The sequence below is a fragment of the Mesocricetus auratus genome, unplaced genomic scaffold (assembly GCF_017639785.1).
Source record: "Mesocricetus auratus isolate SY011 unplaced genomic scaffold, BCM_Maur_2.0 Super-Scaffold_100009, whole genome shotgun sequence".
NCBI classification, from domain to species: domain Eukaryota; kingdom Metazoa; phylum Chordata; class Mammalia; order Rodentia; family Cricetidae; genus Mesocricetus; species Mesocricetus auratus.
The window spans coordinates 51,633,945-51,756,449 of NW_024429193.1; the positions used below are offsets into that span (position 1 = coordinate 51,633,945).

Genomic DNA, 122,505 nt, shown 5'->3' on the forward strand with positions numbered 1-122,505 from the left:
AACAGTTAAAAGGCTGGGAAACACATCTTAGATGAAAGGAAATGTGAATGAGATTCATCAGAGGTGGTTTTCCAAAGGAGATACTAGAGAGCTGGAGTGTTATAAGATAAGGCATAACAGCAAGAAGGCAGGCAGAGGAAAGCATTCTATGTTGAAGGAACTGGTGTATGCTGAAGCTTACAAGCAAGAATGTACAAGCAATATGTGAGGAATTTCAAGGAAGTATATCCTATATATGTTGGGGAATACAGAGAAATCAGAATGCTGAGGACAGAGCTTTATTATGAGGTGACTGTGTCAAAAGGTTCAGAGTCCCAGAAGAGCCACACAACAGCTATGTCAGTGAACTCCAGGGCATCTATGGGAGAGCACTGGGATGAATTCATTTGATACACATACAAGGACTCAAGGAGATGGCTGTTTGTGAAATCCACTAAAATGCTGGTCTGTGAAATCCTTATCATTTGAAATTCTGGGTTAATTAGGTGATGTTAAATATCCAGAGCTATAAGATCCATTAATACAGTTTTAGGTCCAATACCTGATATCAATCAAGTCAAATGCATAAAAAAATGAATGTAAAAAAAAGAATTTACAGTAGAAAATACATTTCTTCCCTTTACTCCAAACGTTAAAACTCGACTGACTCTCATATTCCATTTGGTATATTGGAGTTTTGTGGCCACAGATTTATCATATCTGAGGACACAGTGGACAGAGGAAAGCTTTAAAAGAACTTTAGAGACCACAAACAAGTTGACTGATAAATGAGAAGACAGTTCTAACTACAGGGCACTGGATCAACAGCCAAAGGTGGACAAATTCTGAGACCATGGTTTCCAGCTAGATCTTGCAGCACTTAGATCTATTGAAGGCAAAAACATTTTTTTTAGCAGGCTTTTGTTATACTTGACAGAATTTCCTTAACTTACAAGGACAAACAGCACGCAGGCAATCCTGCTCCTTTATTCAGTTTCCTGATGCCAGCATAAATACTGGTTGAGCATTGGACCCAGCACACATACTTTAACGCTCCTTGAATAAGCTCAAAGGTGAGCAGTGTCTCTAGTCTCTGCTTCACCTAGCGGCATGAGTGGGTGTGGAAGGGAGGCAGCGACTTCACGACAGTGATGTTTGTTAGTGTCATCTCAGCTTTACCCCTCCTCTCCTAGGCAGTTTACTAAAAGTGATTTCTGAGACCCTTCACAAAAGGAAAGCTCTGGGGTTACATTCAATTGTGACACCACTATGAATTCATTAAGCAGCATGTTTCAGGTTGCACTATAATTTCTCCTGTAATGTAAACCCATGGAATCTGACATAAGCTGATTGCTCATACTGGTCATTTTATTTACATTTCTGAATGGAGGGGATTTCAATACTCATAAAATATCTGTCTTATTTTTCATCTGTTCTCCCAGGGCAGCTATTATAAAATAGGCCTAGAGACAGAAGCCTCAACTTGCATGACTGGTTAAGCAACAAGGGCAAAGTTATTGCTCAAAAAGCAATTTTAAAAAACTCAATATGGAATTTGAGGCTGAAACAGAGATATGGTTACTCTTAATGCCATTCAGAAGATAAAAGTTTGCGAAAAAGGCTAAATAACCATATTCCTTATCTTTGTTCCAGTGCTGTGAGAGCGGGGAGTAGCTTTGCAGAGTTCAAAGGGCTGGAGTTCAGTCTTCCTAGAGACTGAATGCTAGCGGACACAGTAGTGTCATAGGAATGCAGGTGAATAATGGTTGGGAATGGGCTCCCTACCACACAGAAAGATGAGTATGCCTTCTTACCATCAGGTTACGAATTAGACACTGCATTAGAAATTGTCATTATGCATCTAATTTTCTGTCTAGAAATGGACATTCTGTTAACCTACTCAGAGAGTGACCATTTCTGCTTACTTCAGTAGGTTTAGCAAGCTGAGAGAGATTGTCTGAGAAGTAACAGTCACCAGGAAATTCCCAAGCCTCCATCTTCTGCCTTCAAGTCATTACTCAAATTATCTGATATCCCTTCATCTGCTATAGCACTGAGTTAATTCAGCATATTCTTTACCCTCTAGCATAGCTCTTGGGTCTACTCTTCTACTCCACACACTTCATGATTCAATTATTTTTCCTTTCCACTGATTATGTATCTGACTTGTATAAGTCAGTAGGCACAGGTTCTGTGCCTACTTTAATATGTACATGGTAATTCTAGTACTCAGAATGCTGAGGCAAGAATGATTGGGATTTGAGGATAGCCTGGCCTACACAGTGAGACCCTGTTTCAAAACAGGAATATCCTAAGATCACAACCTCAAGGATCCAGTTACTTGCCTGAGGCAGCACAGAAAAGACAAGAACTATATTCGGGACTGGAGAGATGAATCAGCAGTTAAGAGCACTGGCTGGCCTTCCAGAGGACCTGGGTTCAATTCCAAGTACCTACATAGTAGCTTACAACTGTCTGTTCCAGGGAATCTAACACCCTCACATAGACATACATGCAGGCAAAACAGCTATGTATATAAAATACAAATAAATAAAAATTTAAAAAGAACTATTTTCACTAACTTGGGACACAAACCATCTTAGAGGTCCCTCCTATAAAGAAAGACTTGTGAAGGAGTCAGAGTTGAACAGCAACATGCAGCTTAGAACTTACTGCTGTCTCCTAGTATCCTTCTGTTTGGTTTTTTAAAATGTGCATGGCAGGTGCCTATGGTTAGTGCTGCAGGGTTAGACAGCTATGTGGTGAGTGTGTGAGCTCTGGGAGATGCAGGGCCATTGTCTCCTGTCTTCTTCCCCACATAAACAGAAGTAAAGTAATTAGTTCTGACCCACTATTCTAGTCTGCTCCCATGACATCGTAGTATTTCATTTTCACCTGGGATGTCCTTCAGCCACTACTAACCTGTCACCATTAGGAATGAGATAATATAACAGAGGAAAACATATGGGTTAGGAGCTTTTATGGCAGTTACCTTGTGACAAGGGGGTAAGACTTTTCTTTAATGTGCCAATGAGAAGCTCTTCGCTTTGTGTTAATTCCTAAACTATTCATACAGATATTATATTGAATATTACATGTATGAAACTATGAATTTAGGCAGTGAGGTATAAAGATGAAAATATTCCATGTTACATCTTTGAAAGAGAATAAAGACACTTCTTTCTGTATCTTGCTGAACTTAAAGACTCCAACCAGATGAATTTGGAAAGGAGGGCCCTCTGTAAATCTCGATTGGCTTCTGTAGTCATTTTGGAGGCAACTGAAATAACTTGTCATCTACAAGCAAATTAAAATTAAAGGATGAGCCTGGAGCTAGGTGATGGTGCATGCCTTTGATCCCAGCAGAGGCAGGTAAATCTCTGTGAGTTTGAGGCCAGACTGGTCTGCAGAACAAGTTCCTGGACAGCCAGGGCTACACAGAGAAACCCTGTCTCAATAAACAAACAAGAAAAAAAAAGGAAGGAAGGAAGGAAGAAAGGAAGGAAGAGGGAAGGGGAGGGAGGAGAAAGAGGGAGGGAAGAAGGAAGGAAAAAGGAAGGAAGGAAGAAAGGAAGGAAGGAAGCAAGAAAGATGGAAAGGATGACTCCCTCTGTGGCAATAGCTCCTACCTCACACTTACACATCTTCATGTCCTGCTGAACCCTCCACCACAAGACTATTTGTGCTATTTGTGAACAAGAATTGTATCTTATACTTCATAAAGGAAACCAATAAATATTTGTATTGCATTAAAGAATTGACAAACAAGGGCTGGGAGAATGACTCAGTTGGTAAAGTGCTTGCAGCATAAACAAGAAGCCCTGATTGAATCCCTAGCGCCTAGGTAAAAAGCCAGGCACAGCATTGTGTGCCTATAATCTCAATACTGGGAGGGAAGAGACAGAGGGAGTCTAGCCAATCAATGTGTTCCAGGTTCAGTGAGAGCCGCTGTCTCAAAAACCAAGGTGGAAAGTGATAAAGGAAGACATCCAGTGTTGACAGCTGGTTTCACATGCACACAATAGGCACCCATACTGCACATCTGTGAGAGCACACACACAAAACACCAAACAAAAACGAACAAATCCGTTAGAGGTAAGATTTTAATGCAATGAATTTGAAACTCAAGGATTTATACTGTGTGTAATAGCTAGCATATTCTTTTTAATGCTGAGGCTCTTTTAAAAGTCTAAACTTTGAAAACAAATTAAGATAAGCCTTTTGGAGTGCTTCCATTTAACAAGCAGATACTGAAAGCTTTTTTTTTCCCAGGGTATCCAGGACTCTCTGAACTGCATGTTCCAGTGTAGTTTTTGTTTTGTTTTTAATAGGTGGTATTACAATAGCTAAAATAGACCAAGAGCAAGTGAATAAGAATAGTCTTCACAGGCAGGGCTTAGCTAAATTAGAATCCCTGGGCTCCCAGTAAAGGCTAAACCCCCAAAGGGATCAGAGTCAAGTAAATAAAAAATCCAGCTGAATTTTATCAGAGGCCAGAGTTTCAACTTTGAGTACCCCAGCAACAGAGGATGAATTATGTATAAGATTAGTGAAGTGCCTTCATCCACACTCCAGCCAGAGAACATTTTTCTATCTCACTGTGACTGAGAGAAAAACAGCAATGCATTTGCCCGCCAAGAACAGCTGTGGCTGTACTCTGGATAGGAGTCTAATAACATTGGGAATTAAAATTCAGTTGTAACGCTGCTGCTGTTGGGAGTAAAAGATTGAATTCTGGCTTCAATGAAGAGTTAAGATGAAAGCATATTGAACAGGTGAGAACAAGAGCCAACAAGTTCCTGTCTTAACTTCTCTAGTGGCTTCCTCCTCACACACTGCTTACAGACACCATATACACATTTTACCTCAGAATGCTTGAGATTTCAGCATGAAAAGTATTCTTACAATAAAGTCCCTTAACTTTGTTGAGCATCACGTGAAACCCAAGTTATTAGTTATTTTCTTGAAGTGCTTCAATGTCACGATGGACCCAAGATAATTTTCTTAAGTTTATGTCTTTTTTTTTTTTTTTTTTTTTTTTGGTTTTTCAAGACAGGGTTTCTCTGTATTGTTTTGTAGGCTGTCCTGGAATTCGCTCTGTAGTCCAGGCTGGCCTCGAACTAACAGAGATCCGCCTGCCTCTGCCTCCCGAGTGCTGGGATTAAAGGCGTGCGCCACCAACGCCCGGTTCAAATAAATAATTTTTAAATGTAAAAATAGACATAAACTTGCCCAGTAGTGCACACATGGAGGTCGGGGACAACTTTGTGGGGTCAGTTCCATTCTTTCCTCCTTTAAAAAGGTTCCTGGAACTGAACTCAGGGTTTCTGTGTGTGGTCCTGCCTATCCTGGAACTTACTATCTAGACCAGGTTGATCTCTAGCTTCTGCCTCCTGAATGCTGGGATTAAAGGTAGGTGCCACCATACCCAATCCTTGAGGTAATCTTAGTGTTATTATATTATTATTATTATAAATAATAAATCATTTCCTCTTTTATATTGGTAAATACCCATAAACACAAACTTTTTTTGAGACCCCGTTTGTGGTAAAACTTTGGGGGGAGTTGCCATATAGCTCAATGATGGAGAATTCCTCTAGAAAGCACAGGGTGCATCCCAAGCATATAGACATACATAAGTGTGTGTGTGTATATATGTGTGTAATTTTAAACACAGGTTAATCCCAGTACTAGAGAGGCTGAATCAGGAAGACCGCTGGCAACCTAATTAGAACCTCACACTTGGGCAGATAGACGCTCTGTTACTGCGCTACCAAAATTAGCTTTTACTCTTTGAGTTAATTAGATCCTTTTTGAAATATTTAAAGCCAAGGGCTACCATTCCTTTATACTTCCCATATATTTTAACCAAAAACACTGAAGCTGTTCAGTTATGTACCTGGTATAAATAACCAAACAGCACTCTTTATTCTTAAGTAGCTAATTAGCAAGAAGAGGAGTGACAACTGAAAGCCAGAAATGCAAGTGTGCAGTCTTTATTTTAAAGCATCAGAGTTCACCAACACACTCACAGACCTGAAGATTTCCCCAGGTAGCTCTGATTTGCAGCAACCATTTCTTGACTCTAAACACCCTTCCTGTTTTTCTGGCAATCCACATCAGTTTTTTTAATTTAAAAATCTTCTCTAATTCAACCCTCATAGGAAGAGTTTTCTAGCAAAGCCACCTGGCTATCATCAGTTGTCTTTTATTGTTTTTTTAGAATGTAGCTTTGGCTGGTCTGGAACTCACTGTACAGACCAGGCTAGCCTAAAGCTAACCTCTCCTGCCTCTGCCTCCTGAGTGCTGAGATTAAAGGTGGGCATCCCTGCACTTGGCACCACTCTTCTATTTATATTACTCTACTTGGTGTGAAATTTATTCTTTTCCACTTGTTTTGAGGTAAGTTGTGAGGTGCTCTGTGTGTGTGTGTGTGTGTGTGTGTGTGTGTGTGCATTTGTTTGTTTGAGACAGGGTCAAACTATGTACCGGCTCTGGCCTTGAACTCAATTCTTGCCTCAGCTTCCCGAGTGTTAGGATTATAGATATATAACACCATGCACAGCCTATAATATATTACTGAAACCAAAGATATACATAATGACTACAAGTAAAAGACTGTCTTATATATTGTGAAATTTTAGGCAATTATCTTTCATGACTCAAGCTTCCCAGCCATAATACTGTGAAATAATGTCTTCTAATAAGAATATAATAAATATAAAGTCTTTAAACATAAAAAATATGAAAAGTAAAGTGTTTAAAAACCTTAAATAATTTTACTTATTTAGTTCTTTTGAATATTAGAAATTTGATTCACCAGGGAAGGGCACAAAACTCTACTCAAGAAGAAAAAGCTAAAAAATATTCTTCAGGATTAAAATAATTTTCTTTCATATTCCACTATTCTCTCCATTAAATATACTGCCAAAAATATTCAGGGAGTGCTTTTGAGAATCTTTAAATATGTAAAGAAAAAAGGGCTACTTAGCCTAATCGGTTGTGTTAATATTAACATCTAAGCACAAGTCTTCAAAGACTGCTGAGCGGTCAATGTACCCAAACACAACCAATTAGTCTGTAAATACATCAGTAATAGGATGTCCTAAACTCTGGTTTTGACTAGGAAAATGATTAAATATACTGCCAAAAATATTCAGGGAGGCTTTTGAAAATCTCTAAATATGTAAAGAAAACAGGGCTCCTTCCCATAAGCTTCAAGCTAAGCTCTGAACAAGTGAGATGGCATTATTCTGTTATTCTCTTTTCCCCACCTTGGAAGATTTCAGTTCTTGAAAAATATGAAAAAAACACATGCAATCATGAACATCTAAGTCTGGATATTCATGTATTTATTTGTGTGTGATGCATGTATGTGTCTATGTTTGTGCATGGGCCTACAGGGTCAGAGATCAATGTCAGGTGTCTTCCTCAGTTCCTCTCCACTTTATCTTTTAAGAAAGGGTCCCTTCAAGACGGGCAGTGGTGGCGCATACCTTTAATCCCAGCACTCAGAAGGCAGAGACAGGTGGATCTCTGTGAGTTCAAGGCCAGCCTGGTCTACAAGAGGTAGTTCCAGGACAGCTAGGGCTACACAGAGAAACCCTGTTTCGAAATTTGAAAAAAGGGGAAGGTCCCTTCACTGAACCTGGAGCTAGACTAGCTGCCAGTGAGCTCCAGGAAGCTTCCTGTCTCTCCTCCCCAGTGTAGGATTGTAGCTGCACCCATGTGCCTGCCTTAAAAAGTCAACAGCAACCACAAAAAACCATGGGTACAGATCCAAACTCATGTCCACATACTTGAGTATCAACCCTTTACCAGTTAAGCCATCTCCCAAACCCTTCAATCTGGACATATCTGAGGGAAAACAAAGAGAATGCAGCATATGGAATACCTTATAGGAAGCAGACAGCATCCTTTTAGTGGTAGAACATTACATAGAATGCACAGGAACTGGATTTGGTTTTCAGTATCACGGGAAGAAAGGAAAAGAACGAAGGGGAGAGGGAGGGAAGAAGGGGATATCAGACTTTCCAAATAAAGACTTGAGGCAATAACAATGGATACATTGTAAACATTTATATCTGGGGCTGGAGAAATGGTTCAGCAGTTAAGAACATGTACAGCTCTCACAGAGGACCAAGTTCAATTCCCAGCACCTACATCAGGTGCCTTACAACCATATGTAACTCTAGCTCCAGAGGATCTGATGCCTGTGGAGGGAGACACCTGGAGTCATGTGCACATACCCATAATCTCTCTCTCTCTCTCTCTCTCTCTCTCTCTCTCTCTCTCTCTCTCTCTCTCTCTCTCTCAAACACTATAAAGTAGTAAAAATCAATCTTTAGGGGGAGGTGGGAAGTGGGAGGGAGAGAGTACTGGGAGAGTCAACTGGAGTTTTGAGGGCATCTCTGGGAAGAGCTAGGAATCTAGTGCAATGGAAACTCTCAGAAATCTGTGAATCTGTGAGGGTGATCTTAGCTGAGACTCCTAGTAATGGCAGAGAGAGTCTGAACTGGCTACCTCTGTAACGAGGCAGGACTTCCAGTAGAGGGACTGAGACACCAACCCAGCCATATAACCTTTGACCTACAATTTGTCCTGCCTACAAGATGTGCTGGGGTAAAGGTGGCACAGAGATTGTGGGAGTGACCAACCAATGACTGGTCCAGCCTGAGACCCATGCCACGAGAGGGAGCCCATCCCTGACACTGCCTGGAGCATCAGGACCCAGAGGCTGGATAGCCCAGAGACCTAGGATAGAAGGTCATATTTTGTCCAAATATGATGGGCAAAAGAAAAAAAAAGTCAATGTAATGATGTCTAATGATACTCTGCCATACTCATAGATTGGTGCCTAGTCCAATGATCACCAGAGAGGCTTCATCCAGCAACTGATAGAAACAGATGCAGAGACCCACAGCAAAACATTAGGTGGAGCTTGAGGAATCCTGTGGAAGAGGGGGAGGGAAGATTGTAGGAGCCAGAGGGGTCAAGGACACCACAAGAAAATCCACAGAATCAACTAACCAGGGCTTATAGGGGCTCACAGAGATGGAACCAACAACCACGGAGCCTGCATGGAACTGCACTCTGTACATATGTTACAGTTTTGTAGCTTTGTTTTCTTGTGAGACTCCTAACAGTGAGAACAGGGGCTGTCTCTGACTCTGCTGCCAGCTTTTGGGACCCTTTCCTCCTACCAGTTTGTCTTATTCAGCCTTAGTAGAAGTGTTTAGTCTCGCTGCAACTTGATATACTATGCTGGTTAATATCCATGGGAGGCCTGCCCTTTTCTGAAAAGAAAGGAGGAGTGGATTGGGGTGGAGGATGGGTGAAGGGACTGGGAGGAAAGAAGGGAGGGGAAACTGTAGTTGTGGTGCAAAAAAAAATACATACATGCATGCATGCATGCATACATACATACATACATACATACATACATACATACAAATCTTCAAAATTAAAAAATTGAACTATTATGCCATAGGTTCATTCTGTTACCTTTAGAATTTCTAGGAAACACTTCAGGTACATTACTATAAAAATAGTATGATTACTGAACACCATTTTGCATAAATATAAGTTTAAAATATTTAGAAAATAGTTTCCAAATAAGAAGAAACTTAATTTGTGGGTTTCATTTCTTTTTGAGGTAGAGTTGTAAGTAGCTCAGCCTGGCCTCAAACTTGGTATGTAGCTTATGATGGCCTGAAATTTCTGGTCCTTCTGCCACTACCTCCAAAGTACTGGGATTACAACCACACCTGGTTTATATAGTGCCAGGGATCAAATCTAGACAAGCACTGTGACTGACTGAGCCATAGCCCCAACTGTCAGTCACAAGTCTGAATGTAATCCTATATATTAAGCAAAGAGGAATTATAATTTTTTTAGCATTAATTAGATCAAATGAAGAATACAAGAAATATTCTTTCACCTATGAACAATTTTCACACTTACTGGATATGATGATTAAAAAAATAACTAAGAACCTTTCAAAATAGCCATATATCTTTTTTTTTACTTTATATATTAATATAAAGTAATCTGGTTCTAATTGTTTATCAACTTCCTAGTTCTCAAACTGATCTTTGGCCCTGGGGGAAAAATAATGAGAGATAGTAGATAAACTTTCCCCAAACCCTTTCATTATTCAGTAAAAGATATTTGGCATTTATATGTGCTTATTATTTTTAAAAATGTAATTTGGGAAGAAATTTTTTAATTATTTTTAGGAAGGGCCTGAAGAATCCCCAGTGAGACATTTTGTGGAGAAGTCCTTTGTTAGTGTAAGAACTGACCTTCTATATCTTAGGAAATCATGCAACTTGGCTAATGTAGTCCTTAAAGAATTAATCAAGCAGATTGTAAGGCCTTGGCTATAGTGGAGCCAGGCAATTATGAGTTCTTCTGAAATTCATCACTGGTACATCCAACAGCATTTTCCCACATAAAGATTAGTAGAAGTATGTGGAGACACTGCACCGTTCCCACTCCCAGCACAGCTACAGTGTGCTCTCAGCAAAACTCAGCAGAGTAAAACAATTTATTCCGTACTCTTTTTTATTTCTGCCTTCACCCTAATATCTTTTCTGCCAACATCACAGTGACTGTCCTATTTAGTTAAAACTCAGTGAGGGACTTCGGCATTTAAACACATTTCTTGATGCAGAGCACTGGAGCAATAGCTTCAAGCCTGAATTCATGAGTAAGCTAGTGAACTCCCTGAAGAGCATCTTTAAGTCTTTTGTGATAACAGCCTCCAAGCCTTGCTGAGAAGAGAACTCTTTCTGCAGCACAGAACTGAAAGGGGCCAGAGTGGCTGAAGACCAGCTCACTAAGGAGAGGGTAATGCTGCTCTGAAATAAAGACACTCCTTGCAGATAAGCAGAATCGGATTCCCAGGGCTGGGTTGTTGGCTACCCTCTCTTTGAACCCTCATATTTAACCCAGCAGGCTTCAAAGCAGGTGAGAAAATGACCTACCACTTAAAAGCAATCTTTCCTTTTTCAGGAATCCTGGCCTTGGAGAATATCAGCTCTGGTATCAGTACATTCCACATCTTCAGGGATTTATGCAACCTTTTCATTGCTCTGTGCATAATGTCAGATGAGGTTTTCATCTTAGTCTGGAGAAAAATATCCTAACTTGCTGAAAACTAAGTCTGATTCCACATAGTTTGTTACCATGAAAAGGGAGAGAGGGGATAAAACAATAACCATTCTATCTCATTCATTCTCTTGCATTTCTTTAAATTTGATACACAGTGAGAATTTTAAAAATCATTAACCGCAGGGCTGAGGATGTAGCTCAGTTTGTAGAGAGCTAGTTTTTTACCATGCTCAAAGCCCTAAGAATTGAAGGTCATCCTTAACTACATAGTGCATTCCAGAACACCTGGTCTACATAAGACCTTGTCTTGAAAATAAAGTACCCCAAATCATTAATCTCCAGTGCCTGGAATTATAAAAAATACATTTTTGTAATAAACATAATTTAAGAAATTCAAGTAGAATTTGCTTTAACTTGTGAACTAATACAAAAAAGATACTAGAGAAAGAAGATAAAATGGTGATAACAAAAATTTAGATTTAGTCAGACATGGTGACACATGCCTGTAGTCATGGATACGCTGAAGGATGAGGTTTGTGGATCACTTGAGTCCATGATCTTGTGACCTGCCCTGGCAACAAATTGAGACCCATCTCCAAAAACAAAAGAGGGGGGAGCAGAAATGGGGCAGGAATAGATAATAATAATAATAATGAACAATAATAATAATTCATCAAGAGCTAATAATAATTTGGTAAGTTTTCTTAAGTGGCTTTGCCTTATTAAGAAGTAGGACAAGTACATTTCATCAGTTTCTATTTATAGTGTTATTATATATCTTATCTAACTGAAAAATCCTTACACAGTTACAACTTGCCAAAGTGTTCTGTTCTGTAAAGCAGTTTGCCAGTACTAGGAATCGGAAACATTTTTCTTCTTTCTGTGGTTCACACACACGATGTATCAATTGCACATTTAATTATTTAAATGACATCCAACTATCATTTATACTTCAATTACTATGGAAAATGGAAAAACTCACTTTGAGCTTATTATTATCCTCCAAACATAGAGAGGTAGAGTTTTCCACTGTAGCCTCTCTTTAGTGGTGACAATGATGACAATGAGAGGAATAATACCCACTTCGTGTGGAAAAACATAGTTCTAAACACTTGATATATATCATTAAATTCGTTTATACCCAACAAAACCTATGTAGTACTATTTCTCACTTTACAACTAAGGGCAGAGAAGATTGCATAACTTATATAAGGTTGCATAGACAGTTAAGTGTCAGGGCTAGGATCAGAGCAAAGCAGTTTGATTCCAAAGTGTTGCTCATAACCACTCTGTAATGCTGTCCTTTCTCCACCCTGATAAGGCAGCCTGATAGCCTGGTGTTCCAAATCCCTCATATTGGGTACAGGGTAGAACAAGGCTTCTTAAGCTTTATGTATGCAGATGATACCCTGTTAAGAGGCAGACTCTGACTCAGGAGGCTTACAGTGAAGCTGGAAGCTGTGCATTTCTGACAAGCTCCTAGAGGAGGGTGGTGTTTCTAGTGCATAGACCATACTTCATGAAGTGGTGAAGTGTTGCGGAATAGAATAATTGTTTAACTATGTAAAGATGTGCTGCATTTGTTTAATTATGTATAGGTGTGTTGCTGTTTCCCCTTACCTGCCTAAGGTGCCTGATTAGGCTAATAAAAAGCTGAACACCAATAGCTAGGCAGAGGAGGGATAGGTGGGGCTGGCAGGCAGATGGAAAAGGAGAGCCAGACACAGAGGAAGCAGGAAAGCAGGATGGACAGAGAGTATGTAGATGAGGGAAGTAACCCTCAGGGCAGCAATAATAATAGAATAATAATAGAAATCAGTTAATTTAAGTTTGTTTGTTTGTTTTTGGTTTTTAAAAGACAAGGTTTCTCTGTATTGTTTTGGAGGCTGTCGGTCCAGCCTGGCCTCGAACTCACAGAGATCCGCCTGCCTCTGCCTCCCGAGTGCTGGTATTAAAGGTGTGCGCCACCAACCGCCTGGCTTTGTTTTTTTTTTTTTATTTATCATTTTTTATTTTAATTTTAAATAGTTTGTTTTACATGTCAATCCCAGTTCCCTCTCCCTCCCCTCCTCCCGCACTCCCCTTCCCCCCCACTCTCCCACCCTATTGCCAAATCCTTCCACATAGGGGATATCTAGAGTCTGTCATTTCACTCTGGGTAGGGTCCAGGCACTCCCCTAAGAATCCAGGCTGAGAGAGCATCCCTCTTTGTGTTATAGGCACACGATGACTGTTTGTATTCCAGGGATAGACACTGATCCACAGCTCAGGGCCCCATAGGTTGCCCAGGCCTTCTCGCTGACACTCACATTTGGGGGGTCCAGTGGTTTGTTTATTTTAAAGCTAGTTAGAAACAAGCCTAAGCTAAGGTCAATCATTTATAGTTAATAATGTGTCTCCATGTCATGATTTGGGGCTGGAAGTTCAAGGAAGCCTGCTTTAGTGAAGAACTGTAACAGGAGCCTCCAATTCTTTTCTGCATGTCTATATTATAAGGAGCAGACTGCCTGTTCACAATCATTTCCCATTAGCTTTTACACAGGAATAACTGCATGCCACACACTGATGTGCAGATCCCATACACATGTAACAGCCATAGGGATAAAATGTGGCTGTAAAAGTTTACTTTCAGCAACTTATTAAATACTATATATACCAACTATACAAATAAAATATAGTATATAAATGTTTATTGTTCAGGAACTAGAATAATAATATATTAGTAACTTTTGGTCTAAAACCATGTAATTCTTCATTCTCAAGTCTCTGCTAAGAGTGCTAAGGAACTTGCGCTATGTAACCTTAAGGCTCTTCTGGTGCCATTAGTGACCTCTTCAGAAAAGGCAGTTACTATACGAACATTGATGGATAGAGAATAGATTAGCCAGAACTTCATGGAAACACACTGTTGATTGCTACATCTCTATTCCAGATTCCAGATCTCTCTCCTTGCTCTCCCGCTCTATTTCTCTTCCTTCTACACCACTGCCTTGACAAAAGCTCAGGAACAATCTCTCAATGCTTGTCTGTTATCTTTCAAATACATGGATAAAGGGACTCCCCCTCCCTTCTTTTTCTTCTTTTCTTATAGCTTTTAAGTTGATAGGATTCCCTTTCTGATCCATTTTTTCCATGCTTCTCACACAGTGAGGGCATGCCAGTTTGAGATGCACTCATTCCCAATCAACACCATAACAATCAACAGTAAAATCCATTACTAAACTTCCTTTCTACACTAAGAGGAAATGGAATAGACAGTCTGCAACTCACACATCTACACTCCCTGAGCAGCAGTGGGAAGTCAATCGTCTGGGAGCTTGACTCAAAATCAAATGCATACTCAGACTCCTAGGCTTATAGCCAGTGGCATCTTAATACATTATACAGTTGACCTTCAGGGAAAAGGGAACCAATATCCACAGCATGTGTGCCATAAGAGCTAACTAATCTATAAGACACAAAATTAACTTTTTGTCTTCTTTTTTGTTTGTTTTTTTGAGATGGGGTTTCTCTGTGTAACCCTGATTGTCCTGGAACTTGCTCTGTAGACCAGGCTGGTCTCAAACTCACAAAGATCTGCTTGCCTCTGTTTCCTGAGTGCTGGGATTAAAGGTGTGTACCACCACCATTGTCTAAAATAAACTATACTTATGGCAGGAAAAGAAACTATGAGAAAAACAAGTAGTTATAATGGAAACACATATATATAGAAAATATACTACCAAATAAACTGGTTCTTCTATGGCTCTCAGTGCATTGTTTTATGTATGGGATTAAAATAAAACAACACTTTCTTCTGGGTTTTAACCCATTATTTGGTGAATATGCTAGGATATAAGAGGGATAAGCATTTTTATTTGCTTATAGTTAATTTATTATTATTGTGCTTTCATAATGGAGGAGGCACATGCATCATGATGTGTATGAAGGTTAGAGGACAACTTTGTAGACTTGGTTCTCTCCTATTTTTATGTGGGTTCGAACTTAAGATTGCTTAGATAAAGCTTAGCAACAAGTACTTTACCTGTTGAATCATCTTAGCAACCCCCAAGAAATACACATTTTTAAAATTAAAAATAATTTTAAAAAGTATTTTTGGTGATATTAATTAATAAGTATGTGTAGAAGAATGAAAAGAGATACCATTTTAATATCAGTCATCAGCCAGATAGTGGTGGCACAGGCCTTTAATCCCAGCACTGGGGAGGCAGAGGCAGGCTCTCTGTGAATTTGAGGCCAGCCTGGTCTACAAATTGAGTTCCAGGAGAGCTAGGACTACACAGAGGGTTGCTGCTTCAAAAACAAACAAACAAACAAACCAGTCCTCAGTCAGGAAATAGGGAAGGAATTCAGAATTAAAGCGTTAAAATTAAAATAAAGGGTTACTATACTATACATACATACATACATACATACATACATAGTATATATAGTATAGTCTATACTAAATGCTGGAAAAAGTCAATAAAAGGGTGCAGATAAAAAAAAAACTGGGAGGACCTTTGAGCCAAGAAGCACATTCTGTGTGCAGGGCAAATGTCCCACCTGTATCTTTTATGTGCTTATTCTCCACCAGTTTTATTTTTGAGTTAAAAATCAGCAAATATTTTGAACTCATGACTTCATTTAAATGGAAAAATCAAAAGGTTTGTTTACAAAATTAATAAAGTTTTTAAATACCAAAGAAAATACACCAGAGATAAAGAAAAATTGGATTATTCTTTAGTTAGTAAGGAATGCCGCCTTAATCACCAAAGTAATTACAAAGGCCAACTATATAATGTTACAGCATTATTGTATTCTTAAACTTTTAAGCAACAGAAGCTCACATCACCAGAATTCATGGTTGACATGTTTATGGTAGAAGCTTTACAAAGCAGTGCTCGCCGTTTACAAGTATCTTTCACTGCTCATGTGGGTTAGCACAGACAGATCAGAGCTGCTTTCCTGTGGGGTCTTACAAATATTCCACACAAGTCCTTGAGATCATACTCACGGCTTTGGCAAAAACAGCCATGACTTCAGGAAACTGGTGTGTGAGAAAGGCTATCATTGCTGTAGAGGAGCAGAGCCCTGCTGTAAAGTGGATGAAGAAAGGCAGCTCCTTTTTTGGGTAAACAGAAACATGATGAAAAGCTGCAAGGGAAAATTGGTAAGAGTGAGTTTTGTTTCAGCACAAACTAGTTCTAATATTCTTAAATTAAACCTAGCTTTGAAAATTAAAAACCTGGCTAAAAAAATAACAAGAACAAAGGTAAAAGAAAGCTATTCAGTGTATCTGCATAGTGAGATGAGCGTACTGGGGTCTGGGAACAGGGTGGCATCGTGGGAAAGAACATGAACTATAAAGTCATGCTGAGGTGGCTTTGAAAAAGAGCTTTGTCACTTATTAGCTGTGCACTAAACCCTGTAGAAGTTGCTATGGAGTTGTTATGATGAATAGTGTAGGCACTTAATAAATGTGAGTTGTTATTAATTCTTGTACTTTGAAAGCTCAGCAAGTAGTGTAGAGATAAAGAGATAGACATGTCTGTCTTGGGGGATTTCCCAGAACCACTGCTTAATAATTTTATTCAGTTATTACTATGCTCTGTGTGTGGCACTTCACCAAGTGCCATGAAAACAGAGCTAGGAAGCCAAGGCTCTGGCTGTAAATGAAGTTCTTTGCCTTATTTTATCACATTTATACACCTGAGTATTATTTTTCTAGTGTCTGAGAGTCTCATTACCAATTTTATTCAACTACTTATATATTATTCAAAGTACTTGGACAACAATAATCTAGAGCTAAGTCTATTAGAGTGCCCAATGCACAGTAGGTACTCAATAAATTCCTTTTAAACTGAGAGCTATGAGAAGACTTCATTAGTTAGGAAGTTGATTGCTAGGACACCAACCCAGGAATTCCTGATGAATACCCTGCAGCAGTAAGGAATGCCTAATTCCATGCTGAACCAAGGTCAGCTATAAATTTCATTTTTAAAAATGTAACTATTAACAGAGAAGGCGTATACCCAAGTTTCCTTCAATAGTTACAATATTTTATATATCTTATACTATACTCAGGAAGTATATATAAAAAACTAAATTCATTTAGAAAAATTCAGATCTCCAGAGCCTCAAGTCATATTTCATGCAGAAGCACAATGGCTGAGCTTGGTAAAAGCTACAAGCACTAGAAACTGTCAATGTCTCTCTTTCAGCACCTGGAGAGCCAGCCGTCCTTCTGCCCTACCCCTCATCCATGAGAGCTGGACTTCTCCCAGCAAACAGAGAAACAAACTCTGGTATTTCAGAAGGCAGGGAATTAGACAATAAAATTAATTTCAGCTAAACCCTAAAGCACTTTATGGTTTTTAAAGTTCTCATTTAATTGTTGAAATAGCCTGAAGATAGATAGTATTGTTTTCACTTTATAATAGTAAGACTGTACAGCTTTAATAAGAAAACTTCCTAAAATATGAGACTTTTATATTGTAGGAGAGACCTAATTATTTCTTTTTGGATTACTTTCTGTAGCTTCGCTTGTCAGTCAGTGTTTGGCTAATACATCAATATAATGGATGACTGACTAGTACAGAAACACTCCCTTGGAACGAAAGTTCAAATTTCATCACTGGCTTGTAAAGAAAAATTTATCAGGAGGCATAACAGATGACAAAACAGCTATATGAACTAGGGGAATAGTTCAAGTTTCCACTTAGGAGTCTATAAGCAAATTCCAGAAAGCTGTGAGTCATATCAAGGTTGAAGGAGAATTAAAAACAAAAACCATTAAGTACTCCTGGGTATTAGAACTCCACATTATTAAAAATGTGTTCATTCCACCACAGTCAGACACAGAAAAATATACTGTAAGAACATATACTATATACCCTTCCTGTTGTGGCCGCCATCGGAGAGCAGCAGCCATGGCCCTGCGCCATCCCAAGGCCCTGGGCCTCAACAAGGGCCACAAGGTGAAGAATGTCAGAATGTCAGCAAGCCGAGGCACAGCCAGCAGCCTCACTGCGGGCAGGCGCCTCACCACGCACACTAAGTTCGTGCGGGACATGACCCGGGAGGTGTATGGCTTGGTGCCTTACGAGCTGCTAAAGGTATCCAAGGACAAGAGCGCACTCAAGTTTATCAAGAAGAGGGTGGGCACTCACTTCCACGCCAAGAGGAAGCGGGAGGAGCTGAGCAACGTGCTGGCGGTCATGCGGGAGGCAGAGGCCAAGGGCTGATGCCCCCACCCTCAATAAACGTTGCTGCCTGGCCAAAAACAAAAAGAACATCTACTATAATCAAACAAACGCTCCAGCATATCCCTCTATTTGTATGTCCTGGAACTTGCACCATGTATGGAGTTAAGACTTAATGAAAGTCTTATCAAAAGTTTTTTTTGATGAGAAAAAAACCTAACTGGGGGCTGGAGAGATTAGATTGCTCAGTGGTTAAGAGCACTGACTACTCTTCCAGAGGACCCAGGTTTACTTCCCAGCATCCACACGGCATTTCGCAATCATCTGTAACTCCAGGGAATCTGACAAAGTCCTCTTCTGGCCTCTTCAGGCATCGGGCATGCATGAAGACATATATGCAGGCAAACACCCACAAACATAAAAAATAAGATTTTAAAAATATATATATATTTTAAAAACCTCTAACTGTGTGATCTTGCAGCTCCTGGTACTGACCTAAGAAATATTAATATGTGGGCTAGAGAGATGGCTCAGTGGTTAAGAGCACTGACTGTTCTTCCAGAGGACCCAGGTTCAATTCACAGCACCCACATGGCAGCTCACAATGGTCTGTAACTCCAGTTCCAGGGGATCCGAGGCCCTCTTACAGATATACATGCAGGCAAAACACCAATGCATATGAAATGAAAATGAATAAATCATTAAAAATAAATAATAATACTTTTAGTATAAATGGATTATCCTAATACAATAAAAGCCCTTTGTTATTCCATTGTATTTTGAGACAAAACCTTGCTATGTGTAACCCGGGTTGGTCTCAAACTCACAGTCCTCACTCCTCTGCCTCCCAAAGGCTAGGATTATAGGCATGTGCTACCATGCCCAGGTATAATACACTTGTATACTGATTGACTTAAAAATTGATGTCTTTGCCTTAAAAGACTCAGTTCTTTTTTAATTGGAAAAATAATAACTAGAAAAATAATAGTTAAGCCCACCCTAAGCAGGCAAATGCAATTACTCTCACTAATGACCTCCTAATTGCCAAAGTCAATAGATTCTTCTCAGTAATTGCCTTTCCTGGTATCACAGCTACTCCTCCTCACTGGGAAGTTTCTTCTCCTTTAGTTACTAGGATATCTAGTTCTTGTCTCTGACTACTCCTCCACTAAATCTTCACTCACCTTCTTGCCATCGGCTCCTTAGAAAATTTGTGCCCTCTTGATTCTACATCCTCATATGATACAGCGCCCTCCCCATCCCCATAATCTCAGCCTTATAAAGGACTCCTTTGGGTACCTAGAAATGATAACTGCTTAGTCTCTTTTATAACACAGAGAAAGAAATGTGATGTTCCCTGGCAATTTGATTCAAATAACCTGATCTTGTTTTACAGCTAACTGAACTAGGCATGAACACTTAGATAAAATACAAGCTCTCCATGAGTTGCGGGGTTGGTGAGATGGCTTAGTAAAGTGATTGCTGTACAAGCATAAGCACCTGAGTTGGAAGTCCCAGTACCCACAGAAAAACCCAAATGCACCATGCCTATAACTCTAGAGCTAGGAAGTCCCAGTCAGGAAGATCTGTGGTGCTCACTGGCCAGGCAGCCTAGCTGAATCTGAGTCTCAGATGTAGTAAAAGACTTTGATGAAAAAAATAAGAAGGAAAGCCATCAAAGAGGACATCCAGTGTTGATCTCTGGTATCCACATGCACATAACAATGTGAATATATACACCACACACACACACACACACACACACACACACACACACACACACACACTCTGGAGAGATGGGGGTCAGTAGTTATGAGTGTTTGCTGCTCTTGTAGAGGACCTGAGTTCACAGCAGCCACATCAGGCAGCTCAAAGATTCCTGTACTACAACATTCTTTCCTAGCTTCTGTGGGCATCTGCACACACATGTGTACATACACAGACACACAAATAAAAATAACATGAAAAATTTAGGATAGAAAACACTATTATTGTGTCCTTTCAAAAATCTATGTGTTAGAAATTTGGTCCCTTGGGTGGCAATATTATTAAGTGGAACCTTTAAGAGGTCTAGTAGGAAGATCTTGGGCCAACAGAAAGGATTGTGGGAAGCAAGTTTGCCTGCCTTCCTTCCTTCCTTCCTTCCTTCCTTCCTTCCTTCCTTCCTTCCTTCCTTCCTTCCTTTCTCTCCCTCCCTCCCTCCCTCTTTCTAGTTCAAGACAGAATCACTTGCTTATTTGCACATATGCTCCTGCTCTTGCTATGCACTCACTGGCTGATCTGTCAAGGGGAAGCCTCTACTCAGAACCTGAGATTCACCCTGGATACTCCGAACCTCCAAAACCTGAGCTCAATAATCTTACTTCACAAACCCCATGTCATGTATTTCATTATAGTAACAAAAAGGCCACTAATAGAGCATGACCATCTTTAATCTCAGCACTCAAAAGCAGGTAAATGTCTGCGAGTTTAAGGCTTCTGTGGTCTACCTAGTGATTTCCAGGTCAGGGATACATAGTGAGACCCTGTGTCAAAGAAAACAAACACAACAATAAAACAACCCCAACACACACACACACACACACACCACACACACACACACACAGTGAAACTAACAACAAAAAGGTGACTAACACAGAAACCAATATAAAAATAATCTAAATAATTACTTGTAAGTTGAAGAAAACAGAAGTATTTACTTACTAGGCAGTAGCTCTCTATCAGCAGTTTCTGTGCAGCTGGGATAAGGGTAAAATAGATGTCCTTTCTCTAATGGGTATGGAATCATTCTAAAAGCTGAGAGGAAAAATACATTAGCATTCGATTTTATCTCACTCATCTATGCCATAAATCAGACCTACTCTGCAGACATATTTTTGTAGCTTTCTTCTACAAAGCATTTTATCTTCTTTTCTGGGGAGACATTTTAGATGAAAGGAAGTGAACAGAAGAACACGTGGGGGAAGAATGCATGGGGAAAGAATAAGATTTACTAAGAGAACATGGAGTGGTCTAGTCTGAGTCTAAATGGAATGAATGTTAGAAAATAGCATTGGCGCCGGGCGGTGGTGGCGCACGCCTTTAATCCTAGCACTCGGGAGGCAGAGGCAGGCGGATCTCTGTGAGTTCGAGGCCGGGCTGGACCGACAGCCTCCAAAACAATACAGAGAAACCCTGTCTCGTAAAACCAAAAAAATAGCATTGGCTGAGGCCTTCTTTGCCTCAGTCTCCTCATCACAATCATGGACTCAACTCCTATAGGAATCTTCAAGAAATAGGAATGGGTATACTTGTGGCTCTCAAGCTAAAAGAGTTCTTGCTGGCTTCGTACTCCACTTACGAGGCTCATAAAAATCTTCTATAAGAATATACCCACACACATAAAATAATATATTTTTAAAAAATAAAGACTATTCAAATCTGGTTCAGGGATCATGTAAGTCATTATCTGTCCAGCATCACTCACCAATCAGCATCACTCACTAATCACCATCACTCACCAATCAGGACTAACATAAGGAAGGAGATCATTCATCCAGATGCATGAAATGCAGCATAAGCTACACACTTGGGGAACTAGCATAGGACTGAACGTGGGTGTCAGCTGGGAGGTCTGGACAGTCTAAGGGACCACTGGCAGTGGAAACAGTATTTATCCCTAGTGCACAAATGGGCTTTGGGAGCCCATTCCCTATGGAGGGATACTCTCTCAGCCTAGATACAAAGAGGAGGGCCTAGGTCCTGTCCCAGACTTTGTGTCAGACTTTGATGATCCCTCATGGAAGGCCTCACCCTCCCTGGGATGGGGGCGTCAGTGGGGGACATGGGAGGGCAGGAGGGAGAGGGAACTGGGATTGGTATGTAAAATAAGATTGTTTTTAATTTAAATAAAAATTTATTAGAAAAATCTTATAAGCTAAAAGGCATACATTTTCAATTTTTGTCACTACAAATACTCAAATAAAGCAAAATACCCTAATAGTTCCTCATTCTACTTTTCCTAAATGTGGCATCAATATATATTAAATTATTTCTTCTACAAAATATAATGCCACAGAGATCACTTGAAACTAATACAAGTCCTTCTGAAACTCACACAAGCTCACCTTAAAAGACTGCATGTGGATGCAATGAGCATTAAGACAGAGATTGGCATTACATCTGGCAAAGAATACTCACTGCCTTCCCACGTACACTGCAGGAGATTGAGAGCACCTTCTATCCGTTTCCAGTGCTGCAGATGAAAGAAAGCATAGGCAATTGCTTCACTATCTCCTCGCTTCAGAATGTGTTCCGGGGGGTAAAATTAAACTTTTCATCTCTAGTAAGTACTGCAAAAACAACACATCCACACCAAGAAATTAAATTGTGTTAAGTTTAAACATCCACAAAACATTTACTCAAACGTTACAAATTGGTTTAAACACACACACATTAAACTAGTTAAAATAACATGCAGTTCCAAATGAAAACTTGTTTAAAGTGTTTGTTACATTTGCAAATTTCCAAAGTGAGAATTTCCTATAGGTAAAAACAAACTGACAAACAACTTATGTGACCTTGCAAAATACAAAAATAAACTGAGGATATACAAGGAGAGGAAATATTTTCCAAAAAAAATTATAAATAATAAAAAACAGCTTTTTGAAAGAACTTTGTGACACCATTAAATTCTGTTTTCTTTTATTCCCATTTTATTGGTGGAAAACTTAACTGTGGGGTAAAGTCAGTTATTAATATTCACTAAGTACAAGACAGTATGCTCACTAGAGAACACCACACCAAAAAATTCGTAACATGAGAAAAACAGATTTCTTAAGTAAATAATTATAACCAGATTGTGGTGTGGTCCTTATAAAAGTATAAGCAATGGATATATGGGTAAGAAATGCTAATTTTATATTGTTTTTAAAGCAGCTTTGTGCGGAGCAGTGGTGGTGCAAGACTTTAATGCCAGCAGAGACAGAGGTACACAGAGCTACACAGAGAGACCTATCTTGAAAAAAACAAACAAAAAAACAGCTTTCTTGAGCTATAATTCACATGGCATAGAGTTAGATCATTTGAAATAGAGAACTCAATGTTTTTATTATATTAAAAATATGTGCATCCATCACCACAGTCAATTTGGACATAATCTATTACCTCAGAGGGTAACACTGGACCCTCTGATACCATTATTCTCACTGTCTCATTTTTCCTGTCCCTCTGATCCAAGCTTATTTTTCTGTCTCCAAAACTGCCTATTCTGAACACTTCATATAGTTGGAATAATATAATATTATCTTAATACTGTTATGATAATATATAATTGATATGTGGAAGTTTGTGGCTGGTTTCTTTCACTTAGTAATTTTGAGGTTCATCTAGGTCACAGAACATATTGGTACACCATACCTCTTTGGAGTCAAATAACATTCCTCATAAAAGCAGTATGTTTACCTATCCAGTCAGTGGCTGTTAGACATGTGTCCTTTCCACTTTTTGGCTTTTGGAAGTAATAATGCTGGGCTAGGGACATAGCTCAGTCCCAGCATGCATGAAACCCTGGGTTTGATATCTAGCACATAAACCAAATATGATGGTGCACACCTGTAATCCTAATACTCAGGAGGTAGAGGCAGAAGGATCAGAGTTCAAGATCATCTTTGACTACACTGAGTTCAGGCCAGTCTGGCATACATAAGAATCTGTCTCAAAAACAAAACAAAATAAACCAAAAATGAGAAAAAGCAAGCGAAGAAGAAACAAAAGCAAACGGTAGTATTAATAAGTTTTTATACACAAGCTTTGGTATAAAAATGTCTCATTTCTCTTGAGACTACCTTGGGGTGGTAATGCTGAGATATACAATAAGTATATGTTGATTTGAGTTGATATTTAAAGATGATCACAATATGGATAATTGTGGAGTGAGCAGATGTGAGAACAGAAGACATATTCAAAGCACAGGCACAATGTAAGCACAGACACCGTGCCACACATTTAAGGCATGCATAAAGTGCGTCTGAAACAGTGTTTTACTCTATCTCAGGTTAGCTTCAAACTTGTAATTCCTCTGCCTACAGCTGCTAAAGAACTAGGATTATAGCTATGAACCGCCACCATGCCCAGCTTATCTCAAACTCTTGAAGAAAACATTCCTTCTGATTTTATTATCTATAACAAAAGTAGGGGGATTGGGGTTCAGCTGAGTGGTAGAGCACGTGCTTAGCATGTCCAAGGGACTGAGCTCAGTCTTCAGCATGTCAAAAAGCCAGAAACACAAAAGCAGATACTAAAATCAGTATAACCATAGTTATTACATTAACCAAGATTATGGTTTTTGCTAAGAAAGAGATAAAAGTAGCCACTGGCACACCAGATCTAATACTAGTGGCAGACTTTAAACAAAACCTTAAGAATTTAGCGAAATTCCTTCTATGACTGAGGTGCATGCCCTTGCTTTCTAGAGCAGATTTGAAGAACCTCTCTGAGCATAAGCAACTTACTAACTGCTGTGTTGTGAAGGCAAATCCTACATACATTATATGAAGTTTAAAAATTATGCAAACTGTAAAGAGAGGGTGTCTCAAAAGATAGTCACGCATCTCACAGAGTGTAACTTGTAAAGAACACAAAGAACCGAAGCTGTAACTTCAGTTATAAACAGTAAGATTCAGGAAGAATCTTAGATATAAAAAAGTTGTAAGGATTTCGAATCTTAAGCCTTAAGTAATTAATATTTACATACTAATTGTACTGATACATCTAAAATGATATTTGTTTATGAAGTGTGCCTCTCTATGCATTACTGAGCTCACTGACCATCTTTAATTACTCTACTCTTGATGTTTCTGGCTCCTTAAAGTGTAAGAATGCAGTCTGCTCATCAATTTATTTTAGCAGATGTCACGAACTATAAGATTATTTACTAATCCAGTTTGGGTACTTAACATTTCCCATTCAGTTTCTTAAAAGGAATGCAGCCGAGGTTGCATCCTGGTCAGGCAAAGCCCATTTGCTGCCTGGTTGGGTTCTCTCTCCTCAGCACCCTGGGCCTATATTCAGGCGGGTAATATTCTTTCTAATCCTCTCTAATCCTGGCCCATTTTTTTTGAAGCACAGTAAAAGATCACTCACTCCAGGCGCTGTGGGAAAATGGACTCCAATGGCTGACCTCTGACACGATTCCTCATGCTCTTTGCAAGTGCACTAGGAGCTTCTTCAGTAGGAAGCAGTGTTATCACAGTGGGATGGCATCGGGAGACTGGTGTCACAGTCCCAGAGGAAAACTGTTTAATTCTTAAGTCATGTCCTTTCTCCCAAACTAATTTAGAAATGTGGGGATGGGGGAAAGTTCCACTCATTTTCATTTAGAATGTGAAAGTTTTAAACAAAGCTTATAATGTGGTTTGGGCACATGTAGGCAAAGATATTTGGTTAATCATATCAACTTAAATTTCCAGAAAACATTTTTTAAACAATAACTATATACCTTTATTTTCACTGACAATTATTCTTGGATCAATGTACACAGTATATAAATAAATGTGGTATATACTTTGTAAGAAATTATAACTCATATTTTTAAATTTGATTTGTATTTTGTTTTGGTTTGGGGCCAATAGTGAAATTCAGGATGCCATGTACACTGCATAATAACTCTTAATACTAAGCTAAATCCTTAGCCCAAATGTCCTTTTCAATTTGACTTTAAAGCAAAACATTTTTTCAATTTCTACCAAAATAAAATTTGGTTCCTAAAATATAAGAAAAAAGTTCAGTATATAAAAAAAAGTACCTGGTGCTAGAGAGTTAGCTCAGTGGATAAAGCACTTATTGCTTTCAAAGGTCTTGGGTTTAGTTCCCAGCACCAACATGACAGCTCACAACCATCTATGACTTTAGTTCCAGGGGATCCAAGGCTCTGCTTTAGTCTTTGTAGACATCAGAAATGCACATGTTGCACATGCATCCATATAGGAAAATACTCATAAAATAAAAATAAATAAACCCTTTTTTAAAAATGTACTTAATGGATCTTGGGGACAGCTCAATGTAGGGCAAGTCCTCACCATGTTCCAGGCCTTAGATTCAATCCCTAATATAAACATACAAAAGTACACTTAAAATAAGATCAATGTTATTACAATACTTATTTTATGCCCCCCAGAAATTGCTATTCAGGAATTTCTGCTATCCAGTGTAGGCTATAAGTTAATGCACAACAGAAACTCTATCCTTCATACTCTTATGGTACCGAGCACATTCTAGTACCTAAAACATTCACTGAAAAAATGAACTGAGCTGAGTTGATATATACAACAAATGTCTTCAAACACATATCAATTTATACTTAAAGACATTTTTACATGGAGGTGTGTATGTGAACATGTGTGTACACGGGTGTAGACTGTGGAGGTTAGAGGCCAATGCCAGATGTTTTCTTCTATTACTCCCCACTTTCAAAACTTTTCTTCTTTTTGTTTTTTCAAAACAGGGTTTCTCTGTATTGTTTTGGAGGTTGTGCTGGAACTCTCTGTAGACCAGACTGGTCTTGAACTCACAGAGATCCGCCTGCCTCTGCCTCCTGAGTGCTGGGATTAAAGGCATGCGTCACCAATGCCTGGCTAAAACTTTTTTTAGTGTTGTAGTTATTATTATTATGTAATAGTAATAGTAGTAGGTGTGTGTGTGTGTATGCCTAGAGGTCAGAGAACAACTTGGTGGAGTTGGTTTTCTCTTCCACCTTTACATGGGGTTCTGGAGATTGAATTTGGGTTGTCAAGCTTGCATTATCAGCAAGCACATTTACCTATCAGGCAATCATCCTGGCATCACCAACTTACTTTTTGAGACAGGGTCTTTCACTGAACCTGGAACTCACGGTTTTGGCTAGAATGGTTGGCCTGGGAGCCCCTGGAATTTGCCTGTCTCTGTCACACTTGACATCCCGCCCCTTCCCCTGACAGTGCTGGGATTACAGACATACAAGCTCACCACGCCTGGCTTTACATGGGTGCTAGGGATCAGAACACAAGTCTCTATGGTTGAGCAGTTAGCATTTTACCACTAAGTCATCAACCCAGCCATGTCAAGGAATTTTTTAACTCTGAATAAACAAAAACAAAACAAATAATAACAACAACGAAAGCTAGCTACCTACACTTTACTTTTATACGGAGAATAAGGTAAAAACTGAAAGATGACTTTATTTTCATCTTTTTCTACTTAGAAAAGCACATGTGTGATGTATAAAACCACAGACGTTAACAGAGCTATGTAATAAAAAAAAAGAAAGTATTTCATGTTTGGAGAACAAAAGAAAAATAAGATAATTATTTGTTCACCTAGATTCCTTTTCACACACAGAACACTTCTTGATGTGATGCTGGGGACTGAACACAGTCACATGCTAACAAGCTCATGGCCGAACTATGGTCCCAGCTCCTGTACATAACTATATTGACTGTTGGATCAAACTGTTGTGCAACATACCTCTTACTTCACACAGTAATCTTACATGTCTCTTTCTGCCTCTATATAGAAACATTTTAATTAATATACAATTATTCATTAAAAGTTGAATTATTTAATAATGTTAAGAAATGACATCATGCTAGAATTATACTATTTCCTTGAAAGTAAAATACACTATCATTAGCCAAACTTGTAAAAACTTAAGGAAATGACTTAAAATGTTAATGAGCATAAAATGCTGATCTATAAATTTAAAAAACCTAATTCTAAACTACATGTACATCTATTTATCAATATTTGTTGAGTGTTATATACTAGTCAAAGCACCAATATAAAATGATGACTAAGAAAAGAGACTATTTTATTTTTAAAGATAGTTTTCTGCAGTGTATGAGAATTGCTTATTTTTTAGGCTTATTTATTTGTAAGTGTTTTGTTTGGATGTTTATCTGTGCATCACATGCATGCCTGGCACCTGCAGAAGGCAGAAGAAAGTATCAGACCCTCTGAAACTAAAGTTATGTATGTTTGAGACCCACCAGATGATGCTGAGAATTAGACCCAGATCTTCAAGAGCAAACAAGTGCTCGTAACTGCTGATTCACCTCTCCAACTCCCAAGAGGCCCTGTTCTTACAGACGGGAACAGAAGCATTAAAATGGATCCCCCTCTGCCATATGTGACAGGAGTGCTGAAGGAAAGGAGGACTCTGAACCATATTGTATCCATTAGTTTATGCCACTCTGACAGAAGCAACTGAAGGGGAGAGGGTTACTTTGGCTCATGGTTTGAGGAATACAGTCCATCACAGGAGGGAAGGCATGGTGGCTGAAACACCAGGGCCCACAGGGCAGAGCTGTGATGTGGCTTGCTATATATATCTTGAAGGACTAAGAAAGAGAGAGTACCAGCTAGAAGTAAAGCCAGCCTAGAATCTTTAAGACTCCCCAACAGCCCTTTGTCTGCCAGCTAGGTCTCATGTTAAAAAGGTTCCACAACCTCCCAAACAGTGCTACTAGCTGGGGAACAAGAGCTTGAACATATAAGCCTGTGTGGGTCATTTCACATTCTAGCAATAACATTCCTCCCTCAGCCTCTTCAGGCTCATGGCCATCTCATAATGAAAAATACATTCATTCCTATTTCAAAAGTCTCCATAGTCTTATAATTCCAACACTATTCAAAAGTCCAAAATCTTTTCTAAGATTCAAAGCTATCTTTTAAATGTGAGACTATAAAAAAAATTACAGACTTCAAATTTACAATGGGACAGACTAAACATCCTCATTCAGGATACAAGGAACAACCAGCCCAAAGCGAGCCTGCTATGCCCTATAGCAAGCATGAACACAATAGTAACATTTCTAGCATCTAGGGTTCATGGCAGCAGCATCTGAATTCCAACAGGCTTGGGTGGCTTGTGTGGTGCACCACTACATCCCTGTATTTGCAGCATACATGGCCACTCTCTTGGGTAAACTCTACTCAGTGCCTGCAGCATTTTTTAAAAATATGTATCTCATGTTCCTGGTATCTCCAACATCTTGGGGGTCTTTACTGTAACTTAGGCTTCACTTTCACAGCTTTACACATTCCATTCTAGATGCCTCTCTGTGGAATCTGACCCTACAACAAATTGCCCGGCTTCGGAGACTTTCTGGAACCTTGTTGCAAACTTCACTCTCGTGTCCTGCATGCCTGCTTTTGCAGCAACACAGGAATGATGCAAAGTTTCACTGCCAGTCTGAGAGGCAGTCTCAAATTAGACCTGTTGGACTAGGACTGCAGAGGCCTCTGCATGCCTGTGTTGCGGAACCAGGGAAAACATTTCCCTAGGTAGCTGTCTTCAGCACAGCACACCAAAGGCTCTATCTTTTCTGGAACTCTTCCTTTATATGTTTTAAAAATGATCTTTAGTCTACACCCTGAACATTTTAATGTGTAGGATCTTGCCCAGTATAAAGCGTGAAGCCTTTTTATAAGGTGATGATTTCTTTAACAGTTATAGTGGCTACTTTTTCCTCACTAGCTTTGTCTGCAACTTTAACCAAGTTCAAGCTCCTTCCCTAGCCAAAAATATAGTTTTCATACCTTTCTGCACTACTTTTTACTTTCCTCATTGTGAATCTGGAAAACAGCAATGAGTGCTGATGATGTCACAGCCTAATTGCTGTGCAGTCTTAAAATTTCCTTAACCAAAAAATTAGTTCAGTACTTAAAACTTAAAAAAAACAAAAAACAAATTGGATGGTGGAGGTGCTCGCCTTTAATCCCCAGAAGTTTGGAGACAGAGGTAGGCCCATCTCTCTTCAAGGTCAAATCTGGTCTATAGAGGGAGTTCCAGGACAGCCAGGGCTTTTACACGAAGAAACACTGTCTGGAAAAGCCAACCAAGCAACCAAAACTTAAAAAACATTTGTTATACTAGGTGGAGTCAGGGGAACTACCCCTACACACACAGAAGAAGGGAAGTAAGAATTCTAAGAACTAGAGGGGTCAAGGACACCATGAGAGAACATGGCCCACAAAATCAACTAAGCAGGGCTCATAGAGACTGAAGGGACAATCATGGAGCCTGCATGGGTCTGTGCTAGGTTCTCTGAATGTATGTTATGGTTGTGGGGAGCTGGTGTCTCTGACTCTTTTGCCTGTTCTTGGGGCCCCTTTTCTCCTACTGGGTAGCCTCTCCTAGCCTTGATATGAAGGTTTGAGCCTAGTCTTACTGTAACTTGTTATACTATGTTCAGTTGACATCCCTGGGAGACCTGCTTTTTTTCTCAGAGAAATGGAGGAGGGGTGGAGGGAGGGGAAACTGTGGTCTAGATGTAATGTATGAGAGAAGAATAAAGAAAAATAGGGAAAACATTTGTTACATGAGCCGAACTCCTAGAATACAGCTGTGGAGAAGGAGGAGTGATGAGTCAAAACCATGCTGGGGAAACCCACAGAAACAGCTGACCTGAGCAAGTAGGAACTCATGGACCCCAGCCTGACTTGGGTGTCAGTTAGGAGGCCTGGGCAGTCTATAGGGGCTCTGGTGCCTAGTGCATGAATGGACTTTGGGGGCCCATTCCCCATGGAGGGATACTCTCTCAGCTTAAATACATGGGGGAGGACCTAGGCCCTACCCCCAAATGATGTGGCAGACTTTGATGATCTCTCATGGAAGGCCTTACCTTCCCTGGGGAGTGGAATGGGGGGGTGGGATGGGGGAGTCGGTGGGGGCAATGGGAGGATGGGAGGGTGAGGGAACTAGGATTGATAGGGAAAAATTAGTGTAGGAATGCTAGACATGTGACATTCCACATGAACTAGGAGGCTGAGGCAGAAACTACAGCGAGTTTAAGGGCAGCCTGATAGATAGAGGAAAGCCATGCCTCAATATCCACCATCACCTCTAACACACACACACACACACACACACACACACACACACACACACACACACACACAATGAATGAAAGGTATAATGAAGTTATAAATCAAAATGAAGAAATAAGTAAGGAAAATACTTTAAAACACATTTAAAATTCAGTTTGAAATAATAAAATATCTGAATTACTTTTATAGGATGGAAATACAACTCTGTAGATGAGAAGCAAACCAGCATTAAAAGATGATTTGGAAATTATCAACAAATAAAATATAGCTGGATACACAGCAAAACTAGCATCTAGTGTGTGCTGCTGGGCCTCCTAAATGACCTCTGAATAACCCCATATTGTATTGTTAATAAATGAGAGAAATGCCTGGCACAAATCTAGTTTCTAAATATGTACGTTAGTCCCTTGCTTTTCACTAAACATATCAAAATTAAAGCTACTCTGGAAGCTATAATTAAAAGGCATGATGATCTATGGTCAAGCATTTGCTCTCTGTGCCTTCTCCCCCTTTTTCAGTGCTTGGGATCGAACCCAGGACCTTTGTGCATGGATGGTTTCTTTAAGAGTCTAAAACCATATCTAAGCTTACACTTAAATTCAACTTAATTTTCAACTGCTTTGATCTTTATAATTTATCATTAGATTACTCTTTTCTATTACTTTGTAAATCTTACAACAGCTTTTGACCAAAAGCAATATAATTCTGACCTGAAGTAATGATAATGCTTTATAATCTTCCTCTTAAAGGCAGAGGTTAAAGAAAAATCTCTCTGAAGACATCTGAAATTAAGGTACTTTGCTCTTGATCAGTCATGCACACAAAGAACCAATTTATCTCTACAATTAGTGTTCTCCGTGCACATTCTATGAGATCAGACAAGCAGGCTGAATGTAGAGCCTATGAGTACATACGGGGAGTCTAAATACAATTCCCAGAAAGAAAGTAAACAGAAGAGCTTTGTGAGTAAAACAAAAAATAAATAAATAAATAAAACCTACCAGCCTTAGGAATAAAGAAGAGAAGGGAAAGGGAGACCAGGGAAGACACTTGTAGGAAAGCCCCTTTCCTCATCACCCTGTAGAGCAAATAGATAGAATTTCATAGCCTAACTCTTCCAGTTAGGCCATACAGGAACATAATGGAAAGGCAAAGACCTCATTGTGTTGTAAATTTGGACAATAGACTTCAACACCACTTCCCTATTTCTCCATTTACTTTGTGCCACTCAGAATCTTGATTAAATGACTGTTTGCCTCATTTGTTTTATATATGCTGCTAATATGCCCAGGTCAGCCACGGGCATATTGAACTACAAACTAAGAAAACTCAGAACATCCTATAGGATTCAATTTCTAATCAACCATAAAGGATTCTACTTTTTTCTTTTGTTTTTGTCTTTTTTAAGATAGGGTCTTATCGTGTATACTTCTCTGACTGTCTAGAACTCAAAGACCCACCTGCCTCTGCCTCCAGAGTGCTGGGATTACAGGTATATATTACCATGCCTGGCTCAGAAAGGATTTCACTCTCTGCATATCAATTTATTTAAAACTTTTCTTGTACTTACATAAGTTTCCAGGTGTGGACTGCTTTCTTGAAAAGATAACACTAAAAACAGTTTTATTTGGAAAATAAGAAATAACTTTTAAAAGCTACAGATGTCATATTCCTAATATGTGTTTAGAATACAGAACTGTATTAAAGCTTTTACTTGTTTTACTTCTATTATTTTCTTTTCAAGACAAGGTATTATATATCCCAGGATGGCCTCAAACTTGATATGTAGCTGTGGATAACTTTTCAATTTGTGATCTGTGTATTTTAAATTATAGTTTAATATAGAAGGGTCTGATTCGTCACAGAAGTCATTGGAACTGCAGGCATGGGCCACCATACACTCAGCTTTCTGATTCCAGGGATTAAACCAAAGATGGCATTCATGCTAGGCACTCAACCAATTGAGCTACATTCTCAGCCATATATTGTTTTGAGGTAGTATCTCCATATATCGCTAGGCTAGTCTCTACCTCAAGATCCTCCTGCCTTGGCACCATCATTCCTAGCTTGTCTACTGTTCTACCCTTCTCTAGCCCCAAGGCCTGGTGTGTAAAGCAAGTTCCAGGACAGCCAAGGCCACATAGAGAAACCCTGTCTCAAAACAAACAAACAAATAAATACAATAGAAAAGAACTTGTCAGGGTCAGTGAGATGACTCATCAGGTAAAGAGGACTTGTTACAAGCCTGGTGGCCTGAGTTCAACCCTAGGAACCCACATAAAGGTAAAGGGAAGAACTGATTCCATAAATTCGACCTCTGCCCTCCACGCCTAAATTATCCAGTGTGCCCCCTCATCACACACACACACACACACACACACACACACACACACACACACACTTTTTATTTTGCTTTGAGACAAGGTCTAGCCTTGGCTGACCTGGAGCTCACTATGTAGACCATCCATGTTGGCCTCAAACTCACCATTCTACAGCTGGAAATATTTTAGGTTTGTATACAGCTATATCTTACCTAATGAAGAGGCTCTCTTCAGCATTTATACCTCACTTAGAAAATCCATTTGGGGATTTATATTTCATGGGTGAACATACATGTAATTATGAGATCACAATGACTTGAGGCATATTACTTAAGAGTATAAATGGCGCCAGGCAGTGGTGGCACACATCTTTAATCCCAGCACTCGGGGGAGGCAAAAGGCAGGTAGATCTCTGTGAGTTCAAGGCCAGTCTGGTCTACAGAGTAAGCTCCAGGACAGCCTCCAAAGCCACAGAGAAACCCTGTCTCGGACCTCCCACCAAAAAAAAAAAAAGTATAAATGGCTTCCTGTAATAATAATTCATGTTCATTCTTGGTTTCTCTCTATATCCCTGGTTGTCCTGGAACTCACTCTGTAGACCAAGCTTACTCTGTAGATCCACCTGCCTCTGCCTCCTGAATACTGGGATTAAAGGCACGCACCACCACTGCCCAGCTTCATCTTTTTTTGTTTTAGACAGGGTACCTTACCTCATAACATAGGCTGGCCTCAATCTCATGAATGAAATAACAGTTGTGCAAGGCCACATTTGGCTACCATGTTAAGGAGTATCAGCCATAATAAAAAAGACAAACATAATACTTTTTATAATAATACTTTTCAAATAAAGAAGTAGAAGCTTGGTCTGTTGGCTCAGGCCTATAATCCTAGCACTTGGGAGGGAGAACCACTTTTAGCTCAAGGCTAGCCTGGGCTACATGATGAGTTCTAGGACAGACTGAGTTTCAGTATAAAACCCTGTCTCCAAAACACAAAATACAACAAAAAGAAAATCTGGGCTGGGTGGGTTTTTTTTTTTCCTCCCAACAACTAAAAACAAAACCAAACCAACCCCCAAATACTCGAAAACAAGAAAAAATGTACAAAGATCTTGAATGGATAGTTCCTTAAAGATGACATACAAATAAGCACATTAAAAGATACTCAAATCAGACTACGGATCGATCCATGTTTATCTCCATGCACAAAACTTAAATCCAAATGGATCAAAGACCTCAACATAAATCCAGCCACACTGAACCTCTTAGAAGAGAAAGTGGGTGGTACCCTTAAACGAATTGGTACAGGAGACAGCTTCCTGAACATAACACCAGTAGCACAGACAGTGAGATCAACAATTAATAAATGGGACCTACTGAAACTGAGAAGCTTCTGTAAGGCAAAGGACAGGACACAGTCAGCAAGACAAAAAGGCAGCCCACAGAATGGGAAAAAATATTCACTAACCCCACATCTGACAGAGGGTTGATCTCCAAAATTTACAAAGAACTCAAGAAGCAAGTCTCCAAAACACCAAAGAATCCAATTAAAAAGTGGGCTGCATAACAATAAAGAATTTTCAATAGAGGAGTCTAAAATGGCTGAGAGGCACTTGAGAAAGTGCTCAACATCCTTAGCCATCCAGGAAATGCAAATCAAAACAACTCTGAGATACCATCTCACTCCTGTCAGAATGGCTAAGATCAAAAACGCCAATGACAATTTATGCTGGAGAGGATGTGGTGAAAGGGGAACACTCCTCCATTGTTGGTGGGAGTGCCAACTGGTTCAGCCACTTTGGAAATCAATATGGAGATTCCTCATAAAAATGGGAATAAACCTACCACAAGACCCAGCAACTCCACTCTTAGGCATATATCCAAAAGATGCCCATTCATACAACAAGGATGTCTGTTCCACTATGTTCATAGCAGCATTATTTGTAATAGCCAGAACTTGGAAGCAACCTAGATGCCCCTCAACCGAAGAGTGGATAGAGAAAATGTGGTACATTTACACAATGGAGTACTATTCAGCAGGAAAAAAACAATGGAATCCTGAGATTTGCAGGCAAATGGATGACACTAGAAGAAACCATCCTGAGTGAGGTAACACAGTCACAAAAAGAGAAACATGGCATGTACTCTCTCATATATGGATTTTAGACATAGATCTGGGGAATGCCAGCCTACAATCCCATGGCCAGAGAGTCTGGGAAACAGAAACTTCATTCAGTGGCTGATGGAAGAAGAGGCAGACTCCCACGGCTAAGTACTGAGCTGAACTCAAGAAAGGCAGTAACAGAGAGGAAGGACTGATGACCAAAGGAGTTAAGACTGGGCTGGTTTAACATCAGAAACAGCTGACCTGACAAGGGTTAACTCTTGAATCCCAGGCTGATGCCTGGGAATCCAACATGGGACTGATCAAGACCCCCTGAATGGAGGTGTCAGTGAGGAGGCCTAGGTAATCTATTGAGTCTTGGGCAGTAGATCAGTATTCATCCTGAGTATACACATGGACTTTGGACTCCCATCCAACAATGTGAGATGAACTCTCACCCTGAACTCTTGGGGGGAGGGTCTAGGCCCTGCCCTGGATGAAATGACAGTCTATGGACACCCCCATGGAGGGCCTCACCCTCCCTGGGGAAATGAGGGGATAATGGGAGAGTTGGGGGGAGGACACGGGAGGAGGGGAGGGAAAGGGAGAGAGACCTGAAACTGACTTGTGAACCAACCATGTTTCTAATCTAAATTTAACCTTAAAAAATTTTTAATAATTAAAAAAAAGATACTCAAATCACTAGCCACTGGTGAAATGCAAATTAAAGCCATAAAGTACTATTTCACACCCATTTGGGAATAACTGTAATAAAAAGCAGACAATAACAAGCATAAGCATGCATGTAAAGAATGAAAACCTTCTAACGCTGATGATAAGACTGTATGGTCATTTTAGAAAAATACTTTATCACAAAATTGAGCATAAAACCACTATACAAGCTATCAGTTCCACTAAAGAGAGGGGAAAAGGTGCTCACACAAACATTTGTACGTGTTCACAGCAGTATTGTTCATAGTAAGAAAAAAGCAGAGCCAACTCTAATGCCCACTGAAGACAGATAACCAGAATGTTATCATCCATAAAAAGAAGAGAGGTACCAATACAGTACGCTACATAAAAGAAGTCAAGCACAGAAGTCACATATTGTACAAGTCAACTAATAGGAAAAGTCCTGAGCAAGTAAATTCATAGAAACAGAAAGCAGAATAGTGGCTGATGGGGACTGGTAAGAGGAATGGAAAGTGTTTACTAAGAGTACAGTATTTCTTTCTGGAATGATGAGTATGTTTCAGAATTAGACAGTGGTAATGATTTTACAGTCACGTGGATATGTCAGAAACTACTGAATTTTACACTTTAAGAGAGTGGATTACATAAATTATCTCAATGAAGAGAATGAAACTTTTATGGATGGGAAATAAAGAGTATGCAGCAGGCATGGAGAGATGACTCAGTGGTTAAGAGCACAGGCTTTTCTTCCATAGGACCAGGGTTTGATTCCCACCACCTACACGACAACTCATAAGTTACAGTTTCAGAGAATCCATCATCCTCTTCTGGCCTCTACAGACACCAGATATGCATATGGTACACAGACAAACATGTAAGCAAAACACCCATACACATAAAAATAAACAAAATAAAGAATATGATACACTAAAAATGAATAAAGCAGAATGTTGTGGGATATTTAAAATATAAGAAATAATTTCTTTTGAAAATAAAAACATTTGACTATTCCTATAGTAGCTAAAGGATACAGAATCTTTTTCAGTGAGTTGAAAAAAAATTTTGAACAAGAGTCATGGCCAGGTAATGAACAAGTCAAAAACCACAAAACATGCTATTTTATTATAGTACTATATCACAGGTATCAAATTACATAGTGGAATCCAGCCAGCAGAGAAAAAACAATCTATATAAACAATCAATATTAATGAAATACCTGAAAGAAATTTCTAGTCTGAAGAGATTTCTATCATCTTTCTACCACACTTCTAATAGCTTCCAGCTTTAACAAATTGCACAGCTCACCAGGCGGTGGTGGCGCACACCTTTAATCCCAGCACTTGGGAGGCGGAGGCAGGCATATCTCTGTGAGTTCGAGGCCAGCCTGATCTACAGAGATAGTTCCAGGACAGCGAGACTGTGACACAGAGAAACACTGCCTCAAAAACAAAACAAAACAAAACAAACAAACAAACACCAAATTGCACAGCTCTAGACCTACAGCCATTTTATTATATGTAAAGTTGCCAGAAAATAGTTCCTGCTTAAATACTTTTATCCTCTGTCATTTTACTGTTAAGATGGATACAACTATTTGACAAATTTGCATAATAAATCTGTAACACAAAAGAAAATTTAAAAGTATGTACTTATTGAAATGATACTCTTCATTGTTACAGCCCACAAATTTGAGGGAAAATCCCCTAAAGCCCTTTATACTTGCTTGCTTCCAGTTGAGTGAGAGTCAGGGACAGAGCCCAGAACAAGAGAAAGAGCTATGCATACTTAATCATTTATAAAACCTGGCAAAAACAGCTACAAATTCCACAGCTCTTCCAGTTCATATGACATCAATATTGTCTGAATGGGATATTCTCAAGTTGCTAGAGCTTAAAGTTCCTCTAGAAAATCTTAATAGTTATCCTGCTGCACTCAGCTTAAACCATCTGACTACAAACAACAAAGTTAGACAAGTACAGCGAGTCGTATATTCTGACAGAGCTGAGTTGTTCACTGCTCTGTTATTTGGTTGAGGGAGAACTAATTAACTTCTACCTATAAATAAAAAAATTAAAGTTAAAAATATATAAAACAGTCCTATAAAAGGCGTATTTTACATATGACAAAAATTCACCATCGTAAGAAGCAACCAAAGGCAAGGCTGGAAGGAAAGCGACAATCCTAAGAACTGACAGACAGCTCTACATCAAACGCTTGCTAACCACAGATCAGACAGGCAATTGATATCCAGGATAAATAAAGGACTACAAAAAGACCCGCCGGGCGTTGGTGGTGCACGCCTTTAATCCCAGCACTCGGGAGGCAGAGGCAGGCGGATCTCTGTGAGTTTGAGACCAGCCTGGACTACCAAGCGAGTTCCAGGACAGCCTCCAAAGCCACAGAGAAACCCTGTCTCGAAAAACCAAAAAAAAAAAAAAAAAAAAAAAGTAAATACACAAGCCCCACAAATTACCCTATCAAAAAATTATATTATATAGCATATAGTTTCTACTTGGCTACATACTAAATAAAATGGAATTAAATAAAACAAATGGACTAGTGAACTAAGAAAGTTTTCAAGGAAGAAATACAAATGAACAATAAACATTGAAAGAGTATTCAATGTCCTTAGTCATTGGGGAAACACAAATTAAATCTGCTTTGAGATTCTACCTCACCCCAGTTAGAATGGCTGTCATCAAGAGGACCTATGACAAAAAACACTGGTGAGACTGAAGGAAGGGAACGCTGATGGGATCATACACATAGTCAGCTACTACGAAAATCAGTATAAGGTTTTCTCAAAATCTGAAAATAGACTACTATCTGACCCAGATGTGCTATTCTTGGATAGACACCCAAATGACTCAAAGTCAACAAAAGAGATATACTTGCAAATCCCCTGCACTATTTGCAACAGCCAGGAAAGAGAAGCAGCCTTAGATATTCATCAACACAGATAGATAAAGAAAGAACAGCACATATACACGATGGAATTCATGCAGATGTAAAGGAAAAAGAAATTGTGGCATGTGTAAAAGAATGGTGCAACTGGCTAGTATGTTAAATAAAGAAGCCAGATTCAGAAAAACAAATACCACATTTATCCTCAACGTGGAACTAAGTTTAAAAATTCATATACAAGTTTGGGAAGACACCTCAGTTAGTAAAGTAATTGCCCTGGAAGCATAGGGACCTACATATGAGCCCTAGAATGCAGGTAAAATAAAATATCAGGGTGCTGATGGGGTTCTTTTTATCTCAGCACTGGGCAGGAGACAGACAGACCCGTGGAGCTTGCTAACCAGCCAGACTAACCTACTTAGTAACTTTGCAGCCAGTGAGAGATCCTGTCTCAAAAACAAGATGGATGGCTCCCGAGGAACAACACCAGTTGTCCTCTGGACTCTACATGAACACACGCACACGCACATGCACATGCACACACACGCACACGTACTTGTACTCCCCACCCTTGAACATGTACCCATTCACAAAAATATATGTGTGTGTTTTTAGATCATTCAATTATAAAGTGGATCATAAGGAAGGAAGATGCCTTAAGGGAGGTGGGAAACAGAGAAGGTAATAGAATATAAAATGGAAATGCAGAAAGAACAAATTAGAGAAAAGAAAGTCTGCTTGAAGGGGGAGATTATACTGGGGAGGACAGTGAGGGAAAGGAATAAATGAGAACAAAGAAAAATGACACATGTACATAAAGATGTCATGATAAACTTATTACATTGTATTCAAACCTAAGATTAACTTTTAGAAAAATCACCTTTGTAAGTATATAAGTTGAAGTTTTTAATAACTTTATATGTAAACCTGCAATTTTAACCACAGAAAGCCCCCTCCTGCCTAATTTAAGTCAATCCTTACTCCATCCTCAGATCTGCTTTCGTGCCTATAGTTTCAGTTTATTTATTTCTTTTAGCATATATAAGTCTTTTGTCACAGGCTTTTTCCACTTGGCCTGATTGTAATGAAGGTCTGCCCACACTGGGGCACTGCTGACAAAGCACTCATCAGTGTTCTATTACAGTTTCACTCCAATTCCCTCACTAATTTAATTGTTTCAAGTTGTTGACTATTGTGAATAACTGCATGCAAAAACTTTGCATGTGTTTTCATTGCTCTTGACTAGATACTTAGGAACAGAACTGATGAGTCCCACAGTAAGTCTACACTGACTGCACAACTGTTTCCCCCCGAAAAACAGGTGCCATTTTACACCTCCAGAAGCAATGTATGTGGTTCTTCACACTTGTAAGCATCAATGGGGAGACACCCTAGTGAGATGAAGTCCCATGCTGCAGTTCATATCTGGAATGCTGAACAACTTCACAGTTTATCAACTAATCACAAACTTGGCAGTGCTTGTCAATAGTGCAAGTGCTTCTGAAACTAAGAATTAGATGGGGCCCTGAATGGCTGAACCCCAGGAATAAAGGTGAAGCAGAAGTAGTTTTAAGGCATCTGGTCTCATAAGTTAGGCAGTGGTGGCACATGCCTTTAATCCCAGCACTTGGGAGGCAGAGACGGGAAGATCTCTGTGAGTTCAAGGGCAGCCTGGTCTACAAAGTGAGTTCCAGGACAGCCTCCAAAACAATACAGAGAAACCCAGTCTCAAAAAACCAAAAAAAAAAAAAAAAAAAAAAAAAAAGAAAAAGTCATCTGGGTAGCCCAGAAAACAGTAATCCTTTAAATATGAAGTGAATAAAGTAATATTGGCTTGCTAGTTTGTGATATAACTTCCAGTTTTTTACCCATATTTTAGGACTCTCGATTATCTTCCACTGATCTACATTTCTATATTTATGCCAATAAATATTAATTACTAAAGCTTTAAAATGTACTCAACTTTAGTAGGGTAATTCTCTAGTCTTACTATTATTTATCAGAGTTTTTTGGCTATACCAAGATTGCATATCTGTATGAATTTTAGGATGAGTATATCAATTTCTGTAAAAAAAAAAAGGTCAGATCTTGAAAAGAATTATATCAAATGTATAGAATGACAAAGGTCAAATTATGAATGTAGCAATATTTAGTCTTCCAGTCAATTCATACCACATATATCTGAATTAAGTCTTCAATGGATTCTCTCAGAAAAAAAAAGTGCATCCTTTTAGGCACTATGTATTTTCAACAGCAGATTCAATCTGGGTGTTAATATGTATTCAATAATTTAAATTTAAAATTAGAGCAATGCCTGGCATTGCTAATATCCACATGTCCCTAATAGTTTGAAAACAAATACATATTACTAATTTCTACTACTGTGAATATATTTTGCATGAAAGTTTTAGACATCTTAATGGCATATTTAAATAGTTCTGACCAATAACTGCTGTTTATTTTCTTGTACAAAGGTAAGATTACAATGTACCCCAGATAGTAACAACATTAACAAATCATTTTTGTAAAGTTTCCTATGTGTCAGATTTTGTTTCAAGCACTTTAAATAAGCACTATTAAATTTCATCCCAACTCTATGAAGTAGGGGATATCATCTTCACTTCAGGCAAGTGGAATCTCACCAAGCATTATGGTGCAGGACTGTCATCCCAGCACTTGAGAAACAGGCAGGAGGACTGGGAGTCTGAGGCTAGACTCAGTTACACAGTGAGTACATGGCCAGCATGAGCTGCATGAGACCTAGTCTCAAAACACACACACACACACACACACACACACACACACACACACACACACACACACTTGCATGCATGTACGAGGAAACCCAAGCACAGCAAAGTGAAGTAATTCATCCAAAGCCATACTGCTAGGAGACAGTGGAACTGGAACTCAAACTCCAGGAGTTTGGTTGTGGAATCCGTTCTCTTAACTCCGCTGTAGTAAGAGAGTGGAAGGATTTATTAAAACTATTTATAGACTTGTATTTCCAGTAATGAGACTGGATAATTCTGATCAACCTTCCTAAAAGAAAAACTTGGGTTGAATCTAGTAAGTAAAACTAAATACACGAGGATTAAGAAAGCATGAAGAATTACCAGACTGCAGTCTAAAGGCAGATAGCCAAACAAGTAAGCCACATTTGAGTTTTTTTAATGTGGAAGATCTTCCAACTGGATGAGATGGGTAAGAAGTCATTTTGTCAGTTATATAAAGCGAGGGAAATGGTGGCAGTGCTTGTCAATAGTGGGTGCTGCTTTCTCCCTCTTACACATTCTTGAGAACAAACCCAGGGGCTCATACAGGCCAGGAAAACACTACTACTCAGTCCTGATGTAAGTCATTCTCTCTCTCTCTCTCTCTCTCTCTCTCTCTCTCTCTCTCTCTCTCTCTCTCTCTCTCTCTCTCTCTCTCTCTCTCTCTCTCTGGAGACAGGAGACAGGGTTTAATCCTCTTGCCTCAGCCTCTGCAGAACTTGAATTACAGGCATGTTCTACTAAGTCCAAGTCATTAACTTACTTTATCATATCTTTATTTATTCCAAAAGGCTTACAACTTCTTGAAGATTTTCTCTTAGAGGTTAAGGACTTTTTGTTTAATTATTTATTGTGTCTATGTATGTGCAATCACATGTGACACATTATGTAAATTGAGATCAGAGGACATCTTGCAGGAGCTGTTTCTCTCCTTTTACCATGTGGTTTCTGAGGAATGAATTCCAGTCATCAGGCTTAGTAACAGGTGACTTTATATGCTTGCCACCTTGCAGACCCTTGGATTAATGTCTTTACTGTCTACCAGCCTACAACTTCCATTAATACTTATACACTGAATCATAGCTATAATTTCATACAGCAGTAAGGGGAGTGAATCTATTCCTGAATAGTCTGTAGTTCTTAATGTGGAAAATTGTTTGTAAAGCCCAAATTTTAATCTTGAGTTTGAGTGTTTCAGTATTACATAGATTAGTCAATAATTTGTATAAATTAATTCAAATGTACAATATAAAGACAAATGGATCAGGCCAATTAATCCGAGTCAATAGACATCAACTTAGCAGTTTCTCTATCTGTTGTAACATACTACTGGTTAATTTCCTGGATTTCAGTTTTTGTCTACTCAGTCCTAGTTCAAAACCCAGCCATGCATCTAGAAAAGCCTTTTACATTCATCACCAATGTTGGGGAGTGAAGTAACTACAACTCAGGTTTTATTCTGCCAGCAATTACAAAGTTCATAGGGAACTAATTGTTTCTAAGCAGGTTTCTTTTTAAATGTTCTTTTTAAAAACAGGGACTGATGTATTCTAGGCTGTCCTCAAACTCACTGAACTTCTGACCCTTTTGCCTCTACATGCCAAATGCTAGCATTACAAGCATGAAGCACCACCATACCTGGTTTTTGCAGCACTACAGATTAAAGTCAGGGCTTCATGTAAGCAACATAAGCACCAAGAACAGAACTACTTCACTGGCCCCTAACTATTTCTAAATGCCTTATTAATATCCCTTTCGAGATGATGGCAAATAGAGTAGACTAAAATAATTCTGACCTAATGTATAACAAACCATACATTTTGGTCTATTGTCATAAATTTGTTAAATTTAAATAAAAGTATTTGTGTTATAAAATTTCTTACTTTTGGAACATGGGGATTAAATTCCACAGCTCTATGAATTGCTTCCACAGCATTAATTTCTGCTGTGCTTAACCCTCTTCTGGAGGCTGTTTCTGGAGAGAACCTGTAAAGAAAACCACAGGATGAAGAAATGAACAAACCACATGTACAAAGTCTATTGGGAACTATATACATGGATTCAGATTACAATATATTCCTCAAATCAAAGATGTTTCTGGCAATGGCCAAAGACAAAACCAGATAACCAATAAAAGGGAAGTAAAGCCTCTGGTTCAACATGTGCACGTGGCAACAGAAGGAATGAGAATTGCAGCCTGAAGTAGAGAGTCTTTGGACAGAGTCCACTGAGCTCACTCAGCAAAGGGTGGCTACAGTAAGAACTGCTGCTGAGGAACTCAGAAGATCTCAGCAAACACAATACAGGTCTTATAATTCTTTTAGATGGCAAGAAATAAACTGTGAATATTTTATTCTAATTTATATCAAGATATACTAATCTAAGGTAAAAAATGAGCACCTTTTGGTTGGTTTCTAGCTCTCTATTAATTAATTAATTGAGATAGGGTCTCATAGCTGGGTCTGGCCAGATTCTGACTATCTCAACTGCCAAATAAAGAGAATTGACTAAGGAGAGCCAAAAGTGTGAGGAAGACAGAGTAGCTTCAAGGGAAGGGCAAGATGAAAGCAGTTTGTCTACTTGCACCTTATGGCTACCAGCATCACTGTTACCACAGTAAGTGTACTTTTCTTTCTTTCTTTTTTGAGACATGTATACCACAGGATGGTCTTTAGCTTACTATGTAGCCAAGGCTAGCTTTCAACTCCTGTTCCTTCTCCCAAATGCTGGTATTACAGGTATAAGCTTCAGACTTAGTTCTCATAAAATTGTTATAGTCATTTGACACATATCCTCACACAACCACCCTACAATACTATTTTCTTTTTTATAATTTTATTGTAATTATCATTTTTATGTGCATTGGTGCTTTGCCTGAATGTGTGTTTGTGTGTTGGGTCACCTGGAACTGGAATTACAGACAGTTTGTGAGCTGCCATACGGGTACTGGGAATTGAACCCAGGTTCTCTAAAGAGCAGCCAGTGCTCTAAACCCCACTCCCCATTATTCTCAAAGTAGCAACTTGCCCAGCTACATCTACTGTGTGGTAGAGTTTGAATTTGAGCCCTAACTTACTTAACTCATCAAATCACATGCAATGAGAAGCCTCAGTCACAGAAAAGCAAGGATTATTCAGGAGGAAACAGAAAGGAGAAAGAGCATCATTTAAAAGTTAGTAGAGGAAAAAAACCTTATTAATAGTTCAGCAGTCTTTCCAAATTATTGTGGCTTTATAAGTACTTACTTATCCGAAACAGTCCTTGTTTTCAAAAGTGCTGCTGTGTAGCAGATGGCTGCTGATTTTGGAAGGCTTATATCTGTAACAATAATTGCCAATTTAGGTGAGGATTAAAATTATAACTCACAGTACAAATTCATCAGCTGTAATCCAGTGGCATTAGTACCTGAACACACTGAAGGAAGGCCTAACTTTGATTCTAGATTTTACTGTTTACTAGTGGCATATCCCTGATCCCTGGCTACCCTGGAACTCTTCTTGTAGACCAAACTGGCTTCGAACTCACAGATTTCTGCCTGCCTCTGCCTCCTGGGTGTGCCACCACCACCCGGCCTTGATCTCTTTTCATACCTCCTAGCAGAGATTAAACTATATTGACAAAAGTCTTCTGTATGATGGCAACAGGTATTCTACAAGTGTCTATAATAATCTGTTTACAATAATACTAGACAGAGGAGGAGGGGTTGGAGAGATGGCTCAGTGGTTAAGAACACTTGCTGTTCTTCCAGAGGTCTTGAGTTCAATTCTCAGCAACCACATGATGGCTCATAACCATCTGTAATGAGATCTGGTGCCCTCTTCTGGCCTGCAGGGATATATGCACACAGAATACTGTATTCATAATAAAGAAATACATCTTTAAAAAAAACTAGTCAGAGGAAAACCACAGTATAATTAAAAGTGTATAAAAACTAAGGCTAGAAAAATTAAGATATTTAATTGCTATTATATATGGATTGATTTTAACTTTTTCCCTAAGTTTTTGACTTTTCTACTTTTTTTTTTTTTTTTTTTTTTTTTTTTTGTTTCTCTGTATTGCTTTGGATGCTGTCCTGGAACTCGCACTGTAGATCAGGCTGGCCTTGAACTCACAGAGATCCACCTGCCTCTGCCTCCCCAGTGCTGGGATTAAAGGCATGCAACACTAATGCTCAACGCCCGGCTATGACTTTTCTACATTTTCTTAAAGGACCACATTTCATAGACTATGAAGTTAATTTGAGATTGTAAACAAAATAAATCCTTTTTCAGAAGGATGCCTAAAATAGTGGTCTTAGAAGAGAGTAACACACTCTCGTGATGTTCTCAGCTCCAGGGAGATCCCAGAGAGAAAGCCAGTTTCCAATGACTTCAGGTCTGTACAGTGATGTACAGTGAGACATGTGAACACTAAAACCACAGAAACATACCAAATGATGTAGGCTCTATTTGCTTTAATGGGTTTTACTTTATTGTAAACAAATCAGGTCCCTTCTGACTTTGGTGTTCCTTTCCTGTTTCAAATATCACACTAGGCCATGCACCCATAAAGTTACATGTGGAAGGCATTTCTCACAAATTTTCCTATGAGCCTACTATTGTGAAGATCTGCCAAAATCCCAGATGTTTAAAAGAAAGAAACGTCACCTTCCAAATATATTACATTTCAAGCTTCCCAAGTCATGGGGATTCCTAAACTATGGGGTAGAAACTTCTGACAGGACAAATGTGAGTAGCTTTGAATATTCTGTTATAATGGAAGATGTGAGCTAGGGAGCATATAGCATCAACTTTTATCAACCGTATATTAAAAGTGGGGGAAACTAAAATCAGAATAAATCATGACAGAAAACCTCAGAAGAGTTGAGCCAGTTTTATTAAAGTAAAATTAATTTTTATAAATTTATGAAGCCCTAAACCTTAAGGAATGTATGCACATTAAAAAAAATATATCCTATCTGGGCATGGTACCACACACTTTTAATTCCAGGACTTGGGAGACAGAGACAGAGGCAGGAGAATCTAAGAGGGAGACAAAGCACACTGATGTCTTAATTTCAATGAGAAGAAAGTCTGTGGTTTTGTTTTCGGTTTTTTATTTCTTCAAGACAGGGTTTCTCTGTGTAGTCCTGGACATCCTGGAACTTGCTCTGTAGACCAGGCTGGTCTCTGAGAGATTTGCCTGCTTCTACCTCTTAAGTGCTGGGATTAAAGACCTATGCCACCACCACCACCATTGAGCAAAAGTTTGTGGTTTTAACATTTTCCCAACTCCATTTGTAGTCAACTATTACTGTTATAATACAAATAGCTAATATACATGGAATGATTTTTTATAAAATGACTAGTAAACATAGAAATGGAATGACTGAGTTATGGTTCAGGTTTGCCACTCATTCAGTGGAAGACATTACACAATATTTAACCTTCTTAAACTCCAGTTTCCTAATTTAGTGCCTGAAAAGAGTGAAATCACCTGTCTTACCACTTCACATATTTATTATATGGATGCAGTGAAATTGCATAAATTACTTTTGATAACTAAGAATCATTGTAAAATTCTTATTCTGACTTATTGTTATAAAGAGTATTACACAACTTCTGTTGGTATTTATTATATGCCAAAGTTCATGAAGCAACCTACTACATGCACAATGCTATGCTTTTTCAATTACCTGTCTTGTATGCTACCTTCAGTGTAACTACTATCCAGTTCTCTGTGTGTTCCTTTAAGCCCTAAATGCCATGGGGGCTAAATCCGAACCCGTGTTTTCATGTTCACCATTGCATTCTATGTGCCTCACATACATTCAGTTAATAAAGTACACAACCTCATGGAGGAAAAGCTCCCTCTTGTGAGCTTCTGGTTCAGCTGGGAAGACAGACAGAGAAGATGCTTCACAGCAGCTACATCTGCACCTTAAAACTAACTGTTAAGACTGGAAAGAGGCAACCAAAGAAACACTAGAATAGGACTGGACTACGAATTATACAATCAAAAAGAAGCTATAACCAAGTTATTTACTAAAACACACAAAAGACTCACCATCATATTTTGCCAGGACTGCCTGAACATCTGCATAGGCCTGCAATTCTAGAAGTGATTCTAAGAGGTTTTCATGGATGTTCAACATGGTAAGAGGAGGAAATTCTTTCATCAACTGTATATTAAAAGAAAGGAAAAAATACTAAAATCAAAATAAATCATGACAGAAAGCTCTGAGCTGAGCCAGATTTGTTAAAGTATAAATTATTTTGCATTTTTACGAACTTATAAAGACCTAAACCTTAATGTATGTATACACATCTAAAAATATCTGCCAGGCAGTGGTGGTACATGCCTTTAATTCCAACACTTGGGAGGCAGAGACAGGCGGATCTCGGTGAGTTTGAGGCCAGCCTTGTCTATTGAGTGAGTTCCAGGACAGCCAGGGCTACAAGATAAGACCCTGTCTCAAGAAAAAAAACAAAACTATAATAATAAATAAAATATACTAACTTGTTATAGAAGTGGACAATTGAAAAGCAGTAACTGCATTAAAATAACTGATAACTTAGTTATTTTTTAGTTTTGGTTCTGTTATCAAATTTACTTACATCTCTCATTATTTTCACTGCTTCTCTTATTCTTCCCAATTTTCTTGCACACATTGCCAATCTTCTTTTTATATATACAAGTACATTGGTATCTCGCCCTATTTAGAAAAACAAGAAAATGACACAACTATCACTTTTGTAATATGGCCTGACACTTCATTAAAACATTATCCATGAATTTTATTTGCTTATCCTAGAAGACCTATTAAAATTAAATTATATCAGAGTGCATTATTATTAGTGAATATTAAATTTAGGTTATAAATAAAAAATGTTCTCTATTTTTATGTGTTCTTTCTATATAAGACACTTCAAATATACATTTAATTACTTTTTCCTTTAGCAGTAAGCAATATGAATGTAATATATATAGTTCATTTGGTTTTGATGAGTTTAACACTGACAGAAAATAAGTAAATTTAATAGGCAGATATATTTATCTATCTCAAGTTTCTGCATAAACAATCTATAATTTCATTATTATTATTATGACCCAAAATTCTAAATTTCCTAAACAAAATTTCCATGAACAATATAAACTTTTATTAAGTTAGTTAAGTTAGTAATTAATTTAAAAACTATTCTAGAAAGGACTAAGAAAAAATCTTTAACTTGGGCTAGTGAGATGGCTCAGCAGGTAAAAGACGCTTGCTTGCCAAGCATGGTGACCTGAGTTTGACCCCTAGGACCCATATGGTAACTGACACACAAGTTGTTTTCTGACTTCTATGCATGCATGTGTGTGTGTGTACACTACACACACACATACATATACATAAATAAGTATGATTTTAAAATTAAAAATTCTACAAGATAACCACATGTGATATTATGCAAGGGCAAACAGCAAGAGGTTTTTATAGATGTAGTTTCATTAGTCCCAGGCTGCAAAATTAACTATTCCCGTAGTTTTGTATAACAACATGCCTTAATGAAATATATTGTAAACACATGAATTTAACTGAGAGAAAACATTAGTCGAATTTTAATTTCCATAAACAAAAGATGTAGAACTTAGCTGCTAAGAGATAATGCCTTGTGTAAACATATTTCAATTTATTGCCCAGTATCTGCCAAAATCATGAAACTAAAACGCCCTGGCCACACATCTCAGCCAGAAACAGCAACACTGCCGATTCTAACAGCTTTGGTAAGTGTTGCAACCCTAACCAGAAGAGCATCTCTAAAAGAAAACAGTCCCTGTGCCTCATCATATCTCAAGCATGCTGGAGAAAAATGAATCAAAGAAAGAAAGAACGTCACGTATGAGACTGGAATACGGACTAAGAATTAGATGGTGTGAAAGGAGCAATCCCTAAAAGTAGGCCTTAAAACAAAACAAACAAAAACAACAGGAGGAGGAAGGAATAAAGGAAGAAAAGAAGGAAGGAGAACAGGAACTACCCTTTGCACCTTACACAGATCCATAGAGTGAAGAGCAAACACAATGAAGTTTAGGCTGGGCATGCAGCTCAGGGTTAGGTACTGCCAAGCATGTGGGAGGGAAGCCCTGGATTTGATTCCCAGAAATGCAAAAAATGTACCCCCTCCCATTGCTCTGAGGAAGGGTCAGGGTACAGACAATATCTATTGACTAGAGAGGATCTCAGTACTACCTGTTGTCATTAGAAGGTTCCCTTGAATTTTAAAAAGTGCTGTTGATCTAGTGACCAGCTAGTTCTTGTAGGAAAGAAATGCTCAGTCTCAAAACAGTGGTTTTTTTTCAAGGTAACCAAAGCAGATGTGTTCCCTTCCACAGACATTATCTGGGTACTACATACTTCTTTCTGTATTGTCAGCTTATTAGAATTAATAGACCAGAATTATGAATCTATCAGTTGTCTCATGAAAAGTTATCAAATTTTCACATATTTTATTATTATTATTATTGATTGTTTCATGCTTTAAACACAAAAGACACAAGTTCAGAATTAAAGACAGAATCTGGGCTTGATAGCAAAGGCCTATAATCCCAGCCCAGGAGGGAAGATCAGTTCTGGGCTATCCTCATCTACATAGCAAATTTGAGATTAACACCTCAAGAAAAAAAAAGAAAAAAAAAGGATAATAGCCAGTTCAAAGGTGCTTACTCAGTTGAGCTTCATGCTGAGGACTCTGGTGTTGGCACTGCTGTGACCGTCTATAAATTATCTCTCCAGCCCTGAGTGCCTGTTTAAATAACCTTTCAGCATCTACAATGGTTGTTGCTTCTTCTTCAGCCAGTAAAACGTAGGCAGTGGCACAGCTATAATGCAAGCAAGCAAGGTTATGTTAAGTACTGTGGTGAACCTCGCATTTCTCTCGGACAGGCCTCTTGCTATGTCATGCTTCCCTCATCCGTACCTACGCTTTCCATCTTGGAGGAGAAATAAAACATCATTTAGCATTTTAACTAGGGGTACATTAGTATATTCATTACATCCAACCCCACAATGTTTCTTCCACTCTTGATTTTCTGTCTTTTCTATTTCTATCTTTGCTCTCTGACCCTGTGTTTTCTTTTTGTGGAAGGGGAGAAAAAGTAAGACACATAAAACATTGTTTTAAAAAATAAAACAGTCATAAGGACCACCCACTGGTCACACCCGCGCAGGCACTCTGTGATGTTCTTATCATGTGGGTGACGAAGGGAATCGAGACTGGGAAGACTTCCTTGGTTAATGAGGGATTCCTCATACCTGATCAGAGACAGATTCCTACACTAAGCCTCTTCTACAAGCCAAGTGCTCTCTCTGTGTCTTCTGTTGGGCTTATCCACACAAGTCTGCATTCCAGGCCCTCCTCTCATACACCTACACTCGGCTCACACAGCAATGTTTACCCCCAAGTTTCCTTTTCCTCACCCTGCTAAAACACAGAGATTTTTGTTTGTATCTTTAAAGTCAACAGCTGGCCAATAAAATAAACTAATTCTTGGCTTTGGGCAAGAAAGAAAAACAAAGTTTCCCTTCCATGTATTTCTAGAAAAGTACATTTAGATGATGTCTAAGTTCTGCTTGTGCAAGCCTGTACAGTCCAACATTCAAGTCAGTAGCCACAAGTAGTCACTGATCACTGATCACTTGAAATATGATTACTCTGAAGTGACATCGCATTTTGGTGCATTTCAGATATTAAAGACTGAAAAAATAAAATACCTCATTGATAGGCTTTTAAAATATTGACCATATATGAAACCATTTTATATTTTGAATATAGATATTGAGATTCAAACTAACTTCCTTTAACTTTTTCAATGTGGGTACTAGAAAACTAAAGCATTACATATATGGTTCACATACATGTTCCAATTAGAAAATATTGGCAAAAAGCAAAAACAAACAACAACAACAAAAAACAAACCACAAGGGCAGGAATGAAATACAGGGATGGTGAGTAGCTATCATCCACATCTATGATCCCAATACTTAGAACCCTGATACAGGAGGACCTCGAGTTTGGGTACAGTTTTGACTACACAGGATTACCTATGTACTCTGGACTTCATGACAAAACCATGTCTACTACTGAATAATGAAAGAAAAAGGTAGCTACCCTCAATAAGGGTCAAGAAGGGCCTTTCAGATGTAAATTTTAAATAGCACTGTAAATTCATATATAAAATGTTACAAATCAACACATTTCTCCAATGTATTACATTGAACTTTGATAAGCGTTAGATATATTGCTGGTTTAATTGCTAGGTATCCTGCTTGCCATTCCAAAAACAAATTCAAATTTTTTGTTGTTTGCAACAGAATCTTGCAACACAGCCCAGGCTAGCCTTGACCTTCCATTCTCCTGACTCGGCTTCTCAAGTGCTAGTAATTACAGATGTATTTCACAATGCCCATCATCAAATATTTGTATTTAATGTTTTGTTTCCAACGCTTTTAAATAATCAGGATAGGAATATTTTGTAGGGCTGGGGATATAGCAGTGGTAGAGCACTTGCCTAGCATGCTTGAGGCCCTGGGTTCGATCCCAGCACTGCAAAACAAAACAAAACACCACTTGTATAAAGACCTTGATGAATTGATGAAATAGAATCTAAATATAAACATAATTTCATTTTATTATTAGTTTTGTGGTGCTGGGGATAAAACTCAGGAACTCACATGGTAGGCAATGTCTACCATTAAGATACATCCTCTGCTCCTAACATAACTTTAAACTATAAGCCAAGTCGGGTAGCACAGGTCTGTAATCCCAGTTTCTCAGAAGGCTGAGGTGGGAGGGTCACAAGTTCAAGGACTGCCTGGGCAAATTAGTAAGACTTTGTCTCAAAAAGTAAAAAAGAGGGGGCTGGAAATGCAGCTCAAGGACAGAGCACTTGCCTGTCACGTGCAAGGCCCTGAGTTCTACTCCCAGACCACCACCACCATCACCACCACCAAATCACATTATAATTTATAGTTTGTGCTTCTTGGTAACTTTGCCTTATATTCTTGCATTAGGTGTTATTATAAGAAATTATGCATACTTAATGACTTTCTTTTGTCTTAAACTGGTGTTAAATTCACATACCAGTATAAAACTTTAATTTTTTCATATATTTATTTTTTATTTGATTATGTGTGCCTATGTGTACATCACAGTACACATGTAGAGGTCAGAGGGCAACTCATGGAATTTGGTTCTCTCCTTGCATCATGTAGGTCCTGGGGATCAAAATGAAGTCATCAGCTTGGTGCAGGCACCTTTACCAGCTGAGTCATCTTGCAGCCCACCAGTGTAAAACGTTTTCAACTGCAGAATTCAGAAACTTTTACTATATTCTCAAGGTAGTGCAACTATAACAGGTACACAAGCATCATCACCCCAAAAGCACCATAACCATTCCATTGTCTCTCCTGCCTCCCCACTGACTGTTACATATCACCTCTTTAACAGTGTCCTTTGGTACAGGGGTTTCGTTTTAATAAGGCACGGTTTACTTACTTTTTCTTCCATTGCTTATGCCTTTGTTGTTGTGTTTGTTAAACCACTTGGAAACCTGGGGACATAAGACTGTCCCTCCTCTGCTCTCCTCTGCTCTCCTCCCCACTCCCTCTCTTACAGGGCAAAGTTGCAGGGCTTTTAAGCATACTAGGCAAACATTCTACCACTGGCCTACATCCCTAGCCCATTCCATGTTCTCTTATAAGAGTTTATAGTTTAGTTCTCTTATAAAAATTTATAGTTTAGTTGCTTATTTTTAAATTAATTAATATGCATATGTGACATATGGGCCCTATCTCCAATTGTTTCAACATCATGTTAAAAACTTCTTGTTCTTCTTCTTTGGGGTGTGGGGGGGTTCAAGACAGGGTATCTCTGGATAGCCCTGGCAGTCTTCGAACTCACTTTGTGGACCACGCTGGCCTCAAACTCATAGAAATCTACCTGCCTTTGCCTCCTGAATGCTGGGATTAAGGGCATGCTCCATCACAGCCCAGCTTTAAAAACATCTTTTTCTCCAATGAATATCCTTGGCACCTCCATCAAAAATCAACTGAAAGCCCATAAACATATAGGTTTACTTTTTAACAAGCCATCAGTCTAAGTGTCTAATCTTATGGTTTAACCATCTAGTTTTGTAGGAAGTTTTAAAATTGGAAAATGTGAGTCTTCCAATGTGGTCCTAGGATTGTTTTTAACTATTCAGAATCTCTGGCAATTATACACCAATGTTAAGACCAGCTTGTCAATTTCTTCAAAAATAGAAACTGTGATTTTAATTATTTTTATTTTAATTTTTGAGTGTTCAATGCATGCAATACCCACGGATACCAGAAGAGGGTGTTGGATCCCCCAGAAGTGGAAGTGGCTTCAGATGATTGTGAGCTGCCTGCCATGTAGGTATTGGAGATCAAATCAGGTCTCTCTGGAAAGGCAGCCAGTGCTCTTAATCACTACACATTCTCTCCAGGCCCAGTAGTTGTAATTTTAATAGGGGTATATTAAATCTGTAGATTGATACAGGGGAGCACTGACATTTTAGGCAATGATATCTAACTTGTATTATACATGAACAGGAGAGTCCTTTCCATTTGTTTAGCATTCATTCATTCATTCATTCATTCATTTATTGCTACCTGAACAATGGTTTGTGGATCTTTAAGTTGTTTTTAATTACTTTGAGCATATAAATATAGGCACACATTTGCCATCACATTCACATGAAGTCAGAAGATGACTGTTAGGAGTCAGCTCTCTCCTCCTAGATTCTGGGGTCAAGTTCAGGTCAGCAGACAGACCTGCATCTCCCCAGCTGCCTTCAAGTGTGCAAGTCTTACACTTTCTTGGCTAAACTTACTCCTAAGCACTTTAATATGCTTGATGCCATTGTAAACGGGACTGATACATTTTTACTCATACATATTTAACCTAAATTATAAGCACTGAGGGGTTTCTGTTTGTGTGAACTTCTTAAGGTTTTCTAGACATATGATCACCTGTGAATAAAGACAGCTTACTTCTTCCTTTTAAATCCAGACGAATTTTTTTCCTTTTCTTGTCCAACTGCCCTTATTAGGATTTCTAATAACATGTAAACAGAAGAAGTGAGGGCAGGCATCCTTGCCTTACTCATTTTAAACAGAAGTGTCCTTAGGTGCAGGCTTTTCAGAGGCCCTTCATTAATTTGAGCAGGATTCCTTACATCTATAATATTTTTTAGTATTTATCATAAAATGATGTTGGATTTTGTCAAATGCTTTTTTAATGAACTGACATAACTTGTGGATTTTGCACTTTGTTCTATTAATGTGGTGTGTTACATTAATTAGTTTTACACATTTTTGTCATGATTGTTTCTTCTGTATTACCTGAAACAATCTTGCATATTCTTCCCTTCATGTGTTGAAATTCTTTAATTGTAACAAACCCCACTTGGTCCTCACATACAATACTTTCCAAATGCTGCTAGATTTGGTATGCTATATCTTGGTTTGGCTATTATCTCTTCAAATATTATTTCTGCACTGTTTTTTCTCCCTCCCATATTTCAGGGACTCCAATTATACATAGGGTGGCATGACTGATTGTTCCACAGGTCTCAGATCCTCCATTTCTCTTCATTGCTTCATCTGAGACTACGTAAGCTCACGTGGTCCAACACAATTTTGCTGACTCTTCTGTCTGCTCAGATCTGTCACAGACCTCCTACAGAAGTACATTTTTACTTCAGTTGCACTTTTCAATCCTAGGATTTCCTTTTAGTCCCTCATGTGCCCAGCTGCCCTTGTTGGGATTTCAGAAATATACTGATAATTTTCTAATATTGAAACATCACCATGGACTTTTCTTGTAGTTTGTACCTTTATAAACAAATTTAAAATATATTATTAAAAATCTATCAAGCCAAAAGTACAGACTTCTTTGGAGACATTTCTATGAATACCTTTGCCATTTTTGTTCTGTTATTTCTTTGAATGCTGATTTTTGCTATTTTGTTTGGGAACAGGGTCTGGCTGTAGCACAGGCTAACCCAGAGCTCAGTTACTGCTTCCTGACTACTGAGAAGTATATGCCACCACACCCACATTCTTTTCATGTTTCATAATTTTTTGTCGAAAACTGTAATTTTTAACTATAATATTCTGGCAACTATACAATAGGATTTTCTGAACTCCTTCTGTTGTTGCTGCCTGTTATAGTTGTTTATTTACTGGCTTTCCTGATAATTTTATGAATTCTATGTTCTTTGTCATGTGTGACCAATAAGGTCTGTGCTTGGTTAACATTGTGGTCAATTAATGATCAGATAAAGCTTTCTTAAATATGTATGAGCAAAGTACAAAAACCAAGACTCCATATCTCAATAGGTAGGCTGTGTGTGTGTGTGTGTGTGTGTGTGTGTGTGTCTGTGCACTAGAGTGCACTTTCAACATTCACTTGGGTATTTTACAACTATCATAGCTTTCATTTCCTACTGTGCCCAACCTAAATGTTATCCAGATAGAACATTCCTTACTCCTTACATATCTCACATTTTTTAGAAATTTTATCATAAAATGATGTTGGATTTTTGTCATTTTTTTTCATGAATTAAGATAATGTATAGGTTTAAGAGGACCTGAAAACCAAGTATTTCTAAGCATGTGCCCAGCTCTATCAAAAATTGGATCTTTGAGGCTCCCAGGAATTTGTGGAAGCTTTTCAAGGCACTATTCTCCAGTGTCTCACTCCCCAAACTTTCCTCACAAATTTTGGGGTTTTTTGTTTGTTTGTTTGTTTGTTTGAGACAGGGTTTCTCTGTATTGTTTTGGAGGCTGTCCTGGAACTCATTCTATAGACCAGGCTGGCCTCAAACTCACAGAGATCCGCCTGCCTCTGCCTCCCGAGTGTGTGTGCCACCAACGCCCAGCAAATTTTCTGTTTGGTCTATTTTCTTGTTCTTTGTTTGTTTTATCCTTTGCATCAGACAGAGTTGGCTAATAACACATTTTTCTCTAAAGATTTTCACCTTCGTGTGGTCAATTCAGAGAATTTCAAGGTAAATGAAATAAAGGCAAGCCCTTTGAGCCGGAGCTTCAAAGAACCATCACACCAGTAAAAAAAAAAACCAACAACCATAGCTCTGTGGCACCATACACTATATCTGCTCCCTGGCACTATACACTATATATACTCCCCTACACACACACACACACACACACACACACACACACACACACACACACACTATACACTATATCTGCTCCCTGGCACCATACAGTGTATCTGCTCCCTGGCACTAAACACCTCTATCTGGCTGTGATTCTGTCTTTCACTGAGCTAGAGAATAGAGGATCAGCTCCCTTTATATTTAGGAACTTTGCACTTGACTCTCTAAAGCTCTGATCATTTTACAGTGTCAATAGGTCAGTCAGAAACTCTTGTTAGCCAGTAACTAGGTGGAGAGCATTGTCATTATTTTGTTCCCTCAGGAGAGTCTTCTTACTGACAAGAATGCTTCAAGGAAACTCTAAATTCACATTGGCCTGGAGGCATTCTTTGAGCACTTGACATTTATTTAGGACATATTAGATTAAAAGTCATTGATCTATGCCATTTAAACATTAACTAGGTGTTTTACATTTTTGTAAAACATTTAAAGATATAAAGATAATATAAAAAGCTATGAAAGTCAATGCTGTTAACAAGAAAAAAATTGACAGAGCTTTTTTGATAATTTTGAATCCACTTATTATGTCTCAAAGCCCATTGCTGAGTATAAGTTCCCAGGACTGATGAGTGTTTTAAATGAATGATTTAAATGAAAAGCAAAATAAAACAGTGGCATAAATATTTAATTACCCATTTAACTACTAAGTATTATTAGCATTCCTCATTAGTACTCTCTATTTTAAGAAGAACTTCTAAAATACTTTTATGTAAAACCATATGATAATTTATACTTTCAAAAGCAAAAAAAAATACAGATGTCAGTGAACACTGTAAATCTTATCTCTAGTATGCAAGATAGGAATGGAGACTGCCAGTGTTCCTAATCTTGTGAGCAGATAAAAGGAAATACAAAATTATTTGCCTGTGTTTTCCTTTAAAACAAATGTATTTTTCCAACTTACTCATTGTTTAACTCTAAAGCTTGATAGGCTGCTTTGATTCGAGCTGGAGGATTTCTTTCCCTCCATGCCTTCTGCATAACTGTGGGAAAAATATTTCAAAGAGTGGATGAGATGGTAAACATAAATAATCTTATGTAAAACGTATGATGAATGAGCTAAAAGAGTAAACAAAGCTTTAAATATCATGTTTCTAAACATATGAAACTGAGTTACTAGCTCACAATTACATGAGAAATTTATATTAAATCTGGAAACTTTTCATATAATAAAAGTATTATATGATCTATTTTCATAACATATAAAGTACTTAGCTTAATTAATCATATCATTATTACACATTTATGTATCTAAGTGCACGTCAAAACTGAGCTTGAATGAGACTAGTTTATAATAGACATGAGAGTTATGAGAGTTCTATTTTCATCATTCTGTAAAGGGTCTATCGAACCACTAAATATATACAAAAGGTTAAAAAGTCTTTGTTTAACCAATGATTCAGCATAGGAAAAATGTGTAGATGTGAATTTTCTGTGAAAACTGGGAAGGAAGACTGGGTTAATTTAGAATACAATGCAACTCTGGAAAACAGCTTTATCAAGATTCAACACTAACCTAAGTTAGGATTTCTCTGGAATAATGGAATGGGTTTTGCTACCATTTACGGAACCAAAATGAAGATACCACACTATGTGATGTCTCCTAAAAGCTAAACAAACACACATACAAGTCAATTCTGGGAACTACCTGGCTTACTTTACATTTGATAAGAAAAATGGAGAACTTATGAATGTTGACTTTGGAACAAAACCTACAACTGTCCAGAAAGAATAACGTAGAAAATGTTTGAGTTTTCTTTTGGAAACAAAATATTAGTCTTGGCTCAGAAAATGAGACAATATATTCCACATGTGTAACAAAAATACATTTTTCATATCAAACATGTCACCAGCTAGCTGACAGCTAATGCTTCCTGAACTTGACAAATTGATGCAAGCCAGCACTGTCTGATTCTGACCAGGTAAAGAACATCGATCTGCCACAACCCTGAAAAAGGACATAGCAACAGACTAGGATATTAGACTTGTAAACCTTGGATGATGGGACTCTCTTCTATTAACTGTATGACATTTACAGGCCAAATTTTAATGGCATTTGAGATAATTATACAATATTCTAGTATATAATCATAATTTATCTCATTAATTCCCTTTACTATTATAAAAACATTGTAGACTATACATAACCCAAGATCTTGGAAAGTAGAAGCAGAAAGATCTGGAGTTCAAGGTCATTTTTAGCTATGCAGAGAGTTTGAGGCCAATCTTGGCTACATGAAACTCTGTCTCAAAAACAAAAAATAGCAACAGAAAAACCACTGTGATAACAATCACTCAGCCAGTAGGGTAGTGAAAACCTCTTCTCTAGCATTCAGGAGGCTGAGGCAGGAGGATCACTATGAATTTGAGACCAGCCTGGATTATATAGCAAGTACCAGGTTAGCCAGGGCTTCAGAGCAAGTCCCTGACTTAGACAAACAAGCAAAAATGGCTGGGAATAAAGTCTGATGGTAAAAAAATAATTGTCTAGAATGTGTGAATTCGTAGGTTTAGTCCTCAGTACTGCAGTACAAAACATCAGCAAAAACACAAAACAAAAAATTATCTTTCAGCTTCTGTCTTTGTGTAGCTGACCAAATATTTCTTTAAAACAGGTAAACCAACTGGGCGGTGGTGGCACATGCCTTTAATTCCAGCTTTCAGAAGGCAGAGACAGGTGGATCTATGTGAGTTTGAGATCAGCCTGTTCTACTGAATGAGTTCCAGGACAGCCTGAAAAGCTACAGAGAAACCCTGTCTCACAAAAAGAAACTAAAAACAACAACAACAACAAATAAATAAATAAATACATAGATAGATAAAGAAATAAATAGAATAGGTACAGCCTTTAAAGGATTTTGAATATATAGTCTCAAATTCCACTCAATAAAAGTATTAGTTTGTACTTTAAACCAGCATAGGAAAGTGACCATTTCCCCAATTTTTTAACCTTCAAGCCAGGTTGACTATCTCCATACAAAACTCCAAAATACAAAACATGAAACCAAAAGTGGAAGAGTCAATATCTGCCTTCATGGAATAGGTTACAGTCAAAACACAGGCACAATAATGGGGGAAGGGGGTGACCTATACCTGTAATCCCAGAACTTAGGCAGTAGAGGCAGGAGAAGGCCAGTGTTGACTACATAAGAAGTTAAAGGATAGACTGGGCTAAATAAGCTCCTATATCTCTAAAAACCAGCAACAAAACAATACAAAAGAAATTACTTCTCACCTATGTGTATAAGATATATATGAAATAAGAGTTCTGAGTTTAGAATTGAGTCCCATTCTCAAGATACATCATCATTGATATACAAATATCTCAAATATTAAAGAAAATCTAAAAGACACTCTGGTCCCTAGAATTTCAGACAAGGGCTACTCAGTCTGTATTATCTTGGTTAATTTAATATATGAAGACAATATCATTTGTAATTTTTTATTTCTACTGTTTCTTTTTTGTTTGTTTTTGTTTGTTGAGACAGGGTTCCTCTGTGCATCCTCGGCTGTCCTGGAACTAGCTCTGAAAACAAAGCTGGCCACGAACTCACAGAGATCCTCCTGCCTCTGCCCCCCGAGTGCTGGGATTAAAGGTGTGCTCCACCACTGCCTTTTTTATTTCTAATGAGTCTATGTAATGCATCTTTAAGGATTTTTTTTCTTATTCTTGTGTTTTCAAATCCTCTATCATCCCTGCCTTTCAAGATTTCTCTTCACAACTGAGGTATTTCTAAATGTAAAGTGAAAGAGAGTAATACAAGCTTAAAAAGTGGATTCAAGGGGCTGGAGAGATGGCTCAGAGGTTAAGAACACTGGCTGCTCTTCCAGAGGTCCTGAGTTCAATTCCCAGCAACCACACAGTGGCTCACAACCATCCATAATGAGATCTGGCCTGCAGGCAAACATACAGACAGAACACTGCATACATAATAAATAAATAAATCTTTTTAAAAAAAATGGATTCAAGGCAGGCAGTTGTGTTGCACACCTTTAATCCCAGCACTCAGGAGGCAGAGGCAGGTGTATCTACGTAAATTCAAGGTCAGATTGATCTACAGAGTGGGTTCTAGGACAGCCAGAGCTGTCACAGAGAAACCCTGTCTCAAAAAGAAAAAAAAAATTAACACTACTAAGAGCTAATGATATGCTTAAAATAATTAAAACACAAAAAACCAATTCACTCAGACTTATCTAATTTTCAATTAATATTTCTTTCTTTTCTTTTCTTTTTTTTTTTTTTTTTGGCTTGGTTTTTTGAGGCAGAGTTTCTCTGTGGTTTTGGAGGCTGTCCTGGAACTAGCTCTTATAGATCAGGCTGGTCTCACTCACAGAGATTCGCCTGCCTCTGCCTCTCCAGTGCTGGGACTAAAGGCGTGCGCCACCACCGCCGGCTCAATGAATATTTCTAATATTCTGTTAAGGACAAAAGAGAAGTGCGCCTATCTGTGGGTCAAGGACTACAGATGTAAATGTCTACAAAGCCCCAGAAGTAACAAAGTGCTAAGAAAGAGCATACACACTATGTGTGACCAACAGAACAGCTGCTCAGCCCTAGCTGACTATAGCCAGTGGACACGTAGGTCCACTCCCACATTTTCCAACTTCCATCAAAGCATAAAGCTGGACATAATGAGAAATCTCTTGAGGGTTTTGGCTGTTTCATGTTTTGTTTTGCTTTCTGGGACAGGGTTTCTCAGTACTCTGCCATCCTCCTGTCTCAACTTCTTTCACAGTTTGAACAACAGGTATAAGCAGCTCAGCTAATATCCTGGCTTCTAAATGTTCAAAATGAAAACATCATTTAAAGAACATTGGTACCCAGCTCTTGAGGGAATGCTTACTCTCAGATGTAAAGCAACAAATCAATTAGACGAGAGCAAAACCTACTAATATAATGACTACTGACAATACATCAAGGGAAATTTACTACATCTCACTTGTGCATGTTTGCCTCTTTTACTATAAAAAGCTATACTGATATAAATCATTGCTTTATGAGTGTCTGAAAGGATAAAAGGAACTGATAGTTCATTCTGAATTCTTACTCAACAAAGTCTACCTGTGAGTTCAGTATTTAACTAGATTATACACACCTCTAGAAGTACATGAAACTGCAAAGACCAAAATGATGCACATGGTCTTAAGAAAATTGATGTCAAGAGCCTTGGTTTATTAAAATTCACAGGACTCTTCCTATAACTGATTTACCTGAAGGATGCTCCTCTGACTAGTCCTCCTTTCCTACCTAACCATAATACTAACCCCTCTCCTGAGAGGTATACTCCTTTCTAGCTTACAAAAGGGTCACCTCTTAGCCTCTCCAAATCTTCCTAGATTTCAGTGTACATGAACTGTTCAAAACCTCTAGGCATCAATAGTACGAAGCAGTTTAGATTTGGAGCAGTCAGTTCAGGAGATGGCAGCCCTTGTTTGTTTGTTTATTATTTAAGTAAAGTTAAAATTCTCCTGCCTTAGCCTTCAAAGTATTAGGGTTATAGGCATGAACCATCAAGTCTGACTGAGGACAGTCACCCTAAATCAAGGCACCTGAAAATAAGGATTACTGCCTTTTACTTCTGTCTTTGATCAATAGAACTCTGCAGTGAGGAACAACCTTCTTCCACACTGAGGGTGTAGCTTTCTTGGTCGAATGCCTACCTAGGATGCACAAAGCCCTGGATTCAATCCTAGCACCACATGGACTGGGTATAATCCTAACATTCAGGTAAAGGTAGAAAAATCAGAAATTCAAGGACATCATCAGTATATGGGGAATTTGAAGTCATCATCCTGAGCTACATGAGAATCATTGAAAAATGAATGCTAAATAAATAGAAATAGAATATTTGGCTCCTAGATGCTTTGAATTAGGAGTGATAACCATTTTAATTAGTCCCATTAGCACTCCTCCCCAATTATTTAAAAAAGTTAATTACTCCTAAGGGAAGGTCCTTACAGGATGTAAAAAAGTACATTGACAAGGACAAGCACCTGGCAAAGCTCAAAATTTCATCTTTCTCCTCAGAATCTTTATCCAGAGCCGGGTATCAAAGTACTATAATCCCAGCTGAGGCAAAAGGATTATGAGTCTAAGGACAACCTGGGCTAAAGAGGAGACCCTACCTCACAAAACAATGAAAAATGGTTATGACGGAGATGCTGATATATCTATCTGAACTGAAAAACAGAAAATAGAGTCAGATTTTTCTGTAAGTATGATTTGATTGGATTGACAACAAAGACACCTAATTTAGGACTTTAAAGGGCATATTTTGAGGAGAGAAAAATAGCTAAGTACATAGCTGTTAAAGATTTGACAAGAATATAATTAAAATACATAATAATAGTAAAATGTGGTAGCATATCCCTTTAATCCCAGTACTTGGGAGGCAGAGACAGGAGGATCTCTGAGTTCAAGGCCAGCCTGTTCTACATATTGAGTTCCAGGACAGTCAGAGCTACATAGTGAGACCTGTCTCAAAAACATGAAAGAAATACATCACAGCATTCAGAATCTTATGGCCAAATGTAACATAACTTCATATAAAATGGTTATTGCAGAAGTTGCAAGAGTAGTAAATGACTATCAAGCATAACATGATTATAAAATTACATAATGGCACAGAAGAGATAAGCACTCAAGAAGAAAGTAACTTACATTGATGTATACTTGCAATTTCAAGCATGTGAGAGGCTAAGGCAGGAGGTTCTCAAATGTGAGCCGATCTGGACTATGTAATAAGACCCATTCTCAAAAACAAAAACAAAAAAGACTTTTATAAGGCTTACTACTGTTAAAAGAGTATTTGTTCCTACAGTTTTTGATGGAAAATGGCTGTTATCAAATTCTTAGATGCAGCTCAGGGATAAACTATGTGCTTGGTATGCAAGCATCTATCCTGGCAGGCACACACATGTAAAACCTTCTGATTTTCATGGTATACATTCAAATAAAGGGAATAATGGTTTATTTTTAGTGTCTATATTTTCTAATATAACACAAATTTTGGGGGGAACTGTTGAAACAGAAATGCTCTAAAGAGCCATCAGAGCTGTCTGAAAAGCTTGGGGATGTTTTAATTCAGTCTGTGAGAGGGAGAAATAAGATGACATTTGATTTCTACAAATGCCCAGCTCCCTACACAATGCTGATGGTCCACTGCAGCTTCTCTTAACACACATACTTTTGCTGTGACCATAAACAGTAAGCAATTTTTCCCACATTTGCAATTAATTCAACTTAAAAACTTTGTCAAAGACCCTTGATTTTCTTGCTGCCACCAACCCTCACCACATTTTATTCAGCAACAGTGTGACACAATGAGCTCACCTCAATGCTAAGAAACTGGCTTTTTCAGACCCTCACTGCTCATTCTCTTTTCCCAGTGCAGCCAGTGGAAGTAGTGGTAGTGTAGTGGTCAAGACCCATAACTGTGTTTGAAGTCCAGCTTTATCATTTCCCAGTTGTGAGTGGCACGTTACTTGACTGTCCTTTGCTTCAGTTCCTATTTGTTTGGGTTTGAGACGGTCTCACACTGTATGTAGCCCAGGCTGACCTAGAACCATATAGCCCAGGCTGGTCTTGAACTTCAAGCAATCCTCCTGCTTATGTCTCCAGAGTGTTAGGATTATAGGCATAAACCACCATATCAGCTTCTTTTTAAAAGTGGGGGCTGGTAATAGTTCTTATAGAATGATTGGGAAGATCAAATCAGCACACATGCTGTCATGTGTTAATTATTATTAATGAAATTACTTACTGTGTAACACCAAGTCATCAATCTATCCATTCATAATTGTATCAAAGACTATACAAACTATACTATATTATAGGAGCTTCCAGAGAAGGCGTCTTAAAGAATGTGACTGCTGAGTCATCACACAGAGCAAAGGCATTCAAAGTAGAAGACTGAGAAAACAGGCCCTGCCTTTAGGTTATATACTCCTGCCACTTCCTGGTGCTAACTCTTAGAACCAGCGTTTCATAAATGCTAGGAAAGACCCCTACCACTAAGCTGTATCCCCAACCCTTATAATACTCTATTCTGTAGGGAACAGCTTAGGGAGGCCTAAAACATGGACATATCTATAACCTACCACTTTACGTGAATCTTCACTTTTGACTAGAACAAAATACACACTGTTTCTTGTACAAATCATTCCCCAATGTTCATTCTCTTCCCCCCCCCTCTGTGTACGTGTGTGTGCATGTGCAGAGATCAGAGGATAATCTCGGGTTGGTCTTCACCTTCCATGTTTGTTTGTGATAGGATCTAGTTGCTCTAGCTGGCTCTTGAATATCTGTGGATTCTCCTATCTTTGTCTTTCATCTCCCCATACAGCACAAGGCTTTACACAGGTTCTAGAGATCCAAACTCCTGTTGTCAGACTTTCATGGTGAGCACTTTAATCACTGGACTATTTCCCTAGTCCCTGCTCTATTGTCAGATAATTGTTTCCTAGACCAAAGTAAGGTATACTATTTTCTGCTATATTTGTTCTGAATTTTTTTGGCTTATTTATTCATTCATTTTTTTCTTGTTTATTCAAGATAGGGTTTCTCTGTATGAAGCCCTGGCTGTCCTAGAACTAGCTCTGTAAATCAGGCTGGCCTTGAACCAGAGATCTGCCTGCCTCTGACTCCCAAGTGCTGGGATTATAGGCATGCGCCACCACCATCTGACTCTGAAATTGTTTTAAGTAATAAAAAAGCATAAAACATTTAAAATTCTTATAAAAATAGTACATTAGCTTAGTGTATAATCATAATTCACTGTAATCTGAATTTCTTATCTAAAATGTAAGTAACTCCAAGCCAAGTAACTGTATATTATAATAAATAGCTTTAGAAAACATGAAACAACTTTCACAGTCACTGTCTGTATCGTAAAAGATACAATACATACCTGTGTCTGAAGGACGTAAAAAGTCTGTTTCACAGGTGAAAAAGGTCTGGTGATCCTGAGCAGACAAGTTCATGTCATAGTAAGTAAGAGGCTCTTTACCTGTCACCCAAGTGTATCTGTACCAAACACAAGATGTTTCAATTGCTACAACAGACACTTAAGTTCCAAAAATAAGTGACTACAGCTATATCTCAGAGTGTTTTTAAAGCTTATTATATCAGTAAATGGTAAGAAAGTACTACCCTATGGTTCAATAATAAAACATTAAAAATAAATAAATTGTTCATCCTGGCATGGTGGATCATGCCTATGAGTTTGAGGCTAGCTTGAGCCACATAGAAAATTTCAAGATAGCCTCAGTTACAGAATGGAACCTGTCTCAAAAACAAAATAAACCAATAAATTATTCATTAAAATTTTCTAAAAACTAGATACTAAACAAATGTTTCTAATAGTAAGAAGTTTCTCATAAAGATTTACATGAAATGGATATTACATAACAAGGCTACAAAAGACCTTGTTTTTTAGTGTTTTTTGGTTTTTCGAGACAGGGTTTCTCTGTATTGTTTTGAAGCCTGTCCTAGAACTCTCTCTTATAGACTAGGCTGGTCTCGAATTCACAGAGATCCGCCTGCCTCTGCCTCCCGAGTGCTGGGATTAAAGGCGTGCACCAGCAATGCCCAACCCTTGTTTTTAAAAAAACAACAAAGGCTGGGCATGGTAGTGTACAACTTTAATACCAGCACTAGGGAGGAGGAAACAGGCATATTCTTGTAAGTTTGAGGCCAGCTGGGTCTACATAATGAGTTACAGGACAGTCAGGAATATGTAGAGAGACCCTGTCTCAAAATAACAACAAGAAGCAAAACAAACAAGCAAAAATGTGTATGGTAAATACAGGCCTTTAATCCTAGCACTCAGCACTCTGATGTGGCAGAGGCAGAGATGCAGCTCTGTAAATTCAAGGCCAACTTGGTCTATATATGAGTTCCAAGACATCCAGGGCTGCATATTGAGCCCCCTGTCTCAAAACAACAATAAAAACAGAAAAAAAAAAAGAGAGCAAGGGGAAAAAAAAAGCCAAAAGAAGAGAGAGCAGAAAAAATAAAAAAATAAAGTAAGATCTGAACGATGGGGAGGAGGACTATGAAAAGCTGTATCACAAACTCAACTACAGTTGCCTGCATAAGACTGAATAAATACTCAGTCATAGATGGGACAAAGGCTCATGGGCCTTTCCTGTCCAGGGGGGCTAATGGTATCAAGGGCTGCTGGAGGAGCAGAAGCCATCGTCTTCAGTGACAGCCACTGGTGACTTCCTCAAGCTCCACAACAAAAAACACATGGAAGTAGAATTGAAACTTGGTGGAAGAGGAGATTGCTGGGCATGGGAAAAGGGTAAGAGAAGATGGAGGGATGAGTGTGACCAGAATATATCATATACACCTATGCCAAAGAATAAATTTTAAGAGCTGTTACTTCCTTTTATATTAAAAAAAAGTAAACACAGCCAAGGAAATATCTACCCTTGAGCTAATCATTCACTTTAATATTATCATTATCTCCAATTAGAAGAGGCTGTAGTATGTTTATAAAGATTAGTATTCCACAGTACTTTTACTCTGAGACTAACACCATACTTACACTGAAAAGCAAAGTGTCTTACCTCCTATATTCTGCTCCTCTAAAGAGGTTTAAAGGGTTTCTCCAGACTTTGCATTCTAAAAAACAAGAGTAAAAGTTAGTTTAATCAAATGCAGGTAAATCTTCACTAACCAACACTTACTGTTGATCCTGTGCTTTAAATAGAGTGCCAGCCACAGGTACAAGTCACCCTTGCTCTTGAGAAGCACAGAATCAAATCTAGTTATTAATGCATTCGTCTCAATGGCGTTTTGTTCATAATTCAGTTACAACTCTTACTGTATAACCATGTGATTACCAGTGCTTTTCAGTTTCCTCTCTAAAATGGGATCTACTAAAACTTCATCCACTCTTATATTCCTAGATCCTATCATAGCTTCTGGAACTGACTTGCATAGCATGGAAACTAGCCATGTAAACAACCACCTGAACTATTTGACATGTACTGTAGTAGAGATTGTTTGATTCCAAGACAAAAAAAAAGTGGCCAATCACAGAAGACTTTACAGAGGAAGTGACATTTGAACTAACATTAACCCCCCCCCCAAGAATAGGTTTCCAGACCCAGACCATCCAGGCCTAAAGAGATGACTCAGAGTGTAAAGTGTTCGCTGCCCAAGCATGAGGACCTGAGTGGATCCCTAGGACCTGATAAAAGCCAGATGAACAGCACACTTCTGTAATCCTATGCTAGGAAAGCGAAGATAGGCAGATTCTGGGGACTGGGTAGCAAAATGATGAGCTCCAGTACATCACGATGCCCTGTCTCAAAAAATATGTTTGGGGGGCTTGACACTTTTTTGCTCTTTTAGAGAATTCCAGTTTGGCTCCCAAAACCATGTGGTGACTGACAATCATTCCTAACTCCATTTCCAGGGGATTTAATGACTTCTTATGATCTTCTTGGACATCAGGCATACACATGATACACAAACACATGCAGGTAAAACACTCGTACACATAAAACAATAGAAGAAAACCTAAAAAGCACAAGGTATTTGTTGCTTGTGCAAGCACATATGGGCTCACACATGTGCACACCTATGCATACACACACACACACCAAGCTGCACAGCATGTTTAGATAGCACACAGAGTAAAAGTTAGAAGAAAAACTACAAAATAAAATAACATGATGGCTTACACCTATAATCACAGCACTTGAAATATCTGTAGTTTTGGCATCTCAAAACCCTTGAGCCTCTCGACAGGCTGAGAGAGATAGTAGCCTTTTTGCTGTCTTTGAGTGGCAGTAAGAGAGAGAATAATCTCCCCTCTCTCATAACAATCCTATTAGATTAATACTTCACCTTCATGATGTCATTTTCCCTTTACCCTCTTGTACATAGCACAGAGTTCTTTCTAAGTTAGCTAAGGATGACTGTCAGTTCCTGATCCTTCTGCCTGAATCTTTCATATACTAGAATTACAAGTGTTTGACACTTTCGGTTTGGTGGTGCTAGGAACTGAACCAGGGCCTTGTACATGCTAGGCACTTCTGAATAGTGTAGGATGAGTTAGGAGACGTCAGGGCTTTTCTTTTTCCTACTGAATGGAAGGTAGATATGATGGCTAAAATCAGAACAAGTACCTTGGACCACAAATTTAAAACTGCATCTGCTGGACATTGTGGTGCATCTCTTTAATCTCAGTACCCTAGAGGCAGAGGCAGATCTCTGTGAGTTTGAGACCAGCCTAGACTGGAGGGTAAGTACCAGGCCAGTCAGGGCTACATAGTGAAACTCTGCCTCAATAAATAAATAAACAAATAAACAAACAAACTGTCTGGAGATGATAGGCTACAATAGGAGTCTACAACTCTGATGATAACTGCTCTCTATACAGCATGGGTTACCTACATTTATAGGTCAGGCAAGGTTTTCTCTGTTTTATTCTATTTGGACTCCTATGACAAATACCACAAATTGAGTATATCATAAGAACAACAGAAATTTATTGCTGTAGTTTTGGAGCTGGGAAATCCATGCTCAAGGTGCTAGAAGATTTAGTGCTTGGTAAAGACTCATTTTTCTGGTTTGTGAATGGCACTCTCTTGTTATTTCCTCATAAAGTGACAGGAGTAATTAGATCTCTGGGGTCTCTTTCCTTATGACACAAATTCTATCCATGAGAGTTCGACCTTTATAATGTGATCACCTCCCAAAGCCCCTATCACCTAACATCATTATATGTGAAGCTGGCATAAACATACAAACTGTTGTTTTGAGACTGATCCTCTGTAAGTGAAATCAATCTGAATTACATAGCTCTGAAAACACCAAAAAGAAATCACCTGATAAATGGTGGTGTCTCATGGTTTCACTTTCTCTGTTGCTGGCAGGAGAACCCGGCTCTGAAATGCTACTCTCTGTTCCTCCCATCAGTGGTCGCAAATGGCTTATAGATACTTGCTCAATAAATGATGTGCCATGTTTATGGAAGTACCACCATTCAAATATCTATAGCAAAACAAAACACCTTCCATTTAAGATGCAATTTATAAATAGAAATTAAAGAGATGTTCCTATTCTACTAAGCTCTTTAAATGCAGAATCTCCACCTAGGTGAGTGAGGGAGCAAGCAGAAGAAAAAACCCAAATCCAAGATTCCCTAAATGCATATGCCATATAAAAGTAAAATATCTTTCTTACGGATTTATCATGATGCTCAGACAAGCTAAGGCAACGCTCTACACTTGTTAAAAGACATTAAAGGCTAATAAGAGTGAGTCAGGTGTGACAGCACATGCTTTTAATCCCAACTCTTAAAAGACAGAGGCAGGAGGACCATAAAATCCAGACCAGTACAGGCTACACATTGGGAAGTTTCAATAAAGAAATCTACAATGTAACTCTTCATGTGTTGCTATCATTTGGTTTTATCTGCAGCATAATTAAAAACCACTTTAAAGCAATTAGTCTAAACTAGGATCAAATTTCCAAGTTGCACACCAAATCCACTATTTATTGTGTATATTGGGCAAGTCAATTAGTCTCTAACATCTCAGAGCCTCAGCTTCCTCACACAGTAGACTTAACAAGAATCCTAAGAAAGTGCTTTCTGAACCAAAAAGTACTGATCTAATAGTTAGCTATTATTATAGGTTGAGACAAGTTCTTCCCTGGGTTGAACTATTTAAAAATCAGGATATTTACTTCATTGTATTTCTGTGGCTTATTATTTATAAATACAAACTCTCTCTGTTTTCAGACCTTATCTCAAAGATTTAAAAAAGGTCAAAGAAATACTATGGTTTCTACTAAAGCTGTAGAGCACCACCTACAGATGAGAAAAAAGAACAGAAAAAAATGGCATAACAAATATTTAATAATTTTATCTATAGTAGAATTTTTCCAAGGCATACAATAAGAAATACTAGACCTTAGAGATGTTAATAAACAACATATTTTACAATATTTTAAAAATTAAAAGCAATATTTTATCAAAGCAAAAAATGAGTTAAAGTCAAATGGTGTCCCTTATTGTGCAACGTCTCAGAATAATAGCCAAAACCCAATAATGCTCCCTGAGTAAATTCCACATTACAAATGTTTACATGTATTATCACATTTAGTTCCTATAGTCCTGTGAAATGAGTTCTATTATTCTCCCATCTACAGAGAAGAAGCTGGAGCTTAGAAAAAGTGAAGGTTAAATTCCAGACAAATCTCAGTCTGCTCAAGGGCTGGAGAGACGCCTCAGCCATTAAGAGCACTGACTGACCTTCCAGAGGACCTGCGTTCAATTCCCAGTATCCACATGGTGGCTCACAACCATCTGTGGCTCTGGTCCTAGAGAATCCGACAGCCTCCTCTGTAGGCATTGCACATACATGGTATAGAATCATACAGGCAGGCAAAACATTCATGCACATAAAAATAAATAAACATTTTTTAAGTTATAGTCTGCCCAATGCTGTCAAAATTAAAATGTTACTAGATTTCATATAAAACCTGCATATTGCGGGGCACTGGTGGCACATGCCTTTAATCCCAGCACTCAGGAGGCAGAGGCAGGCGGATCTCTGTGAGTTCAAGGCCAGCTGGTCTACTGAGAAAGTTCCAAGACAGCCTCCAAAGCAATACACAGAAACCCTGTTTCAAAAACAATAACAAGAAAAACACCCTGCATATTCAGGAGCTAGAGTGTAGTTCAGTTGTAAAGTCCTTGCCTAGTACACAGAAGGCCCTAAATTCCAGCTTCAGCATTGAATAAACTGGACAAGATGGTGTACACTTGCACAGCAAAAGGAAGAGGACCAGTAGGTCAAGTCCACCCTGAACTACAGAATGAGTTAAAGTTAACTAGGTTATAAAGACCCTGTTTCTATAGTAAATAAATTCTGACACTCAGATTCTCATGAAACCATTTGAAAAATTGAAAAATTTGGTAACAGTAGTTGTAGAATAACACATTTCATTAACTCTGGTATGAAAGATGGATATTCACATATTTGTACATGTGTATGTAAACGTGTGTAGAGGTCAGGTGTCTCTTCAGTCACTCCCTACCTTACTTTCTGAGATAAGGTCTCTCACTAAATCTGGAGCTCACTCATTTGGCTAGTTTAGCTGGCCAGCAAGCCCCAGGGAGATCCTCTTATCTCCACCTCCTAGGGCTGTGGTAACAGGTATGCAAGCACTCCCTACTTTTTATGTGAGTGCTGGGTATCTGAGCCCAGATCTTCATGTTTACATGGCAAGCATTTTACTGACTAAGCCATCTCCCCAGTCCCTCATTCATTTTGAAATAATAATGTAGACACTTTGATCATTAAAATTCTAAACCATCTCAACCAACCTTCCCTTGATTATAGTATTTTGGTCTTTTTAAAAAATTATTATATTTGGGGCTCAGAGATTAAGAACACTGGCTGCTCTTCCAGAGGTCCTGAGTTCAATTCCCAGCAACCATCTGTAATGAGATCTGATACCCTTTTCTGGCCTGCAGGCAAATATGCAGGCAGAATGCTGTATACATAATAAATAAATATTTTTAAAAATCATTATATTTGTTTGTATGTATATAAGCATGCAAGTACACATGGGTGGAAATTAGATGACAACTCAGGTCGTCAGTCAGGCTTGGCAGCAAGCACCTTTACCTGCTGAGCTATCTGCTATCCCTGTATACAAATTAACACATAATGAATGAAGTTGGGCATGGAAACTCACCCCTGCAATACCAGCACTCAGGAGGTAGGGTAGGAGAACCGCCTTGGGTTCAAGGCCAGCTTAGGCTACATAATGAAACCCTGCCTCAAAAAGAAACCTAATATATAATCAATACTACCACACTCATAAAAGAAAAGAGGGAAATGTGGTATTTCTCAAACTTGTTTTTCTAAATATCAAACACATTTTGGAAAATCTGGCAAATACAAATTTTTAAAAACATAAACAATCTTTAAATAAGTATCAAAATAGAAATGAAGAAAATGGAAACTACTTACAAATATTAGTCCAGATATCAAAGAAGATGTCCCTGTAAGTGCCACATAGAACTTGGGTGTCAACGAACTTAAAAACCCTGTCACTGTTAAAAGAGAAAACAGCAGAGATTTTACAAGGCACAATTTAAAGTACACTGTAGTTATATAAATATCTTTAGAGGAGGGAGGCAAGCAACACAGGTGCCTGACTTGGTGAGGTTATGTCCAAACAAGACTATAAATTGAAAATACTGCAAGTAAAAAATGTAGGTTATATCTCTAACCTTCCAAATGTCATAGCTTAGCAACATAATGCCTTGGATAGCACTGGTTGTTTACTCTCCACATTGTATGAATGATGAGTGGGAACCAGTGACTTACAACTGCCCAGCATCATTGAGACCATCTTGCTAGTTTGGAAAAGATCAAAATTCAAAATTTCTCCTGAATGCAGACAGCTTTTCCACCATTGCAAAGTTCAAAATGTCTAAGCTGACCATCCTAGGTCAATAATTATCTATATTATTATCTAAAGTAAAATTCATTTGAAAAAGTTATAAAAACAAATGGTATATATTTTAAAAAGTGACTTTATATCTCCATTGTCTCATATCTTAAGAATCTTCTCATATATATAAAAGTATTTCACACTGTTTTTAGTTAAATAAGAAGTGAATCATAATGAGGCTTAGCATGTACAAGGCCCTAGAATCAATCTCCAAGGTCAAAAAGAAAGAAAAAAGAAAAAAAGCTGGGCAGTGGTGGTGGTGGTACACTCCTTTAATCCCACATCTCTGTCAGTTCAAGGCCAGCATGATCTACAGAATGAGTTCCAGGACAGCCAGGGCTATACAAGAAACCTGTCTTGAAAAACAACAGAACAACAAAAAAGAAAATCAAAAGTTAAAATGAAATAATTTAACCTGCTTTTCTAAAAGTCTAAAAACACAAGCTATAATTTCACTAGAACTTTAGTTCTATAGTAAAAAGTTAAACATACTTTGAAAAAGTGATTCTAATAGAGTCCAGGCTGCTCTCAAATTCACTGAGGATGGAGCTGAGGGTGACCTTGAATGACTGATAATCCTGTACCCACCCCCAGGTGTTGGGATCACAGGCATGCACCAGCATTCCTGGTTTATGGTGCTGAGAATTGAACCCAAGGCTTCCTGCATGCCAGGAAAGCACTCTACCAAGTAAGCTATATCTTTAGTCCCAATTTTGAGTTAAAAATAAAATGTCTATAGCAATCAAATCTCATCTAAAGGAAACATGCAGTTAAAAATGTAGAAAATGAAACCAAAGTAGCAGGTTTGGGAATTCAAGCCTGTAATTCTAGCATTCTGGAGGCTGAGGCAGGAGGACTCTGGCATGCGGATATTCTGAGAGACAATGTGTAAAATAAATTTTTTAAAAGACAGGCTAGATAACACATGCCTCTAATCCCAGCATTTAAAAAGTGGTATTCAAAAGATCAAGAGGCCAGGTGGTGGTGGCGCACACCTTTAACACCAGCACTTGGGAGGCAGAGGCAGGTGGATCTCAATGAGTTCGAGGCCAGTCTGATCTACAAAGTGAGTTCCAGGACAGCCAGGACTGTTACACAGAGAAACCCTTGGGGGGGGGGGTGTCAAGAGTTCAAGGTCAGTCTTGGCTATAGAAAAAGAAACAACAAACTCAGAGAACAGCATTTTAATGCGCACACAAACCATTAAGCACTTCATCCACCTGTTACAGACAAATAAGACAGGCATGTGGTACCTAAGCATTTCAGAACATTATCCCACAGTCTTTCATGTTATCACATGGGATAGAAAAGAGAGACCACTGCCTTCTCACAGGATAGAAACATTAATGGAGTCACCACTTAACAGAAACACTTCAGTCTTCTGAGGCTGCAGAAAGAAATACTGCAATAGCACCACGAAAGGCTCAGGACCCCATCGTTTCACCCACTTATTGCTAAGGAATAGTACTTGCAAAATATACACAAGACTGGCTTACAGTCTTTATCGTTAGCCCAGGCTACACAACAAACATTGTACAAATGCTGAAAGAACATATTAAACAAACCCACCGCTGTCTGTGCTTCTCTTCCTCTCGCTTTCCTGTACTATTTTACTATTCATGATAAAGTCAGAAGGATAAAAATACCACGAAAAACGTTTCTTAACAGAACTATCTTACGATAAAAGCATGGTCCACTAAAGCACTTTCTCTCTTGTATTACAGATGTGTTGATTTTCTGGGTGCGGGTTCTTTAAGTTAGGCAGCTGGAGACTCAAAGGCATGATTTTAAAGATGGCCTGCAAATGATACGAATGTATATAAAATTGTGTGTCCTATCTGGGAATGCTCTCTTCTGTCTTACTACCTGAAGCATGCGGCTTGTCAGGTAGTTTTTCCTGCGGTAACGTAGGCAGAACAGAGAGCGCGAACCTTCAGAGCTCTAGGGAGGGGCCGGCAAACTGCAGCACAGGTTTGACAATCAGCTGCCGGGTTGTTGTGGCCCAAGAGAAAAAAATACCCCCACTGGAGCATGCAACACCAATTCCTTCTCCAAAGCCCTCCACGACTCCCCGAGAATCTCGGCGCTTTGGCGCTTGTCCCCGACCGTCCAGGAGGTTTGGGCCTCTCACCCGCTGTCACGTTGTCACACAGCCTCAGTGGGACCCTCAGAGCGTAAAGCAGCCCCAGCCCCGCCAGGAACCACAGCGTGGACCCAGAGTTCGCCAGCCCGGCCTTCAGCCGCTCCTTCCAGCCCAGCGGCGGGCCCAGGCCCAGGCCGGGAACAGGTGCATGGGGACAGCCCACAGCCCGCGCGGCTTCCGCGAAACACTCCCCGTCCGCCATCTTGCGGCTCCGGCAGGCGCCGGGACCTGGGAGGGGAGAAGGGCAGGAAGCCCGGAGTTGGGAATCCTGGGATAGTGGCGGACTTGAAGCTGGTCCCTGTGACGGCTGAGTCCCGGGGAACCCGACAGAGATCTGGAAGGCGACGGAGCGCGTCCTCAGACTGAGGGGCTACCTAGTCCTCTAGGGCGGGGAAGGATCGGATGGTGGCACTTATTCTGCAGGAAACGGACTCAGTGTGGCGCTGGAGGGAAGTGGTTTTGGTTCCATATGAGGTTGAGGGTCACCCTTCGCCCCGTTGCGGGGCTGGAAAAGTACTGGTGTTTCCTAGAGCCGGGCAGCTCATAGCGCACTGGACTCGGCTGCCTCGGAGACCAGCGGGACCAGGAAAACTCATAGGTGTAACTGCTACGTGACCAGAGGTAGCCCAGGCGCCACGGGCAATCGAGAGTCGCCACCGAGCTTCCAGGATGAATGGGGAAAGTGACTGAAACTCAGTGAGAAATCGGTTACGACTCCGAGGCCTTGAGAGCAAAGCCGACTTCCCTAGAGTGTCCCCACTCCAGGCTGTCGCGCCCGCGCGGAACTGACATGGCGCCCTCTTGGCCGGAGCTTCCGGGCGGGTCCTTCCGACGGCCCCCTTGGTGATTCCACCACTCAGCTTCCTTCCCGGCCTGCCTCGCGCCGGTCGCCGGGCTGGGCCAGAGCAGCCAAGATGGCCGACTTTGAGGATCGGGTGTCGGATGAGGAGAAGGTAAGGGGTCCGCCTCTCTCTTTTACCTCCTCCCCCGACGGGGCTTAGGGGTCCGAGCCGGCAGCGGTGGGGAGCCTGACGATGTCCCCGGGAAAAAGAAGGTCGTTTCCCGGTGCTGGCATACTCCCTCTGCACCCGGGACGCTTCCTTCCTTAAAGGGGCTTTCCTTTGCCTCACGGTGGCCCCAGTTCCCCATTCCTCAACTCTTTCTATTCTGGACCGAGCACAGCCTTCCTTTAAACGAGGAGACACTTTACGTGATTGACTTTTAACTGTAGACCCTTTTTGTAATTACAAGAGAGGAGATGAAGGTGATGTTGGGACGTGTCATGCAGCAGTTATTTTACCGCCTTTGGCTCTTGGGGCTCACCCCATCCCCCATCTATAGGTATGATTGGGGTTAGTTTGGGACGAGTCACTTCCTGATCAGAGTAGCCTCCTTAACTTCCCTTTTGCTCCTCCTTCCTCAGGAAGTGATTTTGCTGTCACGACTCCTTGACAGGGAGAGGTCCTCTGGTGTTATCTATCCACCTAACTGCACGCCCTGGTCTTTTCTCAGCTAGTGACGATTGAACTAATTCTATAAAAATAAATCAGTAAACCTCAGGGCACTTTTGTTCCTGCTGCTGCTGTCTTCCGCATGGACAGCCCCAAGGTGACTCTATCCCTTCTGTCTATCTTAATCTTCTTAACTATATTTTTTCAAAGTAGTTTTGGCTTCCTGTTCAGTGAGGAGTAGCCAGTAGACTTTTTTTTTTCAACTCCAGAAAGGTTTGGTAGTAAATAAACCCCACATTAACACATTCAGTTTAAATGACACACCCAACCCTTTTTGATGACCTGCTGTGGTGTTTGATAGCTAGGTTTGACAGTGTGCATTCGGTAGTTAGATCTTTAAAGGATGCATTATAAATTAAAGGGAATAATTTTTTCTCAAAACAGCAAACATTTACTAAACAGTTTTTCCAAAAAACTGGCTCTTCAGTAAACACAGCATTTTAGGGTTGGTAGAAGTTAGAATGGTCTCACTAGATAACTCCTTATGGGACAGGAATATGTTTTTTGTTTCCTTAAGCGACTGTTACAAAGTGTGTGCCCTCCAGCGTTCTATAAAATCTGCCCGGGTTCTTATAGTAGTGAAAATATTGGAGATTGTTGGGAGGAACATACTATTTTTGATCACCTCTCCATAAAGGATAACTTATACTTGCGTATGTGTAGGCCATCATTTGTAAATGCTGAAAAGGTGCTTAATGCCTTTACAAACCACTTAACAGGGGCCGGGATGGCAGTTTGTTGGTAGAGCAGTGTCCTGTGTTTGAACTTCAGCATTAGTATCACAAAAGATAAAAGCCAACAAATAGCACACGAGCCTTGTTTTCTCTTATGTGGGGATGGAGCATCACAAATGTAAATAAATACCTAAGAAACTAAAAGACATAGCTCAATTAACAGTGGAAAGAAAACTATAGCAAAATGTTTATTCTAAGGCAAGTACTTTTGGTTCACATAGCATCGTTAGAGTGAAATTTTATTCTGTTTCTTGAGGCTGGGTCTTGTGTGTCTCGTGTGAGCCTCCAACTCACTATATAGCCAAAGATGACCCTCAACCCTGATCCTCTTATCTTTACCTCTCAAGTACTACTGTAAAACACATATGCCATCACACTTAGATTTGTTGCTTACTTTTAATAAGGATAGAACAAGCCAATCATAATTAGTAAATCTGCCCCAGAAGTAACCATGAACTTTATTCCTGTCTTAGTAAAGAGTTTGTTTTTTTGTATTTTTGGGACAGAGTCTTGCTAGGTAGCCCTAGCTGGTCTGAAACTTGCTGTGTAGACTGGACCGGGCTCCAATTTGTTCTCTTGCTTTTGCCTTCCATGTGCCAAACCCCATGATGCTGGGTTTAGTAGAGGTGTTTTATTGTTGTTGTTGTTGTTGTTGTTTTTCTATGACTACATTGTCTTTATTGTTGTAGATAAAGAAGTGTAATGATACAGTAAAAATCCTTATGATTTGAGCCAGGTATGGTGGAGCACACCTTTAATCTCAAGGCTCAGGAGGCAGAGGCTGATGGATCTCTGTGAGTTCAAGGCCAGCTTCAGTCTAAATGTGAGTTCTAGGACTACATAGAGATATCCTTAAGACTTGAGATTCCTGTAGTTTTATTAGATTCCTTTCCTCAGAGTTGACAGACACATTCATATCTAAATCTATGAGTAGAAAGAAAGTGCTTTGTAAGACTTCCTGGTTTGGGAGCTTTTTACCTTTGCCTGCTTTTCCTTTTAACCTTCAGATTTATTTTATCTGAATTCAAAACTTGAGAAAAGGTAGGAAGAAAGGCTGGGCCTAATAGTGCCTGTCTGTAATATTCTTGGCTCTTGGGGGGTAAACACAAAGAGGTTTACAAATTCAAGCTACATGAGTGGGACCCTTTCTTAAAAAAGAAAAAAAAAACACTATTCTGAGAAAAGGTTTTTCCAAGATACTTCCTGATTTGAATGTTTTGGGACTCATAAATAAATAACCCTTGCTGCACCAAGTATTTGTTTCCTTAGGGTTGTTGGCCGTCCCCCCCCCCCCCCCCCTTCTGCCAGTCTGAATTCTGTATCCCAAGCTACTCTAGAACTCATTTATAGCCCAAACTTTAAACTTAGGGTGATTCTCTGTATTGGGATCCTCGGTATTAGGCTTAGAGTCATGAACCACCATGCTCAGCAGTACAGACTAATTTTAAAATCAGGAATAAAAAAGATATTCTTTATTGTTCCAGGCCTGGTGGCCCACATCTGTAACCCCAGCTGCTTCGGAATCTGAGGCAGGAGGATAGAAAAATTTAAGGTCTGTTCAGGCTACAAAGCAAGATGAAACTGTCTCAAAAATGAAGTGAAAAAGAAAAAAGGGGATGGGAGATGGGTTGACTGTATAGGTCAGTGGTAGAGCACTTGCCCAGCATCTGCTTTAAAGCCCCTAGGACCAATTCCCTCTTTAAGGAAATCCAGAATTTCCATTTTCTTCTTTCTTGTTAAAGACTTCAAATGCATTTCATTTCGGGTGGGTATGTTTTGTTTTTGTTCTCTTTTGTTGTAAGTAGGCTTATTATGGTGCCAAAAGGAATAATTTAATATTCTTTATCTTCTTTATGTTTTCAGAAACATAAACCCTTCCAAAAGTTTGGTGTCTGGGGTCTCTGATTTTCTTTCGAACATTTCTTTAAAAGCAAGACTTTTATAACCAGCTGCCAAAGCTTTTGTCACTGTTAGAGGAAGTTGTTTTTTTTTTTTTTTCACTTCTGCCTTGTTACCTGAAATGGTCAGAATGTGCTGTCTGAAGAAAGCAGGAAGTGAGAAGTGTTGTAACAGGCAGATAAATGCTTCAAGTCTTATCCTGGAGTTGAGTATCTGGAGACTATTCTAGGTACTTGTGCTCTTCAGTTAACTTAGCTTTAAAAGTTAGCCAAGACCACAGGTCCTAATTAGGAAGTTTGAGGTGTGCCATGAATTACTTTTTTGAGTTCTCTGCCTTATCTGTTTTCTTTATTTGTGATTCAGCATTGGTTTGTTGGTTTGTTTTTTTTTAATCCACCCCCCCAACAATTAAGAGAATTCTAGGACTGAAAAAAAAATGATTAGTATGGTTTTCTCTTTAACTTAATGAGTAAAATATGTGCATACACTTAAGGATAATGATAAGTGGGTCTGTATGCTTTTAATTTAGATGGCAATGTCCTTTGTAAGGGTTTATTTGTTCCATTGGATGTTTGTGTTTAGTAACAGTCTCATTCTGTAGCTCAGATAGTCCTTACTTTCTCTGGGCACCCCTCTTTCAGCTTCCTGGGGTGCAGGGATTACAAGCAGGGTTTATCACACATCATGCCTGGCTTAAGGCATTTTTTTTAAAGCTTTTTGTTTGTTTGCTTTGCTTTTAAATCAAGATATTAGTATGTAGCTCAGGTTAGCCTGCAATTGGATGTGTAGCCAAGGCTGGCCTTATACTGTCTCAGCCTCCAGAGTGCTGGGATTACAGGCATAAACTATTGTGCCCAACTATAAAATCTGCTGCTGCTTCTTCCTCTTTTTCTTTCTCATTCTTTCTTCTAGAAACAGGTTTATCAAACTGTTTAGTAGAGATGTAAAAAATATAGATAAGGCCAGTGAGAGATGGCTCAGTGGGTAAGGGTGCTTGTTGGGCAAACCTGGTAACCTGAGTTCAGTATATGGAATGCATGTAAAGATAAGGGAAAGAAATGACCTCAGAGTTGTCCCAAACATCTGTACAAAGGCTTTGACAAATGCACCCCTCCCTACTTTAGTAACAGCAACAGTTTTTAAATCTTGTAAATAGAAGCTAGGATTTAAGAGCTTTGTTAGAGCTCATGGAAATCTACTTTTAGGCTGGATATCCTCAATTATAGACTTTAATGGATGAGTTAAATCCTTGTAGGATGAAGTAAGCTCTGAGTCTTATTTGCTGAGACTTTTTTTTTTTTTTTTTTTTTTTTTTTTGGTTTTTCGAGACAGGGTTTCTCTGTATTGTTTTGGAGGCTATCCTGGAACTAGCTCTGTAGACCAGGCTGGTCTCGAACTCACAGAGATCCGCCTGCCTCTGCCTCCCGAGTGCTGGGATTAAAGGCGTGTGCCACCACCACCCGGCTTGCTGAGACTTTCTAAGAAGTCATTAGTTAACATTCATTTTATCATTTTCATCTTCCTTCTCCTTAGTTAGTTCTGCTGTTAGTAGTAGTCTTATAATTCATTACAAAATCTTGAACCAGAACACAAAACCTAAACAGTTATGTGACTATAGGTTTATCATGATTTCTTCTAGAACATTGAACTGTTTTATTAGAACCAGCCATGGATGCTAAATATTGTATAATTAGTCATAATGTAGACCCCAGGTTTGTTTGTTTCTCAGCCATTCCTTTTGTATTAGACTGTTTTCTATGAACTGTGAGTGAAAACCCAGATAGAGGTGACCACTTAAGGAATTATAAATGAGGTATTGTGATGTAGTGGGATAGAATGGTTCTAAGTGTTAGGAGACTGTTGGTGGGCCTATTTCCTACTAAACTGGGGAGAATTAGGTCAGAATGCTCCAACAAGGTTTACTGAGCATTTTCATTCTAATAAATTTCTCTTTAAAAAATTGAAACATTAAAATGTTCCAGAGGTTCTTAGATTGCCTGCTTGCCTTTGCTTGCTCTGATAATAAGCTGAGTTAGTTTCTTGATAATTGGAATCATGCCTTTTTATCTAGTGCTTAGAACACAGCACCAAGAACACAGTGTAGTTATAGACTTAACTATATGAAAAAGAGTCCAGCTTTGTTAATTCCTCCCTTGGTTCTTATGAAATACACTCTCCCCTAAGTATTTCTGATAGTCTCTAGATGTCACCTCCAAAAATGCCTCTATGGTTTGAGTGCCTTTTTGTGTATCCTTGTGCCCCAGCACTTGCTGCCTTTATTGGTGCTCTGCCATGCCTCTGCTGAGAACATTTAACCCCCCTTCTCCCACACAGCTGGGCAACATTTTCCAAGTAGATCTCATAAATCTGCACCTGGTAGATGCCACTGTGGCTATGTATGTGTGAAGTCTTGTAAGGGCTCTGGGGGAAGTATTTCCTTTGTTTAATACGAGTCCTCTCCTTTAGAGCTTTGAAAAAAAAAAAAGACATACAGCTAGGCATTAGGCATTATTTGTGCTTTCCTTTGTCCTGTGTTCAAATCTCTTACATCTCCTTGCCAAAAATAAATTAAATCGTGAAATTAAAAAAAAACAGAGGAAATTAGTCATAATTGCAAAGACAAAAAACTACTTGGTATGTTTTAACTTGATTTTAATATCCACTTATATCTTTTCTCTCCCTTTGTTACCACACATGGTTAGTATCTACATGGTGTTTCCAGGTTCTTGGCATCGTATCTTCCAGGAATTGAAATAAGCACATGAAGATTTGCAATGGAAAAAACTTAAACTGAAAAAAGGAGACCATCATACAAATCAGAAAGACATCATACAAATCAGAAAGACATACATAGTCACTCTTTATAACAGGCTGCCTGAGTGGGAATACTCAAGAGCCCCAGGTTAATTCCTGAGGCTGCTTTTATGGTTTCTAAAGTAGGGAGGAGTTTGGGTACTAAAGGGTGGCTCTAATTGGTTCTCTGTTTTGATTGACAATCTTGGGTTATATAAGTCTTTGCACACCAGTGTGTCCCATCCCATGATACATCTGGTTTTATTCACATTTATCCCCAATTATTCATAAACCATAAGGTAGTAAATAGATTTTCCCAAAAGTTCACTTAGAGGTCACAGTTTAACTTACTGGAAACATGCACCCAAAACTAGTTAGGCTGGATATCAATCAGCTTCCTGTCTTCCCTTCCTGAGATGTTCTGAAAGGGGAGTTTTTGATGATTTTGTCTAGGGGAGAAGAAACTTATTTGGAATGAGTGGAAGTCCTAGTTGGCCAACAGGTTGCTAGGTAGACTGTTAGAAGAGGTGTGTGTATATGTGTGTGCCTAGCATATTCAAGTTAAGGGCCTTAGGTTGCCAACTACAACCAGGCCTGCTTTCATACCAGCACTCTGGAGGCAGAGGCAAGGAGATCTTTGAAAGTTCTGTTTACATACCAAGTTCCAGGTCAGCATAGTGAGACCCGTGTTTCAAACTAAACAACACAGACAACATACTTGTATAGTTCAAGCCAAATGGAGTTCCAGGTTACAAAGCTATTCCTTAATTTTCTCTGCCTTACTTGGCTGGAATGTCCAGCTCACTCCTGCTTGATCCTGCCATTCCTCCCCCTCTCTAAACCCCACCCTCTCAGAAACCCTACCAAAAAGTTCACTTCTGTGTTGGCTCCCCCTCCCCCAAGCTGCTAGCTGCTTAGGACCCCACCTAACAGCGTTTCCTATACTTGGATACAAACCCAGCTTGTTGAGGACACATCATCCCTCCACCTCCTACTCCCTGGAGTCTACAGGAGATTTAAACCCCCTCCTTTAGACCGGCCATGTGATTGTTCTCCTGCTTGCTTCCTCCACCTCAATCTCTGGTGACTAGAGAGTCACTCTGGAGTGCTTTGCCCAAATAAATCTTTTGCTTTTTAATTCAGCTTGATCTGGTTGTCAGTGGAGAAGCCTAAAATCAGGGTATGGAAAACCTATCATGCCTCATCTTCATCAAAGTTCTGTAACTTTGCCTTTCTCTTCGTCCCTCCATTTTTTCTACTTCTTTTAGATACTGGAGATTGAACACAGGACCCTGTGAATGCTAAGGAAGCATCCTTCCACCAAACTGTATCTCCAGCTTGATGATCCCCTTTGTCCTTTGTTGGTTTTGTTTGCTCGTTTGTTTGTTTAATGTGCATCAGTGTTTTGCCTCCATGTATGTCTGTTGGATCCCCAGGAACTGTAGTTACAGACAGTTGTAAACTGCCATGTGGGTGCTGGGAATTGAACCCAGGTCCTTTGGAAAAGCAGTCAGTGTTCTTAACCTCTGAGCCATCTCTCCAGCCTCTTTTCCTTTGTGTTTTGGAGATGAGGTCTCATGTAGCCCAGACTGGCTTGGAGCTTGTTGTGTAAAAGGATGATCCTGCTTCCACCTCACAAATGCTGGGATTATAGGCATTCACTACTGCACCCTACCTCTACTTTTCACTTAACCTACCTATATTCTTCCTATTATTGTTTTCTTTTAGGACCTTTTGGTTTTCATTGTTTGTATATCTGTATGTTTGGTAAGCACTTCAGCACTGAGCTATGTATCTCTTTTGATGTAGTTTATTTTATTTGTTTTTAACTTCTTTTGAGAGAGAGAGAGAGAGGGAGGGAGGGAGGGAGGGAGGGAGGGAGGGAGGGAGGGAGGGAGGGAGAGAGAGAAGGCATGTGGAAGTCAGAGGAGGCAATTTTCAGGATATTGATTTTCTCCTTCCACTGTTTGAATTACAGAGATTGAATGTGAGTCATGAGCAGTGCCCTTTCCCATTGAGCTACCTACCCTACCATTTTGTTTCTATTTTGTAGCCCAGGCTGTCTTTGAGCTCAAAGAAATTACCTGCCTCCAAGAGGACTACCTGTTTTGTTTGGGGGGGGGGGTGGTTGAGACAAGGTTTCTCTATGACTTTGGAGGCTGTCCTGGAACTAGCTCTTGTAGACCAGGCTGGTCTTGAACTCACAGAGATCTGCCTCCCAAGTGTTGGAATTAAAGGTGTGTGCTATCACTGCTGGGCTTATTTTGGTTTTTTGAGACAGGTTCTCTCTATTATGTATCCCTAGCTGTTCTGGAACTTGCTATGTGGATCAGGCTGACCTCAAATTCATAGAGATCCTCCTGCCTCTACCTGCCCCGTGAATGCTGGGATTAAAGGAATACATCACCACTCCTGGCTCTTTAACAACATTTTGAGACTCATTTTCATCATTATTTTTTTAATTGTTGTATATGTGGGGGTTTGGGAGGGGAGATATGCGCACATGAGTATGGGTACCCTGAGAATCCAGAAGGAGTTGGATCCCATGATCCCATGTTGGAGTCCCTGCGCCACTCCCATGGGAGCTGGAAAGTGAACTCAGATCTGCAAGAGCAGTATGTACTCTCAGCTGCTGAGACATCTCTCCAGCCTCCTATCACAGCATACTTAAGCATGCATAATTGTCCTCTCTGCCGCTAGCCTTTCCTTCCTTTCCAGCTGGGTTACTAGAAATTCTTCACAGCTCTATTACTCAGTTTTGAGTAGTTTGTAAAATTTATCTTTACTACTGCTTGCACATGCATATTTTAAGTCATTGTGAGATGAAATATTCATCTGAGTGAATCATACGTTGCTGTGTCAGACATGGTGTAGCATAAAAGCAAGAAGTCTGTATCAAAGAAAAGTGGTGGGTTTTTGAAGTGGAGGGACTTTTCCTTTAGAATTGTTTTGCATTGAGATAACCTCTTAAGTATTTTATATGTTGGGCCTTTATAAATATATGTTCCTGTAAAAACATCTCTAGGAGTAAACTGAGGCAAAAAACAAACAAACAAACAAACAAAAAACCCAAGAAAATAGTGCTGACTGTCCAGAATTAGTAATTAGCAAAGTGTATACAATGTTGGCAGTCTGCTTTTAAAGCTCCTATCTTCTTTAGGACCTTGGCTCCTTTGCAAGTGGTAAATAGTGAGTGGAGATGCTGAGAACTCCTGTTGTGATATAAAGAAAAGATTATGCTCAACTCCTAATACAGTAAGGACACCTGGGATTTATAGCCAAAGGGCAAAGATTTGAGTATCCGTAGATGGAAAATAATTAGAAAGAGATATGAAAGACAAGACAATTCTTGCTGAAGGCAGGCCAAAGTTGTATACTTAAGGCAGTGGAATGAAGTACTTCTTCAGATATCAAAGGAGGGGAAATTATTGCTGAATTCAAGTTGTCAGGCCTGCATGCAAGTGCCTTTTCCTGTTGAGCCAGCTTACTGACCCTGATCTGTTTTTTGTTAGTTGTTTTTGCATCTGGTTTTGAAGCATCTGGTATGTCACCAATAAAGTGTCAGAACAATAAATTTAAAAGATGTAAATTCCAAGCTGTTGTAGACAAATAAGTAAGAAAGGTGGGCTGATGGTTTTGTTTTAAAGTAGCAATTATATTTTAAAAGTTCTACCAATTCTAGCTGTCCTTGTACACCCTTAATATTGAAGGTTTGCTGAGGTAAAACACATTAAGCTACGAAAACTCCTTATCAAACTTCTCCCTCTTTGCAACTTCGCCTTGACCTCTTCCAGGTCCTGTCTCCCTTGGGAGGCAGCAGGAAAGAACCAATTCCTAAGAGTTGTCTTCTTACCTTCACAGGGTGCCCTAGTGTGCACATACGCGTGCACGCACATACACTCACACTAAAATAAAACATTTAAGGAACTTTTAAAACCAGATCAAATTGAGGCAAAATATAATTTTGTTTTTAAAAAATGGTGATGATGGCCGGGCGTTGGTGGCGCACGCCTTTAATCCCAGCACTTGGGAGGCAGAGGCAGGCGGATCTCTGTGAGTTCGAGGCCAGCCTGGTCTACAAGAGCTAGTTCCAGGACAGCCTCCAAAAGCCACAGAGAAACCCTGTCTCGAAAAAAAAAAAAAATGGTGGTGATGATGGTGGCAGCAATAATGGTGGTGAATTCCTTTAATCCCAGGATTCAAGAGGCAGAGGCAGGAAGATCTGTGTGTGTTCTGAGGCTAGGACTGTTAAACAGAGAAACTCTGTCTCGAAAAACAAAAACAACAACAACAAAAAAATGCCAATGATCTCAGAATTTAAGAGCTGAGGCAAGAAGATTGCTAGTGTTGGGTATATAGTGAAACTTAATAAAAAAAAAAAAAGGCAACAACATCTTTAATCCTGGCACTGAGGAGGTAGAGACAGGTGAGGCCAGCCAGAAGTATGTGGCTCGAGACCTTGACTCAAAACAGACAAACCACAACAACAACAAAAAAAAAAAACAAAAAAATGAGAACAACATTGACAAAGGGAGTCACACATGTCAGTAATCTGGGTACTGGGGAAGCTAAGGTAGCAGAATTGATGAAATCAGTTGCTGAGTTCAGTAGATTCCTAGGTGTTTGGTGCTTGTGTGTATCCCAGCCTGTCTTCAAATGGGAGAATCTCCCTTAGGGAACAGCATTGAATTTTATGCAAAAAGAACTTCCTACCAGAAGAGTAAAGTGTATTATTTTCAAGAAATAAATCTAACTATTTACCCTTGGTATTTCTGGAAAGGAGTAGGAAAAAAACTAGCAAAATAAAAATGCAATGTTGGTTTTTTGGTTTTGTTTGTTTGTTTGTTTTGTCCTTTTGTTTTACTGCCATTGCCCTTTCCTGGAGTAGATATGCTATTTGAAAAATACTAAAAAAATTAAAAAAAAACAGTGTTACCTCATTAAAGGAAGGTTGAAACAACACATTTGGAAGAACTTTTTGTTGTTATTAATGAAAGTTAGTGTTTGTATTAGTATTGATGGTATGGTGGGGAATATAAGGTGATTATGATACTCTTATGCAAAGGTTTTCTGGAAAAAGAATAAAGCCCCAGACATGGTGCAGGTGAAGTATCAGAAGTTTAAGGTCAGAGGAAGTAGTTTCTCAGTGATTTGAAGGGTTTATTCAGTTTAATAATTTAAAGCAAAAGTTACCTTATTGTAGCCAGTGACGGTTATCATAACTGATATTTATTGAACTTGTGTTTAAATATTCTGATCGTCTTGACATGCTGTCATTCAATCTTCAGAACAGATCTATTGGAGGAGTGTAAGGATTTGAACCTAAGGTACGTGCTAGCCAGGCGAGCACTCTACCACTGAGCTACATCCCTGCATCAAAACAGTTCTAAGGAACAGATACTGTCCTACTTTACGGAAAAAAATATAATTCAAAACATTTTAATAGATCGAAATTCATGCCAGGCAAAATGGTACATACCTCTGTATTCCCAGCATTTGGTGGAGGCAGAAGTTCAGGCGAACCTGAGCTACGTGAGCCCCTATCTCAAGAAGCAATAAAGGAAGCAGAGAGGGAGACAGACACAAAAGCAGAGAAAGGGGTTTTTATTTGTTTATTTTCATTATTTATTTATTTATTGGTTTTTCGAGACAGGGTTTCTCTGGCTTTGGAGGCTGTCCTGGAACTTGCTCTGTAGACCAGGCTGGCCTTGAACTCACAGAGATCCACCTGCCTCTGCCTCCTGAGTGCTGAGATTAAAAAGTGAGACTGAAGTTCAAAACCAAATCTGCCCAGCTCCAAAGACTATTTTGCCATAGTATCTCAAATAGTATTTTAAAATGAGACTAGTGTCTTGTCACTTTATTCAAAAGAGATTTTGAAAAATGTTTATATACTGCCTGTTACTTTTAATTTGCTAGACCATAAAAGGAAGCAAATTTCAAGTTTGCCCAAAGTAAAACTTGATCTCTGGCACAGGATAGTATCTATAAAACTAATCAATACATATATTTTAGGTACTGTGATAAATGTTCAAGCAAAATGTGGTAGGAACACAGGGAATTCTTGAGCCTTTGAGCCAGTGCTAGGGAATACTCATGGAAAGAACAGAACGGCCCAGTCTTGGAGATAGATTCTAACAGGCAAAAATGAGGAGAGAGGCACAGCTTTTAGGGGCAGTGTAATTAAAGGTCAGAAAAATAAACTCCTGAAATAGACAGAATTTGGACCATATGGACTAGGAATGTGAATTTTAGCTAAAGACAGAATTTTCACCCATCTAGAATTTTCTAACTGGTGTTCACAAAGGATTGTAGTTGTTAATTATTTATTTACTTTATTTCTTAGATTTATTATGTTTACATTGTTTTACCTACATATACATCTGCACACCAGAAGAGGATACCAAATCTCATTCTAGATGGTTGTGAGCCACCATGTGGGTGCTGGCAATTGAACTCAAGACCTCTAGAAGAGCAACCAGTGCTCTTAACTTCTGAGCCATCTCTCCAGACCATGTTAAATGTTTATTAAAGTCACCTTAAGATCATTTGATATCACTTAAAATTCTGGTTCTGAGCATATGCAATGTTGATGGAACTCACGTTTTTGTTTTCAGCGGAAGGAGGGAGGGAGAAAGAGAGGAGAGAGAGAGGGGAGGGAGGGGAAGAGAGAGAGAGAGAGGGAGGGAGGGAGGGAGGGAGGGAGGGAGGGAGGGAGGGAGGGAGGGAGGGAGGTAATTTTTAAAGTGTTTTGTTGACTGGAGAAGTGACTCCGTGCTCATGCAAAGGACCCAGATTTGGTTCCCAGCACCCATATCAGGCATCTTACAATTTCCTGTAACTCTAGTCCTGGGTATTCAGTGCCCTCTTCTGGCCTCTGTGGGCTCCTGCAAGTACATGGTAAACATACATGCCCATAAACATAAATAAATTGAAAGCCCAGTATTCAATAGGCAGTAAGTGATAATAAATTGTATTTTTATTTTATTTATTAGGGCTTTTTAGTGTTTTGTTTTGTTTTGTTTCAAGATGGGGTTTCTCTGTGTAATGGCCCAGGCTGGTGTCAAACTCATAGAGATCCACCTGCCTCTGCCATACAAGTGCTGGGATTAAAGGTTTGTGCCACTACGCCCAGCACATAAATATTTTTTGCACATAAACAAAGATTAAGTTTAATAGATGACAACTGTGGGAATCACTTCTCTCACCATCTATGTCCTGGGGGTTGAACTTTGATCATCAGGCTTGACAGGAAGAGTCTTTATCCACTGAGCCATCTCGACACCCAAGTTTGGGAGCAAGATGTTGACTTTTAAATTTACTATTTACCATTTTACCTACTCTCCTTCCTAATTTTGTTAGAACTACAGATTTTAAAATCAAAGCTTTGAGTCAATTCTTGCTTTTAAAGAAAAATCTAGAGCCAGGCATGATACATCACACCTCTAATCCCAGAAGATTGCCACAAGTTCAAAGCTACCCTGTGCTACAGAACAAGAACTTGTCTACAAAACAAAACAATTAAAACTTTTAGCCACACATCATATATTCTCTCTCCTCCTCTCTCTCCCCTTCTGCCACTCTCCCTCTCCTTCCCTCCCCTTCTTCCTCTCCCTCCCTTCTTTTTCCCCTCCTTCCCTCCCTCTCTCTTTCACACATACAGCATAAAAAATTAAAAGGGCAAAGCTAAATCTGTGACCCACTAAATACTCAGGAATTTTACTTACATATTATAGTCAAATGCCTAGATTTTAGTTTCCACTCCACCTCGTAAATTAAGCATACTCTTGGGTCATGATCTCTTTCCTGCTTACCTTAATAAAGATCAAAAGAGAAGCTTTAATGAAAGTTGTGTAAACAGTTGAATAGTACTCATTTCTTTACAAGTAATATAAGGCACTCACCAGGTCTTAGTTTTAGGTGTACAGCAACAGACAAACATGACAAGTTCTTATATTTTATGCTGGAGGTTTGTATACTGTTACCCCATGGGGCAAATCCAGTCCGCTATTTGCTTTTACAAACCCTGAAACACCAAAAGAATAACATCTTGTGATGTAAAAATTTCATGAAATACGGATTTTAGCATGCAAAGAAGGTTTTTTGATCACAGTCATGTTTGTTTATTAAGTGGGTCAGAAAACATGTAAGCAACCAAAACCTAAATTAGCTTTTGACCTCTGCTCTATGCTTTGCAAATTCTTTTGGAGGAACTGGGCAAGAAAGAGTTAAATGTTTAGTGATGACAAGTTCCTTGAAGAAAAGAGCAGGTAAAGGGCCTAGAAATGAATGGGTAGGAGGGTACAACAGCTAATTTGTATATAAAGTAAAGGAAGGTACTGCATTTAATAAATACATTAAAAAAGAGAACTTTTTTAAATAGCAGTGCTTGGGATCCATGTGTGCTAAGCAAGTGCTCAATCACTGAGCTAAAACAGAGCTTCATGACTGTTGGAGGGGAGAATTATACTCTAGTTACAGGGGTTCTCAGCCTTCCTAATGCTGCAGCCCCTTAATACAGTTCCTCATGTTGTGACCCCCCCAGCCATATAATTATTTCATTGCTACTTCATAGCTGTAATGTTACTGCTGTTATGGATCATAATGTAAATATCTGATAATGCAGATGGTCATAGGCACCCCCTGTGAAAGGTTCAGTTAACCCCCAGGTTGAGAACCACTGCTCTAGTAGCTTATTTTTGGCAAAAAAGCAACAAAAATTGCTGTAGTTCTGAAACAGGTTCAGAAGCTAAGAGGTAGGAGGAGTCTGGTGGGCTATGGATCTGACTTTAATATTAATTTAGACTGGGAATATAAATTCTTACTACTTTGAGTTTGTTTTATGGCATTGTGTTCAAAGAGTGAAAAATCGATTTAACACTTGAAAGGCTGTCGATGTTCTTTATGGTGTCAAATTCATGGGAGGTTGTGTTTTTTCCAGCACTTGAGCCAGAATTCAATACTGCTGCTTGATGTTCTTCTCTCACTGTTACATACTTGAGTTCTTTTCTAGAGAATAGAAGAGAGCTTCTGGTTTACTTCTCTTTCAATTTAGTCTCATTTGAATCTAAATTGTGAAGCATACAGCACTATAGATAGGAAGAAATGTGGCGAGCTCTTGGTCAAGGAGTAACTCATAAAATCCATCCTTTCTGCTGTCAGCATTTTGACAATGCCTCATTTCCTTCATCTGTTTTATTTTAGATTTGTTTGTTTTTATTTTATGTTTTTTCATTTGTATGTTTTTCAAGGTAGAGTTTCTTTATGTAGCCCTGACTGTCTTGGAACTAGCTTTGTAGACCAGGCCTGCCTCAAATGAGTGCTGGGATTAAAGGCCTGTGCCGCAGCTGTTGACTGGAAGATGTGTTTTAAGTGATGTGTGAATCAGCATATACTTACTCTCAGAATATAAGCACTTTGCCTGACTGAGGGGAGTTTCACATTTCTGTGGTGTCACGAGAAACACACTGGCAGAAGGTGACCATGACTCCTGAGTTCATTTGCCACAAATAAAGCATGGTACTGAACAGCTTTAGTCCTAGCATTCAGGAGGAAATGGCAGGTGGATCTCTGATTTTGAAGCCAGCCTGGTCTAGTTCCAAGAGAATGAGAACTACATAGAGAAACCTTCCCCCACCAAAAAAAAGGAAAAAAGAAGACAGATTTCATTGTTCAGAGAGAGAATACTAATTTTGTAATTTATTGATACCAACAGCCAACTGTTGTTTTATATATTAAGCAAGATATACATTAGAAAATCATATTTCAACATTTAGTCTTTGTGGGTTTTGTTTTTTTTAACAAAGTAACTCTGGCTGGCTTGGATGTCTATGTCATCCAGACTGTCTTTGAACTTGAAGTGATCCTCCTGTCTCAACCTCCCAAATGCTAGGATTATAGGACTGAGTGAGCCACTACATTCACAGCTACATTTAGACTTGGTTTGTTTTGTCTTTTTTTTTTTAAGTTTTCCTGTTGGTGCTTTAATTTTTAAAACATTTTATTTACTCGTTCAGTGTGGATTTGCATGAATGTATACTTGTGCACTTACAGGTTAGCAGACAATATGAGAGAGTCATTTCTCAGCTTCCCTCGGGTAGATTCTGAATGCTGCAGATTGAATTCAGGTCATCAGGCCTGGCATCAAGTGTCTCCACCCATTGAGCCATCTTGCTGTCTCCCATTTAGATTTAAGTGGTGTAGTAGTGCCCTCAGCATCCAGCTTGCTTTAAAAGGACTTGTGTGGCAGGTTTTTCTGCTTAAGAATGGCTTAGGCCTGACAGCTTGAGTTCTTTCCTGGATCCCACAAGGCGGAGGAAAGAACCAACTTTGTAGAGTTGTCTTCTGAGTCCCCTCTACATACATTTCCGTGACAGATGTGTATCTATACACATAGAAAATGGTTGGACTTTGATGTGACCATAAAGAACTTAACATTGTATGAAGTGTGCTAATCTGGAAATAGGAACTGCCATCTTTGCTCTGTCTCTGTGGTTTTAACATCTTCCTGTGCGACACGTTAAGTATTGGGGAGCTTTCATTGTCTTTCTTCCATAGCATACTAGAACTATCCTGAGGAATTCCTCTGAAGTTAGGCCTTGCTTTAGTCAGGACTTCTTTTGCTGTGACTAAATGAGACACCACGACCAAAAGGAAGTTGGGGAGGAAAAGGTTTTTTTCTGGTTTTTCGAGACAGGGTTTCTCTATGGCTTTGGAGGCTGTCCTGGAACTAGCTCTTGTAGACCAGGCTGGCCTCGAACTCACAGAGATCCGCCTGCCTCTGCCTCCCAAGTGCTGGGATTAAAGGCGTGCACCACCAACGCTCGGCAGAAAAGGTTTATTTTGCTTATGCTTTCACATCACCACTCATCATTGAAAGACGTCAGGGCAGAAATCCAGAGGTAGAGCTAATGCAGAAACTGTGGGAGAATGCTGTTCATTGACTCGTTCCTCATGGCTTGCTCCTCCTGCTTTTTATACTAGCCCAGGGATGGTACCACCCACTATGGGCTGATCCCTCTCTCAACAGTCATTAATTAAGAAAATACCCCACAGACTTTCCTATAGCCTAGTCTTAGGGAGGCATTTCCTCAATTGAGGTTCTTTCTTATCTGATGACTCTAACCTGTGTCGGGCTGACAACTACTATCCAGCACAGGCCAACTAATTATCATTGTCACTATCGTAATGCATAACTGGTAGGTATCTTTATGAAGCTATTGTCAAATGGCAAATAGAAGCACTTCTAGAGGAACTCCAGGAATAAAAAAAAAGGACCTAGAATAGTCTTAAAGCATAGTAATTGAGGGATTACTGTCTAGCTTTCTTTCATTTAGGCTAAGCTATAGCAAAACCAGCATTTATTCTCAGAAGATGGTATTGAGAATAAACACTGAGCTAGTCACAGTGTCTCACACCTGTAATCCCAGAGCTGACTGAAGCAGGAGTTCAAGGCCATTCTGAGCTACATGATGAGTTTGAGGCCAGACTGGGCTATATGAGATCCTATCTCAACCTTTTCACCGAACCTCCAAAAAAAAAAAAAAAAAAAAAAAAAGAGAGGTCTACAGCCTTGGAAGGTAGGCTTACTCAAAAGATGAGATGTTCATGCCAGCTGTGGTGCCATTTGTCTGTATTTTATTCCAGCACCTGGAGGTAGAGGCAGGTGAATCTCTGTGAGTTTGAGGCCCGCCTGGTCTAGTGAGTTCCAGAACAGCCAAGACTACACAAAGAAACCCTGTCTCAAACAAACAAAAGCTAAAGTTCTTTCACCCTTATCAGAAGGAGCAAGGCTAGCTTTGCCCTTAAAGAACTAGAGACAGGTTATATGTAAAAGGAACAGGAAAACTGAAAGACATATCAAACAAGAATAGCTAATATCCTCATAGGGATAATTGTATATATATAAAAGGAAATTAATAAAAATCAGGACAGTGAAAACTTGGGACAGTCAAAATAATTATCTGATCAGCCAAGTGGGCATAGCTGAAAAGCATGTTAGTGTACTGAAAAATGGAGCTGGCCAAAGCATAAAATGAAGGTTAAATATAGAAGAAAGGAGATGCAGGGAACATTCTAGCATCCATTTATGGTAACTGGTCACGATGGGGATAGAAGACAGCAGAAGGAGGCCACAATGAGTAACAGAAGAAAGTTTCTCCATAATGCTTTATGCCTCTAATACAGGCTGAGTAGTACAAATGATAGGAGTCAACTTTGTCCAGACTTTAAAGTTGTTGACAGTGCTAATTTTCCTCATTATGTGGGTTGCTTTAGGATTCTAACCAGTTATCAGGTCAAGGAAACTTTCTCTGTTGCTTCCAAAACCTAGTAATTTGTTGAGTTCTAAGATATTAAGTGTTGAGTTTTACCATTTTTTTCCAATAAGATTTGGGGTGATCATATGGCTTTGCTCCTTTTACTTGTAAATCATATCATTATTAGTATTAACCCTTGCATTTAGGTAATTGTTATATGATATTGGTATTTACTTTGTTTAGAATATTTAGTTTTGCTTAAAACGTTGATGAGAGATTATAGCCTGTTTTATTTGTGATTGTTTATGTTTGTTTACTTGTTTATTTGGGATTGTTTTGTGTTTTGACCAAAGCTGGTCAAATTTTGCTGTAAAAACTGAATAATCATGGCTGGTGATACATGACTCAGTGACTAAGAATGTTTACTGGGTTTTGTGGGGGTTTTTGTTTTTAGATTTATTATGTATACAGTGTTCTGTCTGCATGTATCCCTGCAGGGCAGAAGAGGGCACCAGATCTCATTACAGATTGTGAGCCATCATGTGGTTGCTGGGAATTGAACTCAGGACCTCTGGAACACCAGCCAGTGCTCTTAACCACTGAGCCATCTCTCCAACCCTATGTTGTTACTGTTCTTGCAGAAGACCCACTTGAGTTCATTTATCCAGCACCCATAAGACAATTGACAACCACCTGTGAGAGCTGTTGCCTTCTTTTGGCCTCCTCAACTTCCTGCACACATGTGGTGCATATAAACTCTCTTTCACACATATATGTTTTTAAAAATTTAAAATGACTGGGCAGTGGTGGTGCATGCCTTTAGTCCCAGTATTTAGGAAGCAGAGGCAGGTGGATCTCTGTGAGTTTGAGGCCAGTTTGGTCTACAGAGTAAGTTCCAGAACAGGCTCCAAAGCCACAAAGAAACATTGTCTCGAAAAAACAAAAACAAAAAAGATTCAAAATGACTGTTAGTACATACATTTTAAAATATACCTATATTGATAGAAACAGCTTTGGGGTGTTTTATAGAAAGAAAACCTGAAGGCTTCTAGACAGCAAAGCTGTCAGTTTTTATTTCAAGAGATATTATAGGCAGAGAAAGTAGCTCAGTTGGTAGTTTGCCTAGTGTGCATAAAACCCTGAGTTATATCTCCATACCACATGGAACTGACTGTGTATACCTATAACCTAGTAGAGGGAAGGATAGACAAGAGCAGCTGTGTATTAAGTTTGAGCCAGCCTGAGCTATAAGATATCTCTCTCCTTGCAAAAACAATCAGCAGGCGAGAAGGTTCAGCAGGGAAGTCTTTGTTGTCCTTACAGAGGGTCAAAGATGCATTGCCGGCTATAGGTGACTTACTATTGCCTAACTCCAACTCCAATGATGCACTCTTCTGGCCTCTGGATACCATCAGAACATTCAGGCACATATACAAACACATTCACATATTAATAAAAATAAATAAATCTTTAAAACAAACAATGGTGCTGGAAAGATGGATCCATGATTAGGAGCACTGGTTGCTCTTCCCAAAGACTGAAATTTTTTTTTTCTTTTTCAAGACAGGGTTTCTCTGTGGCTTTGGAGGCTGTCCTGGAACTAGCTCTTGTAGACCAGGCTGGCCTCGAACTCACAGAGATCCGCCTGTCTCTGCCTCCCGAGTGCTGGGATTAAAGGCGTGCGCCACCACCGCCTGGCTAAAAATTTTTTTAAGGTAACACAAAATTATGACTTGTTAGTTGCATTTACGTATTTTTTTAAAATTGTCTGTCTTGGGCTTCTTTTGGGGGGGCTGGGGAAGTTAGATACAATCTTAGTATATCCCCCAGGCTGACCTTAAACTCAAGATCCTCCTAGTTGTGCCTTTTAAGTGCTAGAAGTAGATGATGCCCAGCTATGCCCAGCTGATTGTTTCTCTTCACAATGCACTTACTATAAATTTCATTTTTCTTTAGGTACGCATAGCTGCTAAATTCATCACTCATGCACCCCCTGGGGAGTTTAATGAAGTATTCAATGGTAAGTAAAGATTAATATTGATTTGTAAGGCTTCCTTAATTGTCATTATTTACATTTCCCCCTTTCTTTTAAAATTTGTATTCCATTTACTTATGGGGGGGCGGTATGGGCAACTGTGAGAGTTGGTTCTCTCTTCTGCCACGAGAATCCTTGGAACTGAACTCAGGCCCTCAAACTTAGAAGCAAGCTTCTTTCCTTGCCAAGGCATCCCTCTAGCCCTTTCTCTTTTTACATTTGGGTCTTTTGTGACCCAGGGTGGCCCTGAACTCGAGTGCTGGAACATGAGTGTACACCAACACACCTAGCTGTGAGTGCTTTCTGTCTCCTGATTCCTGTGACCTGTTACAGCTTTGCTAAAGACATCAACATTTAGAAACATTGAAATGACTTGTTCAAGGTCACTCAACTACTAAATGTAAAGGTTAGAATTCAGTTCTAGGTTTGAATCAAATACTTAGTTTTGCCTAGTTCGTTAATTAGGATCCCACTCTCGGGTAAGGAAAGACTTAACGTAACTGGTTGGCATAGTAGCTCATACCTGTAATCTCAGCACTAGGAAGGCTGAAGAAGGAGGATTGCTGCAAGTTTTCAGTACAGCCTGAACTAAAGATTGTCTCAGAACTAAAAATAAATGAATAGACATTTAAAGCAGCTTCATGTTTTAAAAAATGACAGTAAATTGACTTTTTGAAGTTTTTCCTTTTTGATTCCTCCTATGCCTTTAGCTTTCTCATGGGAAGTAAAAACTTCAGTTCTCACTGCCCTTCCTCAAGAAGCCCCATCCATATAAAGGACATTTCCCAGGACTAGTGTGTCTCTACTAATTCTGTCTGAAATTCATTAAAATTTCAGGTTCAGCTGGGCAGTGAGTGGTGGCACACTTTATTTAATACCAACACTTGGGAGGTAGAAACAGGCAGATCTCTGAGTTCAAGGCCAGCCTGATCTACAGAACAAGTTTTAGGGCTGCAGAAAGAAACCCTGTCTCAAAAGAAATTCAGATTCAGCTAGAAATGGTGGACCATGCTTGTAATCCCAATACCCATGAGACTGAAGCGTGAGAATTACTCTAGTTTCGGGCTAGCCTAAAGTACAAAATGAGCCTTTGTTTCAAAAACAAAAGCCAGAAAATTATTAAATAAATTTACAAATTTGCCTTTATTACCCCCTCGAGATTTTCACCTATTAGGTATTAGGTGGGTGTGGTAGTGCATACCTGGAATCCCAGCATTTGGGATGCAGAGACAGGACGAAACCTGGACTACAGCCTGAGACCTGGTCTCTAAAACCATATAAACGAGGTCTTGGTTTTCCATGATTCATCTGTGCTAGGTATGGTGGTGTACACCTGTACTCCCAGCACTTGGGAGGTGGAGACAGGAGGATCAAGAGTTCAAAGTCTCGGCATTAGGGCTACATACTAAGTTTGAGGTCACCTCAGTCTACAGGAGGCCTGGTCTCAAACAAATAAACAGACATTTTCTAAGGTCCAGGGATGTAGCTCAGTTGGTAGAGGGCTTGCTTAGCACGCACAAAACCCTAGGTTCAGGTCCTAGCACAGCATAAATTAAGCATGGTGATCAGAAGTTCAAGGTCATCTCCAGCTGCTACATGGTGAGGTAATTTGAAGCCAACCTGAGAATTTTTGTTGGGATGGGTGGTGGTAGTGTATGCCTCTAATCCCAGCACTGGGGGAGGCAGAGGCAGGTGGATCACTGTGAGTCTGAGGCCAGCCTGGTCTGCAAAGTGAGTTCCAGGAGAGACTCCAAAACTACACAGAGAACCCTGTCTCAAAAGAAAAAGAAAGAAAGAAAAAAATTTTTTGTTGGATTATGATAGTACACATAATTCTATAGGAACCTATGGACATTAGTGCCCATTGCTCATTAGCATGTTTAGAATTTCCGTACATGGAGTATACCTGAAGACTCATCTTGCAAGCCCTGAATATATTTTAGAAATGTATTAATGTTTCATGAGTTTGGTCTGTACTCATTGTGTTCCAATGCTTTCTTCCTCAGATGTCCGGCTACTACTTAATAATGACAATCTCCTCAGGGAAGGGGCAGCACAGTAAGTATCTTTTAAGCCCATGCTTGGGAATACAGCTTAGTGACAGAGAGCTTGACTGGCCTGTGTGTGTGAGTCCTCAGTACAGTTCAGCACTGCACACCATGCGAACCAACAACAGTCTCCTTTCATTCCAGTCTCCTATCATTGTATAAACTGTGGTGACAGTAAACTGGTACCTGAAAACCTAATTTGAGACACTTCCAACTAAAACAGTCTTTGTGTTAGTGACTTCTAAAAGAATAAATTTATTTATTTGTTATTTAGTTACTTATCTGACCCAGGGTTGATAGACCATCATGGTGTCAGAAACACGTGACAGATTTCTTACTTAATGGCAAACAGAAGGCACAGACAGGCAAGGCTTGGGACAGTATACAATCACCAAGGATATGTCTCCAGTGACCCATCTTTTTCAGGTAGGACCTACCTCCTTAAGTTTCTAGACCCTCCTAAAATCATTGCCAGCTGGGGACTAGAACTTTCAAACCAAGCTAAGACAAGACAGTCTCTTTTGCTATAGAAAACTGTTTTAAGAGCTGTTACCTAGGAAACAGTTGAGGACTGTTTGTGGTAATTCTTCACAGTCAAACCATGTCTTCTTTTTTTAATATTTTATTTTTTATTTATGTATTGTGTATACAGTCTTCTGCCTGCATGCCAGCAGAGGGCACCAGATCTCATTCAAGGTGGTTGTGAGCCACCATGTGGTCGCTGGGAATTGAACTCAGGACCTCTGAAAGAACAGTCAGTGCTCTTAACTGCTGAGCCATCTCTCCAGCCCCAAACCATGTCTTCTTTACTTTTCTTTCTTTCTCCCTTTTTAAAATTTATTTTTTTGGTAGAGGAAACACATTCGCCCTAAAGCATTTACTTCCTTGGAACTTAACGTATGAGGACTGGAGAGATAGCTCAGCAGTTAAAAGCACTAGCTGCTGTTCTGAGGTCCTGAGTCCAATTCTCAGTAACCACACGATGGCTCACAACTATCTGTAACAAGATCTGGTGTCCTCTTTGCCCTGCAGGAATACATCCAGATAGAACACTGTATACATAATAAATAAATCTTTTTAAAAAACCTTAATATAGCCAGTTGGTGGTGGCACACGCCTTTAATCCCAGTACTCGGGAGGCAGAGGCAAGTGGATCTCTGTGAGTTCAAGGCTAGTCTGGTCTACAGAGTGAGTTCCAGGACAGCTTCCAAAACAATGCAGAGAAACCCTGTGTTTTTGGGGGGTGATAATGATACAACCCTTAACATATAAAATTATTTATTTTTGTTTTGCCTAGATTTTTCTCATTAAGGCAGAATTTTCTAGTTCATGTGGATTTTTTTAGTTTTGGATGCACGGTATCATTATGTAGCTGTAGCTGATCTGAACTTGCTACATAGTCCAGGCTGGCCTCTAAGCAATCCTGCCTTTGCCCCTTTGCTCCTCTGTTCCTACCTCACTGCCCCCTCTGCCCCTTCTGCCTCCTCTGCCTCCTCTGCCCCAGCCTCCTCCTCCTGTGCTTCTGCAGTGCTGAGACTACAGGTGTGCACCACCATGCCTAGACATATGTAGAATCTTTTTAAATTGCTACTTATAGAAAGATTAGCCTGCTAATAAGGGTTGATGAAGCTTCACAAAGAATATAACTAATTATAGGATAAAATCATGATTATTCTTCCTGGTCACTGAATACTTATTGCTGGCAGAGTAACTAATCTTCCTAAAACACCAATTCCAGCCAGGTAGAATGGTGCATGCTTATAATCCTCACACTCAGAAGGCAGAGGAAAGAAGATTAGGAGCTCGAGGCCAACCTCAGCTACATAGCAAGTTCTAGACAAATAAGTGAGATGTCACACACAAGAAAATAGTATTTTAAGCCCTCCTTGTCCTCAAAAACATAATGGTGGGGCTTGTTTGGTTTGGGATTTTTGTTTTGCTTGTTGATTCTTCTTCAAGAATCAGATATAAACAGTGGTTTTCAAGGGCCCATCTGTCTTTATCACTGCTCTGCTCTGTTCTTCCCAAAGTCCCCTTTCAGTTACTGTATACCCAACTGGCCCAAAGTCTCTTTGTAAAGAGGAAACATGAATTGGATATTGCTGGAAAGAGGTGGGCTGGGGGAGGGCAAGAACATGTCGATACAAAACACATAACTATCATAAAGTTATTTTGGTATGCTATATGATTTGTTTGAATTTGTTACCTGGTAAACAATCATCTGCCCTGTTCACACTGCTTTTGAGACTAGATTCTGTTGATCTAGAATTTCTAGACTATCAATGTAATTCTTTGGAAATTAAGGTACACATTGGAGATACTCCAAACATAACTTGACAAATTACCACTGATACTATGGCGGAATGCCACTCAAGTGCTTGAAGGCAACCATGGTAGTACGAGCCTGTAATCTCAAAATTTGGTAGGTGAAAACAGGAGGATTGACATGTGTTCAAGACTAGCCTGGACTACAGATTGAAACACTCAATATTTCTCAACCTTGAAGTGCTGTGACCCTTGAATACAGTTCCTCACATTGTGGTAACCCTCAACCATAAAATTATTTTCAATGCTACTTCATAAAGTAATTTTGCTACTGTTACGAATCATAATGTAATGTGACCCCTGTGAAAAGATCATCACCACCACCCCTAAAGGGGTCTGGACCCATAGGTTGAGAAACACTGCTCTAACTCAAACACTGTAGTTGTCCTGATTCTAATTAGGATTGGTTGTGTTGATATGTAGTTCAGGTGCTTCTGCTGTTTTAATTTACACTGACGGACACTAAAACTGTGTGTGTGTGTGTGTGTGTGTGTGTGTGTGTTCAAATTTTTTGAGAACCTACTTTTTTTAAAATTTATTATTAAGTATACAGTGTTCTGCCTGCATGCCAGAAGAGGGCACCAGATCTCATTACAGATGGTTGTGAGCCACCATGTGGTTGCTGGGAATTGAACTCTGGACCTCTGGAAGGGCAGCCAGTGCTCTTAACCTCTGAGCCATCTCTCTAGCCCGAGAACCTACTTCTTAAAGGAGAATTTTCCTGTGCCCAAATAATTTGATTTCTTTTTCTTATGGGAATGAAAAACTCACTTTATTTCTGGAATGAAATGCTCCAGTCTCTCGGTCAAAATCTTCCTGGTGCCTGCTACAGGCTGTTTCTCTAATCTTCACCATTATTATTGCTTCCTTTATAAACTGAAGGAGGCTTTATTATTCCTGTGTATAAAATACACATAGATAATGCATTAGATTGGCCTAGGATTTACCTTCTTTCCTATATTTTGGCACCAGTGCTTCTAACTGCAGGCTATTCCCTGATAGTGCCTAGTACTTCTGCTGTAAATAGGATGTTATAGCTCACATAGAAGAGTGAATTTCATTTTTGAGTGAGATGACATTGTTAAGGGTGTTAAGCAGAGAATGACATGGTAAGCTTTAAGCTTTAAGCCTTAGAATAATCACCAGCTATGTATTCTGGTAACTCTGTAAGGGGCAAAGGCTGAATGAAGGCAGTTGAGAGATAAAGGTAGTAATTTAAAGTGGAAACAGTAGGCATGGGGGAATCAGATTTCGATTATACTTATCCTAGAACTGGTGGGTTGGATGTGAAGTGTGGGAGAAAGAAAAGCTAAGGATGATTCCAAGGTTTTTGGATTTAGGTTGCTCGTAAAATGGAGATACTATTTACTTTTTCAATTCTTTTTTTTAAATAGTGCATTTGCCCAGTATAACATGGATCAGTTCACACCTGTGAAGATAGAAGGCTACGATGACCAGGTAATAACTGCTAGTTAGTTTGTGCTTGACAGGTGGTAGAGATATAAATGTCATCAGCAGATAGTAAATTGGGTGCCAAATATATTTATGTCTTACATTTTAAAATAGTTTTCTCTATATTAGGAAATTCTGCCTCTTTCTGGTACTACTAGGTGGGTGGGGTTTTTTTGTTTGTTTTTTGTTTTGTTTTGTTTTTCGAGACAGGGTTTCTCTGTGGCTTTGGAGCCTGTCCTGGAACTGGCTCTTGTAGACCAGGCTGGTCTCAAACTCAGAAACATCTGTCTGCCTCTGCCTCCCGAGTGCTGGGATTAAAGGCGTGTGCCACCAACGCCCGGCTCTAGGTGGGTTTTTTAATGGAAAAAAAGAATGCCATTGACTTGATGTGTAACTCAGTCATAAGCTGTGCATTTGCAATCCCTGGGTTCCAGAGAGGTCCAGAGAAAGAGAATCTAACAAAAAATATCAGGAGACAGGACTAATTTAAATTACTCAAGGAATTTACTAGTTAGGAAATGAGTTGAGAAAAAGATTTCAGTTAATACATTTTTGAACTCTGTAGCTGTATTACTTAAGAGTTCACAATAATACAATGACCCTAAAAAGTTTCATAAAGTATGTGAAAATTAATACATGAAAGTTGGTATTAAGCTGGGTGGTGGTAGCGCATGCCTTTAATCCCAGCACTCAGGGAGGCAGACGCAGAGGGTAATCTTGAGTTCAAGGCCAGCTTGATCTATAGAGTGAGTTCCAGGACAACCAGAGCTACACAGAGAAACCCTATCTTAGAAAAAAAATACAAGAAAATTGTTATTATAGCTAGGAATAAACACACATGTGGATAATAATTAGATGGAAATAAAAAAAATAAAGGGTATTGTTGGAAGAAAAGCTTTTCCATAAATATAGTATTTTTATGAGAATGAAAATGATACTTGCTTTAAAAGTCAATGTGAAAAAGAAATGAAAAATTAACTTTCCTAGGATATTTATTACTATTTTTTGCCAAACATGACAAGAATTGTCCTTTTTTTAATAGAATTACTCATATTTGTAATTCTTCTCTGGAAGGTCTTAATTACAGAGCACGGTGACCTCGGTAACAGCAGATTTTTAGATCCAAGAAACAAAATTTCCTTTAAGTTTGATCATTTACGGAAAGAAGCAAGTGACCCCCAGCCAGAAGATGTGGATGGAGGCTTGAAGTCTTGGAGAGAATCCTGTGACAGTGCTTTACGAGCCTATGTGAAAGATCATTATTCCAACGGCTTCTGTACTGTTAAGTATCTACCTGTTCCTCCGGAACTGTTGGGACTCGTTTTTCTTTCATTTATCTTATCCTTTTGAAGCTTTGGCCACCAGACGTAACTTATTTTTTTCTCTTGGTTATGGTCACTTCCCTAAACCATTTCTAAAGGAGTATAAGTATATGAAAAATTCTTTTTTAAAGATACACATTTACTATTTCTAGTTATGCATAAGTGAGGACAGGGGTTGCATGTGGGTACAGGTGCCCTTGGAAACCAGAAGTATTTGACCCCCTGAAGATGCAGTTGTGTTTGTGAGCCACCTGACATGGACACTGGATACTGAACCCAGGACCTCTAATAAAATAGTATATGTTCTTAATAAGTCATTTCTCCAGCCCTAGAAATGTTTTTTTAATCATCACTGCATAAGAATTTAACATATCCATATATTATATCTTACATTTCTCTTGTTTACTCAAAATCACCTATACTCATCAAAAAGTTTTTAAAACCAGGTTTGATGGTGTATGCTTGTAATCCCACAACATTTGGAAAGTAGAAGCAAGGGCATCAAGAGTTGAAGGTCTTCTTCCACTATACAGAGAGTTGGACTGTGAGAGAGCTGCTAAGAGTAAGAAGTGGGTGGGATGTATAGTTGCTTGCATCCTGCTTAGCTTTAATGTATTTTACCTTTGTTTTTTTAAGTAGACTGAATCTAGAGATTAGCTCATTGTAGGCAAGCATTCTACTACTTATCTGTATCCCCAGTCTTCATTATAATTTTGTTTTGTTAAGTTTTATTTTGTGTTTTTGATAGATGGTCTCACTAAGTTGCCCAGGCTATCCTTGAAACGTATTCTATAGTCCAAGCTGACATTGAACCTTTGTCTCAGATGTTCAAGCTGAAATCCAGGCTTGCACCAGGCCTGCCTGTGGTTTTAACTTTTTAGTTGACAAATAAAATTGTATGTGTTTATAACATGTAAAACATGATATTTTGAAATATACATTGTGGTATGATTAAATTGAGTGTAGAAACTGGAAATATGTTAGCTTTCATACTTTTGCCCTTTTTTTGTTTGTATTTTAAATAGGACCTCAGTTTGTAGCCTAATTTGGCCTTGAACTTGAGGTGATTCTCCTGCCTAAGGTTTCTGTGTGCTGTCATTACAAGCTTACCTGAACCTCCTCGCCTGGTGCGTGTGTGCGTGTGTGAGAGAGAGAGAACACAGCCTACTCTCAGCAGTCTTCAAATATACAGTACATATAGTTAACTAGTTAGACTTTTAAACATGATGAGTTTGCCCATTAGTAGTGGTGCATGCCTTTAATCCCAACACTCAGCAGACAGAGGCAGAGGCAGGCAGATCTCTGAGTTCAAGGCCAGCCTGGTCTACAGAGTGAGTTCCAAGAAAAAAAACAAAACAATGAGTTTCATAGGAATATAGTTAGTTAAGAACACCTTGAAGCCTGACTGTTTTAAATCCTAACCAGCTTACTTAGGTAGTTGTGTAACCTTAGGTGTAAATTAACTAATATGCCTCAGTATATGTAATGTTGTGAGGATTCGGTAAGTTAACAGAAGATGTTGGGACAGTATATGGTACAACTTGACCTATTCATAAGTGGAAGATGCTATTATTCTTACATGTTTGGTTTTCTCTAAATAATAGAGGGAGCATCATAGCTAAGTCATATTTCCCTTTCAAACATTTTTCAGGAAAAGAAACAATATGTTCTCTCTTAAGAAATCAGCTGTCTAATCTAAAGATACTTGCAATTTACCATCTATTTCCATTCAAACTTTGTCTACTTTTTTGTTTTTGAGACAGGATCTCAAAAACCAGGCTGACCTCAAATTCAGAGATCTTAAGCTGCCCCTGTCTCACATGAAGACTATCCTAGGTCTTATCCTACTCAAGGTGGCTGTATGCACTGTGTTTTCTCTCCTGGTGTATTTCTTCATTACCTAGGAATATGGTCTTGATTTTGTTTTTGAAACAGTCTCATGTAGGCTTTCTTCCATCTTCCTGTCTCTACTTCCCAGGTGCTGGGATTACAAGCATGTGCCACCATGCCTGAATTTAGAAAGTCTTAACTCTCTTGTCTTTAAAGGGAAGTGAAGCTGTCTCGACCCCAGTAATTCCTATAAATTGCTTGTTTCTTTAACCTCCACATTGTACCTCCTGTTTCTTCCTCCTCTCTGCCTTCTCCTTCCCCCAGGCTTGCATTCTGTGTTCCACCAGGAAACCAAGGACATGTTTCCCTGTTAGTATATTTACTCATTAGCAGTACAAGTTTGAACCTTTGACTTTTCACTGTCTTTGCCATTCTATACAAACTGCTTTCTGAGTATACTGAGCCAGCCAATTGGTTCCTTAATTTCTATATGGCATTTCATACTGAGCCCAACCACCTGCTTCTAGAAGTGTTTTTTTTTTTTGCTAAGCTACTTTGCCAATTGCCTAGACCCATCAATTCTAGTTGCTCTATAGCTATTGCTTTTCTTTTCCCCCATATTTTGCATTTAGGCATTTTTCAAAACTATATTTCTCTGTCCTGAAGGTTTACAGTCTTACCAGGTATCAAGGCTCATGCTTGTAATTCCAACAAAGGAATGATGTAGGTTCGAGATCCATCTTGGCTTACATAGTGAGTCCCAGGCCAGCATAAGTAACAAAGTATGAGGCACTATTTCACAATAAAGCCAAGACAACAGCAACAACAAAAGAACAACAAAGAATTTATAGTGCAGTTAATAAGGCAAAGTCTGAGTGTGGGACTCACGCCTAGGATCTCAGCACTTGGAGTGATAAGGCAGGAAGATTGCCAGCCTTGGCTACAGAGTGAGACCCTGTCTCAAACATTAAAACAAAAAGGAAAATACAAATGCATTTGAGGCTCTAAAGTACTGATTGTTTTTTTTTTTTTTTTGCTTTCCGTTCGTATTCCTACCACCTCTACTCTAAGAGCTGATATCTCTAAATGCTAGTTGGATCTCTTACCTAGGTTTCCCAACCTAGGTTTCCCAAGGCACCACATTGGTCCACATCATTCAGGTGTAAATTCGGGTGTACTTTGACTTTTTCTCTTTGCCCTTTGATTACAAATACAGCTAGACTCCTGTTTTAGTTAGGGTTCCCACTACTATGATGAAACACTTACCATGAAAAGCGAGTTTAGTAGGAAGGGTTTTGTTTGGTTTATTTTTCCACATGATTGTCCATCACTGAAGGAAGTCCTGCAGGGTAGGAACTTGAAGGCAGGAGCTGATACAGAGGCCATAGAGGAAGGTGTGCTACTTCCTGACTTGCTCATTCAGCTTTCTTACAAAACCCAGAACCACCAGCTCAGGGATGATACCACCCATAATAAGTAGGGTACTCCTCATCAATCACCAATTAAGAAAATGCCCTAGAGGCTTGCCTATAGCTGATCTTATGAAGACAGTTTCTTTATTGAGGTTCTCCTCACAGATGACTTTAGCTTATGTCAAGTTGACATAAAACTAGCCAGCACAACTTCTGACTGTACTTTGTATTCTGTGTAATACTCCTCGTTACCATTCTCATTCATAGTGCCCTAGACTATTGCCTCGGTTAATTTGTGGCCTCCTAACTGACCTCAGGCTTTTTTTCTTTTTTTTGGTTTTACGAGACAGGGTTTCTCTGTATTGTTTTAGAGGCTGTCGGTCCAGCCCGGCCTCGAACTCACAGAGATCCGCCTGCCTCTGCCTCCCGAGTGCTGGGATTAAAGGCGTGCGCCACCACCGCCCGGCTTTTTTTTTTTTTCCCCATTTTTACCTTCTGTACCAGTATTGATATTTCTCCCAAAGTAATGGTTCTGATCTTGCTTTGTTATCGCTTTGTCTGTGGAATATAGTCTAAACTTTTTTTTGAGACAGGCTTTGGAACCTCTCCTGGCACTCATTCTTGTAGACCAGGCTAGTCTTCAATTCACAGAGATCCATCTGCCTCTGCCTCCCAAGTGCTGGGATCAAAGGTGTGCGCCACCACTGCCTGGCCAGTCTAAACTTTTTACTTGCTATTTAATTAGTTTTTTCTGTTTTGTCACTCCACTAACCTGGCAGGGCCAACTGCCAGTTAGCATGTCCTTGGTTTCCTGCCTGACTTGTCTTTAGCCTCATTTTCTTCCTATCAGAAATGCACATATTTTGTGCAGCCCAGCCTAAGTGGTATCTCACTTACAAAATATGATAAGCAGTAACCTCCTAGGATTTACTGTAGCACTGTTTGTGCTGGAATGTAACACATCTGCTTAGTTTTCACATCCCAGGAAAGCCTGTGTTATAAGCATGCTCTGACACTTTGCCTCCTTCAAGGACTTCAATTTAGCATACTGCTGTTGTACAATTTATTATAGAATAAATATATTCTTCGTGTTTAACTGATTTTTTCCCCCCAACAATAGGTTTATGCTAAAACTATAGATGGGCAACAGACCATTATTGCATGTATTGAAAGCCACCAGTTTCAGCCCAAAAACTTCTGGTAAGAAATAGATGTTCTTTTCTTTTTGTATCCAATTTATATTGGAAAGAAATCAATGAATCAGGGTTTTTTTTTTTCAAACTATCTTGGGATAGATTATTTGATTTAGAGACTTTAGCTCTCCATCTATAAAATGAAGGATTTAGACCTTATTTAAATTCCTTCTATTTCTAAAATTTTTTCTTAATTTTGTGGGGGGGAGTGGCGTTGGTTTTTTTCCAAGACAGGGTTTCTCTATGTAACAGTCCTGGCTACATTTCTAAGACTTTTATCATTGTATCTTTTTGAAAAATACTGTTTGTTGAGCCAATTGGTGATGGCACAAACCTTTAATCCTAGCACTTGGGAGGCAGAGACAAGCGAATCTGGGAGTTCCAGGCCAGCCTGGTCTACGAGAGTGAGTGCCAGGAGAGGCTCCAAAGCTACAGAGAAACCCTGTCTTGGAGGGAGGGAGGGAGGGAGGGAGGGAGGGAGGGAGGGAGGGAGGGAGGGAGGGAGGGAGGGAGGGAGGGAGGGAGGGAGGGAGGGAGGGAGGGAGGGAGGGAGGGAGGGAGGGAGGGAGGGAGGGAGGGAGGGAGGGAGGGAGGAGAGAGAGAGAGAGAGAGAGAGAGAGAGAGAGAGAGAGAGAGAGAGAGAGAGAGAGAGAGAGAATTCCAGGCCAGCCTGGTCTACAGAACAAGTTCCAGGACAAGCTCCAAAGCAATACAGAAAAACCCTGTCTGGGAAAAACAACAACAAAAACAGAACAGCTGTTTCTGCCTCAGAGGGAACAAAGGAAAAGTGAAGTCCAAATACCTTAGAAAACGTTTATTAGTGACCAGCCTCTTATATATTGACAATTTTGAGTTTGTCACATAAAATGCCTCCCACCACCACCACTGGAAATTTTTTTTGCCAGGTCACCTCTTTATTGTGCCTACTGCTAATTCTGCCGAATTGTGTGTATGCATGTGTTTTAATAGGAATGGGCGTTGGAGATCAGAGTGGAAGTTCACTATCACACCACCTACAGCCCAGGTGGTTGGAGTGCTCAAGATTCAGGTAAGAGTGCAATGTATTTATAGGTGACGGTTAAAATAAAGGTGCCATTTGTTCTTCGTTCTGGTGTTAGAAATAAAGACTAATAGAGCACTTCTGTGCCATATGAGCAAGGCCCTAGGTTTGATTCCAGTGCCACAGAGAGGAGAGGAGCAGAGGACTATAGTATGACTATAGTATACATTGATGCAAAAAAGAGGTCAGCAGTGCGTGGAAGGGGAAGCCTCCTTCCTGGGAGTTACTTCAAAAGAAAGCTACTGTGGTTGATGAAGGATGATTATATAGCACATACTCTCTTCTTTTTGTTTCAATAATAAGACAGTGGTTTTAGGAAAGAATAAAGTGAGTATTAAGAAGTTAGGAGGTGGGTACCAGGAATGATGGCACACACCTTTAATCTGGGGACTGGTGGGGAGCGCTTTTAGTGAATTTGAGATCAGCCTGGTCTACATGTGTGTTTTAGGTCATCCAGGGGTATGTAGAGGAAACCATGCCTCTTTTTTTTTTTATTAAAAAGAATAGTTTTATTGTTGCTGGGTTTTTGTTTTTTTGACAGAAAAGTAGGGTGGGCCTTTTTGTTTCTTTGAGACAGGGTTTGTCTGTGTAGACCAGGCTGACCTTGAATTCACAGAGGACGGAAAAGATTTTAACTAACTAAGATTGAATTTAAACTGAAGCAGAGGGATTCTAGAAAATACCCAGGCACTGTCCTCTCATGGAATGCCAGTGGTCAAGTGGGGCAGCTTTTACTGTTGATGCCAGGACACAGGAAGCTGAATGGTAACTATTAGCTCATTTGCTACCTGTCTTTGAAGAGATATGACACTAATTCAGGTGGTTCATTTTCAGTCTAGCTAACTGATGTCTGATGTCAGATTAAATAATTCTGATAAATTAAATGGAATCAGTATCTAATCATGCCACCGCCCTGCAAAGCTGGCATTTTTTTTTAATTTACTTATTATTAATAAGTAAACAGTGTTCTGTCTGCAGGACAGAAGAGGGCACCAGATCTCATTACAGATGGTTGTAAGCCATCATGTGGTTGCTGGGAATTGAACTCAGGACCTCTGGAAGAACAGCCAGTGCTCTTAACCTTTGAGCCATCTCTCCAGCCCAAGAGTTACATTTTCAAAGTGTGATTTATCAAAAGCATACCTAAAAGACAGGGACATAGCTAGTGGTAGAGGGCTGACCTAACGTACACAAGCCAGGGTCTGTCCCCAGCACTGAAAAAAGGAGCAATTTAAAGTCTACTATATCCATACAGGTGCTGTCAGCATTCATTTTTTACTACCTGTATGTTGTTATCCACTTTTTTACCATCCTGGTCTCAGGAACATAGTCCAGCTCAGGCAGACAAGATAGAAATGCTGAATCTCGACTCTACAAGAAATCTACAGCTGATAGATAAATACGGTAGCCTGTACCCTATAGGTAGAATAATACTGGGCGTGTTCTGTTTTGTCTGCCAGAGCTTGGTGCCCACAGCTGTAACCAGCTCAGCAGTGTACTTGCATAACTTCTCTTCTTTGGTTTTACTAGTCCTTTGCTAGTGCTTCCTAAATAAGATTACCTCACATCTTTTTCCTGGGGTCTCCTTTGTGGAGATCCAAACCAAAATATCAAAATTATCTCTAGTTTTTGACAATTAACTCCACAATGTGGCCTAACACTCTGGACTTCTCATAACTGTCTTTAATCAGGGAAATTGCTATACATTTATGTAAGTACATTTCTTTTTTGGACAGAAATAGTTATTTGTGCTTTATCTTTTCCAATGCAAACCTATAGTTAGAACATGCACAGAATGGCAGTTTCTAACAAATTTTTATATCAGGGCATAATGCCTCTTTGTTTATACTAGCTTTTTATTTGTTGTTTATACTAGTTTTTTATTTGTTGTCTTTTTGAGGCAGCTCTCCTGTAGTGCTCAGGTTGGCCTTGAACTTGCTCTTATAGAGCTTAAGATAACTTTGAACTGATCCTCCTTCCTCATCCTCTTGGGATGTAGGCATTGGCCACCAAGTAGAGCTTATTTGTATGCTTGGGATTAAGCCCAGGGTGCTAAAACAAAACAAAACAAACAAAAAAACTATGTGCCACTAAGCAAAACTCCAAACTCCAAGTTTTGGGATTGTTTTAGGTTTAAGACAGGTATCTTGTGTTCCTAATAAGCCTGGAATACCTGATCCTTCTGCTTCCACTTCCAAAATGCTAAGGTAACGGGCCTGTACCACCACAAGGCTTGTTTTCCTTTCTAATTTTGAGACAGATTGTCACATGTACCCAATCTCCTGCCTTGTCCTCCCAAGTTCTAAGAGCTGGGCCTGCCATTTACTTACCTTTTAATAGTCAGAATAAGGACTAGCAAGATTGTCAGTAGATAAAGGCCTCTGCTCTCAGTCTGGTGGCCTGTGTGTGCCACCTCCGCCTGGTTCCATATTGTAGTTCTTAAGAAGCGTAACAGATCATCATGGCTCAAACCTATAATCCTATCTATTCAGGAGGCTACAGCAGGAGGTACAGAGCGAGACTTTGTCAAGAGAAAAAACGAAATTAAAAATAGAACTGTGACAGAAGTTCAGACTAGTTACGTATTCTTTCTTGTTGTTTTGTGGTTTAGTGTTTTATTTTGGGGGAGTAGAATTGCACTGTGTAGCCCATCCTGGTCTCTAATTCGCTGTATAGTCCATGTTGGCAGCAGTCCTCTTGCCTCAGCTCCTACATACTACCACTATATCTGCCTTTTCTCATGGTTCCAGAGGGGTAGGAGTCATGCAGAGGGCCATGGTAGCGAGTGACATGGCAGTGGGAGCAGGAAGCCTAGAGACCACATTCTCAACCCCAGGGAAAAAGCAGAAACAGCAAACTGGAGGTAGGATGAGGCTGGAAACTGTCAGAGCCCACCCGCCCCTGATGTGGTTTCTGTCTCTTAATCTTATTACTGAACTTTGGGAGGACACCCTTCCCATCACCTCTAATAAAATAGTTTGAATTCTTAATTTGGTTCATAAGGTCTTTGCCCCCTCACCATCTAGCTTCAACTCAGTAACTGTGTCTTCTGTCACGCTTGTTTCATGTCTGTTCGTATAGTGAGTCTTTGTCCTTCCCTCAGCTAAACCCACTAATGGGTGATCTCCATTTTATCTGCTCCTGTGTTCAAAACCCTGTCAGCTTTGGGGTTTTGTTGTTTTCAATTTTACAGATGGCTCCCTCCATCCCACTCTGTTTGACCAGTTTCTAGTCCTGTTAAGAGAGCTGACTGAATCTTGTAACTTGCCCAAATCCCTGAGCCTTACATGTTTTAGATCTGCTGGTATGACTTACATTCTTCCCCCTTGAAAATTTTTTGTTTGTTTGTTTGGGTTTTTTTTGGTTGTAGCTCATCACTTACCATATTTACAACTGTGTTGCTGTTTGTTTTGTGGGGCTAGGAATCGACTCTGGGGTGTAGAATAGGCAAGTGCTACCTTAGCTACCATTAACCTGTATCCGTAGCTACAAAAATGCTTCCATCCTACAACTTTTCACATTTATTTATAGGGGAGGGGTGGTGCACATGTCACAGTGCCTCCAAGGAAGTCGGAACAACAGCAGGGAGTTGGTTTTCGCCTTCCACCATGTAGTTTTAGGTGTTGAACTCGAGTTACCAGGTTTAGAAGCAAGAGTCTTTACCCACTGAGCCATCTCAATAACCCAACACTTGTTTTTGTAAAATTACTTTTATTTTATGTATATGGGTGTTTCACTGGTATGTGTGTCTCTGTACCTTGTTATGTGCCTGGTGTCCAAGAAAACCAGAAAATGACATCAGATCCCCTGTAATTGAATTTATGAATGATTCTGACCTGCCATGTGGATGCTGGGAATGGAACGCAGGTCCTCTACAAGAACAGCAGATGTTCTTAACCACGGCACCATCTCTTCAGCTCCTTATTTTTGTAGTTTACTGATATTTTTGTTTTAATTTACTAATATTTTTGGTTTTCAGTCCTCCCTTTAACTTTTAAGCTTTTCCTGAACACATGATATACTTGACAATATTATTACACAGAAAGAAATATCTTAATTAGGTACTAGGGTTCATTAAGAGTCCTTGATTTTTCAGGCTGGAGAGATGCCTCAGAGGTTAAGAGCACTGTCTGCTTTTCCAGAGGTCCTGGGTTCAATTCCCAGCAACCACATGGTGACTCACAACCATCTATAATGGGGCTTGACACACTCTTCAGGTCTGCAGGCGTACATGCAGACAGAGCACTATATACATAATAAATAAATAAGTCATTTAAAAAAAGAGTCCTTGATTTTCATAGAGAAAAACTGATGGTCAGTGATTTTTATTTTAATTATTTTGATACTATTGGAGTAGGATCTTATGACTTGTGGTGGCTCACTACTGTAATCCCAGCACAGCTGATTGCCTCAAGTTCCAGGTCAGCCAGATCTACCTATGAAGACTCTGTCTCAAAAGTAGAATGTGTAGCCCAGTGCCTATAATTGAGCAAGTGTGTTTGTTAAACTTAGTAATCCATTTTCTCTCTTCAAAAGAGAGATTTCTTCAATTTGTTATGTGAATTTTCATACCATTGTGAATTGTCATTGATCATATTGTTTGTTCAAAGTTGGTAAACATGGCTTTAAAAATGGATTGTTCCGTCAGCACTGCATTTCTGCATGAACTTTGTGTATAACCCTTCTCAAATATCTCTCACAGGTTCATTATTATGAAGATGGCAATGTTCAGTTGGTCAGCCACAAAGATGTGCAGGATTCAGTAACTGTTTCTGTGAGTATGCAGTGTGGGATATCAGCCTTACTTTGTCTTTTTTAGAAAATTAGCTTTGCACCTGTCAGTCAACTGCAGATTTTTTTTTAAGATTTACTTGTTTATTTATTATGTATAGTGTTCTTATGCATGTATGTCTGCAGGCCAGAAGAGGGCACCAGATCTCATTACACATTGTTTTGAGCCATCATATGGTTGCTGGGAATTGAACTCAGGACCTCTGGAAGAGGTTTTTGGGGGTTTTGTTTGAGACAGTTTCCTGTGTATCACAGTTTGTCTCTGACCTTGCTTTGTAGCCACTGAGACCTTAGCTCCTATTCTTCCTGCCTCTACCTCTCCACTGCTGAGGTTACAGGCATACACCATTGTGCCCAGTTTTAGCAGTACTGGAAATGAAACCCAGGGTCTTATGGGATCTTGTGTAACCAAGGATGACCTAGGATTCCTAATCTTCCTGCCTCCACCTCCTCTAAATTCTGGAGTTTCAAGTATATACCTCTATGTCCAGCTTTGAGACATATTTCCTTGCTTTTTCTCTTTCTCTCTCTCTCTCTTTTTTTTCCGAAACAGGGTTTCTCTGTGTAGCCCTGACTTTCCTGGAACTAGCTCTATAGACCAGGTTGGCCTCAAATTTAACAGAGGTCTGCCTGAGTGTGGTGGTATATACCTGGAATGCTAGTACTTGAGAGACAAGGCCAATAAGATTAGGAATTAAGATCATTCTTAGCTACATAGCAAGTTCAATGCCAGGCTGCAATACGTGAGATCTTGTGTCAAAAAAAGGCAAAACAGTGGGGTGGTGCTGGCACGTGCATTTAATCCCAGCATTCAGGAGGCAGAGGCAGGTAGATCTTTGTGAGTTTGACCAGCTTGGTCTACAGAGTGAGTTCCAGGTCAGCCAGGGCTATCCAATGAAGCCCTGTCTGGGGGGAAAAAATGACATAGGTAAAGAAGGATGAGGCTATAGTTCAGCAGTAAAGCATTTGCCTAATATGCATAAGACATGCACACATGATGCTATATTTAGGGACTATATAATGGTAGAATGGAGAGAACATTGATTCTTGTGGCAGAGTCCTAGATTTAGATCCCATCTTTCTTTTTTCATTATTGATACATTTATTTAATTTATTTGAGGGTGGTACACACATACCGTTTGTGCAGAGGATAACCTATGGAGTTCAGAAGTCAGATTTTTTTTCTGATACTCTGAAGATTCCAGTTGTTGAACGCAGGTTGTCAGGCTTGAAGACAAGCATCTTTACTTGCTGAGCCATGCCACCAGCCCCTGGACCCTTTCTTTATTATTCATAAGCTGTATAATTTTGGTTAGTTCACTTAGGATTCTGTTTTGTCATCTGCCAAATGAACATGTTGATAATGACATATCCACTTCACAGTTTTGCCCTAGGATTCATTGTACAAGTGTTAGTTCATGGGGTGGGCTTTTCACTGTCTTTTCATTGCCTACTCATTTTTTAAAATGTTATTTCCTTCTTTTATTTCAATAGAATGAAGTCCAAACTGCCAAGGAGTTTATTAAAATCATAGAGAGTGCAGAAAATGAGTATCAGGTAATAAGATTTGTGTGTTATTTTTCTGTGGTTTTATTCAGTCCTTTGTATCTTTTAACATAAGAACATACACTGTTGGGCATTGCTAAGTGTGCGACTCTACAGACCCATGTTTGGCATTCTGTTTACAATTACAAAACTGCAGCCATGTCTCGGGAGTACAGATGAGTTTGATTTGCTTTTAAGATTAGAGAGGAGCTCAGCATATATGTAGTTCTGTGTCCTTTCTAGCATGTCCTTTGAGTACCTTCCTGTTCGCAAACAACTCTTTCTATTCAAACAACTCATCATCAATTATCTATTGCAGACAGCAATTAGTGAAAACTATCAAACAATGTCAGACACCACGTTCAAGGCCTTGCGCCGGCAGCTTCCAGTTACCCGCACCAAAATCGACTGGAACAAGATACTCAGTTACAAGATTGGCAAAGAAATGCAGAATGCTTAAGGCCGACTGTAGGAGTCTCCAGTACAAGGAAACAAAAGGATTCAACATGGTGTGGTCATATGATAAATAAGTTTATAAACAAACAAGAGTGATATTTTGCTAGTTAACAAAGTTAACAGATCTTCTAGCCTCATGGAAAACTGTTGAACCTACAGCACTGTCTTGATTCTTTTGTGTGTGTTCTCTGCCTTGTAATTTTCTGTTATCATTATATCTACTTGTAAATCTTTTTTTTAATTCTGCTACATTTAATGTCAAAGAGATCTATCCTGAAGTCATTTTACTGTTCAGAAATTTTCCTAGCCATGATGTGCTATTACTGGTTTTTACAGAGTATTTGTTGAGTACTTTTTACTCTGTGCTTTAAAGCATTTCTAGTCTTCAGTGGCTTTTACTGATCCACCAATTGTTAAAGAGGCTATGTTACAAACTGTAGCTAAGTGGACAACACACTCCTTCTCTGTCTGACTGCTTTGATCGTTTATAGCATCTCACAATTGTAGTTTTCATGTATTTGGATTGGGGCTTTTTGGGTCCATAATGAGAGTCAAAGGAAGTTTCCTGAAAATTCCATGGCAGCAGCTTCTCTGGGGACTTGTTTTTAAATCCAAAGACTTGAACCACATTCCCTGCACAAGAACGTTTATTTTCATTCTCTCACCTCCTCCCGTATACTTCCATTGTAGCCATAGATGTCTGCAGGAAGTACAGCTTAGAAAAAGCATTGGGGGAATCCAGCATTGTCAATCACATGGGCCTGTTTTCTTCAATGGAAGGAAATGAATGATGCCTGGTTACCTAGAATGCTGGAACGACTGCATCAAACAACCTGGTGATCCTTTGCTATTCTATTAGGAGCCAGCCTCTAACTGACCCCCCCCACCTCCTCTCCCCCCACCCCCACATGATATTCTGAACATTGTTTAGGCCCTAATCCTGGGCTTTGTCTTTCAGTGAATAGAATTTATGCCTATTGCATATCCTTCCTCTCTAGGCCCTAGCCCTAAATTCTGCTTGTCAGTCAATAGAACTCACCGTAAAGGTCACAGGTGCTTTACTATTTGGCAAGGAAATTTCAATGTAGATAGCCCTGAGCCCTGAAGCTTTGTTTTGAGAATTGTCATGCAGAGACTTTCCCCAAAGTTCTACTATGTTTAAATGTGTGGAAAAACTAAAACACAGCATCAGGTTCTAGAAGTTTTAATCCAGTCTGACCAAGCCCGGCTGCACCAAGTTTTCATTCTGTCTCTCCTCAGTCCACTTTCCTGCCAGTAGCAATACCTGCAGGAATGCCTCAACAGATGACGGCAACTTTAGAGGAGTTTTGCCCGTTTGCATTTCTGTTTAAGATTCAAGAACTGGTGACACACTGTGGATGTAGTAGAGTAGAAAACTTGAAAAACACAGGTGTTGAAGGAATAATAGGTATCTGTGTTTTAATGCTCTCTGGCAGGATTGCTCCATAAGCAGATGACTCAGACAGCTATGTCACTCACAAAGCTGGAATGAACCAAAGTGAAAAGGAGAGCTCCTAGGCAGTGTCTTTCTATCATAACTAACATTTCCGAAAATGCTAGTGCTTTCTTCTTTTGAACAAGACGTAAAACTCATTCCAGATTCCTTTCTCCATCATCCTGCCTGCCTAGAACTCATATGTAACTGTGATACAGCTATCTTCCCAGGTATGTTGGCAGGTGTATGTGTGTGATTTCAGAGCACACAGGTAATGTGATATGACCTATGACAACTTGTAATGGTGGATTCATTTACATTGTTTACATTTCTATGACCAGGCCTTAGGGGAAGGTCAGTTTTTTAAAAAACCAAGTAGTGTCTTCCTCCCTGTCCCCAAATACAAGTCAAAACAGAAGGGTGTTTTGCTTCAGCTTTGTTTTTTGCTTAGTAATACAGTCAAGCAGAAGTCTGTTTGCAAATGAAAGCCGTGTAAGCATTTTTGTTTATTTCAAATAAAATATATTTGTATTATTTGTCATTCATACTATCCATCCATGCCACACTATCTTCTGTATCAGGTAGTCCAATAGAAATACACCTGTTTTATTCTAAAACTGTGTCTGTCCTTTCTGTCCTTCTGTCAGCCTTTGTTCTTAGGTAAGACATTCCACTGTTTGTTGAGAATCTTCAGGGTTTCTAAAATTGTGTCCTACTTTCAACTGCTATGGACTTAGTAAATATGCAAAGACTTGTAAAGAACAGCTCCTTTTTAGGTGTGAATAGTCTCTGAAGCTGAGGCAGGAAGACGTCTGTAAATTTGAAAACAGACAGGGCTACATAGTGACTTTCAGGTCAGTCTAAACTACAGTGTGAGGTCATTTCCAAGAAAAAAAAAAGGTAGGTGTGTAGGATGGAGGGGAGCTAGAGAGATGGCTCAGCTGTTAAGAGTGAATACTGACTGTTCTTGAAGAAGACCCAACTTCTGGTCCAGCACGATTATCTGGTAGCACACAACCACCTGTAACTACAGTTCTAGGGGCTCCAATACACTCTTCTGGCCTATGGGCATTCACACATGTGCATACACGCAAACACATACAAACATTTTTTTTTAAATAACCACTAGGAAGGTCTGGTGTGGTGGTGCACATCTTTGATCCCAGCACTCAGGAGGCAGAGACAGGCAGATTTCTGAATTCAGAAGCAGCCTGCTCTAAGACTGAGTTCCAGGCAGGCTAGAGAGATGACTCAGTGGTTAAGAGCACTGACTGTTCTTCCAGAGGACCTGGGTTCAATTCCCAGCACCTACATGGCAGCTTACAACTGTCTGTAACTCTAGTTCCAAGGGCTTTGATACCCTCATTCAGACATACATGTAAGCAAAACACAAGATATTTTTTTTAAAAATAAGTAAATATAAAGAAGGTCCAGTTCCAGGGCTACACAGAGAAATCCTGTCTCAAAAAAAAAAAAAAAAAAAAGAGGAAAGAAGAAAAAAACACAAAAGTAAATTCTAGTTTTATTTAAAAATGAAATTCTAAATCTTACCACTCTCTACCCAAAAGCTGGCTACCAATTACTCAAAGGTTTTGTTTGGGATTTCCACCAATGTCAAAAAGAATCTGGTTATGAAAGAGCAGGGCCTGAATATGATTTCAGTCACTAGGCAGGAGGTAAAATTGGAAGGATTCCTGCAGCTTAAGCCTGAGTACTATTTCACATTTTCACATTGGCTTAACCTTAAATGTTTTCCTCTCTTCCAATTCAGGCTTAGCTACTGATAGCCTATAGGAAAAGTATTTGTCTTGGTTTCAATTAACAGGGAATTCCTATGCTTTATCATCTTGCACTCACTGAGATTCCTTACTTGGGGGGAGGGCATTTAACTGTTCCACTCTTGTAAACATTAAAATAGTCTTGACTTTAACTTGTTACCTCTACTAGCCTTTCCCAAGTTCTATTCATTGATTTCCTTATTCCCAGAAGACTTAAAAAACAGTGTTTAGGAACTGACAAGGTGGTAAGATGATTTAGCATAGCCTGCATTTGTTTCCAGGACCCACATGGTTGAAGAAAAGAACCAACTCTCAAAAGTTGTCCTCTGACCTCTGTACTTGTACAGCTCTGGTTTACTTGTATAGACCAAAGGAAGCTGACATCTTGCCAGTAGGTCCTCAGAAAACCTGACTTCCCAACAGGATAGCGGCTTCGTTTTATCTGTGATAAATCAGCCTGACCTGTCCTAGATAGAGGACAGGGGTTTCCGTGAAACCTCTCATATTTGCGCCTCTAGGTGCATTGTTGAACATTTTTTCTTGGTCATCTGAACCTTTAGTTGCCCAATTCTACCACCTTGTCAGTTTTATAATCTGAAATTTGGTACTAGACTTATTTATTGATGGAATACTTGACACATTCTCTCCAAATTCAAAAAATGCCATCTTACAGTTTATATATGGGGGCCTTGTTTTGTTTGATGGTCTCGCTACGTAGCCCAGGCTGCCTTCAGTTTGAAATCTCCTGCCTCAACCTTCTAAGTGTTTATACCACCAAGCCCAGACCTAGTTTAGAGTTCTGTATTGAACTACTAGTAGACCAGATACCCATGACCAGCTTCTTGTTTCTGAACAACCCATCTGTGACAAGCAAAGAAAGAAAAGGTTAGTAAATATAGAATAAAACTAGATGGACCTATAGCTGTTGAGATACATTCTCTGTAAACATACAATATATACAGTAGCATATCCCTTATGATGATAAACCAGTTGCAGACCTCTTCAGAGTCAAGATAGCAAAAACCATTCTGAGGCTGGTGGTACTGGTGCATACCTGCAGTCCCAGCGTGGAGTATCACTGCAGCTACCAGTCCTGGGGGTTGGGTGGAGGACTTAGACATAAAGATACACAACTTTCTGCCACTCAGGCAATTCTGTCTTGTATAGAGCCACTGTGAGTGTTGAGTTAGAGAATGAAACTGTTTGGTTTCTTTTGAAACAATCTAACTCTTAATCCTGTTGTAGTTGGGATGTGTGAAGCTATGTAGCAGAAACTTTGTCTAGAAAGCTTTCTGTATTTAGGAATATGAGACAGGGCCAAGCGTTGGTGGCGCACGTCTTTAATCCCAGCACTCGGGAGGCAGAGGCAGGCGGATCTCTGTGAGTTCGAGGCCAGCCTGGTCTACAGAGCAAGTTCCAGCAGCACAGCATCCAAAACGATACGGAGAAACCCTGTCTCGAAAAACCAAAAAAAAAAAAAAAATGAGGCAGAGGAAGGCAGATCTTTGAGTTAGAGACCAGCCTGGTCTACAAGTTCTAGGTCCAGGACAGGCTCCAGAGCTACAAAGAGAAACCCTGTCTCAAAAAAAAAAAAAAAAAAAAGGTTAGACCACATTTCAGCACTACCCATGGGAGCCATTTCTAAGCAGTAAAATAGCCACCAAAAAGCATGAAAGGGCAAAAGCCATGACATTAAATAGATCATGAGAACACTTGTTTATGAAGGCTAAAGTAAGGAGGCAGTGTCACAGTGCCTCAGCTGGGAACATAAGACACAAACCACTTTGCTGCTGCTCTGTGGATTTCCTTAGAAAATACAAAAAAAAGTGCCATTAGTGTGGACTTGGGCTACAAATAAATGTTAGGAGGTAAATTTGCAAACAGGCTCTTCAAATAATGAAGACCAACTGTCCTGGTAATGGCCTTTCCCTTGGTATATGACAGACTAGACAATTTCAGTGTTTTAGTTTCAGAGAGGTCTCTAGTTACCTTGGTGAGTATAGTCTAATTTGAATACAAAGGTTAAGAGACTATTCAGATGATGATTTCTAGAACCTAGAATATTAAGAAAATACCGAGGTGTGTGACAGTACCCCTTTAATCCCAGCAGGCAGGATCTCTGAGTGCAAGGCCAGCCTGGTCTACAGCCATTCTAGACAACGTAGAGCCTTCTTGAGACATTTAGAGTGGTCCCATTGTAAGCAAAGCCACTCACCATCAAATACTTACCCAAGTTTTTCCACAACCACCTGTGTTTGAGAATGTTCCGGAGATGGGCCTGAGAAAAGGCCTGAGACACTAAGGTGGCCAGACTTGCTAGTCAGAATTGTTGGTGTGTGGTAATATGATGAGCACGGTTTTAAAAAGACCTTTGTAGACATTCACATATATAGCTTAGTTAGGAATCCAGGGGTTCTGTGCTTAGTCATGTGTCTGGTTATCTTGAGTAAATGATGTCACTGGGTTCTGATTATCAGGTGGGACCTTGGATGCATTGAAGTTCCTAACCAAGCTATTTCTGAATGTCTAAAAGGCATAGTTATTGTACTCTTCACCTGTAGATTGTAGGAGTTTGAATTGGTAAGCAATTTTGGTTTTGGTTTTTGACAGCACCCTTCTATGTAACCCAAAGTTGCTCAAACTCACAGCAGCCCTTCGTCAGCCTCCTAAGAAGTGGACTACAGTCTTGGGCCACTATGCCCCCACTAAGAGCAATTTTTAGGAGTCTACAAACCTTGCTTCCTCCGGGGCTTCCTCAAGTGAAAGGGATGGGGGAGGTGTGGCGTGGCACTGGCTGGCTACTCTCCTAGCTTTGTCCTCTAGTTCACATAA

At 39.4% G+C, this 122,505-nt stretch overlaps 3 protein-coding genes across 3 annotated transcripts; 2 read left to right on the top strand and 1 right to left on the bottom strand.

The window, feature by feature from the left end:
• Positions 1-15,794: 15,794 nt before the first annotated feature.
• Positions 15,795-76,121, bottom strand: St7l (suppression of tumorigenicity 7 like). Its single transcript, XM_005076566.4, is given in 15 exon segments — positions 15,795-16,230; positions 20,982-21,074; positions 22,458-22,578; positions 22,580-22,609; positions 43,800-43,902; positions 45,162-45,234; positions 47,962-48,076; positions 48,513-48,610; positions 50,603-50,757; positions 58,046-58,124; positions 66,051-66,166; positions 67,717-67,771; positions 69,988-70,153; positions 73,147-73,229; positions 75,765-76,121. Coding segments are annotated over 15 exon segments (1,680 nt in total). The 5' UTR covers positions 75,979-76,121; the 3' UTR covers positions 15,795-16,051.
• Positions 18,006-18,320, top strand: LOC121142252 (60S ribosomal protein L36-like). The gene has a single exon (XM_040751519.1). It carries the CDS (start codon positions 18,006-18,008, stop codon positions 18,318-18,320), a length of 315 nt encoding a protein of 104 aa, XP_040607453.1.
• A 424-nt stretch (positions 76,122-76,545) lies between the features above and the next one.
• Capza1 (capping actin protein of muscle Z-line subunit alpha 1) lies at positions 76,546-118,512 on the top strand. The gene is made up of 10 exons (XM_005076565.4): positions 76,546-76,729; positions 96,927-96,990; positions 99,012-99,063; positions 102,773-102,836; positions 103,905-104,111; positions 108,515-108,594; positions 109,557-109,635; positions 114,350-114,421; positions 115,933-115,995; positions 116,303-118,512. Exons 1-10 carry the CDS (start codon positions 76,691-76,693, stop codon positions 116,441-116,443), a joined length of 861 nt encoding a protein of 286 aa, XP_005076622.1. The 5' UTR covers positions 76,546-76,690; the 3' UTR covers positions 116,444-118,512.
• The last annotated feature ends 3,993 nt before the right edge of the window (positions 118,513-122,505 follow it).

Coding starts and splice junctions, on each gene's coding strand:
- LOC121142252 (XM_040751519.1), top strand. CDS start 18,006: ATGGCCCTGCGCCATCCCAAGGCCCTGGGCCTCAACAAGGGCCACAAG.
- Capza1 (XM_005076565.4), top strand. CDS start 76,691: ATGGCCGACTTTGAGGATCGGGTGTCGGATGAGGAGAAG. Junction 96,991..99,011: donor GTTTAATGAAGTATTCAATG/GTAAGTAAAGAT, acceptor TTTCTTCCTCAG/ATGTCCGGCTACTACTTAAT. Junction 114,422..115,932: donor AGGATTCAGTAACTGTTTCT/GTGAGTATGCAG, acceptor TTATTTCAATAG/AATGAAGTCCAAACTGCCAA.